Below are 144,179 nucleotides of genomic sequence, written 5' to 3' on the forward strand. Positions count from 1 at the left end.
TAGTAGGTTATTGCAGTAGTCAAATTGGGAAATTACAAGGGAGTGGATAAGTTGCTTAGTGTTGCAGTGTTCAGAAATGGATACATTTTGGAAACATTATGTAGGAGGTTGCACCAAGATGAAGGGGGTGAAGGACAGATTGTAGTGTAAATCAGAGGCTGCAGACTAGAGTTGATAGGCAGATAGTAATGCCATTGACAGTGATAGAAAAGTCAGAGATTGGAGTAGAGCTAGATTGGGGAGGGGGATTAGAAGGAGCTCAATCTTGGAGATGTTAATCATTAAGTGGTGAGAGGCCATCCAGAAAAAAAATACAAGATAAGGAGTCACTGGCATGAGAAAGGACAGATGGAGAGGAAAGATAGCACTGGTGGAGAGGTAGATGGTGTCTTTATCATAGAGATGATATCTGAAGCCATAGCTGTTGATAAGTTTACCCAGTGAACAAGTATACATGGAAAAGAGTAAAGCACCCAGGACAGAGTCTTGAGGTACTCCAACTGACAGAGGTATTGAAGAGGAGTCGTCACCAGAAAATGACACAGAAAAGGACCTGTTAGAAGGATAAGAGTGTATCCAAGAGAAAGCTGTGTCACTGAGACCAAGAGAACTGAGAGTCTATAGGAGAAGGAGGTGGTCAACTGTGTCAAAGGCAGCTGAGAGGTCAAGTAAGATAAGTATAAAGTCGTGGCCATTACTTTAAGCAGAAAGAAGATCATTAGTAACCTTGGTGAGGACAGTTTCATTTAAGTGTTGGGGATGGAAGTCAAATTGCAGGGGGTCAAGAAAGGAGTTAGAAGACAGGAAGTGGGTTAGGTGGTCGTAAAATAGTTTTTCCAGGAGTTTTGATGTTAGTGAAAGCAGTTATATGGAGTGGTAGTTTGCAGGAGAATTAGGGTCAAGGGATTTTTTAGTGATCTTTGCATGTTTGAAAAAAGATGGAAATCAACTGGTAGCAAGGGATAGGGTGAAGATGTGAGTAAGAGCTGGAGTGAGGATGGAAGACAGAGAAGGTATTAGACGTGAAGTGATAGAGTCAAGCAGGTAGGTAGTGAGGCGTGAGGAAGACAGTAAGGAACAAACTTCATTCTCGTGGCTGGGGGGAAGATGTAGAGGGGGTGAAGATGGAAAATTGCAGACTTGTGTCGGGATGTTGCTTCGGATAGAATATGTTTTGCTTAAGGAGTAATCTGCAGGTCTTGTGCACTAAAGACAGACGAGTAATCTGCAGTTATCCAGGTCTTGTGCATTAAAGACAGACGATGGGCATGATTAAGGTGGATAAAGGAGAGAGTTGAAATTAGAGAAGAGTCATTTAGGGTTGGAGGAAAGAGTATATAAAGAAGGTTTGCTTGGATAAGTGCAGATGTGTATGAAGTAAGAATGAACTTATAGTGGATAAAATCCAGTTCAGAGAGAGATTTCTTCCAGATATGCTCAGTTGTGCAGAAGCATTTTTGCAAGTAGCGTGTTTGCTGAGAGTGCCAGGGCTGTAACCGATGGCGTGGGCTTTTGTGCAGTTGGGGAGGAGCAAGAGTGTCTAGTGCAGAGGAGAGAGTATTGTTATAGTAGGCTGCAGCAAGATCAGGGCAGGTTATAGTAGAAGTGTGATGGAGGAGATGTTGAATAAGTATGGATAAATGTAGAGGATCCACAGCATGCTGATTTCTACAGTTTCGAAGGCGAGATTGAGAAGTGGGTTTAGACGGTCCATTATAGGTTATGATTATAGGTCAGCAGGTGGTGGTCTGAAATGGGAAAGGGGCGACATGTGAAGTCAGATATAGAGCAGAGGTAGGAAAATACCAGGTCAATAGAGTGTCTTTCATGGTGAGTAGGGAATAGGGTGGACCAAAGAAGGATGTGAGTGAAAGACGTTTAGAAACAGCAGGGGCAGATGGGTTATCAATGGGAATGTTGAACTCCCCAGTATTAGAGCTGGTATATTTGGAGAAAGAAAGTGAGGAAGCCAGGTGGAAAAGTTGTCAAGGACTTTGGTGGTTGGTTCATGAGGGCGTTAGATGAGAAGGGGAGAACAGGTGAACTGAATACAGTAAATTTCAAAGGAGGGGGAGGGGAAGGAGAGAGATGTAAGTGGAAGCAGGTTCTGATAGGTGCAGGAGGGGGAGAGCAAGAACCCAACACAATCACCATGTCTCTTCACCTGGCCTAGGGGTATGGCTAAAGTGTAGACCACCATGTGTGAGAATAGCAATGGAATCAGTGTCAGAATAAGGTAGCCAGGTTTCAGTAATTGCTGAAAGGTAGATAATGAATAATGAATAATCCTCTGGGCTGAAGCTCTGCACTGAGAGGGATGAGCACCTTTGTGAATACTTGAGATGCCATAGGAATGCTGAAAGGAAAAGCTGCAAACTGGAAGTAACTTCCTCTGACCACAAATCTTAGAAAAACTGTGTGATTGCAATTGGAATATAGAAATATGCATCCTTTAGGTCAACTCAGAGAAGAAAGGCCCCAGAGGGATAAGGTTTATAACTGAAATTAAGGATTCCATCTTAAATATTTGGATCACCAGAAATTAGTTCAGCTTTGGAAGATCCAGAACCAGCCTCCAAGAGCCATCCTTTTTCTTTACCAGAAAAAAGAGGAAAATGGAATCCCTGATTATGTTGACATTCTGGCACCTCCTGAATAACCTGGTTGCAAGGAGCTTGTTGACAAATTGAAGAATTGCTTGCATCTTTAAAAGAACCTCTCAGGGGAGTGGCGATTTCCCCAAGTGAGGTTCCTTTTTCAAGTGAAGACTATAGCAGATCTGAAGAAGGTTGAGTACCCAGGAATCCGAAATATTTGATGCCCAAACCTTTCTGAAAATGGAAAGTCTGCCTCCCAGAAGAAAAGCTGGACATTGCTTTTTAGTTTAGTCAGTTGGAAAGGACCTTCCACAGCCTCTACTTTTAACTTGATTCTTATTTTTCCGCTCCTGGGAAAGAAAGGAATCACTCCTAGAGGGGAATTTAAAATTCTGATATAGTGACTGCTGCCTTTGTGCATATGAATGACTCTTATGAACTCTAGTAGCCTTAGGAAGAAAAGGACTCTTACCTCCAGAACATTTAGAAATTAAATTTTCCAATTGCTTACCAAATAGCATATCCCCTTCAATGGGTAAACAAAGAAGATCAACCTTTGAGCCAGCATCAGCCTTTCATGACGCAGCCATAGAGCTCTTCTGGTAATATTTGCTGTAGAGATGGACTTGGTGTTATGCTCCAACATTTCTGAGGCAACAGAAAAAAAAAAGAAAAAAAAGGCATAAAAACTTTAGCTTTAGACACATTTAGAATAACATTACTGGGCCAAAGGTTAGTAGCCTTAAAGGGAGAAAGAAAGGAAGTCCCCAGCACTCACAAATTTTCTTTAGGCAATTTATTCACACAGAAAAATGCAACGTTTCGGGGTCACAGCCCCTTATTCATGCTTATAATTATTACAATCACAGAATGGCTTTTAAATATTTTCAGTTTGACGCCATTACGCCCAAGATGGAGACCTAGCTCCCTCTAGTGGCAACCACCAGGTATTGCACCTGTAATAATATACAGAAATCCTCCTAAATACTACTCTATATATTGATATATTTTAATATTAAAAATTATTTGATACTTAAAAATTCATCACATAATATACAAAAATACTGATATTCAATGCTGTAAAAAACAACCAAACTTAAATATGAAACTGATAGTACATTTAATATTTAATATTAAATATTAAAAGAAACAGGACAAGTCATTATTAAGGCCCTAGGTTTTAATGTCTCTAATGTATGGATCCACCACATCTCTCTTTGTTTTAAAAGGTTTTCCCTGTCTATACCAGTCCTGTTGGGTCCAACATGATATATGATCTGCCATCTAAGTTGGCTGATACTATGCCCTTTTTCCAGGAAATGGTTAGAGAGAGGAGCCTCTAGATTTTTACATCTGATATTAGATCGGTGTTGGCTCATGCGATTCCTGGCCTTACGGGTCGTCTCCCCGATATAGACCATAGAACAGGGACACTTAATAAGGTAGATAACATGAGTGGTCTCGCAAGTGTAAAAACCCTTTATACTATACTTCTTTCCACTATGTGGATGATGAAAATTGGCACCTTTAATGAAGGAATTACAACTCATACAGTTTAAGCAGGGAAAAGTCCCCATCTTTTTTTTTTTTTAAAGAAATGTTTTATTTTATATTAATAAGAGAATACAAACAACAGTACGATCTGAGCTACTACAGCAACAAGTTACATGTATATACATGGGTACAGTATCAAGTCACATCCAATATTGATAATGTAAAATAAATAACTAAGCAATGTGGATTCCAGTTCTCCTTATCACACAGAGGGGAGCCAACTGGATCCAAAAACCAAATTATGGGCAGAAGGGGAGAGGGGAGGGGGGGAGGTTGGAAAAAATAACTAAGTTGTTAGTTCACTAAAGTATATATGAGGATCACCTAAGTTATAGATGAGGGGGGGGGGGTATTATAAACCAAAGTCCCCATCTCAACTCTCAGATCAGAAACCTCTATTTAAGCCTCAAAGCTCGAGAGCCACTGGGTATTAAACCTATCCTTCCAATCTGACCAAATTAACTCAAACAAGTCTAGTTTACCCATAGTGTAATATATATTTTTCTCCATAGAGTAAATATAAGCCATCAAAGAGACCACGTCCGCCCAGGCGGGGGGATTGATCCTCTTTCAGGCCCTGGCTATAGATAGCTTGATAGCAGAAAATAAGTAAATGCATAGTGTGCCCTGGTGTCTGGGTAGTTTGTGTGTACCTACATGAAAGAGGGCCACCTCAGGAGTCCTGGGGACTTGTATTCCCATACTTGCCAACACAGTGAAGCTTTGGGTCCATAGCGATTGAAGTTTGGGGCAATGCCACCAAATATAGAGCATATCACCCCTGGGGGCACATTCCCTCCAACAAGCCGGGGAGGTTGCGGAGAACAGTGCGACCAACCTGGTCAGAACGTAATACCAATGCATGAGAAGCTTAATGTATGTTTCATAGATAGTGACGCAATGTAACACCTTTTTTGTGAGTAAGAATGTATGCAAGCCCATCTTCCACTGGGACTGATAAGTTCAATTTCTGATCCCATTTAAGGATATGCGACGCCCTATCTTCCGGAGACACACCTTCCATGAGGGTGTAATGCAATGATAATGGTTTGCCTAGTCGTCGACCTTGCTGCCATCTGGCCTCCCATATAGTCAGCTGACGGGAGGAGGAAGGTCTGAAACCCCATCTGGAGAGTAAGCTTATTACCCTAACATATTCGAAAGCCATATACGATGGGACAGATTTATGGTTGTCAGTGTGCGGTAATTCCACGTAAGCTCCTTGGGAGGTCGGGGACCATAGGTCCGCTACCTTACTAAATCCTAACTTAGCCCAGGTGACTGGGTGAGAGTCAGGTAGGCCCGAAAGGAGCCCCGAGAGGGCAGTTATAGGAGAGGGATGAGGAGCTATTTGTTTATAGTGACACATTTGGTCCCAGACTGCAAGACATTCTTTAATCACAGGGTTTGTTATGCCAAGAAGTCTCCTGCAATGAGGAGGTGTCCAGATCAAGTCTCTTAGTGACAAATCAAATGGTAGTGACGCCTGTTCTAAGCATCTCCATTTGCTTTCCGAGCCTATTACTCCCCACTGGGATATATACGTGAGCATTGCCGCCTCATAGTATCTGGATATAGACAGGGAGGCCACCCCCCCCATCCATTCTGGTGTACTGGAGACATCTATGGGCAACACAAGGAGGTTTACCCTGCCAAATATATTTGGTGCATGCACCCTGGAATTGTAAGATGAGGGAGCGAGGGATTCTGAGTGGGAGGCATCTGAATACATATGTGAGTTTCGGGAGGAAACTCATTTTAAGGGCAGCAATGCGACCCAACCACGAGATCGTTTTAAAATTCCATTTCCGACCTAGAGACCTGAGTTCCGAAAGGAGAGGCCTATAGTTGTCTTCAAGCATTTGGGGAAGAGAGTTAGAGATTTTCACACCTAGATGAGAGATGTATGAGTTATTGACTACAAATTTATGTCTATTTTGTATATTTTTGGAGACGTCTGCCGAAAATCCCTGTAAATATATTTCTGTTTTGGTTTGGTTTAATTTATAGTAAGAGAGACCACTAAAAGTCTCCAGCAAAGATAGGAGCTTGGGTATGGGTTGTATAGGTTTGGAGGTGAAGATTGTGGTATCATCTGCGAATAGAGCCACCTTGTGTGTCGTGCCATGTAGTGTAATTCCTACTAGATCCTTGTCTTCTCTAATAGCTACAGCAAGAGGCTCAATGGCCAGAGCAAAAAGAATGTGGGAAAGAGGGCAGCCTTGCCGTGTGCCATTAGATATGGGAAAGGATGATGAACAAAACCCAAGGCCCCTGACCGAGGCCGTGGGGGCTGAATACAGTGCTCTCACTGCAAGTATAACTTGAGCTGGGAACTCGAAGGCCTTCAAAACTTTCCACAGATATTCCCATCAGATCTGGTCGAAGGCCTTTTACACATCTAGGGAGAGCACGGCCAGGGGCTTGTTTAATCTCTGGGCTTCGCATAAGATGTTTAACAGTCTCCTAGTGTTGTCCGGACCCTCGCGGCCCGGGATGAAGCCTACTTGGTCCGGATTGACTAGAGAAGGTAGTAGTCTAGCCAGCCTGTTAGCCAGTCCCCATCTTTTATTACCCAATACAGACTGTTTTAATCCTTTACTCTGGCCTATATCTGTTCTTATAAGGTGATCCCTTAAACTCTTCACCCTTTTATGGGCCATAAGAGGAGGATCCTTAAACTGGACTACATCCTTATTACATCCCTTGAGAATATGATAATTTTGGCGAATGAGTTTGGCAATTTGACCACTTAAAGGGTTATATTGACTTACGAATACCATCCTGTTATCATTCATTTTAGATGTTTTAGTAACTACTTTATCCAAAGCACCTATGGTGTTATCTAATAATTTATGTGGGTAACCCCTATCTGTAATTTTTTTTGTCATTTCCTTTAATCTGGTTGTTTGTCTCTCCTTATTACTTACAATTCTGTTAACCCTAAGGAACTGGCTTCTAGGTAATGAATCTACCAATGTCCTAGGATCGAAACTGTTATATAATAGTAAATTATTTTTGTCAGTTTCTTATATGTGGAGGTCAAACTCTAAGATGTGGCCGAGCAGAAAATCAAGTCTAAGTTTCAGAGAGATGAGGAGGACTATCATTCAGGCAATGTCTACCGTTGGCGTACCGGTAACCATGGTAACCGGCGAGCACAAGGACCCAGGGGGAGACGTAGACACAACCAATGTAAGCAACGTCACGGAGGAGCGACAGGGGATTCCAGCGCTCCAGATACGTCATCGCAAGGATCCTCCCCTTTGGCGTCGTCCAGAATGCCGGAGACGCAGGGCAGGCCGCAAACATCAAGGGAGTGGAGAACGACGTGCGCAGATCGGAGCGCAAGAAGGTATCGAAAAGATAGTAGCACATTACATTGCCAACGGGACAAATGATGAAGGACATTACACAGTAATTAATACCTCAAAAATCAGTCTAACTGATAAAGAACTTGGTTTACTTAATAAGGGACTGTCATATTGCCCATACCATGACACTGATTTCTTTGAAATAGATAAAGACCTTCAAAAATTATACCGTAATATCAAATTAAAAGTATGGTTTAAAAATGACAACTGTTCTGATAATATGAGTACAAACACAATTGAGTGGTCTTTACAAAACCTTGGTTTACGCAAAAAGGGTACTTTTAACCCAAATGTTAATAATCATAGCGTTAACACATTCATTAATTTAATCCAAGAAGGGGTTTCTCATTTAAAGGATAAATATAAAAACAAGGACCATACCAAATACTGGCATAAAGGTAATAGAATCAAGTTAACCAATTTCTCCAGGGATGATTATAAAACATTGGAGGGCTTGAAGAAAAATCATGAAGTTATCCTTAAGGGGACTGATAAGGGAGGGTCTACTGTTATCCTAGATAAATCCTATTATGTGCAGGAGATACTATCCCAATTAGGTGACTGTAGTACTTACAGAACATTAAAAAGTAATCCTTTGGTTAATATACAGAAGGAAATTAAGATTATTCTACAGAGGGCCTTAAATATTGGTATCATAGACAAGAAACTTATGGATTATCTATATGTCACCTCCCCGCGTAACCCCATATTTTACACCGTCCCTAAGATTCATAAGGACAGACAGAAACCACCTGGTAGACCAATAGTTTCCAGTGTGGATTCAGTCTACACTAACATTTCAAAATTTATTGATAGGATACTTCAGTCAGAGGTCGTTAAAATGGCGAGTTATCTTAAAGATACTAATCACTTTTTGGAAAAAGCTAGAGCTCTAGAGTTCCCCAGTGACAAGTACCTCTTGTTCACCATGGATGTTAGAAGTCTTTATACCTCTATAAAACATGAAACCGGTATTGCGGTAATTAAGAAAAATCTATTGGTGAACAAGGGGTACAGTCAGGAACAGGTTACTTTTATTGTGGAACTTCTCAGCCTTATCTTATATTGGAATTACTTCTTTTTTCAGGACCAATGGTATGTTCAAACTAGGGGGACTGCTATGGGTTCCAACGTCGCCCCATCATACGCCAACCTCTTTATGAATGAGGTGGAGGAAAGTATCGTCTAGCAGAATAAATTATTTAGACAATTTGGGGCCTTATGGTGGCGGTACATAGACGATGTATTTGGCGTATGGTGGGGTGACGTGGAATCCCTTATGCAGTTTGTTAGAGATAAACTCTGAGGTGAAGGGCCTTGAATTTACAGTGAATTACAGTGAGGAATCCATACCTTTTTTGGATACACTGGTCCTCAAATCAAGCCACATCTTAGAGTTTGACATCCACATAAAAGAAACTGACAAAAATAATTTACTATTATATAACAGTTTCCATCCTAGGACATTGGTAGATTCATTACCTAGAAGCCAGTTCCTTAGGGTTAACAGAATTGTAAGTAATAAGGAGAGACAAACAACCAGATTAAAGGAAATGACAAACATTTTTACAGATAGGGGTTACCCACGTAAATTATTAGATAACACCATAGGTGCTTTGGATAAAGTAGTTACTAAAACATCTAAAATGAATGATAACAGGATGGTATTCGTAAGTCAATATAACCCTTTAAGTGGTCAAATTGCCAAACTCATTTGCCAAAATTGGCATATCCTCAAGGGATGTAATAAGGATGTAGTCCAGTTTAAGGATCCTCCTCTTATAGCCCATAAAAGGGTGAAGAGTTTAAGGGATCACCTTATAAGAACAGATATAGGTCCGAGTAAAGGATTAAAACAGTCTGTATTGGGTAATAAAAAGATGGGGACTTTTCCCTGCTTAAACTGTATGAGTTGCAATTCCGTCATTAAAGGTGCCAATTTTTATCATCCACATAGTGGAAAGAAGTATAGTATAAAGGGTTTTTACACTTGCGAGACCACTCATGTTATCTACCTTATTAAGTGTTGCTGTTCTATGGTCTATATCGGGGAGACGACCCGTAAGGCTAGGGATCGCATGAGCCAACACCGATCTAATATCAGAAGTAAAAATCTAGAGGCTCCTCTCTCTAACCATTTCCTGGAAAAAGGGCATAGTATCAGCCAACTTAGATGGCAGATCATAGATCATGTTGGACCCAACAGGACTGGTATAGACAGGGAAAACAAAGAGAGATGTGGTGGATCCATACATTAGAGACATTAAAACCTAGGGCCTTAATAAGTACTATGACTTGTCTTGTTTCTATTAATATTTAATATTAAATGTACTATCAGTTTCATATTTAAGTTTGGTTGTTTTTTACAGCATTGAATATCAGTATTTTTGTATATTATGTGATGAATTTTTAAGTATCAAATAATTTTTAATATTAAAATATATCAATATATAGAGTAGTATTTAGGAGGATTTCTGTATATCATTACAGGTGCAATACCTGGTGGTTGCCACTAGAGGGAGCTAGGTCTCCATCTTTGGCGTAATTGCGCCAAACTGAAAATATTTAAAAGCCATTCTGTGATTGTAATAATGATAAGCATGAATAAGGGCCTGTGACCCCGAAAAGTTGCATTTTTCTGTGTGAATAAATTGCCTAAAGAAGCAGACACCCCCCCCCCCTTCTTTTGCATATGAAACAACTCTTTACACAAAAAGAAGCAAGCTGGAGTAGGTATATGTTGGTATTCTCCTAAAACTGTGGAGCTTGGTTAGGAGTCTGAAAATCAGAGCAATGTTATTTAAAAATAAGCAAAACTGAGGTGGAGCATGGCCATGCGGGTAAATGGCTGCTGGTAACTGAAGCTCCGGTTACCGATATCACTCCTTTGGCTAGCAGTAAGAGGAAACAGAGCATAATACCCTAATAATGCACCACTAAGCTCTTGAGGAACCCTAGCTTCAGATAGAGGGTCAGAGGCATACCGGGACTCGAAGAATATTAAGAGCGAGGTGACAGCCTCCACAGGGAAAGTCTCGGCCTGCCAGCAAAAGACCCGGCACCACACAGCAAATAGATCTGCACACGGAGTACACCATATTTTACATAAACCTACCGAAAGCTATGGCGGAACAGCTGGGCAGAATTGAGGAAGGTGAACACAGCGAGACTAACGAGCTGCTTCTTATCTCCCAAACACTTCCTTTGACGCAACAGAGACTAACGGCGCCATTACAGCCTGCACAGCAGGACGAGAAGGGAACTTCTACACGCATGGCATAGAGAAGGAGGTAAGGCACCGGCTGCCTATAATGAATACTTGAATACTACTCATTAAGCTCCCACACAACTTTTACATAAATCAAAAAGAAAAAGGGACTATAAATTACAAATTGTGGGCATAGTGATGGCTCCGGTGGGCAGTTACTCATAATCGCACTGAGCATACACGCATGGAGGCTGGCAGTCAAATTCCATGAACACGATAGTTCCCTTATTTCCTGGGGATATTGAGAGGTCCTCTGTATGGATATAAACATCCATTAATGTAGGCTCGTGGTTTGTCTACCATCTTTTCACACACATGGCATAAGATCATAACTGCAGCAGCAATAAAAAAGGGGAAGAAAAAATAAAAAAGGGGAGAAAAAATAAATAAAAAATATACAAATAAGTAAAAATACAAAATTAAAATGGCCTCAAAGTCCAAAAATAAAGGAGACAGAGCTTCAAAAAACCAAGCTTCATTGCCAACATCGGTTAGCAATTTTTTCCAGAGTCCTGCTAATGGCCACACAGACACAGAAACTTCCTCTCAGCAAGCTTCTAACTCAGTAACCGCATCACCATCCATACCAACCATACCAATGGACTGTGCTTCACAGATCAAAGCAGATATTGCCAACTTGCCCACTAAGGCAGACTTTGATGCACTCAAAGACCTTATCACCACAGACTTGGCAAACATGAAGAAAGACATAAATGATATAGGGCAGAGGATTGAAGATGTGGAAGAGTTACAGACACATTAAACACCCTATTCGACAATATTACCACACAATCAAATGTGCAGTATACTCAAATAGAATCACTTCAAGAAAAAATCGAAGAGTTGGACAACAGGGGTAGACGCAATAATTTGAGGATCAGAGGCGTTCCTGAATCTGTCTCACATGCAGATATTCTCCCTCCAGGGCCTATTCAAGTTTATGATGAAAGACCAGCAGGCTTCAGATAAAGAACTGGATAGAGCGCATAGAGCGTTACAACCCCTCCTCCCTCAAATGCACCACCAAGGGACATTATTCTCCGATTCTTACGCTACACAGACAAAGATAAAATATGGCAAGCTGTACGCTCAACACCCACCATTCAATACCTAGACCATAACCTACAGGTCTATCTAGACCTAAGTCCAGCCACAGTTCAAAAACTGTTCATAACAAAAGTCCTACAGGACAATCACATCAGATACAGATGGGGCTTTCCTTTCAGTTTGAATGTGACTCACGAAGGTCGGACTGTCACTTATAAGAATGAACAGGACTTATCATCACTATCTGAAGCCCTGAACCTGTCATTCCAACAGCCACACCCCTCAGACGTCAGAACAGAGGAGCCAGCGGCCACTAAGCAACGCCAACAGCCTAAAGATTCCTCACAGAAGTGGACAAAAGTTTCTCCAAAAAGAAAAAAAACTAAAGACCCATCTACAATGGACTCAAATGATTCAGAGGCACCTACCTGACTCTCCCTTCCAGTCTGCTGCAGTGGGTGAGATACTATTAAAGACTGTGTGTGAGTTTTAACTGAGGTTTCCCAAGCCTTTTTCTTCCCTTAATAGAAAGGGTTCATGGGAACTTTTCCATATTTAGTTTATTCTGTTATTCAAGAGTTGACAAACCAGGAAAGATATTGTCTGATATAGAGTTCTCCTGCATATGATAAATGTTACATATAAGCAGTGCACTTAATGTTAATAAATATATGTGCGTTTATTTACTATAATTATGACAAGGGAAATGGTATTGAGCAAACTCCTCAATACTATGCACACCTCAATTGGTAGTATTAGCCAAGAGGTAATATGTTTTTGTTTTGTTTTTTTGTTTTTTTCATGTTATTGCATTTGTTTTTGTTTATGCATCTGTTCCATAATTATCCTTAGATTAAAGTCAGAATGTAAGTGTAATCTCAGGGCCACGCAGGCCCAACCACAGCTCTTCCTACAAATATTCCAAAACAGTATAGCGACATCCCCTTATATATGCCATATTTGCCCTTCACATAAAAATTGGTCAATACTTATATATTGGCCTACAATTTTCTTGACAGTAAATAAAAATGTCAACACAAAGGACAAGTAACTTAAACTTTATTACAGCCAATACTAAGGGTCTCAATAATCAATACAAGCGAAATTTAGCCATAGGAGATTTTAAACAGAAAAAAGGAGATAGGGGTAGGGAACCTAAAACCTTCGCCTATAAATTCGGACTCACATATTACGCTTCAAATAACAGTAAAACAAATGGAGTGGGCATCCTCATTAGTAAGAGGATCCCATTCACTCTAATTAAGAAATACAATGATAAAAGAGGGCGATATCTTGTCTTGGTGGGGAAGCTCTATAATTCTATAGTAACTTTAGTAAATGTATATGCACCTAATCTAAGACAGGATGTCTTCTTCAAACCTGGTGCTGGAGGTGTCCAAAGGAGTAATAATAATGGGAGGAGATTTTAATCTAACCATGAATCCAATTTTAGACAACTCCAACCAAACATCTTCGGTCCCACATAAAGTGATAAATTTAGTTAAAACATACATGAAGGACCTCACCTTACACGATGCATGGAGAGCAACATACCCTGACAAAAAAAGAATATACTTTTTATTCTAACCCACATAATAGACACTCCCGCATCGATTACTTCATGGTAGATGTCACTAATTTAGCTAAGGTCACACGTTTAAGGATCCTCCCCAATTCATGGGCTGACCATTCTATGGTCAGATGTGAATTCCACTGGCCACATATTCCTACATGACAGAACGGTTGGAGATTGGATGATAATATTATTGAGGACCTAGTGCATTTCCAGCGCATAGAAAAATCCCTTTTAGAATATTTTAGTATCAATGTAAACACACAACCTGTAGTAGATACTAGAATGATAAGGGAAGCCCATAAGACAGTCATCAGAGGCGAATTCATTAGCATACATGCATACCAAACCAAACAGACACACAAACTCCTTAATGATACACTCAACACACTAGCATCCCTCGACAGCCAACTAGTAGGACAACCAATACAATCAGATCTCCATCAAAAAATAGCAGATTGTAGAACACAAATTAACCTACTGATGGGGAAAGAATGCAAACAAAATGCATTTAAACTATGCCAAAAATACTTTGAAGGGGATAATAAAAGAGGTCCCATCCTGGCCAGGAAACTGAAAAGAAAGATTAACAAGAATTACATACTAACACTATATAATAAACATAATAAAGAGATAAATACCTCCGAGCAGATCGCAGAAACCTTTAGGCTATATTATGAACAACTATACAACATAAGCACTGAGGCAGATAATCATGAACACATTCAAGACTATTTAAACAGTATATCACTCCCTCAACTAACTACGGACCAAAATCAATCCCTCAAAGCTCCGATAACATATAAAGAAATTAAATCTGTAATAAGTCAGCTCCCGACAAATAAGGCTCCAGGTCCGGATGGATTTACCAACCACTACTATATAAAATATGAAGATATATTAATACCCTATATGTTAACCCTTTTTAATGAAATATCAGAAGACTCCCCTTTCACAGAATCGGGTTTGGAGGCCCATATAACGGTTCTCCCAAAGCCAGGCAAAGTCCCTAATAGAGCCGAAAATTTCCGTCCTATTTCCCTTCTGAATTCAGACTTAAAAATATATGCGAAGGTGTTAGAGAACAGACTCAACTCAGTTCTAACTTGCATAATATCCAATGATCAGGTAGGCTTTATTTACGCCCGAGAAGCTAAAGATAACACCGTCAGGGCCATGCACCTCATAAATTACATACAAACACACAAAATACCTGCAGTGGTGGTTTCAACTGACGCGGAGAAAGCGGTTGACCGCGTCAGTTGGCCATTCCTACGCAAGACGCTTCATAAATTTGGGATATGTGATACATTCATGTCTAAAATTATGTCTCTCTATACATCCCCAACGGCTAAGGTGAGAGTGAATGGTATCCTTTCAGGCACCTTTCACATAGCTAATGGGACCAGACACGGGTGTCCACCATCACCCCTGCTGTTTGCCTGTGTAGTAGAGGCGCTGGCGACAAAGATAAGATCAAACACAGACATCACAGGCATTCATATCAAAGACACAGAACATAAGACATTATTATACGCGAACAATATCCTTTTCTTCCTTACACTCCCTTTAACATCAGTCCCTCAGTTACTAAAAGAATTAGATCAGTTCTGTGTTGCTTCTAATTTCCTGGTCAATAAAAACAAATCTGAAATGTTAACCTTACAATGCGATGAACAACTTATAACACGCATACAAGACATCTGCTCTTTTCGATTACAAAAGTCCAGCTTGAAATATCTGGGAATCATGCTTGCTTCCTCCATCCCAGAAATGTTCTCACTTAATTATAAAACCTTGCAGAGATCCATAGTATCGGACATGTCCTCATGGCGGTCCCAACACATCACATGGCTAGGCAGAATAAATACAATAAAGATGAACATACTTCCCCGGATTCTTTATTTATTACAAACGTTACCCATTCCCCTCCCCCTGTCCTTTCTGACTAATCTTCAAAATAATATTTTTGACTACATTTGGGACAAGCGTAAAGCCAGAATTAATAAAAACCATATGTGCTTACATATCAAAAATGGGGGGCTTGGGGTTCCTAATCTTAAAAAATATAGACAAGCAATTTTTATGCAGAGAGTGGTAGACTGGTTTACAAACTATGAAAACAAGGCATGGGTGAAGTTAGAACATGACATATCTGATCGGAGACATTTAGGGGTATTATGTTGGCAGAGACGTACAGCGTTTCCACCGAACGTTGCCCAGAATGCAATTGTTTCAGAGACATATAAAACATGGGATAGAATTCTAATAGAATACCCACATGTGTCATCTAGGTTCTCCCCCCTGACTCCCTTTACTGACAATGTAGACTTCGTCCCAGGGGACAGATTTTCGAGTGATCCCCAATCCATAAATTCCCAACAAGCAGTGATGATGACGCATTTAGGAAATTAACAAAAATTATATTCTCCCAAAGAGTAATGGATGGGGTTTTTTCCATATTTAAAGACTGGTTTTTACTAAGACAATGCCACTCATACATCTATAAACACAATGATAGATGAAACCTTTTACGTCCCTTGACCCCATTTGAGGTATTGTGCAGATCCTCTACTCCTGTCAGGAGGACACTCACTCTTGCCTACTCTATTCTACAAATGACTCCAAATATACCACACTATTTAGATAGTTGGGAAAGAGAACTCAACTTGGAACTGACACATAATAATATGACTCGCATGTTCTCCTCTATAAATAAGATCTCGTCTTCCAGCAGACTAATAGAATTAAATCTTAAAATTATACAGAGTTGGTACCTTACCCCCTCTAAAATCCACAAAATATTCCCTTCTAGTAACAAGAGATGCTGCAGATGCGGAGCATCCCCAGGAAATATGACACACATCTGGTGGACATGTCCACCACTTGTACAGATGTGGGAGACAATAGCAAAAGAGACATTGAAAATGCTAGAAGTGATGCTTCCGCTAAATCCACTTATTTGGCTATTTAATATCACTCAGAGTAAATTACCAATATACCGAAGGAACTTAATATATATAGCAAGTAATAGTTTCAAATCCCTAATAGCAAATAGCTGGAAGAATAAGGAAATTCCCACACTAGCCTAATGGCACCATAAATTGTAGTCAATTACTGGACCTAGAGGAATACGCTTATATCAAAAACAAAAGAAGAGACACGTACACCCAGATGAAGGCAATATGGGAAGCTTATATAAGCCCATAAACATTACATGCACCTTACCCCGTAGACTATACTAGCACTCACATCTTGAATTGACATTAAAGCAGTTGGCGACAATCAGTGAAACCCAAATGTAAGGGGGAATGAAAGGAAGATGCAATCAAATTATTCTGACTAAATTGAACTATGTTAAATATAAAATTATTTGTTCAAGTTTAATTCATGTTTTGATGTTTATGTATGTAAAAAGAAAGATAGCAAACTCTTGTATAGACACTTGAAATGCTTTATGTAAAGATTTCTTTTTTTTATCGTTGAAAACAAGCTGTAATTTGATTTTTATTCAATAAAGCTGTTTAAAAAAAATCAAGATAAAATAAAAATGAATTTCATCTCTGAAAAAAAATAAAAATAAAAAAAAAAGTAAGCAAAACTATGCATTTAAAAACAAAACAAAAAAACACCTGTATGGGCTATATAAATGGATCATCTACAAAACATTTATGCAAAGGTAAATATAGTGTATAATGTCCCTTTAAGGACAGACAACAGGACAAAGAGAGGATGAAATAGTGCAACTTGTAAATACAGCTTCTTCAAACTTTGCTCCAATTTTTTTTATCAATCATATCTCTAAATGTAGCAGCAGCATCATTAAGAAAAATAATTTTCCTTGTATAATCTAGAAATGGCAGCATCCACTTTAGGGGGATTTGAAAATTGAGTATGCAAAGAATTTATAAATTGTATCCGTTATAACAAGCTACCTCTCAGTCCTTACGAAGGTTGACAAATAAATTGATTTTTATGCATCAGACACATGGAAAGTAATATCAGGCTGAGGATAAGGTTTAAACTAATCAGAGGAAACTTGAGGCTGTTCATCCTCTTCTCCTAAAGTATTCTTAATGACTTTATTTAAAATCATTTAAAGCAGCAAAGTCAAAAGAAACTTGGGCATCAGATGAATACATTTCCCCTTCTGAATCCGGAGGTGCTGGATTTGTGGCAAAACATCCACGATCAATCTGTCTAATACGTACTCTGCATAATTTCTTATCTTGCCAAAAAACTAAATTTGTTCTTACCTGATAAATTATTTTCTTTTGGAATGATGATCGGCCATAACATATGGGATATATTTCCCGCCACTAGGAGGAGGTCAAGAACCCATTCAAGAGCTTTAAAACCCTCCCACATCCCATTTCTCAATTAGTTTTATGTATAGCTGAGTAGAGAGTAGGAAGGAAAGGTAAAGCAGGGTCTATAGAGGTGTCATTAGAACTGTCGCCCAAATATTTAAATGAGTGGGGCCTGTGGACAATCATTGTTTCGAAAGATAAGAATTTTTCAGGTAAGAATACATTTTGTTTTCTTTCATAAAATAATGTTAGTTCACAGTCCTCCATAAAATATATGGGATTAATACCCAAGACGATGGTCTATGTTACGGAAAGGGTGGGACAATTTTTCTGGCAGTTCTTATTTAGCCGACACTGTAGCCTGAAGGGCTTTCCTGCCAAAAGTTGCTTTCTAAAAAACAAAACCTCAAAGCGATAAGACATGTTACAGCTTTGAAAATTTGTTCCAAAGATGTATAATCTTTCAAAGATCCACAATGTTGCAATTGCTCTTAAAGGAAGAGCTGTAATGCTCTTAGAAACGTGACCTTCCAAACGTCAAGAAAGTCTTGAATACCTTCTTATGAGCTAAGAGGCAAATGCTTCATTAGTAGCTTTCTGCCCCTTACTAGATTTAGTAGTGAAAAAACAAACTAAAAGTTTGACTGAAATCTATAGTTTATTTCATGTAATTGGCAAGAGTCCATGAGCTAGTGACGTATGGGATATACAATCCTACCAGGAGGGGCAAAGTTTCCCAAACCTCAAAATGCCTATAAATACACCCTCACCACACCCACAATTCAGTTTTTACAAACTTTGCCTCCTATGGAGGTGGTGAAGTAGGTTTGTGCTACGATTTCTACATTGATATGCGCTTCTCAGCATTTTGAAGCCTGATTCCTCTCAGAGTACAGTGAATGTCAGAGGGATGTGAAGGGAGTATCACCTATTGAATGCAATGGTTTTCCTCACGGGATCTATTTCATAGGTTCTCTGTTATCGGTTGTAGAGATTCATCTCCTACCTCCCTTTTCAGATCGACAATATACTCTCATATTCCATTACCTCTACTGATAACCGTTTCAGTACTGGTTTGGCTATCTGCTATATGTGGATGGGTGTCTTTTGGTAAGTATGTTTTCATTACATAAGACACTCTCAGCTATGGTTTGGCACTTTATGTATTTATATAAAGTTCTAAATATATGTATTGTAATTATATTTGCCATGATTCAGGTTTCAGTATTTTCCTTTTGCAGACTGTCAGTTTCATAGCTGGGAAATGCATTTTTTAGGAAAGTGTATTTCTTATCTGGGTTATAGTCTTTTTTCAATTGACTGTCATTTTAAATTTGCAGGCAGAATTAGGCTCGCAAGGGCGCAAAATGCCAAACTATATTGTGTTATTTTTGGTGTGAGATTTTTTTGGCGTAATGTTACGTTTGATGACGCAAATTCGTCATTTCACAAGGTTGCGTCTTCAATGACGCGAGTGTGTCATTTCCGGATGTTGTTAGCGCCAAAAAATGTTTTCTGTTTGTGCGTCATACTTGGCGCCAAATATTTTCATTATTTTAAACTCCATTCCTATATGCCTCTATCAGGGGGCTATGATGTTTGCATTTTTTTCCCCATTCCTGAAACTGCCATACAAGGAAACTAATCATTTTGCTTTTTATGTTGTTGTTTTTTTTTTATCTTACATTTGCAAGATGTCTCAATCTGATCCTGTCTCAGAAATCACTGTTGGAATCCTGCTGACTGATACCAGTTCTACCAAAGCTAAGTACATTTGTTGTAATCTTGTGGAGATTATATCTCCAGCTGTGGTTTGTAATAAGTTGTCATGATAAACTTTTACATGCAGAGAATGTGTCCATCAGTATTCTCAGCATTCTCATTGCATGTTGCTGTTCTTTTAACATCTAATGTACTAGATATACCTGTGAATTTATAAGAATTTATTGCTGATTCTATTCAGAAGGCTTTGTCTGCCATTCCGCCTTCTAATAAATGTAAAGGTCTTTTAAAACTTCTCATAAAGTTGATGAAATTTCGAATGACCGACAACATACTGAATTATCCTTCTCTGATGAGGATCTATCTGATTCAGAAGATCCTTCCTCAGATATTGACACTGACAAATCTACTTATTTATTTAAAATGGAGTACATTTGTTCTTTGTTAAAGGAGTGTTGATTATATTGGATATTGAGGAGACTAGTCCTCTTGATATTAAAACTAGTAAATGTTTAAATTTTGTTTATAAACCTCCTGTGGTTATTTCAGAGGTTTTTCCAGTTCCTGATGCTATTTCTGATATGATTTCTAAGGAATGGAATAGGCCTGGTACTTCTTTTATTCCTTCTTTAAGGTTTTAAAAATTGTATCCTTTGCCAGCAGTTAGAATGGAGTTTTGGGAAAAGATCCCCAAAATTGATGGGGCTATCTCTACTCTTGCTAAACGTGCTACTATTCCTATGGAAGATAGTATTTCTTTTAAAGATCCTTTAGATAGGAAACTTGTATCATATCTAAGGAAAGCTTATTTATTTTCAGGTCTTTTTCTTAGGCCTGCAATTTCTTTGGCTGATGTTGCAGCTGCTTCAACCTTTTGGTGGGAAACTTTAGCGCAACAAGTATCGGATCATGATTTGTCTAGAATTGTTAACTTGATTCAACATGCTAATCATTTCATTTGTGATGCCATTTTTTAATATTATTAATTCGGTCCAAAATCTTTGGATTCAGAATATTGTCTCTCAGGGGTACCGAATATGATTCAGAGTAAGACCGCCTGTGAGAAGATTTATTCTCTCACGCATTCCAGCAAACCCAGTAAAGGCTCATTCTTTCCTGAAGTGTGTTTCAGACCTGGAGTTATCTGGGGTAATCATGCCAGTTCCGTTTCAGGAACAAGGTCTGGGGTTTTATTCAAATTTATTCATTATCCCAAAGAAAGAAAATTCATTCAGACCAGTTTTGGATCTAAAAAGTTTGAATCAATATGTAAGAGTACCAACTTTCAAAATGGTGACTATAAGGTCTATTCTGCCTTTTGTTCAGCAAGGGCATTATATGCCCACAATAGACTTACAGGATGTATATCTTCATATTCCGATTCATCCAGATTGCTATCAGTTTCTGAGATTCTCTTTTTAGACAAGCATTACCAATTTGTTGCTCTTCCTTTTTGGCCTAGCGACAGCTCTAGGAATCTTTTCAAAGGTTCTCGGTGTCCTACTCTCTGTTATCAGTTGTTGTTGTGGTGTTTCCTTATTTGGACGATATCTTGGTACTTGCTCAGTCTTTACGTTCTGCAGAATCTCACACAAATCAACTACTGTTGACTTGGTTGGAGGATCAATTTACCAAAAAGTTCCTTGATTCCTCAGACAAGATCACCTTTTTAGGTTTCCAGATAGATTCAGTATCCATGACTCTGTCTCTAACAGACAAGAGACAATTAAAATTGGTTTCAGCTTGTCAGAACCTTCAGTCTCTATTATTTCCTTCAGTAGCTATGTGCATGGAAGTTTTAGGTCTCATGACTGCAACATCGGACGCGATTCCCTTTGCTCGTTTTCATATGAGACCTCTCCAGCTTTGTATGCTGAATCAATGGTGCAGGGATTATACAAGGATATCACAATTAATATCCTTAAATTCCAATGTTTGACTATCTCTGACTTGGTGGTTAGATCACCATCGTATAGTTCTAGGGGCCTCTTTGGTTCATCCAACCTGGACTGTGATTACAACAGATGCAAGTCTTTTCAGGTTGGGGAGCTGTTTGGGGATCTCTGACAACACAAGGGGTTTGGAAATCTCAAGAGGCGAGATTACCAATCAATATTTTGGAACCCCGTGCAATTTTCAGGGCTCTTCAGGCTTGGCCTCTGTTGAAGAGAGAACCGTTCATTTGCTTTCAGACAGACAATATCACAGCTGTGGCATATGTCAATCATCAGGGTGGGACTCACAGTCCCCTAGCTATGAAAGAAGTATCTTGAATACTTTCTTGGGCAGAATCCAGCTCTTGTCTAATTTCTGGGGTACATACAGTGGGGCAAAAAAGTATTTAGTCAGCCACCAATTGTGCAAGTTCTCCCACTTAAGAAGATGAGAGAGGCCTATAATTTCCATCATAGGTATACCTCAACTATGAGAGACAAAATGTGGAAACAAATCCAGACAATCACATTGTCTGATTTGGAAAGAATTTATTTGCATATTATGGTGGAAAATAAGTATTTGGTCGCCTACAAACAAGCAAGATTTCTGGCTCTCATAGACCTGTATCTTCTTCTTTAAGAGGCTCCTCTGTCCTCCACTCATTACCTGTATTAATGGCACCTGTTTGAACTTGTTATAAGTATAAAAGACAACTGTCCACAACCTCAAACAGTCACACTCCAAACTCCACTATGGTGAAGACCGAAGAGCTGTCGAAGGACACCAGAAACAAAATTGTAGACTTGCACCAGGCTGGGAAGACTGAATCTGCAATAGGCAAGCAGCTTGGTGTGAATAAATCAACGGTGGGAGCAATAATTAGAAAATGGAAGACATACAAGACCACTGATAATCTCCCTCGATCTGGGGCTCCACGCAAGATCTCACCCTGTAGGGTCAAAATGATCACAAGAACGGTGAGCAAACATCCCAGAACCACACGGGGGGACCTAGTAAATGACCTGCAGAGAGCTGGGACCAACGTAACAAAGGCTACCATCAGTAACACACTACGCCGCCAGGGACTCAGATCCTGCAGTGCCAGACGTGTCCCTCTGCTTAAGCCAGTACATGTCCGGGCCCGTCTGAAGTATGCTAGAGAGCATTTGGATGATCCAGAAGCGGATTAGGAGAATGTCATATAGTCAGATGAAACCAAAGTAGAACTGTATCTACAACTCGTCGTGTTTGGAGGAGAGAGAATGCTGAGTTGCAACCAAAGAACACCATACCTACTGTGAAGCATGGAGGTGGCAACATAATGCTTTGGGGCTGTTTCTCTGCAAAGGGAACAGGACGACTGATCCGTGTACATGAAAGAATGAATGGGGCCATGTATCGTGAGATTTTGAGTGCAAACCTCCTTCCATCAGCAAGGGCACTGAAGATGAAATGTGGCTGGGTCTTTCAGCATGACAATGATCCCAAACACACCGCCCGGGCAATGAAGGAGTGGCTTCATAAGAAGCATTTCAAGGTCCTGGAGTGGCCTAGCCAGTCTCCAGATCTCAACCCCATAGAAAACCTTTGAAGTGAGTTGAAAGTCTGTGTTGCCCAGCGACAGCCCCAAAACATCACTGCTCTAGAGGAGATCTGCATGCAGGAATGGGCCAACATACCAGCAACAGTGTGTGACAACCTTGTAAAGACTTACAGAAAACATTTGACCTCTGTCATTGCCAACAAAGGATATATAACAAAGTATTGAGATGAACTTTTTTTTTTTTTTTTTTTTTAATTTAATTTTTATTGAGGTTGTGCGAAAATAATACAACACAAGAGGAGGAACATATCCTAAGACAAACATATAAAATACAGTATAATGATTCTGCATATATAGAGATAGATTACATTCCCATAACAGATAACACCAAGCGGAAGACTGGAACCTCAGTTATTTTTACATACAATGTTTAGAGAACATAGTAGGATATGTAGGTAAGATGTAATATATAAAACGAAACATAGTGACTTAGAATAGACTGGCAATAAATATTTCAACCAATAGCTACCATGAAGGCGTCAATCCTTTGCTAAAATAATATACTATGATATGTGGGTATGATATAATGATTATGGTGCGGCATGGGCAAGATAAGCCGCGTAGTTAGTTCTCCCAGGTTGGGAGGCTTATTATGGGGGGTGGGGGGGGGGAGGTGAGAATTTAAATATAATAGAAAAGTGAGTTGTGCATATATTGATGTCTAGAAGTACAGTAGTTATAATAAGGATAATAAAGTAAAGCCAGCTTTGTTTGTGAGTGGTTATACGTCTCTAAGCTCCCAATGATAGTTAAGGGCTTGCACCTAGTTAAAATGGTGGAGAAGAGGGTTCTGCTGTCTCGGCCGCTGGCAGCCCAACCCCCGTGGGTTAATATCAATGGTACTAGCTCAAAAGTCTAACGTGGGAATGGAATGGGAAACTGAATCCAGTGATCTATACACTGCGAGGGTCAATTTTTAAAGAAGACAAATTGTGTATATAGAATCAATACTCTGCTGGCTAGGATCAATGGTCAATACTGAAACAGTAAACACATTTAGCACAAAGCTGGACCACAAAGATAAAATATAATAGGGGGGTCCTGAGTCTAAGAGTCAATTATGGGTATGTTATCTTGAGGAATAGGGAGCCCTAAAGCATGAAGTACTGGAAACATACAATAGTGAGTGCCAAGACCCATATAGAAGGTAGAAACCTTTACAAAATGTTACCTCTAAGACAGGTGGTTATACTGCAACTATGGGTTTAACAAGTGGATAAGGGCTTCTGACAAACAGGGTCTTCAGCCACATGGGGTAGGGGCATCCGCCTAGGTATAGCGGTAATTACACTACTGTATGGATGATGGAAATGTAACAAACATGCAGATATAAATATGAAAAGCATGAGAAGCCTAGCCTCACACCTTGAGCCACTTAAATACAATACAGAAGCATGGCCAAGCTATAGATATGGCACAGTCTAAGCAAATTAGTATAAATCCTGTGGTATGCTGTAACTAGTGGATCAAAAATCACTGATTTGGGCACAATAGCTTATATATTGGTATGGCAAAACATAACACATAGTATTATAATCATGTTATCAGTGTAATCATAAGCAGGCACATAGAGAGATAATGAAGAAAGTGGCACCATTACTAAGACTGGTAAGCCACATCGTGCATGAGAACCTATAGCCAGGGTAGGGGGAAAACAGTAAGGAACAATGAAGTCAATAACTATAGTATTATAACGTTAATTCAGTTCAGCAATTATGAGCAGACAGTCCGTAAGGAGTTTGGCTAAGTCTATCCCACTCCAACTTTAGATAAATGTAAAAAGCCTCTCCGGCTCTTCTGGTACCGGAACAGCCAGTTTCCATAACCGCCTATGTTAGATGCCGAGAGAGAGTTCCAAAGCTGCGTGGTGGGTTGGCGAATGACGGGCCTAGAATCCGGATCCAAGACTCCAGACCACATCATCGCCGCTGAGACTGCAGCACCGGATTCCGCACTTCCACTAAGAGCCGGCACTTCTGCTTTGCCTTGTGTAGCTTTGTGCACCTCTATTGGGCTATATGCGAGAGCCGGCCGAGTCGCTGTGGCATTGATCTCCCCAGTGTGCAGTGGATTCTTTCCCAGCTGGGCTTCGTCAATCGCGGCAACTTCCGCGTCCGCAGCATCCCGCTCTTGTAAGCAGAGCTCCTGGACTCCTCCAAATACAGAATCAGGCTGTGTGTCTGTTCTGAAGATGCATGTGTCCTCAGGCAAAGAGTTTCTGTATAGCGCATTTTCAAGTGCGGCGTGGTGATCTCTCAGTATGCTGCGCAGCGCTTCCAGAAACTGAGTGGTTGTGTGCATGTTTGGTTTCAGTGTCCAGCTTTATAACAGGCACAGGAGAGTTGAAATAATGTAGGTTATGGGTTGCTATAATTATTCCACAGGATCTATATAGCTTCACTGCCATGCGGGTAAAGAAAAGATGGTCGCCCGTTTTAAGCTGCCGATACAGGCCTCTAGTCTAAGTTAGGCAAAATCACGCTTGAAGTCAAAGTTGGTCCACAATAAAAGTATGGTATTAATCCCAGCTATTAGTAGAGAGTTCCATCAGGTTTAGCTGGATTAAAAACGTGTTCCAAAATCCTCAAAGGTACTATGAGTTCAGGAGCTCTATGAAAGTGCGTCCATGCTTGAGTGCTGTTGGCTCCGCCCCCCGAGATGAACTTTTGATATTGACCAAATACTTATTTTCCACCATAATTTGCAAATAAATTCTTTCCAAATCAGACAATGTGATTGTCTGGATTTGTTTCCACATTTTGTCTCTCATAGTTGAGGTATACCTATGATGAAAATTACAGGCCTCTCTCATCTTCTTAAGTGGGAGAACTTGCACAATTGGTGGCTGACTAAATACTTTTTTGCCCCACTGTATCCCAGGTGTAGACAATTGGGAAGCGGATTATCTCAGCCGTCAGACTTTACTTCCGGGGGAGTGGTTTCTCTATCCAGATGTGTTTTCTCAGTTTGTTCAGATGTGGGTTCTTCCAGAAATAGATCTGATGGCTTCTCATCTAAACAAGAAACTTCCCAGGTACCTGTCCAGGTCCAGGGATCTTCAGGCGGAAGCAGTGGATGCGTTGACACTTCCTTGGTGCTACCAACCTGCTTATATTTTCCCACCTCTAGTTCTTCTTCCAAGAGTGATATCCAAAATCATCATGGAATAGTCGATTGTATTGCTGGTAGCTCCAGCATTGCCTCACAGGTTTTGGTATGCAGATCTTGTTTAGATGTCCAGTTGCCAACCTTGGCCTCTTCCATTAAGGTTGGATCTTCTGTCTCAAGGTCCGTTTTTCCATCAGGATTTCAAATCATTAAATTTGAAGGTATGGAAATTGAACACCTAGTGCTTAGTCATAGAGGTTTCTCTGACTCAGTGATTAATACTATGTTACAGGCTCGTAAATCTGTTTCTAGAAAGATTTATTATCGAGTTTGGAAGACTTATTTTCATGGTGTTCTCATAAATTCGCTTGGCTTTCTTTCAGAATTCCTAGAATTTTACAGTTTCTTCAGGATGGTTTGGATGAGGGTGTGTCTGCAAGTTCCTTGCAAGGACAAATCTCTGCTCTTTCTGTCTTATTTCACAGAAGGATTGCTAAGCTTCCTGATATTCACTGTTTTTGTACAGGCTTTGGTTTGTATCAAGCCTGTCATTAAATCAATCTCTCCTCCTTGGAGTCTTAATTTGGTTTTGAAGGCTTTACAGGCTCCTCCATTTGAGCCTATGCATTATTTGGACATTAAACTACTTTCTTGGAAAGTGTTGTTCCTTTTGGCCATCTCTTCTGCTAGAAGAGTTGCTGAATTATCTGCTCTTTCTTGTGAATCTCCTTTTCTGATTTTTCATCAGGATAAGGCGGTTTTGCAGACTTCATTTAAATTCTTACCTTAGGTTGTGAATTCTAACAACATTAATATAGAAATTGTTGTCCCTTCCTTGTGTCCTAATCCTAAGAATTCTTTGGAGAAATCCTTACATTCTTTGGATGTGGTAAGAGCTTTGAAATATTATGTTGAAGCTACTAAAGATTTCAGGAAGACTTCTAGTCTATTTGTTATCTTTTCTGGTTCTAGGAAAGGTCAGAAGGCTTCTGCCATTTCCTTGGATTTGTGGTTAAAGCTTTTGATTCATTCAGCTTATTTGGGTTCGGGTCAAGCCCCGCCTCAGAGAATTACAGCTCATTCTACTAGATCAGTCTCTTTTAAGAATGAAGCTTCAGTTGATCAGATTTGCAAAGCAGCAACCTGGTCTTCTTTGCATATATTTACTAAATTCTACTGTTTTGATGTTTTCGCTTCTTCGGAAGCAGTTTTTGGTAGAAAAGTTCTTCAGGCAGCTGTTTCAGTTTGATTATTCTGCTTATGTTTTAAGTTTTTTCTTTTCATTTAATGAGAATTAATTTATATTTTGGGTTGTGGATTATTTTTTTCAGCGAAAAATGGCTGTTTTTCATCATCTTGAATTACTGTTGGGAATCAATACCCAAGCTAGAAGACATAGATGTTTAGGGAGAGACAAGGCAGGGAACTTAAACAGAATGCACCACCGCTTGAAGAACCTTTCTCCCAAAAGGAGCCTCAGCCGAGGCAAAAGTATAGAATTTGGAAAATTTGGAAAAAGTATGCAGAGAAGACCAAGTTGCAGTATTTTTGAAAGCTCAGGAAGAGGAAACAGCCCTCGTGGAATGAGCTGTAATTCTCTCAGGAGGCTGCTTACCAGCAGTCTCGTAAGACAAACAAATAATACTTCTCAGCCAGAGAGAAAGAGAAGTAGCTGTAGCTTTCTCACCTTTGTGTTTCCCAGAGAAACAAACAAACAATGCAGAAGACTGGCGAAAATCTTTAGTTGCCTGTAGGTAGAATTTCAAAGCACGCACAACATCCAGGTTGTGTAACAAACGTTCCTTATGAGAAGAAGGATTAGGACATAGAGAAGGAACAATTTCCTGATTAATATTCCTGTCCAAAACAACTTTAGGAAGGAAACCAAACTTAGTACGAAGAACCACCTTATCAGAATGAAGGATAAGATAATGGGAATCACACTGCAGAGCTGAGAGTTCCGAGACTCTCCGAGCAGAAGAGATAGCAACAAGAAAAAAAACTTCCAAGATAACAACTTAATGTCTAAGGAATGCATATGCTCAAACGGAGCCTGCTACAAAACTTTAAGAACAAGGTTAAGACTCCAAGGATGAGTAACAGGTTTAAACACAGGCCTGATTATGACCAGGCCCTGACAAAAAGATTGCACGTCTGGCACATCGGCCAGACGCTTATGTAGCAAAATAGACAAAGCAGAGATCAGACCCTTCAGAGTACTTGCTGACAAACCCTTCTCCAGACCTTCCTGAGAAACGACAAAATCCTAGGATTCCTGACTCTACTCCAAGAGTAGACTTTGGATTCACACCAATAAAGATATTTACACCATATCTTATGGTAAATCTTTCTAGTAACAGGCTTGCAAGCCTGAATCATTGTCTCAATTACCGACTAAGAAAACCCATGCTTGGATAAAACTATGGGTTCAATCTCCAAGCAGTCTGCTTCAGAGAAATGAGATTTGGATGAAGGAAGGGACCCTGAAGTAGAAGGTCCTTCCTCAGAGGCAGTCTCCAAGGTGGAAGAGATGACATCTCCACTAGGTCTGCATACCAGATCCTGCGAGGCCATGCAGGGGCTATAATAATCACTGACGCTCTCTCCTGCTTGATACAAGCAATGACTCGTGGACGGAGAGCGAATGGAGGAAACGGGTATGCCAGTCTGAAATTCCAGGGGACCGCCAGAGCATCTAGTAGAGCGATAAAGTTCCAATTCCCAATTTAGCGGAGACCCGAGTGCACCTGTCGCCTTTAACACACACAGTCTCGTACTACGTACTTATATTCCCCAAAACTGGGCCATTCACAGCGTCCCTTAGGATACATCTAGACCATGCTAGTAAGCGCCACTTAGCCCTGCTTCACAGCCTCACGCTTCTGTAAGAGGTATAGTTCAGCCCTTAGGGAGGCGCTTCTCCTAGGCTCTATTTGGCTTGTGTAATCTTATGCTTGGAGCTGCTATGCTCTTACAAGCCTCACACACTCACGATTCCGTCGTGGTGCGTCCGCCTCCGTGTCTCCACAAGCCTCTGTTCCAAGAGATGACGTCACTGGTCATGGCCGACTTACTACTTACTGGGGATAAAGTGGTTATTTAATACCTATTCGGCTCTGGTCTAAGCGATGTCAATTTGGGTACTCAATTCAAAATGTAATCAGCTTCCTGGGATCAGTGCTGCTCTCTCTCTCTCCATCCGGGCCAATGAATACGTACAAAGAACAAATCTGGAGATGCAGCAACTTTGTAAAAACAGTTCTTTTATTGTTGGCTTCTTAAAGCATGAACATGCAAATAGCAATAACAATGCCCTTTAGCTGGTAGTAAAGCTTATGTGTTTCGGCAAAGACGCCGTACTCATAGCTCTCTAGATTTACCTTCTGCTTATGGACTTAAAAAGAGGGTATAACAATTTCATTTGCTAATGGGATGGCGGTTAATAACTCCTAATTAGAGGCTCACCTTAAAAGGTGTATCACCTTGATTGAGCACCTTAATGATTATTATTGTGTTGCTAAACAATACACTGTTCATGCGATATACGCCTCGTTTGTAACTAATATGACTGTCACAATGTTAATGATATTATGTAAGGTGCTTATTTTTGGCATTATGTGTAATTATTCTAGTATGCTCATAATATTATTGCTGGTGCAGTTATAACCTTGCTAAACTAAACAGCTTTATATACACGTTTTATTATAAATGCCAGACTATAAATCACCAAACAATATAGACAGAAAATAGGAATGTTCCATAATATGACACTTGCAATTTGCATATTTTCCTATATGTATATACAATTTTGGTAATTGCCATTGTTCTGGGACACCTTGCACTCACTTATTTCACATTTACTTAATACATTCATGATCTATATTACATTTATATACAATTCCTCAACCATACTGTTAAGGACAAAGATGAATCTTGTCGTGTCACATTCTATAAACTTCTATTCCCCCGATGTGCATTTTCATAAATTCTATAATTTGGCAACACCGTCTGCACATTTAATTCCCTCTTTCCATGGGACATTAATATTCAGTGTCTAACCTATGTGTAATAGCTTGTCACTCAAAAAAGTGTGACTTATAGCAATGCTTCTGCAGGATTAATACCCTTCCAAAGATATCAAAAAGGAACCTACGGATTGCTATAATTAAACTTCTCTCATCCTTACATTTTATATATATATATATATATATATATATATATATATATATATATATATATATATATATATATATATATATATATATATCCTGTCTCTTATTAATTCCAAAAATTAATTAGGTCATATGCAGCATTGAGGCCATTAGGAAACCTTGTCTGTAGCTGAAAAATCCAATAGACCTCTCTTTTTGCCCAGGCTTCGTCCCTGTCCCCTCCTCCCCACATTTACTATTTCAATGATGGTCCATTTGAAACTTGTATCATCTTTGTTATGGACCCTATTAAAATGTTAGACTAGGGGGATGGTCAGGGTATCCACCTTGATATTAGAGAGACGTTCCCTAAATGCGTAAAAGCACCTCCCTAGTCGTCATACCCACATATTGCAAATGGCAACTGGTACAACCTGCTAAGTACACTGTGTACACATTCCTACAATTCATATACCTATTATGATTGTATGTTTTGTGGGTGACTTCACTTTTGAAGCCTTCCCCTACTGTTAAATGTTCACACGCCTTACAGGTGAAATTACTACATTTGTAAACACCCTTTAATCTCATCCAAGAGCTCGGATCTTCTCTCTGTGTAGATTTTAATTGTGCGGGTGCCAAGATGTTACCCAAACATACACCTCTTCTGAAGGCACACTTGCATCCCTTATGTATCGTGTCTGCCAAAGCATCGTCTGCTGCTAGTAGCCTAAAATGTTTCTGTATAATATTACAGATCTTATGGTACTGTGTACTGTAATCTGTAACGAAAAATGTCCCCTTACTCTCTTCTTTGTTTAGTTTTCTTTCAGTTGATTTGGTCAGTAAATCTTGTCTCTTAGTCTTGGCCACCTCCTTTCTTATCTCTTGAGGTCTATAGCCCCTATCTTTTAGACGTTCTGTTAATTGATTTGCATGTAACTCATATTGATATTATGTGCTGCAGTTTCTCCTCAATCAAACAAACTGTCCCTTTGCAACAGATCTGAAGACCTGCTTAAGATGGCTGCTCCTGGCGTGGAGAAGGATATTGCCAGTCATCAGTTTTCTATAAACCTCAGTTTCAACCCCAACTCCTAGTACACCCTTAAGGGTTAAATCCAGGAAGTTGTCATTTGTCCTATATCATTGTTTAGCCAATTCACAAATTCAATGGCTCTCTCTTTTGTCCCTCTCCACACCAGGAGCAGATCATCAATGTAACGTTTGTACATTCGTATATTTTGCCTGAAGGGGTTCCCATCCCCATAGATGTGGGACAGCTCCCATAAAGAAGTTGGCGAAAGAGGGCACAAATGTTGCGCCCATAGCTGCCCCGCATCTCTGGAGATAAAATACCCCCTCAAAGGAAAAATAATTATGAGTAAGGAGAAATTTAGAAATCCTTAAAACATAGTATACAAACTTTTTGATATCCAGTATTTCTAAAGAGGAAAAATTCCAGGGCCTCAAGTCCCTTCTTATGGGGTATGGATGTATAAAGTGCCTTTACATCAATGGTAAGCTACACATCACCTTCCTCCCAATGAAGTTCACACATCAAATTTAACACATGAGTTGTATCCTGTAGAAAACTGGTTAGACCACATACCAAGGGTTGCAAAATACCATCTAGCCATTGTGACAGTCTCTCCAAAAAGGGACCCAATTCCACTCATGATGGGTCTACCCGTGACCCCCTCCAGGGATTTATGTACCTTTGGTAAATGATTGAAAATGGGTACTACCGAATTATCCACCAAGATGAAGTCACAGGTAGGCCCATTAATATAACCCAAATATTTACCATCATCCAATATTTGGGTAAGCTCATGCCTGTATTTCAAAGTGGGATCCCCACCAAGTCTCAAATAGTATGTCTCATTATGCAATTGCCTTTCGATTTCCAAAATAAACTGGGATTTAGACATTACCACCACAGACCCACCCTTGTCCGCACTCCTTATTACTAACTCTTCATTATCCTGGAGTTTCTTGAGAACCACTCTCTCCTCTTTGCTCAAGTTGTTCAGACTATCAGGTGTAGACTGGTGTAGCAAGGTCAGATCCCTTTCAACCCGTGCCTGAAATGTTTCTAATGTACTTCCTCTGCATTGTATCGGATAGAATTTAGACCGCTCTTTAAACTTAGGAACAATGCAGCGGAAATACACTAGAAACATTTCAGGCAGGGGTTGAAAGGGATCTGACCTTGCTACACCAGTCCACCCCTGATAGTCTGCACAACTTGAGCAAAGAGGAGAGAGTGGTTCTCAAGAAACTCAAGGATAATGTGGATAATCGGCTGAAGAGGTGTTATGGGGACGCTGTAGTGCACATTAGCAATGTTAGGCGCTGGGTGAAGAAGTTTCAAGAAGGAGAAACTGAAATTGCAGATAAGCCGAGGAGTGGCCGTCCGTCAACATCAGTCACTGATGAAAACCGACAAAGTGCTGATGAGTTGATTCGAGGAGAGACACATCAGAGTTCAGGATGTTGCTGATGCATTGAACGTGTTGTGTGGTTCTGCACAAGCGATAATTTCTGACTTGGGATATCAGAAGGTTTATGCTAAGTTGGTTCCCAAGCAGTTGACAATCGCTTGAGGCAGGTGGAAGTGTGTCAAGAGCTCCTGGATGCATTTGAAGCTGAGGGACATGACTTCTTCAAAAATGTGGTCACCGGGGATGAGACATGGGCATACCTGTATGACCCAGAGAGCAAGGTCCTATTCAAGGAATGGCACCACAGTGGTTCTCCACATCCCAAAAAAAATTATGACTGCCAGATTGACACAGAAGGTGATGACAAGTGTTTTGGGACACACAGGGCGTTATTCTCTTTAACTTTTTGAGTGGACTTCACAAAATCAACAGCGAAACATATGTTACTACATTTAAGAAGCTAAAGGATGCCATCAGCAAAAAAGAGACCACATCAACATATTCATTCCATACAGCTCCATCACGATAATGCAAGACCATACAAGTCATTGTTCACAACCCAGACGATTGCAAAAATAGGGTAGTCCGTGGTACCTCATCCACTGTACAGCCCTGATTTGGCACCTTCGAACTTCTACCTATTTGGGCCTATGAAGAACAGACTACTTAGTTTCAGATTTGAAAACTTAGAAGAAGTTAAATCAGCTGTAAGGTGTATAGGTATCTATATTCCTATAGATATATAGGTATAGATATGTATTTTACATGAACATTTCAGATATATATATATATATATTTAATAATAAAAAGTACATTATTTTCTATGTGAAGAACATAGGAATGTAAAATATGATTAAAACGCTCCGGGGTTTGCAATATAGGACTAACGCGGTCAGGTTAGTTCACATGAAGAATTGCTATTTGTAATGCGTATTATTGAAATATTAAACATAAAATACATTTTAAAAAATTATTTAAAATGATTCTACATACTATAAAGTTATATATATTCTATGAATTATTAAGAATATTTTACAGTATGTAGATTCGTTAAATTTGATTGTGCTAAAGCAAACGTGTTTACTTTCAACTCATAATACAAGCACTATTTCCGTTGCGCACAAAGAGCCGCAAAATACCCCATATCACTTGCATGATACAGTTAGCGCACAATACTTCTGTATATCTGTAATCTGTATATATACAAGCTTGTCTAGTGAAGGCGTTAGGGACATACCAAATGGTGCATAGTAAAAGATCGACAAACATAATAAGCAAACAATAAGCATCCTTACTAAGAGAGATCCAATCAGACATAGAGAGATTTTATGTAACTAAAAATATGCAAAATTGGCCGGCACGTACCCATCTGATGGAAACGTGATGTGAAATGCGCGTCAGGGGCGCACAGTTTTGGAGCATAGTCTCCCTATTTTTTAAAACTTTGCGTACTCTTATATTTTGATAACTAATGTAAGCTGCTCTTATATGACAATTAAAGCTCCCGCTTTAGAAGGAGCTTAGTCTTAGATAGAGAATAGTAATAGTCAATTGTAAATCTATCTCCAGACATAATAGGAGCTTATATAGAAGCTTCAGACTATAATCTTTTTTTGCGCTCACAGCAGAGCATCTATTATCTAACTGGGGAGTTTAGGTGTTTTTAAAGCCCACTGTGTGTGTGGAGTGCCTGTTTGTTTATTATTCCTTAATAAAGTAGTATGGATGAGATGTAAGTATGAGATTTATTCTGATAAATCATTTCTGCAATTTGAAATAATTTAATCAAAAAGGTATAGCAATCTTTTTTGGAAAAATACTCATTTGCATTTTAGTAAAAATACGTTATATTATTGATGAAGATCCTTTGACTAAGCAGTCATATATAGAACGATGTATAATTAAAGACTGTCTCAAAAAATAATCTAAGTGCAGTATCCCTTATATTCAATTAAATTTTAAAAATTTAATATACTCCAGCCGGTAAAATGGATCATTGTGAACAATTTAAAGGATGATTTATTTTGTTTAAATTGTTCCTTTAATTTTGACTATACCATCCCTTTGAATTCCAAATGGTTTGAGAACAAAAATAAATTGTAGCTCTCAAGCAAGCAAATGACAGTGATTGATTACCTTCAAATGCTCTTGTTTGGCTTAAAGGCAGTGTTCTAATCTTTGCAGGGGTTAAAAACATATATAACTATGATCAGTAATTGAAAGTTACTTTAAAAGGGACAGTGAATACATTGAGATTTGTATATAAAATGATTAGTTATGTATAATTAAACAACTTTGCAATATGCTTTCAATATTTATTTTGCTCCCTTTTCATGTAATTTAGCTATGAAAATTGAGAAACTTCTAATTCCCAGAGCTTAAACTGCACCCAGCTGACTTCTCAAGGCTAACTCTACTTATAAATATATATATATATATATATATATATATATATATATATTCCTAATTGGCTTTAACTGATAAAAACTGCAAAACAATGCACTCTATACTAACATTATAGCCTCGGCTAGCCTTGTAGTCTTATGACTAAAGCCCAGATTGGCTCCTCCAAATCATAATAATGACAACAACAACATATATCATTTTTCTCCAGGATGGACTCAAAGCTTTACACAAGGTACATTTACATAAGAAGGTTAGGATACAGTTTTTATTCCTGAAAGGCTTGAGTAAACAGGTAGGAATTGAGTCTTTAATTAAATTTTTTTCCAGAGAAATGGCTTCTTTCACTTTGCTGGGGAGAATGTTCTATAGAGATGGGGCAGCATGGCTAAAAGCTTGCAAACCACATTTTTGGTGAATTCTAGGCAAATTAGCTTCCGGGCATGTGCTGATCGAAAAGTGGAAGTTGGGACATAAGGCACAAGCAGATATTTTAAGGTCTGTGTTTTGATCTTCCACATTTTAGACCAATTTGCTGATCTTGTTGCAGCTTAGTTATCGCACTCTCTCTACCCATCACAAGTACTTCTGTTTTGTCAGGGTTTAGTTTCAACCAACTGGCATTCATCCATCCCAAAAGATTAGCAAGACATGTATTGACCTATTTCTACAGGGACATATACATTTTGCTTGAAGTAGATGTATATTTGTATGTCATCTGCATAATAGTGGTAGTTGATGCCATACTGCCTTATGATATCTCCCATTGGAAGCATATACACTGCAAATATAACAGGAGATAAGATGGAATCCTGTAGGACTCCACGTGCCAAGAGAACAGGTGCAGAGGCGAATATTCAGATGAGTTCTTCCAGACAGAAATGATTTGAACCATCTAACAACTGTACTACTCCGCCCACAGACATCATGTAGGCAGTTTAGTAAAATGACATAGTCCACAGTGTTAAATTTAGCAGAGAGGCCAAGGAGCATTATTATACTCACCCCTGTCTTTTTCCCATAAAAAGGATTATTTACCAGTGTAGTTTCAGTACTGTGCCTTGTCCCAAAACATGACTGGAGTCATAAATATTGTTTGTTGATAGCCATGCTTCTAGTTGGGTTGCAACAATGCTCTCAATAACTTTCCCTATGAAAGTAAGGTTTGAGATAGGCCTCGAATTCTCAATGATGTCTGGATCCAGAGAGGGCTTTTTTTTAGGAGAGCGCGGAGAACTTGAAAGGTCCCTGTCTGCAGAGAGCACTGAGTAATTTCAATGAAGACTGGTGCAGAGGTAAATGCATCCTATTAAATATATTTGTATGATGCTGTTCTTATCAATGTAATCAAAGCTTGTCCAGTATGAAAAGGAAGTGTTTTGATGACTTCTAAGTCCTGTGAGAATGTTAGTTGATGATGGTAAGTTAGAACAGATGGTTGACACTTTTTTGGCAAAGAAGACAGCAAATTCCTCACACTTTGACTTATCGAAGGGTGAGATATTTAGGCAAGTTGGATTGCAGTTTTTCAACTATGTAAAAAAGCTGGGCTGGTCGATTTTTTGCTTCTGTGATTTCTTGAAAGAGAAAATCTAATTTTTTCTGTGTGATTGCTTCTTGGTAAGCATTTGTGTGTTCTACTAGTTTAAGTTTATTCTCCACTGTTCAGTAGCATGCCCTCTCTTTTTTTATTTCTCTGATGGTACGGTCAAACCACAGAGCCTTAGGGTGGGGCAATGAAGTCCAGGGTATCCTCAGATTCTGGTGTTTTACCAGATTAACATTGTCACAGCTGTTTAACATATATGTAAAACCAAACTTAGACATGAGAAACTCAGGGGTTACACCCTTTAGTGGTCAAAAGGGTATTCAAGTGACTAACAGATTAGCAGTTAGACCACATGACTGGGTTTATTATTAGGTTTGCAATTTTTACTTTTGTGGTGAATACAAGGTCTAGTGTGTTACCAAGGCAAAAGGGGGTGGAGTTTGGAAATTGATAAATTATTGCAGTAAAAAGGATAATTTATTGTTAAGACTTGGCTGATATGTTATTCAATAGCAACACAACAGAAATGTCTTGTAATTACAGTGTGTTTACCACCCCTTTAAAATTGGTAATTACAAAAACATTAAAAGGATATAAATATTAAAAAAGAAAATGCTCTAATGTTTATTATTGCACTATTGCTTGCATATAGTTGTGTTTAAATCATGCAAAGGGATTAAACACAGTTAAACTACAGAGCAGCAATGAACTACTGGGTGCTAGCTGAACACACCTGGTGAGCCAATGACAAGAGCTAAAATACTGTATCGGTAGCCACCAATCACCAGCTAGTTCCCAGTAGTGCATTGCTGAGCATGTCATGCGGGTAAACCTTGAAGGTACCCTGAAGAAATCTGGTACCTAAGAAAGGGGTTAAGTCAGTAAAGCACCTACGAAACAGTGACCATAAAGCAAGACCTTGGTTGTCAGGATCACAGAGTTTCTGTCATCCTCCTTCCACCTCCTACCTCAAAACTCCTCCTCTTTTTCCTTTAAGTTTCTGTATCTGGCCGCTGCATTCACTTACTTATATGTCAAACCCAAGAACGACTCCGCTTTCTACGGGAGATTCAAGCCATTGGAACCCCCATTCTCACAGGTTTGGCGTGTACATCCAAAATCACTCGTTCCCACTGTAACGTTCTTTCATTGCATTAACTATCAAGAGCAGGCAAAGACTTCTACAAGGAATACAAGTTCCATAACGTATTTATACTTACCGCTCATCACATACAAGTTTGAATTAAGTTGATTCTCTTTCGGTTACATTCCGTAATGGACATTGACCCCGCCTCCATCAAATGCTTTAGACCAACCTCAGCTCTCCTTCCAAGTGACGTAAGCTGTCACTCAATATCGGAGCTTAGTCACGGCAAGTCTGTTTTTTTTGTACTCAGCAGATTCAGTATCAAAAAGAGTGACTTATTCTAAAAAGGGTTTGTTTTCATTTCAAGCAGCATCTGCATCACAGCTTATCTTTAGCTATTTTAAGCCTTCCCATACGACTGTCCCTGAAAAGGACTAGGATCAATCAAATAAATTCATTTACACTAAATAATCCTACTAAAAGCCATAGTAGGTATTTTAGGTGTCAGAGAAACAAATTAACATTTCTATCCAGAGACACTATTAAGATAGATTGTTATCTAAACTCTGCAGTTAAGATTCCTAAGATATATCATTCATTACATGGGTATTGTATTATTCCACTGTTAAACACAGTTATTTCCCTGTAACTCCTGCAAAGGGGTTAAACCCATAAATAAAGTCAACTCCAGAGCAGAAATGCATTACTGGGACCTAGTTAAAAACATCTGGTGAGCCAATGACACAAGTCATATCTGTAGCCACGAAGCACCAGCTAATAGGGATGCACATTCAGACCTTTTGTGAGGATCCAAATGTGTAAGCAGCAGCAAGGGCCTTTCAGATATATTCGTAGCTGCATTGATTCTTGTAAAAGATCCCCACTTTAAAATCTGGATTTGCAGAGATCTTAGTTCGGGGATCTTTGACAGGAATCAACCTGGCTCTGAAAATATCCGCAGGGCACGAGCTGCTGCTTACTTCCGCATTCAGAATGTGCAGCCCTACCAGCTAGTTCCCAGTAATGCATTGCTGCTCCTGAGCCTATGCTTTCAACAAAGAACAAAAAGACATACTTTTAAAATTACAGACTTTATCTGACCCACAAGTTTAATTTTGAGCTGCATGTCTCTTTTAACTACCTTTTTAGTAATAAAACAACATGCTCTAATTCATTTAATCATGTAATTTTAGCACTAGGGACCCTCCGCAACGGGGGGGGGGGGGGGTTAGATACATAGTTAACACACCCCTCTGGAGCTGCAGAGCACTGTTGGCCCTGAGTGTAAACTGCCGCAGATCCAGCAGAGCTAGTCGCACAACCCTGTTGTGTGCCAAGCACCGTTAGCCTTGCGAACACTGCTGCCATAGAATGCTAAAGGGATATGCACACTCCTGAGGTCCTAGGAGTCAACCTATTTCTCCAACATTGGTGTGTCCGGTCCACGGCGTCATCCTTACTTGTGGGAATATCTCTTCCCCAACAGGAAATGGCAAAGAGTCCCAGCAAAGCTGGCCATATAGTCCCTCCTAGGCTCCACCCACCCCAGTCATTCTCTTTGCCGTTGCACAGGCAACATCTCCACGGAGATGGTTAAGAGTATGTGGTGTTTAGTTGTAGTTTTTTTTTTATTCTACTATCAAGAGTTTGTTATTTTAAAATAGTGCTGGTATGTACTATTTACTCTGAAACAGAAAAAGATGAAGATTTCTGTTTGTGAGAGGAAGATGATTTTAGCAGACAGTAACTAAAATCGATTGCTGTTTCCACATAGGACTGTTGAGATGAAGTAACTTCAGTTGGGGGAAACAGTTAGCAGACTTTTCTGCTTAAGGTATGACTAGCCATATTTCTAACAAGACTGTGCAATGCTGGAAGGCTGTCATTTCCCCTCATGGGGACCGGTAAGCCATTTTCTTAGTCTCAAACAGAATAAAGGGCTTAATATGGGCTATAAAACTGGTAGACACTTTTATGGGCTAAATCGATTGCTTTATTTGGACATTTTATACATGTTTATGCTGATAATTCACACTTATAAACTTGGGGAACGTTTTTTAACGTCAGGCACTATGTTAGACACCTTTTCCAGTCAGGAAGGGCATTCCCAGTTGTAGGCTGAGCCTCATTTTCGCGCCATTACTGCGCAGTTGTTTTTGAGAGCAAGACATGCAGATGCATGTGTGAGGACCTGAAAGTAGTTGGAAAAGTTAATAGAAGGCGTCATTTGGTATCGTATTCCCCTCTGGGCTTGGTAAAGTCACAGCAAAGGCTGTAGCTGGGACTGTATAGGGGTTAAATCTGTAACCGGCTCCGGTTTCGTTATTTTAAGGGTTAAAGCTCTGAAAATTGGTGTGCAATACTTTTAATGCTTTAAGACACTGTGGTGAAATTTTGGTAAATTTTGAACAATTCCTTCATATTTTTTCACATATTCAGTAATAAAGTGTGCTCTGTTTAAAATTTAAAAAGACGGTAACGGTTTTGTTTTAAAACGGTTTTTGTGCTTTATTGACAAGTTTAAGCCTGTTTAACATGTCTGTGCCTTCAGATAAGCTATGTTCTATATGTATGAAAGCCAATGTGTCTCCCCCTTCAAAATTGTGTGATAATTGTGCCATAGCGTCCAAACAAAGTAAGGACAGTACTGCCACAGATAATGAAATTGCCCAAGATGATTCCTCAGATGAAGGGAGTAGACATGGTTCTACATCATCTCCTTCTGTGTCTACGCCAGTTTTGCCCACGCAGGAGGCCCCTAGTACTTCTAGCGTGCCAATGCTTATTACCATGCAACAATTGACGGCTGTAATGGATAACTCCATAGCAAATATTTTATCCAAAATGCCTGCATATTAGAGAAAGCGCGATTGCTCTGTTTTAAACACTGAAGAGCAGGAGGGTGCTGATGATAATTGTTCTGTCATACCCTCACATCAATCTGAAGGGGCCATGAGGGAGGTTTTGTCAGATGGGGAAATTTCAGATTCAGAAAAAATTTCTCAACAGGCTGAACCTGATGTTGTGACATTTAAATTAGAACATCTCCGCGCACTGCTTAAGGAGGTGTTATCTACTCTGGATGATTGTGACAACTTGGTCATTCCAGAAAAATTATGCAAGATGGACAAGTTCCTAGAGGTTCCGGTGCACCCCGACGCTTTTCCTATACCCAAGCGGGTGGTGGACATAGTGAATAAGGAGTGGGAGAAGCCCGGCATACCTTTTGTTCCCCCTCCTATATTTAAGAAATTATTTCCTATGGTCGACCCCAGAAAGGACTTATGGCAGACAGTCCCTAAGGTCGAGGGGGCAGTTTCTACTCTAAACAAGCGCACTACTATTCCTATCGAGGATAGTTGTGCTTTCACAGATCCTATGGATAAAAAATTGGAAGGTTTGCTTAAAAAGATTTTTGTACAGCAAGGTTACCTTCTACAACCCATTTCGTGCATTGTTCCTGTCACTACAGCAGTAGAGAGACTCCATATGAGGAGGTTATGGACAGAGTTCACGCACTTAAGTTGGCTAACTCTTTTATTTTAGATGCCGTTTTGCAATTAGCTAGATTAGCGGCGAAAAATTCAGGGTTTGCAATTGTGGCGCGCAGAGCGCTTTGGCTAAAGTCTTGGTCAGCGGATGTATCATCCAAGACAAAATTGCTTAACATCCCCTTCAAGGGTAAAACTCTCTTTGGACCAGAATTGAAAGAGATTATCTCAGACATCACTGGGGGAAAGGGTCACGCCCTCCCACAAGATAGGCCTTTCAAGGCCAAGAATAAGTCTAATTTTCGTTCCTTTCGTAATTTCAGGAACGGACCGGCCTCTAATTCTGCATCCTCTAAGCAAGAGGGTAATGCCTCACAGTCCAAACCAGCCTGGAAACCGATGCAAGGCTGGAACAAGGGTAAGCTGACCAAGAAGCCTGCTACCGCTAACAAAACAGCATGAAGGAGTAGCCCCCGATCCGGGACCGGATCTAGTGGGGGGCAGACTCTCTCTCTTTGCTCAGGCTTGGGCAAGAGATGTTCAGGATCCCTGGACGCTAGAAATAGTTTCTCAGGGTTATCTTCTGGAATTCAAGGAACTACCCCCAAGGGGAAGGTTCCACATGTCTCACTTAAACCAAATAAAGAGAAAGGCGTTCTTACATTGTGTAGAAGACCTGTTAAAGATGGGAGTGATACACCCAGTTCCAATGACGGAACAAGGAATGGGATTTTACTCAAATCTGTTCGTAGTTCCCAAAAAAGAGGGAACCTTCAGACCAATTCTGGATTTAAAGATCCTAAACAAATTTCTCAGGGTACCATCGTTCAAAATGGAAACCATTCGAACGATTCTACCCACTATCCAGGAAGGTCAATTTATGACTACCGTGGATCTAAAGGATGCGTACCTACATATTCCTATCCACAAAGAACATCATCAGTTCCTAAGGTTCGCCTTTCTGGACAAACATTACCAGTTTGTGGCCCTCCCATTCGGATTAGCCACTGCTCCAAGGATTTTCACAAAGGTACTCGGGTCCCTTCTAGCGGTTCTAAGACCGAGGGGCATTGCAGTAGTACCATACTTGGACGACATTCTAATACAAGCGTCGTCCCTTTCAAAAGCAAAGGCTCATACAGACATCGTTCTGGCCTTTCTCAGATCTCACGCATGGAAGGTGAACATAGAAAAAAGTTCTCTGTCTCCGTCAACAAGAGTTCCCAAGAGTTCCCTTCTTGGGAACAATAATAGATTCCTTAGAAATGAGGATCTTTCTGACAGATGTCAGAAAGTCAAAACTTTTAAGCGCTTGTCAAGTTCTTCATTCTGTTCCACGTCCTTCCATAGCTCAGTGCATCGAAGTAGTAGGGTTGATGGTTGCAGCAATGGACATAGTTCCTTTTGCGCGAATTCATCTAAGACCATTACAACTGTGCATGCTGAAACAGTGGAATGGGGACTATACAGACTTGTCTCCAGTGATTCAAGTAGATCAGAAGACCAGAGATTCACTCCGTTGGTGGATATCCCTGGACCACCTATCCCAGGGAATGAGCTTCCGCAGACCAGAGTGGGTCATTGTCACGACAGACGCCAGTCTAGTGGGCTGGGGTGCGGTCTGGGAATCCCTGAAAGCTCAGGGACTATGGTCTCGGGAAGAGTCTCTTCTCCCGATAAACATTCTGGAACTAAGAGCGATATTCAATGCTCTCAGGGCTTGGCCTCAGCTTGCAAAGGCCAGATTCATAAGATTCCAATCAGACAACATGACGACTGTTGCGTATATCAATCATCAGGGGGGAACAAGGAGTTCCCTGGCGATGAAAGAAGTAACCAAAATAATACAATGGGCGGAGAATCACTCCTGCCATCTATCTGCGATCCACATCCCAGGTGTGGAAAACTGGGAAGCGGATTATCTGAGTCGTCAGACATTCTATCCGGGGGAGTGGGAACTCCACCCGGAGATTTTTGCCCAGTTGACTCAATTATGGGGCATTCCAGACATGGATCTGATGGCGTCTCGTCAGAACTTCAAGGTTCCTTGCTACGGGTCCAGATCCAGGGATCCCAAGGTGACTCTAGTGGATGCACTAGTAGCGCCTTGGACCTTCAACCTAGCTTATGTGTTTCCACCGTTTCCTCTCATTCCCAGGCTGGTAGCCAGGATCAAACAGGAGAGGGCCTCGGTGATCTTGATAGCTCCTGCGTGGCCACGCAGGACTTGGTATGCAGACCTGGTGAATATGTCATCGGTTCCACCATGGAAGCTACCTTTGAGACAGGACCTTCTTGTTCAGGGTCCATTCGAACATCCAAATCTGGTCTCCCTCCAGCTGACGGCTTGGAGATTGAACGCTTGATTCTATCATAGCGTGGGTTTTCAGATTCTGTGATTGATACTCTGGTTCAGGCCAGAAAACTGGTAACTAGAAAGATTTACCATAAAATATGGAAAACATATATCTGCTGGTGTGAATCCAAGGGATTCCCTTGGAATAAGATAAAAATTCCTAAGATTCTTTCCTTTCTGCAAGAAGGTTTGGATAAAGGATTATCTGTGAGTTCTCTAAAGGGACAGATTTCTGTTTTATCTGTCTTACTACACAAACGACTGGCAGCTATGCCAGATGTTCAAGCATTTGTTCAGGCTCTGGTTAGGATCAAGCCTGTTTACAGACCTTTGACTCCTCCCTGGAGTTTAAATCTAGTTCTTTCAGTTCTTCACGGGGTTCCGTTTGAACCTCTACATTCCATAGATATTAAGTTGTTATCTTGGAAAGTTTTGTTTTTGGTTGCTATTTCTTCTGCTAGAAGAGTTTCAGAGTTATCTGCTCTGCAGTGTTCTCCGCCCTATCTGGTGTTCCATGCAGATAAGGTGGTTTTGCGTACTAAGCCTGGTTTTCTTCCAAAGGTTGTTTCTAACAAAAATATTAACCAGGAGATAGTTGTACCTTATTTGTGTCCGAATCCAGTTTCAAAGAAGGAACGTTTGTTACACAATTTGGACGTAGTCCGTGCTCTAAAATTCTATTTAGAAGCTACAAAAGATTTCAGACAAACATCTTCTCTGTTTGTCGTCTATTCTGGTAAAAGGAGAGGTCAAAAAGCGACTTCTACCTCTCTTTCCTTTTGGCTTAAAAGCATCATCCGATTGGCTTACGAGACTGCCGGACGGCAGCCTCCTGAAAGAATCACAGCTCACTCCACTAGGGCTGTGGCTTCCACATGGGCCTTCAAGAACAAGGCTTCTGTTGATCAGATATGTAAGGCAGCGACTTGGTCTTCACTGCACACTTTTGCCAAATTTTACAAATTTGATACTTTTGCTTCTTCGGAGGCTATTTTTGGGAGAAAGGTTTTGCAAGCCGTGGTGCCTTCCGTTTAGGTAACCTGATTTGCTCCCTTCATCCATGTCCTAAAGCTTTGGTATTGGTTCCCACAAGTAAGGATGACGCCGTGGACCGGACACACCAATGTTGGAGAAAACAGAATTTATGCTTACCTGATAAATTACTTTCTCCAACGGTGTGTCCGGTCCACGGCCCGCCCTGGTTTTTTTTAATCAGGTCTGATGAATTATTTTCTCTAACTACAGTCACCACGGTACCATATGGTTTCTCCTATATTTTTCCTCCTGTCCGTCGGTCGAATGACTGGGGTGGGCGGAGCCTAGGAGGGACTATATGGCCAGCTTTGCTGGGACTCTTTGCCATTTCCTGTTGGGGAAGAGATATTCCCACAAGTAAGGATGACGCCGTGGACCGGACACACCGTTGGAGAAAGTAATTTATCAGGTAAGCATAAATTCTATTTTTTACTTTCAATAATGGATACCAAGGGAACAAATCAAATTTAATAATAGAAGAAAATTGGAACATTGTTTAAACCTGAATCAAGAAACTTTCACTTTGACTTTACTGTCCCTTAAGTTATGTGTAGTTAAAAAAACAGACGTTTATATATTTTCATTATTTATTTTCCCCATTTCTTGGTAATTGAAAATTGTGGGATTTCCAGTGCAGTATGAACAAACCTAACCTAGCAACATATCTGACCATAATTGGATTCAGCAGTGGATTATTAAACATACAGTAAAACTATGGAACATTTGCTAACAAAATCTACTCTGTGTCTACTCTGGTTATCAGATTGGTGGATCAAGTTTGGCTATTGAAAAACAAGTACAGCAAACAAGGGGCCTGATTTGCTAAAGTTCTCTCTACAGATGAGATTATATAAGCCTTGTCAGTACAGAAAGGTCTGTCAATGAATTTTAGAAAGGCACATTTTGCTATACAGGGTTATGGCTGAGGAGAGACAACAAAATTGTAGTATAATGCCCAAAAAGATTTTGCACAATTTCTCTCCATGCCAGTGAATGTTTGATCATTGGCCCCAAGGTGTATATGAATTTAAAAAGTTTACACTCACCTAGTATAGATTTATTGCTAGTAATTACAAGGTGTTTACTGTCCCTCAAATTGCCAAAAGCAGTCAAACACAGAAAGCCACGTGCAGAGAATGTTTACATTCTTGTGTCAGACATAAACATTATACAATTTTGGGAAGAGAGAGAAGATAAAATGTAGTAAACAGCTGCATGGTGCATGCCAGGACCTCATGAGACTTTACTGGTACATTTATGGTGTGAACCTTTTCCTGTTAGAGTCTTCCTTGTGTCCTGTAAGCTAGCCTAAAAAATATTACCAACACATTTATTATATAATATTGCACCTTGCCATCATGTACATCCTCCTAGTTCTGCCTTCTCCTGGAGGTTTATCAACCTCTTCAACACCAATGAACTTATCCCCAAGTCACTAGAAGATATTGTCTGTACCCAGATATAGGACATATTCACAAATTACCTTTTAGGAGATTTCACATTTTAAAAACATTTTATTACAATGTTTATATTGTCCTAATTTTTTTATTTTCTTTTTCTTTTTTAAACTTGTTACATTATTAGTGCCATGCAACTCTGTGTGATCAAAAGGTATCTCCTTGAGGATTAGATTGTATTTGAAGAAGCCAATATATTCGCTAAACTGCAGTAACAGGGTTGTGTTCCATAGTTTAGCTGCCACCTGTAACGGTTCAGTTTTACATTCTCCACCATGAGACTTCTGGGGTTGTAGACAATAAAATCACTCTTGCTCTGTCCGCTGAAATTCCATGTATTTCTTCATTTTTTCAATCATCCAGATGGGAGCAACAAATGGCTTCAGCTCATCCAGCCTCAGCTCCGTGGAATCCCTTGGAGAAAATAAATGATCCAGAAATAAAAGCAAATCACACCAAAGGCCCATTTTAATAAAACAAAATTATTGTTTTCAGATATTGTAGAAGCAGGATTGTATTATAATTTAAAATAGCATTGGCTTCCTTGCCAGCATTTGTAAACTAAAGCACATTTTAAAAATGATTTGGTTGGTAATTCAGGTGTTTTAATGCCACAAAAAGAAATGCTTCTACTACACAATAATACTAGAAAGGAGAAGGTATTGAACCAAGTATATGTAAAGGTGTTGACCCCAAACCCAAGAACAGTTTAAAGAGGGAAATAAACCCCTTTTTTTTTTAAAATGTACCTGTAATCATCATTTGATGCCAAGTCAAGAATGTCTTGCTCTATTAGAAGATATGCCTAAACCAAAGACAAGGGCCAGAATTAGACAGACATTAGATCAGATATGTACAGAGTGTGAAGTTACCTTTATATACAGATTCTTACCATTTTTCCGCCTGTGGCTCTCATGTGCTGTTGTTCCGTCAACCACTGCTTGTCCTGTGGATCAGCCGCATACTGAAAATGAAAAAGAATGATCTATTAAACATGGTGCATTAATGTTCAGGGTTCATGTATAAAAATGAACTTACTGCAATTTATTATTACATTTGTTCTCTCTTTCTAGAGCAGTTCCAAAACACTTAGATGAGTATTAAATAAATATCTAAACCATAGCAAAAGAAAGTGTTGAGTGTAACCATGGACTTTGTAGTGTATCATTCCTTTATGTGGGTCACTCCGCACCTCACTGAGACCTAACTAGTTAGTATTGTTTATCAGTAGGTATGTATGTATGTATTGGGTACTTGTAAAGCGCGGCTAATCACCCGTAAGGGTCTCAAGGCGCTGCTCATTTTATCAACCTCAGAAGGATGAAAGGCTGAGTGGACCTCGCCGGGGATCCAACCTGCAACCCTTGGGTTGCTAAAGCGCTCAGCCACAGTGCCTTAGCATGCTGATCTATCTGTCCGGCATTTGGATCCTTTGTGAGGATACAAATGCGTTAGTAAGCAGCTGCTCATTCCTTTCGGATATTTTCGTAGCCAGATTGATTCCTTTAAAAGATTCCCATTCTAAGATCTGGATTTGCACATTGGGGATATTTTACAGGAATCATTCCGGCTACGAAAATATTAAAAGGGAACGAGCGGCTGCTTATTTCCACATTTGGATCCTGAAAAAGGATTCAAATACACATACCTATTTATCAGTAGCCCGGGTCACTATGTTTAAGAGAAATAAGTAGACTATATTAAGAATGAAAAACAAGAACACACAAAAAACAAACAATGGCACTACTAGTATTTACCAATAAGGAACTGCCTTTTTAAAATATTTATCTATTATAAATTAAGCTTCCAATAGGCAAGAAGGTGCTATGTATTGTTTAAAAATGGCATTTTCTAGTTAGTAGAGACACTGACTAAATAGAGCACTGTAATGTTCCTTAGATTAAAGCATTGCAGGCATCTTTATATTCTGTTGGACGGTAACTACTAAAAAAGTATTATCAAGCAAGGTGACCAATCTAAATCAAGCAAATAGCGTTACTGAACAGTCCCCAGCGTTAACTCCATAGTAGCATAAACTTAGTGCTGCTAAACATGGTTTATCATATATACATAAATGCCAGTAAAGCAACTAACTGAAATACAGTAACTTACAACCAGGTACAATGCTAGCGCTACTTAAAAGAAAAAAACTGGAAAGAGTTCCCATTAAACTCCTAACCCTCCCTTAACAAGTCTCACTTTTTATACGGCTTTCTCAAAGGTGAAGCAGCGCCGCCTCAGCTGGTTTTTATTTCTAGGTAGCAGTATGTCATGCCACTTAGCGTTATGACCAGTACTATCCTCTTTACATCTTAGCCATCCTGCCATCTGGCAGTGTCCGATCATCAGTAACCATGTAACACGTTAATTATTTATCCTGGTTATACTACGATCATTTCAGAAGGATAAGAGAAGGGAAGCAAACTTAAAAGGATATGACACCAACATTTTTTTCCTTTCATGATTTGGGAGATGGGGTGTCATTTTAGACAACTTTCTAATTTACTTCTATTATCTAATATATTTTGTTCTATTGGCATTCTTTGTTGAAAAGTATACCTAGGTAGGTTCAGGAGCTGCCGATTGCTGGCTACACATATATGCCTCATGATATTGGATCACGCATGCCCATTGCCGTTTCTTCAAAAAAGGATACCAAGAGAATAAAGCAAATAAGATAACTGAAGTAATTTGGAAAGTTGCTTAAAATGGTTTATTTTGAATCATGAAAGAAACAATTTGGGTTTCCTGTCCCTTTAAGTAATGCAAGAGATGGCCTTTTAGACTATTTATGTTGTTTTCCTGTCCATCAGCCCTGTGAAGAGTGCGTAGCTGTATTTGTGTATGTTATTTTGAAGTTAGAAAGAGAAACAAGTATGTGTGTTTTTTAAAAAGGAATATCACTCACCTTAAAAATCTCAGGATGTTTGATGTAAATCCGTCCCCTTGTTCCTCCCATTCCAAGGGCCCTAGAGACAATAACATTTCATAGTACATAATTTAGATATAGCAATCCATAACAAATTGCAATCACAGAACATAAAGCAACACTTATTCATAACCTATTAATCAAGAAGCCAAAGACATAAAACTTCCGAAATGTAAAAACCCTACATGGATATTACTGATGCACAAGTTTGACAAACTGTTTGCTATGTGTAGTGCTTTCCACCTCTAAAAGCATACAAATAGTACTTATATACTGGTGTTCCCAGCCAGCCCAAAGAGGATAAACAAGTAACTGCCAGCGATCCCAAGTATACAAACAAGTAAATGCCAACTGAGGGTTTTTTATTATGGTGTGGAAAGCATTGGTGGTGTGGGAGTCTGTAATAACGCAAGCCCACAAAGGTCTACATCATTCTATAATTAGTTAATTTACTGTTTGAAAGCCACAGAGAATTGCTAGTCCCTAGCAGGCACCACCTTTGTTGGGGGTTAAACACTTGCAAGGTCATTAGTGCTTAAATTACATATTAAAATAAGAGCATGTAACTGTGCACTACAGTGTCTCTTTAACCCCTTAAGTACCAAGGGCGTACAGGGTACGTCCTACAAAAAATGTCACTTAAGGACCAAGGACGTACCTTGTACGTCCTCATGTTTTTCAAGCACTGGAAGCGATCGTGATCGCTTCCAGCTGCTTTCATGCTATTGCAGTGATACCTCGATATTGAAGCATCCAGCAATAAAAAAAATTTCACTCTGTGGCCCTCTCTGCATCAGCCAGCGATGGGGCCGATTGTGGTGGGTGGAAACCATAGCTGGTGCTAGATCCGGTTCCTGTGTATATACCTTTGTAAACTGGGTACTGGCAGACAGCTGCCAGTACCTAAGAAGGTGGCCATTAGGTTGAGGGGGGGAGGCGGGATCAGGGAGGTTGGGGGATCCTACACTTATAATATATACAGTATATTAAAAAAAAAAAGAAAAAAAAAAAGCACCTTTATTTTTATACTGGCAGACTCTCTGCCAGTACTTAAGATGGCGGTGACAATTGTGGTGTGGGGGAGGGAAGGGAGCTGTTTGAGGGGGGTCAGGGGGTGGGATGTGTCAGGTGGGAGGCTGATCTCTACACTAAAGCTAAAATGAACCCTACAAGCTACATAATTAACCCCTTAACTGCTAGGCATAATACACGTGTGGTGCACAGCAGCATTTTGCAGCCTTCTAATTACCAAAAAGCAATGCCAAAGTCATATATATCTGCTATTTCTGAACAAAGGGGATACTAGAGAAGAATTTACAACCACGTGTTCCATGATTGCACTAACTGTTTGTAAATAATTTCAGTGAGAAACCTAAAATTGAAAAAAAGTTAACTATTTGAAATATACCAAAATGGGCCTAGATCAATACTTTGGGTTGTTTACTACACTACAGCTAAAATTAACCCTACAAGCTCCCTAATTAACCCCTTCACTGCTGGGCATAATACACGTGTGTTGCGCAATGGTATTTAGCGGCCTTCTAATTACCAAAAAGCAACGCCAAAGCCATATATGTCTGCTAATTCTGAACAAAGGCGATCCCAGAGAAGCATTTACAACCATTTGTGCCATAATTGTACAAGCTGTTTGTAAATAATTTCAGTGAAAAACCTAAAGTTTGTGAAAAAGCCAACGATTTTTTTTTAATGTAAACGCATTTGGCAATGAAATGGTGGCATGAAATATACCAAAATGGGCCTAGATCAATACTTTGGGTTGTCTACTAAAAATAAATATATACATGTGAAGGGTTATTCATGGATTCCTGACAGATATCAGTGTTCCAATGTAACTATCGCTAATTTTGAAAAAAAAAGATTTGAAAAAAGCAAAGTGCTACTTCTACTTATTGCCCTATTACTTGCAAAAAAAGCAAAGAACATGTAAACATTGGGTATTTCTAAACTCAGGACAAAATTTAGAAACTATTTAGCATGGGTGTTTTTTGGTGGTTGTAGATGTGTAACAGATTTTGGGGGTCAAAGTTAGAAAAGGTGTGTTTTTTCCCCATTTTGTCCTCATATTTTATAATTTTTTTTATTGTAAGTTATAAGATATGATAAAAATAATGGTATCTTTAGAAAGTCCATTTAATTGCAAGCAAAATGGTATGTAATATGTGTGGGTACAGTAAATGAGTAAGAGGAAAATTACAGCTAAACACAAACAGAGAAATGTAAAAATAGACCTGTTCCCAAACGGTCAACAAATGGAAAAGTGGCCTAGTCACTAAAGGGTTAAAGTCTTTGTTGAGATCACTGGTTTTCAAATCTGTCCTCAGGCCTCCTTAAGAGGCCACATTTTGTGGATATCTGAATTAGAGCACAGGTGAAATAATCAGCTAATAAAAGAAGGTTATTTTACCTGCTCTCATCAAAGGTAATCTGGAAACCTGGCCAGTTGGGGAGGCCTGAGGACAGGTTTGAAAACCAGTGGTTTAGATACATACGCATAACAGTCAACGTTGGCCAAGAAAGAAGGAGTTGGTCAATTAATATGGAGAAATAGCTATATCAAGAGTAACAGTGTCTCTTATGTGAGCTGTACTGGACCTTCACTAAACAATATTTTGATGACGGAGACTGAAGGCCAGTATCATTCACCACACGAGTACAGTTACTACCAAAGGGGAAGACAATATATGAAAAAAACAAAAATACTGGCGACTAACTTAAAAAATTTTTTTTAAACAAGTTAGAATAGCAAAACACACCAGATGAAGAAAAAACAAACAATTACATTTAAATAGTCATACACCAGTAATTTACGTAACAATGCATTCATAATGCACTAGCAAAATAATGCACCAAAAAGGATGGAAGACACAGGAACACTAATTAACATGCACAAGAAGAAAGAACAAATGTACACAAAAAGCATGCGCTACCAACATTGCATACAAAAAGATTGTACAAAAAACAATAAAATATAATAATAATAATAATAATAATAATAATAATAAATAAAAAGAAAGTGGTTGAAATAAAAAAAAAAACCAGGATAAAAGGCAAAGAAATGGGTCAATCCTGGAATACTGGAGGCCAGAACAAAACAATGTATGTGTCATGAAGTGGAGGAGAACATATATCCACCTCTTTAAAGGAGCAGTTCACTCAGGAGATGTAATCGTTTAGCAGCATTAACTCTATATTAACAAGTAAAGTAGAATCTAAAACATTAATATTGTAAGTTTATATATATATATATATATATTTACTTTTTCCTTGCTTATTTTCCCTTCCCTTATGCCCTGAGGAAAGGGCTGCGCTTAGAAACTTTATTACCCTGCCCCATGGCCAATCAAGTTGCGTTATGCAATTACATGCTAAGTTTGCAAATTTCGCACTGTGCATGCGCACTTTTCATCTGATCCTTCCGTAATGGGGGCGTATACAGTTTGTTAGTTATACATACATCTGTAAATGATATTATATAATAGAGTACAAATGAGACTCTCCTTCAATGGTGCGCGCGCGCTGCACTTGGCTATACAGGTCTCAACCCCTGCTCTCTCAGCTCACACCTGCCATGACCCCGCTCAGGTCCTGCTGCTAAAGGTCACAGCACACAGAGCTCTCATCATCCTGTGAGCACTGAAGGCTGTTGTGTTTATGTGCTCTGACCGGATCGTTCTGTAAGGGGGCGTATCCAGTTTGTTAGTTATACATACATCTGTAAATGTTATTAATCAAAGCAACCACTGGCAGAATATGGGTTACTTTGAAAAATAACATTTACAGATGTATGTATATGTATAACTAACAAACTGGATACGCCCCCTTACAGAACGATCCGGTCAGAGCACATAAACACAACAGCCTTCAGTGGTCACAGGATGATGAGAGCTCTGTGCGCCGTGACCGTTAGTAGCAGGACCGGAGCGGGGTCAGGGCAGGTGTGAGACCTGTGCTCACAGGATGAGAGCTCTGTGCGCTGTGACCGTCATCATGGGGACTGGAGCATGCGTCCTGCGCAGAAGGGAGTACAGCAAAGTGGCCGCACGTCTAGAAATTAATTCAGTGGGCATAGGTAATACAGAACGCAAACGGAGATTTCAAAAAAATAATTTATAAACAAAGAAAATGATCTGCAATGATTGATCAGCACTAATGTATTTAACTTTGAAGTTATTTTGTTTAAAATGTATTGTCATTTTGGGTAAACTGTCCCTTTAATGTGTTACCTATTCATTTTACCTGCTGGAGTGTATTAAAAATTGTTTACAAAAAACTCCTTAAAGTGAATGTAAAGTCACGGTCACCTCTCATCCTCATGTTGTTAATCTCCCAAAATAAACGTTAGTTTAAGTCATGATTTTTTTATAATTGAATAAGAATTCAGAATATAAACATATTTATCGCTATTATTCTTACTTTATTCCTCCGCCATCTTGTCCATCATTTCTAAGTTGATGGACAGTTCCTTAAACGAATAATAGATCATACCCCATGGCGTCCAGCCCCTTTTTTTCTCTGTCACGCGATCTAACTGCGCATGCGTTCCCTTCAGAATCCTGATTGACAAGCAATGCTCGTCCACGTCTAGCGCATGCGCTAAGCTTTTACTAGCTAATTTACATTAGCGATCACACAGAGGAAAGTAAGTATCGATGCGACCGCTTTCCTGATACTTTTTGAATAAATAAGCATTGCAGAATACAATTGAACTTATACTGTTAATTGATTTCTCTTCGGGAGCGCGCTTCAGGACTACGTAATAGAGCAGGCGGGACTGCTCTATACGCAATGTAGTCAGAATACAGGAAGTCCAGGATGGGAGGAGTTGTCGTTCAAAACGGAGATAAGTTGGAATATAATTATTAATATCATAATATGAATATTGGAAAAAAAAACATTGCGGTTTCAATTGTAAGCTTATTGCAAATTGGTAGTGTACATTACAAACCGTATCATTTACATTCACTTTAACCTTTATATCAACATCTGAAATAGCTGATTTTGCCTGTGGTGTCCATTTCTAAATTGAAAGTTTCTATACTTTGGTTATAGAAAAGCTGTTTAAACATAGCCAGCAGAAGAAATTACATTCCCACTGGGGGTTAGGAGAGATAAAATGTTAATTTTCAATTGATCTCTTGGGCATTGGTATACAGACAGATAATATAAAGATGCGTGTGTACAGAAAGTGATAAAATAAGGAGATCTGTTATCCTTGCAAGGTCCACCCACTTTTATGAGTTGTGGTTTCACAGAACAAAACCAGCTATTTCATATCCAAAAAAAAATAATAATGAATTTATCATGCCTTTTATACTTTGAAGATGGTTTAACAAAACAAATTAAGGGAAAATTTTTTTTTTACAGTACACTTTCCTTTAAGGTTTTAGATTGCTCTCTGTACCCCTTTAAAAAGGGGTGGGTGCTACTAGGGTAAGCCAAGATAAAATGTATAAAAACTATGTATCAGGCATAACCTTACAGATGGAAATGTAATAGGAAAGTCAAAATTAAACTTGTATGATTTAGATAGAGCATGTAATTAGGACACTTTTAAAGGGGCATGACACACATTTTTTTTCTTACATGATTCAGACAGAGTGTACAACTTTAAACAACTTTCCAATTTATTTATATTAGAAAACTTTCTTCAATGCACTACTGGGAGCTAGCGGAACACGAGTGAGCCAATAACAAGAGGCATATATGTGAAGCTACCAATCAGCAGCTAGGTCCAAGTAGTGCATTGCTGCTTCTGAGCCTACGTAGGTATGTTTTACAACAAAGGATATTAAGAGAATGAAGCAAATTAGACAATAAGTAAATAGGAAAGTTGTTCAAAACTGCATGCTCTATCTGAATAAAGAACTTTTAATGTTAACTTTACTGACCCTTTAAATTCACTGCTATTATTACATTAACTTTGTTCTCTATGTATCCTTTGTTTAAAATAATATGTGCATATCCTACACCACTGGGAGCTACACACATTCTCTCTTGTCATTGCCTCACCAGATTTTTTAATTTAGCTCTAAATAGTGCACTGCTGCTCTGAAGCTTTAGCTGTGGGTTTTCATGGGTTAAACACAGTTTGCCCACGCAATAGCGCAATAATAAAATGCTCTTACATATTAGAGCATTTTATTTTTGCACTTTTATATCCCTTTAACTACATTTCTTGGCTTATATACTTTTGACTTATACACAACCAATTAACCGTATAGATTAAAGGGACATTATCTGCAATAAACACTACTGAACTCCAGCAGAATGCAGTATTCTGTCTGCACACGCTCCATCTGTGTCACTAGATCTTTACCATGGCCCAGCTGCACCAGGCATTATACCTTTTGTTTCCCCTGACTGCTTCTCTCATATAGCAAATACAACAGCTTTGTTTCTCTCCTACCCCAGACATGCTTCTATCTAAGTCCTTCTGTCCTACAATGTGTACTATATATGGTTATGTATTCAAACACAACATTATACAGGGATAGATGTGTTTGTAAGTACAAATATCCTAACACGTTTATTGTCAAGCACATACATACAGATTTCCCTCACTTGTTAGCACGAGATCCAAGGACAAAGGTGGTACTCTCATTTAACCTGTCTGGATCCCACTGCAAAGAAAAAGATTCATTATGTAAAACAAGAGAAAGTATCTCATACTTCACCAATCACTAACCTGATCAATTGTATTGCACATAAATTAACTATTTAAGCACAAAACTAAACCCATTTTGTTCTACAACAGGATGCTCTCCCGCAACACGTTTTCATTTTGCTATAGTTCAAATAGTAAGGTTAAAAGTAACATTTGAAGGCTGTGGACCCAATTCTAAAAACGTTGCTGGGTCAGACGTGAGAAAACATGCAGTGGCTGACCTCATATAATTCTATAATAAAGGGCCTGTCCTGCGAGTTGCAAGATGTGTCCATAGAAAGTAATGAAGCATGCTGGAAACGGAAACTTCTCTAGGGAAAGCAAAGTTAACAGACAGCAGGGGGCGCACTTTAAAAATGAAATCCTGCAGCCAATGCAAGTTAGATTACTCTGCTTGCAGCATAACATATCTTACAAATGCCTCTATTTTTGTTTGAAGCTGTTTTTCTGTTAGGGCAATAAGTGTTTTACGTATTTTGACCCAATCTCGCCACATTTTAGTTTGCAAGAAAAATCAGCCAGATCTGCAGCAGGAAAATGTTTACAGAATATGCCAAACCTGGCAGAGAAATATCAGCTATGCTCATGGGAAGTCCCTGTTCAGCCCACTAGCAGAGGCAGGGAAACTAATTTTACAATAAAGAAATTACTATAAAGATAGATTCAAGATTTTATTGATAACAAGTATTACTTCTCTTAAGACAAATAAAAAATTGCACTCACATTTGTTAAAAAGTTATCCTGCTCTTCACATACAGTTAGCATGTTATCAGTGCACAGTCCACTGTGAAATGGTGAGCGGTTTGTATACCGATTCCCCAAATCCTTGCCTCAGAGTACACAAGGGTTTCGGCGTCTGCATCGCATTGGTGCGATCCGGTCATGTGGATGCTACTACTGTGTGACGTAGCACACGGACGTATTACGTGACACATCAGTAGCATCCACATAACCAGACTGCACCAACGCAATGCAGACGATTTGGGGATCGGTATACGAACAGCTCCCGGTTTCACAGTGCACTGCACAGATTTTAAATGTGAAGAGCATGATGACTTTTTATTAAATGTGAGTGCAACTTGTTATTTGTCTTGAGAAGCGATACTTGTTATCAATAAAACCTTGAATCAGAGTTACGATGTCACTTCCTATCTTTTTAGATTCACTGCGAGTTTTACAGCTAACAAACACATCTGTCTAACAAATAACAGCACTCCGTTGCAAGTTTTCTCGAAATGACTCTACAGTTTCCAATAGGAACGGAAGCAGTATTCTTAAGAGAATTATTGTTGTGGCAATCAAGTACCGAGATTCAAAAAGTTTTTCCTTTGAACAATTTGCAAAATTACATTGATGGTTTAAATCACAGTAATTTATTTTATTTATAAAATATTTTACCAGGAAGGATACATTGAGATTTCTCTTGTTTTCAAGTATGTCCTGATAATAATTTAATAATAACTGAAAGGATAGCACAATCCAAATAAGATTATATTTTGTTTGTTTTATATAAGCCGCAATGGTTAATCTATCAGATTAGTTTGTTTACGGAATCTCAGTTAATCTATTTATATAAATAACTATCAGGCATATACACATTCCTTAGTTAGAGGATTGCAAAAACAAGTAAGAGAATTGTTTAATATATTAAGATAAGAGCTGATAGGTCCAACTTTGATTTTTTTCCACATTTTTTAAAGCGAATAATACGCTTTGAGCTAGCATGTAGCAGTTTAGTTTTATTATGATTTCTACTAAACACCTTAAATAATTTATTACCTGCACAATTTCATTATGAATTTAAATTTTTTCAGAACAATTTAATTACGATTTGAATGTGAACAATAAAAAGTTAAAGGGACAGTTCACCCAAAAACTTTCTCCCCTTTAAATTATTCCCAATGATCCTTTTAACCTGCTGGAGTGTATTAAATTGGTTGCAAGTAGCTCCTTTACTCATATTTCAGCATTTGAAATAGCTGATTTAGCTTGTGGTTTCCCAACCTATACTGAAAGTTTTGATACTGGCGTATACCCTATTGACAAGCCTAAGTAAACACAGCCCACAGAAAAGATTACATTCTCAGTGGGGGGCATGATAGTTAAGTAATGAAATGATAATTTTCCATTGTTCTCTCTAAGTATTGAGCTTTGGTGTTCCAGACAAATATAAGATAAGGAAGCAAGATTGTGTACATAAAAGTGATAACATAATGAGACATGGGATTACCTGAAGCTCAACCCATTGTAATAGGCTGTGGTTTCAAAGCACAAAACCAGCTACTTCAGATACACAAATAAACCCGAAAATGCAATTTCTCAAATATTTTATACCCTGCAGTTGGTATAACAAGTCATTTAAAATACATTTATGGAAAAACAATTTTACAGTGTACTGTCCCTTTAAGGTGTATTTTTATTTAAGTTTTAATTTGACAGGGTTTTTAAATTATGATTTTCTATGAGCCTACTGTAATTTATGTCTCTCATCCACATACTTAAAAGCAGGGAACACCCCTTTGCAAGACACACTTCCTTTATAGAATTAGTACTGGAGAGATTTCTTATAGAGTCTCACAAGCCCAGATAGCTTTATAGAATCGGCCCCTGTTAGTCAAATTAAACTTTTCACCAGTGTGAGGCAAATAACTATTACAGTTGTTTTGAATAAGAAACAAACTCCTACACTCTCGTCACATTTTCTTACCTTTGGTCCCTCCCTTCGAATCTGCTCAGAGGCTTTGAGTTTCATCCTGAAACAATAAAACCTTGTTATTGGAACCGTATTAAAAAAATATGAAGATATAAATACGTCTTCTGCATTACCATATTTCTTTTTCTATCTTTGGTAACCTCTTCAGGAACATTGATTTTTGTGACACAATGCTCTAACGCAAGTTGTAGGATGACAGTGGCTTGGCCATTTCTTAAGCTTCACGTTATAAAGCGCAAATAAAATGCAAACCATAATAAGGCAGACTAACACAATAACTAGATGACTGCAAATACACCAGCCCAGTATTTCAAGAACAAAGCTCATATTCTGTAAAGAACAATTTACCGAAAAGTGTGTGTTTGCCAGAGCATGGTTTCATAAATAGATCCCTTAATACTCACGTTGTGAGCCCTGAGGAAGTCCGGTCACTGTACACAGAGTTTGCAGGTGGTCTTCCTTTCCTCTGTAATACAGAACAGTGTAGTACTAAGCACATGCAGTTACAATAGTATTGGTTTTCTTCAGATTGCTTTCTTTACCTTACCTTCTTTGGCACAGGGCTCCTCCTCAAGGACACATCCTCTTCTATTTGTCGAGGTCTCTGTGCCACAGAACAAAGAGAAATTAACCTTTAACTGACTGGCATCATCCTATCTCGCACCTGCCTTATCACCCAAACCACAAACATGTTTTTTCTTTACAATCAAAACAACACTTTATGCCACTGAATACACCTCCTATAATATACACCTTCAATTTTGAGTTATTTCCTCTTCGATAAAATCCTTAAAATCTCACCCTATCCAAAACATAGTATCTGGTCTCTCTACATCTATAAAATGCATCCTCATTAACTCTATCCCACAACAAAACTGTTCCCCACCCAGCTCAGCATCAAGACATGATTATTTTTGTCTATTATTCTAGTTCTATACTTGATTTCCAGTTACAAAAATCACAGAAGAGGACTGCAGTCATCTGGCTCACCTTCATAAGTGACAGTTCTGTGGCTTGCTTAGGTATCGATTTATCCTTGTCAGAAAAAAGAACCTTGGCCTGGATTAGGGGAAAAAAAAATAATTAACGAAAAAGAAAGTAAAAACTGTTGCTATATGATCATCGCCATCTCCACTGCAATACCTGCTCAAGGCAGCTGCGACAGGTTTCACGGATGAGCTGTTCTGGATCCACCTGCTCCCCAATATTCTCCCTCACATTTACAGCAGCTGTCTGGAAAAACTGGAAACACCAAAGTAAAGTGAGAAGGGGAAGAGGACGAGCGTAACGTGAGAAGGGGAAGAGGACGAGCGTAACGTGAGAAGGGGAAGAGGACGAGCGTAACGTGAGAAGGGGAAGAGGACGAGCGTAACGTGAGAAGGGGAAGAGGACGAGCGTAACGTGAGAAGGGGAAGAGGACGAGCGTAACGTGAGAAGGGGAAGAGGACGAGCGTAACGTGAGAAGGGGAAGAGGACGAGCGTAACGTGAGAAGGGGAAGAGGACGAGCGTAACGTGAGAAGGGGAAGAGGACGAGCGTAACGTGAGAAGGGGAAGAGGACGAGCGTAACGTGAGAAGGGGAGAGGACGAGCGTAACGTGAGAAGGGGAGAGGACGAGCGTAACGTGAGAAGGGGAGAGGACGAGCGTAACGTGAGAAGGGGAAGAGGACGAGCGTAACGTGAGAAGGGGAGAGGACGAGCGTAACGTGAGAAGGGGAAGAGGACGAGCATAACGTGAGAAGGGGAGAGGACGAGCATAACGTGGAGGACATTAAGTGAAATTGTATGAATCATAAAATATTAGCACACGCAGAAATTCAACAACTGGTTTTCTGTATTGCAATAAACTTGTTCCTGGGTTAGGTTGTCATAATATAAAGAGACAGAAAAGTACAGAAGAACATTTTTATATGATGTGTGTATTTAATCACATTGTGGTTTTCATTGTCTAATCATATACAGTATATAAATATATGTAGTGGATAAAATGAAGTCTGTACAAAGGCTCCATAAAACGCTACTTTATTTGATACAAGGTTAAAACTTCAGGTGCAGAATCAAAGTGTGTACAGCTCAAGTCTTATGCGTTTCGGCTACATGCTATAATCATAGCCCTGATACACAGCTGAGCTGTTCATTCTTAAAGGCATAGATATAATCGTATTGGACAAACAATTACACACATGGGTTAACCCCTTCAAAGACACAGACTAATCCTTACTTTCCTACTCATCAATGACACAGAAATGTAGCACTACAAACTAATTTCCTAATATACTGCTATATTACTATGTTTATGTAGCTACAATTCAGAAACATATATACAAGTACATTCCATAACTCAAAGTATGTCTACAATAATTTTGATTTTTTATTATTATTATTTTTTTTAACAGAAGTTGCAAAGTGTACAAGAGAATTATAAAAAACATGGAGTGGAGTAAATATATTAGGTGTGAGAGAACCTAAACACTTTGACATAATTCATTATTGCGATTTATAGTCTAACTCTGAATTAAAGCCTTGTGGTAACAATGTACCAAGTTTAAAAATCCAATATACTTCCTGGCGAGATAAGTGCACTGCACTCCATGTTTTTTGTAATTCTCTTGTACACTTTGCAACTTCTGTTAAAATAAACCCCCATCAAATTAATTGAAGAAATACTGTGTTCTATGCAGTGTACTTGTATATATTTTTTCTGTAGTGTATTGACCGGAGAAGAGTTGTTTTGTTTGGTGATTTGTCTGCACATCCCCTGTGGTCTTCTGGGCAGTAAATGGGAGCACACGGCTACCTTATCTGTAAGGGATATAAGGTTCTTTCAGATACAAACAAACAGGCAGTGGTTACCTTCATGTACTTATTGAAGACACTTTGTATCTCCTCATTTATTGTTGGCTGTAAGACAGCACGCAATAGATCCATGGAAACAGCTGGGTCTGTAAAACTGATTAAACAAAACTATTATGAGAAAAGAATTTAAAAAAATAAGCAATGTTCTTAGGCTGGGGAACCAAGCAACAGGTTCAGCTCACACACCAATGGATTCTCACAGATATTGCCGATTATGTGAACGTTGTCAGAGCAGGTGGCATGTACTAGATATGATAAAATTACTTCTAAAAACAGTATCCAATCCATTACTCTCCACAGATTCCTTACAATAATAGTCCCACAAAACATATGTAGTCCTTAAAGGGACAGTCAAGTTAAAAAAAAAAAAACTTCCATGATTCAAATAGGGAATGTAATTTTAAACAACTTTGCAATTTACTTTTATCACCAATTTTGATTTGTTCTCTTGGTATTCATAGTTGAAAGCTAAACCTAGGAGGTTCATATGCTAATTTATTAGACCTAGAAGGCTGCCTCTAATCTAAATGCATTTTGACAGTTTTTCACCACTAGAGGGCGTTAGTTCATGTATTTCATATAGATAACATTGAGCTCATGCATGTGAATTTACCAAGGAGTCTGCACTGATTGTCTAAAATGCAAGTTTGTCAAAAGAACTGAAATAAGGGGGCAGTCAGCAGAGGCTTAGATACAAGGTATATACAGAGGTAAAACGTGTATTATTATAACTGTGTTGGCTATGCAAAACTGGAAAATGGGTAATTAAAGGGAATATCTATCTTTTAAAACAATAACAATTCTGGTGTTGACTGCCCCTTTAATACTATTAGTTTTCTTAATCCAAATCACTGATTTTCTTTATTGTAGCTTTGTTTACTGCAATGTACTCATATCATTGCAATTTCCTTTTGCCAAATACCTACTTTCCAACATTTGTTTTAAATAAATTAGCAATTTTAAAATTGCCCTACAGCTTTAAGTCCCAGCACAACCCTCCCCCGCACCCGCCATATGCTTTAGCAGTCTTTATGGTCAATGTGGTACATCGTATGCTAGTTAAAGGGACACTGAACCCAAATTTTTTCTTTCATGATTCAGATAGAACATGCAATTTTAAGCAACTTTCTAATTTAATACCATTATCAATTTTTCTTCATTCTCTTTGTATCTTTATTTGAAAAAACAAAATTTATGCTTACCTGATAAATTTCTTTCTTTTGCGATGTACAAAGTCCACGGATTCATCCTAACTTGTGGGATATTGTCCTTCCTGACAGGAAGTAGCAAAGAGAGCACCACAGCAGAGCTGTCTATATAGCTCCCCCCTTAACTCCACCCCCCAGTCATTCGACCGAAGGCCAAGGAAGAAAAGGAGAAATTATAAGGTGCAGAGGTGACTGAAGTTTACATAAAAAAATACTATCTGTCTTGAATAGACAGGGCGGGCCGTGGACTCGGTACATCGCAAAAGAAAGAAATTTATCAGGTAAGCATAAATTTTGTTTTCTTTTGCATGATGTACCGAGTCCACGGATTCATCCTAACTTGTGGGATACCAATACCAAAGTTTTAGGACACGGATGAAGGGAGGGACAAGACAGGAACCTAAACGGAAGGCACCACTGCTTGCAAAACCTGTCTCCCAAAAATAGCCTCCGAAGAAGCAAAATTATCAAATTTATAAAATTTTGAAAAGGCATGAAGCGACGACCAAGTCGCAGCCATATAAATCTGTTCAACAGAAGCATCATTTTTAAAAGCCCATGTGGAAGCTACCGCTCTAGTAGAATGAGCTGTAATCCTTTCAGGAGGCTGCTGTCCAGCAGTCTCATAAGCCAAACGGATTATGCTTTTCAGCCAAAAGGAAAGAGAAGTCGCCGTAGCTTTTTGACCCCTACGCTTTCCAGAATAGACAACGAACAAAGAAGATGTTTGACGAAAATCTTTGGTTGCCTGCAAATAAAATTTCAAAGCACGAACCACGTCCAAGTTGTGCAACAGACGTTCCTTCTTACAAGAAGGATTAGGACACAGAGAAGGAACAACAATTTCTTGATTGATATTCCTGTTAGTAACAACCTTAGGTAGGAACCCAGGCTTAGTACGCAAAACCACCTTATCAGAATGGAACACAAGATAAGGAGAGTCACATTGTAATGCAGATAGTTCAGAAACTCTTCGAGCTGAAGAGATAGCAACTAGGAACAAAACTTTCCAAGATAAAAGCTTAATATCTATGGAATGCATGGGTTCAAACGGAACCCCCTGAAGAACTCTAAGAACTAAATTTAGACTCCATGGCGGAGCAATAGGTTTAAACACAGGCTTAATTCTAACTAAAGCCTGACAAAAAGCCAGAACATCTGGAACATCTGCCAGACGCTTGTGCAACAAAATAGACAGAGCAGATATCTGTCCCTTTAGGGAACTAGCTGATAATCCTTTCTCCAATCCCTCTTGGAGAAAAGACAAAATCCTAGGAATCCTGATTTTACTCCAGGAGAAGCCTTTGGATTCACACCAAAAAAGATATTTACGCCATATCTTATGATAAATTTTCCTGGTAACAGGCTTTCGAGCCTGAATCAAGGTATTTATGACTGACTCCCCGCTTTGATAGAATCAAGCGTTCAATCTCCAAAAAGTCAGTTGCAGAGAAATTAGATTTGGATGTTTGAATGGACCTTGAATCAGAAGGTCCTGTCTCAATGGCAGAGACCATGGTGGAAGGGATGACATGTCCACCAGGTCTGCATATCAAGTCCTGCGTGGCCACGCAGGCGCTATCAAAATTACTGATGCTCTCTCCTGTTTCATTCTGGCAATCAGACGTGGAAGGAGAGGGAAAGGTGGAAACACATAAGCCAGGTTGAACGACCAGGGTACTGCTAGAGCATCTATCAGTACAGCCTGAGGATCCCTTGACCTGGAGCCGTAACGAGGAAGTTTGGTGTTCTGACGAGACGCCATCAGATCCAACTCTGGTGTGCCCCATAGCCGAACCAGCTGAGCAAACACCTCCGGATGGAGTTCCCACTCCCCCGGATGAAAAGTCTGACGACTTAGAAAATCTGCCTCCCAGTTCTCTACACCTGGGATAAAGATCGCTGACAGATGGCAAGAGTGAGCCTCTGCCCATTGGATTATCCTTGAGACCTCTATCATCGCTAAGGAACTCTTTGTTCCGCCCTGATGATTGATATAAGCCACAGTCGTGATGTTGTCTGACTGAAACCTGATGAATTTGGCCGAAGCCAGCTGAGGCCATGCCTGGAGAGCATTGAATATCGCTCTTAATTCCAGAATATTTATCGGTAGGAGAGCCTCCTCCCGAGTCCACAATCCCTGTGCTTTCAGGGAATTCAAAACTGCACCCCGGCCCAGAAGACTGTCGTTTGTCCTCACTATAACCCATTCTGGCCTGCGGAAACACATTCCCTGGGACAGATGATCCTGTGACAACCACCAAAGAAGAGAGTCTCTGGTCTCTTGATCCAGATTTATCTGAGGAGATAAATCCACATAATCCCCATTCCACTGATTGAGCATGCATAGTTGCAGTGGTCTGAGATGCAAGCGAGCAAACGGAACTATGTCCATTGCTGCTACCATTAGTCCGATTACCTCCATACACTGAGCCACTGACGGCCGAGGAATGGAATGAAAAGCTCGGCCGGTGGACAAAATCTTTGATTTCCTGACCTCCGTCAGAAATATTTTCATGTCCACCGAGTCTATCAGAGTCCCTAGAAATGAAACTCTTGTGAGGGGGGAAAGAGAACTCTTTTTTACATTCACTTTCCACCCGTGAGACCTTAGAAAGGCCAACACTAAGTCCGTGTGAGACTTGGCTAGTTGGAAGGACGACGCTTGAATTAGAATGTCGTCTAGATAAGGCGCCACTGCTATGCCCCGTGGCCTTAGAACCGTCAGAAGGGACCCTAGCACCTTCATGAAGATTCGCGGCGCCGTGTCCAACCCGAAAGGAAGAGCCGCAAACTGATAATGCTTGTCCAGAAAGGCGAACCTGAGGAACTGGTGATGATCTTTGTGGATAGGAATGTGCAGATATGCATCCTTTAAGTCCACGGTGGTCATATATTGCCCCTCCTGGATCAATGGTAAGATAGTCCGAATGGTCTCCATCTCGTAAAGATGGAACTCTTAGGAATTGGTTTAGGATCTTGAGATCCAGAATTGGTCTGAAGGTTCCCTCCTTTTTGGGAACTATAAACAGATTGGAGTAGAACCCCTGCCCCTGTTCTGCTTTTGGAACTGGGCAGATCACTCCCATGGTAAAAAGGTCTTCTACACAGCGCAAGAACACCTCTCTTTTTGTCGGGTTTACAGACAATTGAGAAAGATGAAACCTCCCCCTTGGAGGGGAATCCTTGAAATCTAGAAGGTATCCCTGGGTTACAATTTCTACTGCCCAGGAATCCTGAACGTCTCTTGCCCAGGCCTGAGCAAAGAGAGAGAGTCTGCCCCCTACTAGATCCGGTCCCAGATCGGGGGCTACCCCTTCATGCTGACTTAGTGGCAGTAGCAGGCTTTTTGGCCTGTTTACCCTTGTTCCAAGCCTGATTAGGTCTCCAGGTTGGCTTGGATTGAGCAAAGTTCCCCTCTTGCTTTGCAGCAGGGGAAGAGGTAGAGGGACCACTCTTGAAGTTTCGAAAGGAACGAAAATGATTTTGTTTGGTCCTTGTCTTATTTGACTTATCCTGAGGGAGGGTATGACCCTTCCCTCCAGTAATGTCTGAAATGATCTCTTTCAATGCAGGCCCGAATAGGGTCTTACCTTTGAAAGGGATGGACAAAAGCTTAGATTTAGATGACACATCAGCTGACCAGGACTTAAGCCATAACGCTCTACGCGCTAAAATGGAGAAACCTGAATTCTTAGCCACTAATTTAGCAAGATGAAAAGCGGCGTCTGTAATAAAAGAATTAGCCAACTTAACAGCCTTAATTCTGTCCAAAATATCATCTAGTGGGGTCTCCATCTGAAGAGCCTCTTCTAAAGCCTCAAACCAAAAGGCAGCTGCAGTGGTTACAGGAACAATGCATGCTATAAGTTGAAGAAGAAAACCTTGATGAACAAAAATTTTCTTTAGGAGACTCTCTAATTTTTTTATCCATAGGATCAATGAAAGCACAACTGTCTTCAATAGGTATAGTTGTACGCTTAGCCAGGGTAGAAATAGCTCCCTCCACCTTAGGGACCGTCTGCCATGAGTCCTTTATGGTGTCAGAAATGGGAGACATTTTCTTAAAAACAGGAGGGGGAGAGAACGGAATACCTGGTTTATCCCACTCCTTAGTAACAATGTCCGAAATCCTCTTAGGGACAGGAAACACATCAGTGTAAACAGGAACCTCTAAATATTTGTCAATTTTACACAATTTCTCTGGAACTACAATAGGGTCACAATCATCCAGAGTAGCTAAAACCTCCCTGAGCAATAAGCGGAGGTGCTCTACCTTAAAATCAAATGCCGTCATATCTGAATCTGTCTGAGAGAACATCTTTCCTGAATCAGAAATCTCTCCCTCAGACAGCAAATCCCTCATCCCTACCTCAGAACATTGTGAGGGAATATCGGATACGGCAACTAAAGGCTCAGCATTTGTTCTTAACCCAGAGCTACTGCGCTTCCCTTGCAACCCAGGCAGCTTAGATAAAACCTCTGTGAGGGTAGTATTCATAACTGAAGCCATATCTTGCAAGGTGAAAGAATTAGACGCACTAGAAGTACTCGGCGTCGCTTGTGCGTGCGTTACTGGTTGTGACACTTGGGGAGAACTAGATGGCAAAACCCGATTTCCTTCTGTCTGAGAATCATCTAATGCCAAACTTTTATAAGTCAAAATATGCTGTTTGCAATTAATAGACATATCAGTACAAGTGGGACACATTCAGTGGGACACATTCTAAGAGGGGGTTCCACAATGGCTTCTAAACAAATTGAACAATGAGTTTCCTCAGTGTCGGACATGTTTAACAGACTAGTAATAAAGCAAGCAAGCTTGGAAAACACTTTATTTAATGAAAAAAAACACAATTTGCAAAAATGGTACTGTGCCTTTAAGAGAAAAAAAAGGCATACACAAACTGCAAAACAGGTTAAAATTTCTTCAGTTTTTCTGAAATTTTAACAGTGTACCCACTAAGCTTTAGAAGGATTGCACCACAAGTTAATAAGCAATAAACCCCCAAATGAAAAAAACGGATTGAAATATGTCTAAAACCGGTTAAAACCCCTGTTAGCACCTTGCCACAGCTCTGCTGTGGCCCTACCTGCCCTTAGGAAGCGATAATATGGGGTTTAAAGCTTCAATTAGTCCCTCAGAAGACTCTCAGGACCTCAGGAGAAGTTGCTTGCTGCTTGTAAATGTAGGCCCTGCCCACCTCACTCGATGTTGCTGGGGCCTACACAAACTAACAAACCCTGCCTGAAAGCCATGTGGGTTATAAACAACCCCAAAGAACCCTCAAGTAATTGTCCCATAAAACGTTACTCCCAGACACAAAAATGTTTGTCCCAAATTCACATAACAAACTGAGTGACCACAAAACATTAACCCTTTATGCAAGCTAGTAAAAACCTCTGATAACACTAGGATTACTGCTTACCCTTCCCCTAATGGGGACACTGTCAGCCTTTCTGAGTTAACACAGTCTCTGCAGAAAATATGACTGAACATACCTCATTGCTGTATAGCAAGAAACTGTTCCTCACACTGAAGTTTTCCTGTACTCCTCAGCTCATGTGGGAACAGCAGTGGACCTTAGTTACAAATTCTAAAATCATTATCCTCCAGGCAGAAATCTTCATCTATGTCCTGCCTGAGAGTAAATAGTACAACACCGGTACCATTTAAAATAACAAACACTTGATTGAAGATAAAATAAAACTAACAGTTTAACACCTCTTCTCTTTACTCTTCCTGCTTAGAGCCAGCAAAGGAGAATGACTGGGGGTGGAGTTAAGGGGAGAGCTATATAGAGAGCTCTGCTGTGGTGCTCTCTTTGCTACTTCCTGTCAGGAAGGACAATATCCCACAAGTTAGGATGAATCCGTGGACTCGGTACATCATGCAAAAGAAAGAAGGCATCTAAGCTTTTTTTTTTTTGGTTCAGTACTCTGGATAGCACTTTTTTATTGGTGGATGAATTTATCCATCAAAAAGCAAAAACAACCCAGGTTGTTCAACAAAAATGGGCTGGCATCTAAACTTACATTCTTGCATTTTAAATAAAGATACCAGAGAATGAAGAAAATTTGATAATAGGAGTAAATTAGAAAGTTGCTTAAAAACATAATTTATGCTTACCTGATAAATTTATTTCACTTGTAGTGTAGTCAGTCCACGGGTCATCTATTACTTATGGGATTATATCTCTTCCCCAACAGGAAGTTGCAAGAGGATCACCCAAGCAGAACTGCTATATAGCTCCTCCCCTCACATGTCATATCCAGTCATTCGACCGAAACAAGACGAGAAAGGAGAAACCATAGGGTGCAGTGGTGACTGGAGTTTAATTAAAAATTTAGATCTGCCTTAAAAGACAGGGCGGGCCGTGGACTGACTACACTACAAGAGAAATAAATTTATCAGGTAAGCATAAATTATGTTTTCTCTTGTTAAGTGTAGTCAGTCCACGGGTCATCCATTACTTATGGGATACTAATACCAAAGCTAAAGTACACGGATGAAGGGAGGGACAAGGCAGGAACTTTAAACGGAGGGAACCACTGCCTGAAGTACCTTTCTCCCAAAAATTGCCTCCGAAGAAGCAAAAGTGTCAAATTTGTAAAACTTTGAAAAAGTGTGAAGTGAAGACCAAGTCGCAGCCTTGCAAATCTGTTCAACAGAAGCCTCATTTTTAAAGGCCCAGGTGGAAGCCACAGCTCTAGTAGAATGAGCTGTAATTCTTTCAGGAGGCTGCTGTCCAGCAGTCTCATAGGCTAAACGTATTATGCTACGAAGCCAAAAAGAGAGAGAGGTAGCCGAAGCCTTTTGACCTCTCCTCTGTCCAGAGTAAACGACAAACAGGGAAGATGTTTGACGAAAATCTTTAGTTGCCTGCAAATAGAACTTCAGGGCACGGACTACGTCCAGATTATGCAAAAGTCGTTCCTTCTTTGAAGAAGGGTTAGGACACAATGATGGAACAACAATCTCTTGATTGATATTCCTGTTAGAAACTACCTTAGGTAAGAACCCAGGTTTAGTACGCAGAACTACCTTGTCTGAATGAAAAATCAGATAAGGAGAATCACAATGTAAGGCAGATAACTCAGAGACTCTTAGAGCCGAGGAAATAGCCATCAAAAACAGAATTTTCCAAGATAACAGCTTAATATCAATGGAATGAAGGGGTTCAAATGGAACGCCTTGCAGGACGTTAAGAACTAAGTTTAAGCTCCACGGCGGAGCAACAGTCACACAGGCTTAATCCTAGCCAAAGCCTGACAAAAAGCCTGAACGTCTGGAATTTCTGCCAGACGCTTGTGTAGAAGAATAGACAGAGCAGAAATCTGTCCTTTTAACGAACTAGCGGATAAGCCCTTTTCTAAACCCTCTTGTAGAAAAGACAATATCCTAGGAATCCTAACCTTACTCCATGAGTAACTCTTGGATTCGCACCAATACAAATATTTACGCCATATCTTATGGTAAATTCTTCTGGTAACAGGTTTCCTAGCCTGTATTAAGGTATCAATAACCGACTCCGAGAAGCCACGCTTTGATAGAATCAAGCGTTCAATCTCCATGCAGTCAGCCTCAGAGAAATTAGATTTGGATGGTTGAAAGGACCCTGAATTAGAAGGTCCTGCCTCAGAGGCAGAGACCATGGTGAACAGGACGACATGTCCACTAGGTCTGCATACCAGGTCCTGCGTGGCCACGCATGCTCTATCAGAATCACCGATGCTCTCTCCTGTTTGATCTTGGCAATCAGTCGAGGAAGCATCGGAAATGGTGGAAACACATAAGCCATGTTGAAGACCCAAGGGGCTGTCAGAGCATCTATCAGCACCGCTCCCGGGTCTCTGGACCTGGATCCGTAGCAAGGAAGCTTGGCGTTCTGGCGAGACGCCATGAGATCCAGATCTGGTTTGCCCCAACGATGAATCAGTTGAGCGAAGACCTCCGGATGAAGTTCCCACTCCCCCGGATGAAAAGTCTGGCGACTTAGAAAATCCGCCTCCCAGTTCTCCACGCCTGGGATGTAGATTGCTGACAGGTGGCAAGAGTGAGACTCTGCCCAGCGAATTATCTTTGAGACTTCCAACATCGCTAGGGAACTCCTGGTTCCCCCTTGATGATTGATGTAAGCCACAGTCGTGATGTTGTCCGACTGAAATCTGATGAACCTCAGAGTTGCTAACTGAGGCCAAGCTAGAAGAGCATTGAATATTGCTCTTAACTCCAGAATATTTATTGGGAGGAGTTTCTCCTCCTGAGTCCATGATCCCTGAGCCTTCAGGGAATTCCAGACTGCGCCCCAACCTAGAAGGCTGGCGTCTGTTGTTACAATCGTCCAATCTGGCCTGCGAAAGGTCATCCCCTTGGACAGGTGGGGCCGAGAAAGCCACCATAGAAGAGAATCTCTGGTCTCTTGGTCCAGATTTAGTAGAGGGGACAAATCTGAATAATCCCCATTCCACTGACTTAGCATGCACAATTGCAGCGGTCTGAGATGCAGTCGCGCAAATGGTACTATGTCCATTGCCGCTACCATTAAGCCGATTACTTCCATGCACTGAGCTACTGACGGGTGTGGAATGGAATGAAGGGCACGGCAAGCATTTAGAAGTTTTGATAACCTGGCCTCCGTCAGGTAAATTTTCATCTCTACAGAATCTATAAGAGTCCCTAGGAAGGGAACCCTTGTGAGTGGTAATAGAGAACTCTTTTCCACGTTCACCTTCCACCCATGCGACCTCAGAAATGCCAGAACTATCTCTGTATGAGACTTGGCAGTTTGAAAACTTGACGCTTGTATCAGAATGTCGTCTAGGTACGGAGCCACCGCTATGCCTCGCGGTCTTAGTACCACCAGAAGTGAGCCCAGAACTTTTGTAAAGATTCTTGGAGCCGTAGCTAACCCGAAGGGAAGAGCTACAAACTGGTAATGCCTGTCTAGGAAGGCAAATCTTAGGTACCGATAATGATCCTTGTGAATCGGTATGTGAAGGTAGGCATCCTTTAAGTCCACAGTGGTCATGTACTGACCCTCTTGGATCATGGGTAGGATGGTTCGAATAGTTTCCATTTTGAATGATGGAACTCTTAGGAATTTGTTTAGGAATTTTAAGTCCAAGATTGGTCTGAAGGTTCCCTCTTTCTTGGGAACCACAAACAGATTTGAATAGAATCCCAGCCCGTGTTCCGTCCGCGGAACTGGGTGGATCACCCCCATTAGTAAGAGGTCTTGTACACAGCGTAGAAATGCCTCTTTCTTTATTTGGTTTGCTGATAACCTTGAAAGATGAAATCTCCCTTGTGGAGGAGAAGCTTTGAAGTCCAGAAGATATCCCTGAGATATGATCTCCAACGCCCAGGGATCCTGGACATCTCTTGCCCAAGCCTGGGCGAAGAGAGAAAGTCTGCCCCCCACTAGATCCGTTTCCGGATAGGGGGCCCTCTCTTCATGCTGTCTTAGGGGCAGCAGCAGGTTTTCTGGCCTGCTTGCCCTTGTTCCAGAACTGGTTAGTTTTCCAGCCCTGTCTGTAACGAGCAACAGCTCCTTCCTGTTTTGGAGCGGAGGAAGTTGATGCTGCTCCTGCCTTGAGGTTACGAAAGGCACGAAAATTAGACTGTTTGGCCTTTGATTTGGCCCTGTCCTGAGGTAGAGCATGGCCCTTAGCTCCCGTAATGTCAGCGATAATTTCTTTCAAGCCGGGCCCGAATAAGGTCTGCCCTTTGAAAGGAATATTAAGCAATTTAGATTTAGAAGTCACGTCAGCTGACCAGGATTTAAGCCATAGCGCTCTGCGCGCTTGGATGGCGAATCCGGAGTTCTTAGCCGTAAGTTTGGTTAAATGTACAACGGCATCAGAAACAAATGCGTTAGCTAGCTTAAGTGCTTTAAGCTTGTTCATAATTTCATCCAATGGAGCTGTGCGAATGGCCTCTTCCAGTGTCAGGATATGTCAGGATGTGAAACACTGCAATGATATATATTTAGAATGGGTGAACTAGTATCCTTATTCTTGCAGGACCACTCAGCCTCACATCATACCTCGAATTCCGTAAGACTTAACTTATTAGAATTCTGTTGTGCTCATCGTACTGAGGGTCTCTACTGTAGGGATACAGAGAGATACGGAGCCTTCACGCAACTTAGAAGTTATGTAAGCAGTGTACAGAGATTAGGCAAAGGTAGTTTGGAGTTGAGTTAAATTGAAATCCTTTGGCATAAGGAATTTCATACACACATCTCATACAAAATAAAATATATACAATATTCATACACACCCGCAATCACACATGATAAAGATATATATGTTGCAGGATGAATGTCACAATGCTCTGGTTTGTGAAGTATATGAATAGTTGGTAAGCTTAGGTAACATATGAATATAGTGCCTAATTTGATACAGATCAGACAATGAGGAAATGTCTATATCTCAATTAGGTGATACACAATTAGACAGTTAGGCAGTAGATGAATTAAGCTGAGGAGTGACACAGGAATCGATACTGAGTATATTTGCCCTTAAGCACTATAAGCATGTCTCTTGGGAGGAAGTCTGTATACCACCTGTAGGCAGTCTTTAGTAGGTGTATATGGCAGTCCGTAGTACAAGTACACAGGCAAGTATAATACTGACAGTAAATAAGTAACAGATACAGACCAGGATCCGGAGAAATACCAGGTAAGTCTAGCAGAGTTAGCTATGGTGCTGCGACAGGAAAACACAGCTTGCGATGAGAGAGGAGCAGACGCTGAATCTGCAGGACCGGATGCCGGGTCTGACGTCACACGCTGAACGGATCAGCAGGGGAACCGGCAAAAAAGAAAGAGCTTCAACTTTCAAGGAGGGTAGAGAAGGTATGTCCCCAATACCTTGATGAATGAACAGGGTCTTTAGGCAGGAGTACTCACAACCTAGTGAGTAAGGAAAACAAAGATCCGAGCAGAGCTGCAGGGATAGGCTAGGTGTCTTCACAGGCTCTTGAGGAGATCAAGTGCAACAAATTACAAAGCATAGGTTAGAGTGAGGAGGGGCCTTAAATAGGGGTAAAGTAATCAAGACTTAAAGGAACAGTACTTAGTCCTAACAAAACCCTGACAGGACACCCCCCTCAAGGAGCCGCTCAGCGGATCAAGGACCAGGACGGTCGGGGTTCCTACGGTGGAACAATGACAGAAGACGAGGAGCAGACACGTTGGCACAAGGCTCCCAGGAATCCTCTTCAGGACCAAACCCCTTCCAACTAACCAGGTACTGAAGTTGGTTGCGAAGGAAACGGGAGTCCAGGATGGATTCAATTTCATACTCCATATCATCCCCCCCCTGTGGAGGTGGTGACGAAAACTGCTGTTCACCCCTGACCCTGCCATAGGGTTTCAAAAGGGAGACATGGAATGTTGGGTGTATCCTTAAAGAAGTGGGCAAGAGCAAAGTCACTGCATTAGCATTGATTACTTTCGTAATCTCATAGGGCCCCAAATAAAGTGCACCCAATTTCTTTGTTGGAATTCTTAACCTGAGGTTCTTTGTGCTTAACCAAACCTTATCACCAACTTTGTAGTCAGGGGGTCTTGAACGACGTAGATCGTAATGGTTTTGAGCTTCCTGTAAAACCAATTTCAAAGAGGCGAATCCTTTAGCAATGGTATTCACCAATTCAGTGACAACAGGCATTGGGGAGTCACTCAAGGAAACAGGGTTATATGTTGGATGGAATCCATAATTCACATAGAATGGTGTTGTTTTGGTAGACGAATTAAGTGAATTATTATGGGCGAACTCGGCTGTTGCCAACAAAGCATGCCAATTGTCCTGTTCTAATGTGCAGTAACAGCGGAGATATTGTTCTAATGATTGATTAGTCCTCTCTGTCTGCCCATTTGTCTGTGGATGGTATGCAGTCTTTTAGTGATGTTAAGAGAACGACAAAGCTGATTCCAGAATCTAGAGGTAAACTGTGTACCTCTATCCGTGGTGATTGAATCAGGTAGACCATGTAGTTTTACTATATTGTTCAGGAATAATGCAGCAGTTTCTGAAGCTGTTGGAAGACCTCTATGAGGAAGAAAGTGAGCCATTTTAGAGAATAGATCTACCACCACTAAAATGGTATTGTAATTTAGAGATGGTGGTAAATCTACAATAAAATCCATTGCAATGTCAACCCACGGTCTCTCAGGTATAGGTAAAGATAGAAGGTATCCATATGGATGGATATGGTGATGTTTCCTAGTGGTACAGACTAGGCAGGTTTGAACAAACTGAGTAACAGTGTCAATCATCTTAGGCCACCAATAAGTCCTCATAAGCAGATGCAAAGTTCTGTGGACTCCAGGATGACCCGCCAGGGGTGAGTCGTGAGCAGTGGCAATCACCTCATCCCTGAGAGCTGGTGGAAAATATAATCGGTTGGCATGATAAAACAGATCATCAGAATGTTTACTTACATCAAGTCGATTTAGAGTAGGATCCAGACTTTGTTGTTCTTTCAAAGCAGATTTGAAATTCTTTGTTAGACATATGAATCTGTCTTGAGGTATAATAGACCGTGGAACTTCCAAGTTAGGTGGTCTAGGGTCTTTTCTAGATAGGGAATCGGCCTTAAGATTTTTTGACCCTGGTCGGTAGGTAATCACGTAATCAAAATGTGAAAGAAACAGACTCCATCGGACCTGTCGTGAAGTCAAAGTTTTATTGGACTTCAGATACTCTAAGTTACGATGGTCTGTAAATATGGTGATAGGATGGGTTGTACCTTCGAGAAGGTGCCTCCAGAATTCCAGAGCTGATTTAATGGCAAGAAGCTCTTTATCTCCGATGCCATAATTGATTTCAGCGGAACTCATGACTCGGGAGTAGTATGACACCGGGTGCATGGGTTCGCTTTGAGAGGGTCTCTGAGAGAGAACAGCCCCTATAGCATACTCTGAAGCGTCAACCTCAAGCGTATAATGACATCTGGGGTCTGGGAATTGTAGAATAGGGGCTGAAATGAACTTGCTTTTGAGAGTGATAAAGGAATCCTCAGCTTTCTGATTCCATAGAAATTTAACATATTTCCGTGTTAAAGTAGTTAAAGGTTTGACAATATGGGAGAAGTTCTTAATAAATCTCCTATAGAAATTCGCAAACCCAAGGAATCTTTGGATTTCTTTTTTGCTAGTTGGAGTAGGCCAGTTGGTGATGGCTTCAACTTTACTAGACTCCATAGAGATGCCAGTAGGTGAAATGCAATAACCCAAGAAGGAAATAGTGTTAGTGTTAAAAATACATTTTTCTAACTTTGCATATAAACGATGAGCCCTTAGACGATCTAAAACTTGTTTTACATGTGACAAATGGTTCTCAAAAGTGTCAGAATAAACAAGAATGTCATCTAAATATATGACAATGCAAACATCTAATAGGTCGTGAAAAACATCGTTTATAAAATACTGAAATGTCGCTGGGGCATTGCATAACCCAAACGGCATAACCGTGTATTCGTAAAGTCCGTACCGTGTACGGAAAGCTGTTAACCATTCATCCCCTGCCCTCATCCTGATCAAATTGTAAGCACCTCTGAGATCAAGTTTGGTATAGATGGTGGCACCCTGTAAACGTTCAATTAGTTCAGGAATGAGAGGCAGGGGGTATCTGTTCTTCTTAGTACATTTATTTAACTGTCTATAGTCAATAATGGGCCGAAGACTACCATCTTTGTTTTTTACAAAAAACATGGCTGCCCCTGCTGAAGAAGTAGAGGGTCTAATAAACCCTTTTTTCAAGTTCTCATCCAAGTACTCTTTTAAATGAGCCAACTCGGGTTGTGACAAAGGGTATATGTGCCCAAATGGAATGGTACTACCAGGTATAAGATCTATAGGGCAGTCATACGGTCTATGGGGCGGCAATGACTGTGCCTCAACCTTGTCGAATACATCCGCATACTCAACATAACACTTTGGTAGAGTATGTTCAGTTATGTGACAGAGGGTATGTGAAGCAAAACAAAACTGCTTGCAAAACTGTGATGTAAAGGTAACAGAAGCATCCTTCCAAGATATAGAAGGGTTATGTTTAATTAACCATTTTAAACCAAGTATCATGGGGTATACAGAAGTAGGGAGCACATCAAAAGGTATCAGGTTCAGGTCATACAGAGTTGATCTAACAGTAATAGGGATAGTGTGGTGTGTAATAGGACCGGAACTAAAGAAAGAGCCATCAACCAAACGGATAGCCAGTGCAACACTCTTTTTTATTAGTGGGATATTATTATTTATGACAAAAGCAGTATCCACAAAATTCCCAGAAGCTCCAGAGTCAACTACGGCCTGCACGTTTATCTTCAAGTGATGCCACTGTAAGGAGAGAGGCAGTGATAAGTGTGATGTTACTTTATTAACCATATTGAGAGCATGTTCACTCAGTGGTGTCTTACCCTTTTTCTGTCGAAGGAGTGCAGGACAGTCCCTGACAGTGTGGTCTTTTTCTGCGCAGTAGAGACACAAATTGAGTAATTTACGTCTGGCTTTCTCTTCTGGTTTTAATGGACCTCGAATAACAGCTACATCCATGGGTTCATCTGTGGACCTAGATGGCAAAGTGGAAGGGTAGAAATGGTATGTAGAGTGCTTCTTAGTACTAGAGTCGACAGTAGATTTCTCAGACTTTCTTTCTCTAAGTCTTCTATCAATTCCTATGCAGAGAGTCATTAGGGTCTCCAAATCTTCAGGAATGATACCTCTTGCTAACTCATCTTTTAATGCATCACAGAGGCCATGACGGAACTGGTTCCTCAGTGCCGGGTTATTCCACAAGGTATCGGGTGCCCATCTTTTAAAGTCCGTTATATATTCTTCAACAATTCTTTTCCCTTGGCGTAGGGATCTTAACTTTGTTTCTGCTGTACTCTGTTTATTGTGGTCTTCATACAAAAGGGACATAGAACTAAAAAAAGCATCCAGAGAATTTAAGATAGGATCATCATTCTCATAAAAGGCGTTAGCCCAAGATCTAGCCTCACCTCTTAAAAAAGAGATGACAGTTAGGACTCTAATCCTGTCTGTGGGGTAGGATTTAGGCCTTAAAGTAAACAATAAGGTGCATGAATTTCTGAAGTCTCTGTACATAGACCTATCCCCATAGAATTTGTCAGGAGGACTGACCACAGGCTCTGATGTACTTTCAGCAACAGGTGGTTTGCTAGCAAGATGTTCATTTATAAACTTTCTGATATTTTGATTCTCCAGTTGTATCTCTCTCAACCCCTGGATCATGTTATCCATGCTCTGGGCTAGGGATCCAACCCTGTTTGCTAACTCACTTATATCCATATTGCTGGATACCAGTACACTATCTTTTTACTGGCTTGGTAATATGTCAGGATATGTCAGGATGTGAAACACTGCAATGATATATATTTAGAATGGGTGAACTAGTATCCTTATTCTTGCAGGACCACTCAGCCTCACACCATACCTCGAATTCCGTAAGACTTAACTTATTAGAATTCTGTTGTGCTCATCGTACTGAGGGTCTCTACTGTAGGGATACAGAGAGATACGGAGCCTTCACGCAACTTAGAAGTTATGTAAGCAGTGTACAGAGATTAGGCAAAGGTAGTTTGGAGTTGAGTTAAATTGAAATCCTTTGGCATAAGGAATTTCATACACACATCTCATACAAAATAAAATATATACAATATTCATACACACCCGCAATCACACATGATAAAGATATATATGTTGCAGGATGAATGTCACAATGCTCTGGTTTGTGAAGTATATGAATAGTTGGTAAGCTTAGGTAACATATGAATATAGTGCCTAATTTGATACAGATCAGACAATGAGGAAATGTCTATATCTCAATTAGGTGATACACAATTAGACAGTTAGGCAGTAGATGAATTAAGCTGAGGAGTGACACAGGAATCGATACTGAGTATATTTGCCCTTAAGCACTATAAGCATGTCTCTTGGGAGGAAGTCTGTATACCACCTGTAGGCAGTCTTTAGTAGGTGTATATGGCAGTGCGTAGTACAAGTACACAGGCAAGAATAATACTGACAGTAAATAAGTAACAGATACAGACCAGGATCCGGAGAAATACCAGGTAAGTCTAGCAGAGTTAGCTATGGTGCTGCGACAGGAAAACACAGCTTGCGATGAGAGAGGAGCAGACGCTGAATCTGCAGGACCGGATGCCGGGTCTGACGTCACACGCTGAACGGATCAGCAGGGGAACCGGCAAAAAAGAAAGAGCTTCAACTTTCAAGGAGGGTAGAGAAGGTATGTCCCCAATACCTTGATGAATGAACAGGGTCTTTAGGCAGGAGTACTCACAACCTAGTGAGTAAGGAAAACAAAGATCCGAGCAGAGCTGCAGGGATAGGCTAGGTGTCTTCACAGGCTCTTGAGGAGATCAAGTGCAACAAATTACCAAGCATAGGTTAGAGTGAGGAGGGGCCTTAAATAGGGGTAAAGTAATCAAGACTTAAAGGAACAGTACTTAGTCCTAACAAAACCCTGACATCCAGAGACTCAAACCAGAATGCCGCCGCCGCAGCAGTGACAGGCGCAATGCATGCAAGGGGCTGTAAGATAAAACCTTGTTGAACAAACATTTTCTTAAGGTAACCTTCTAATTTTTTATCCATTGGATCTGAAAAGGCACAACTATCCTCCACCGGGATAGTGGTACGCTTAGCTAAAGTAGAAACCGCTCCCTCCACCTTAGGGACCGTCTGCCATAAGTCTCGTGTGGTGGGGTCTATAGGAAACATTTTCCTAAATATGGGAGGAGGGGAAAAAGGCACACCGGGTCTATCCCACTCCTTGCTAATAATCTCTGTAAGCCTTTTAGGTATAGGAAACACGTCAGTACACACCGGTACCGCATAGTATCTATCCAACCTACATAATTTTTCTGGAATTGCAACCGTGTTACAATCATTCAGAGCCGCTAATACCTCCCCTAGCAATATGCAGAGGTTCTCAAGCTTAAATTTAAAATTAGAAATCTCTGAATCCAGTCTCCCTGGATCAGATCCGTCACCCACAGAATGAAGCTCTCCGTCTTCATGTTCTGCAAAATGTGACGCAGTATCGGACATGGCTCTCACATCATCAGCGCGCTCTGTCCTTAACCCAGAGCTATCACGCTTGCCTCTTAATTCTGGCAATTTAGATAATACTTCTGTCATAACAGTAGCCATGTCTTGCAAAGTGATTTGTAAGGGCCTCCCTGATGTACTTGGCGCCACAAAATCACGCACCTCCTGAGCGGGAGGCGAAGGTACTGACACGTGAGGAGAGTTAGTCGGCATAACTTCCCCCTCGTTGTCTGGTGATAATTTCTTTGCATGTAAAGACTGACTTTTATTTAAAGTTACATCAATGCATTTAGTACACAACCTTCTATGGGGCTCCACATTGGCCTTCATACATAGTGAACAAACAGATTCATCTGTGTCAGACATGTTTAAACAGACTAGCAATGAGACTAGCAAGCTTGGAAAATACTTTTCAAATAAATTTACAAGCAATATAAAAAAACGCTACTGTGCCTTTAAGAAGCACAAAAAGCTGTCACAGTTGAAATAACAATGAACCAAATTAGTTATAGCAACCAAATTTTCACAGTAAATGTATTAAGTTAGCAAAGGATTGCACCCACCTGCAAATGGATGATTAACCCCTTATACCCAAAAACGGATAACAATTTAATAATTAACGTTTTTATCACAGTCAAAAACACTGTCACAGGTCTGCTGTGACTGATTACCTCCCTCAAAATGAATTTTGAAGACCCCTGAGCTCTCTAGAGACGTCCTGGATCATGGAGGATGAAGTAGGAAGATTGTGACTGAATTTTTACTACGCAAAAAAGCGCTCAAATAGGCCCCTCCCACTCATATTACAACAGTGGGGAAGCTCAGTTAACCGTTTCTATGCAGAAACAAAAGTTAGCCATGTGGTAAAAATCATGCCCCAATAAGTTTTATCACCAAGTACCTCACAAAAAACGATTAACATGCCAGTAAACGTTTTGAACATACATTTTAAAAGTTATGAAGTGTTATTAATAAGCCTGCTACCAGTCGCTTTTACTGCAGTTAAGGCTCACACATTACTTCAGTATTAACAGTATTTTCTGAGTCAAAGTCCATTCCCTAGAAAAATACTTCAGTGTACACACACTCCTCAGCCTAATACCAGTCGCTACCACTGCATTTAAGGCTGAACTTACATTACATTGGTATCAGCAGTAATTTCTTAGTCAATTCCATTGCTTAGAAAAATAATTTACTGCACATACCTCGTTTGCAGGGGGGCCCTGCATGCTATTCCCCTTTTCTGAAGTTACCTCACTCCTCAGAATGTGCGAGAACAGCCAGTGGATCTTAGTTACGTCTGCTAAGATCATAGAAAACGCAGGCAGATTCTTCTTCTAATGCTGCCTGAGAAACAAACAGCACACTCCGGTGCCATTTAAAATAACAAACTTTTGATTGAAGAAATAAACTAAGTTTTAAAACACCACAGACCTCTCACAACGACCTATCTTTAGTTAGGTTGCAAGAGAATGACTGGATATGACATGTGAGGGGAGGAGCTATATAGCAGCTCTGCTTGGGTGATCCTCTTGCAACTTCCTGTTGGGGAAGAGATATAATCCCATAAGTAATGGATGACCCGTGGACTGACTACACTTAACAAGAGAAATGTCATGCTCTATCTGAATCACAAAAGAAAAAATTTGGGTTCAGTGTCCCTTTAAGTTACGTGGCAAGCAGGATCATAGGATTACTCCAGTACTGCTGGGACCACAGACTTTTTTCCCACCATGTAAATATTTTAACACAAGTTAGGTGACCACATTTTTAATTTTTGCAGTATGTTCCCAAAACAGCCACAAAATATGCTACTTTACAAGATTTTTTAGCAAACTTCTGAAACTGTAATTTAAGATAATTATACACAAGCAATAATGTGGTGGCATGCAAGTGACTCAGGTACTCCAGAACCAGGAACTGATCTAAGGTCTGATGTGGTATGTGGCTCATACAAGTGATGCAGGGCCAGGAACTTTGATGTGGGTATGGGACTTAATAAGAGGCTACTGGATCGAAAGTCTGAGCTACTGTACATATGGAGCTGACAGAGGCTGCAGGACCAAGGGCTCTTATGTGGTATGTGGCTGTCAAAGAGGATGCAGGGTCATTTGGATCTGATGTTGAGATCTTATGCAGGAAGAGGTAAATAACTACTGACACAAATTATTACTTTTGATCATTTATTTGTAAACTGTCAACACATTCTGCAGTCTAGTAAATACAGGTGCATGATGCCACATTAAAAGTGACATCGAGATAATCAGGGAATCAAAGATGTAGAGGACCATGCCCAGAAATTGCCATCTGATTTATATAACACCTTGTAAACAGGTGGTGTACAGGACACTAAATGACATGTGGCCTTATTGCAAAACACCCACAACAACCAATATAATAATATAATTTTTAATATCCACTGGCACCAATACAAAGGGGATTTTTTTGTGAACTATAAAATACAGATAGAACTATATTAATAAAGATAATTTATTTTTATTATTGCTCATTTGGGCACACTGCAGCATATCTATTGGCTTTGAGGGAGTGGCCCCAATGTTCCAGTCCACTGACTACAGGGACCAGATTCTCAGTGTCACTGTGTTTTGTGGCTTGTTTTTCATACCTCCAACAAATATTCTTCCATTGCTCCCTTAGTCAAACTCTGATTACTAAGGAACAATCTAACACCACCTGTGCTGCCATCATCTGAGTACTCCTATAATGAAATCTCCTCCCTAATGTGAGAAAGAAAAGAAAATATCCCTCTGCTCTGTCTGAATCCCATGCAGTCTGCCTGACATAGCAACACACCTTATTCTAACAACGTATCTAGCTCTCCATTCCCTGCTGCCACTTTATAACCCACACCCTACAAGTCTCAACATGAGCTTGCCTTGATAAGTTCTGCAACATCATCAAATCTTTCGAATCCTCACAGACACAATCTTGTGTTTTGTAAGCTCCTAGGTAAAGGGTCTCCATTTCTCTACCCTTGTCATTGCTGACCCTTCCACCTTTGTCCCACCACTGATTTGTAATTAAAATAAATAAAATAGCCAGAAAACAAAATTACGCACTGTCGCTTTCTTAATATGGGTACTTTGAGACTCCAGCTCCTACTAAGCATGTGCAAAAGTGAACAGTATATACATTTTGTGATTGGCTGATGGCTGTCATATGATAAACTGGAAGGGAACATTTGACCAACTTTGAAATTTGCCAGAAAATATTCTACTGCTCATTTTAAATTCAAGTAGGTGCTGTCGTATTGTCTTTTTATTCAAATATTAAATTCTACTGTATTTAGTGATCCTCTCAGTGTATCCTTTTAATTAGTAGAAGTAGTGGTAGTGTGGGGTTAGAGGTAGGGGGCTAATATGAGGCCCATTGTAGCGATTGCTTAGAGTGGTCACTGTGACAGAGTTACTGCTGTGGGACCCAGTGTGGTTAGGGTCAACAAAGTGGGTTTTCAATGTAGAATAGTATGAAAGTAAGGCTTACTTAAAGGGACAGTCAACACTAAAATTGTTATTGTTTAAAAAGTTAGATAATGCCTTTACTACCCATTCCCCAGCTTTGCATAACCAACATTGTTATATTGATATACTTTATAACATTTAAACCTCTATATTTCTGCCTGTTTCTAAGCCACTATAGACAGTCTCTTATCGCATACTTTTTTTTTTTTGTCATGCTGTTTTATTTATTTATTTTTTCTTTTAAACAAGCTTTATTCAGAAAATATACTGTACAAACAGCGTAATGGACTCAATACATAAACAAGACAGCAATTATGTAGAACGAGGATAGACCCTTTTTATATGAGTCGAGCAATGAGGACAGTCTTGGAATACAGTCCACGCCTGATTTTTATGAAAGTACAAGTCAACATCAGCTTATCTGTTAAATGTGGGCCACAAGGGCTCGGTATAAGTCAGTTACACTTGTCTTCAGTTTTATTCTGATGCGAAACTTCACCAGAAGTATGTTATATCCAATAAGAGTCCTTTGGGTGAGAATATAGCTTGTGTTAACTTATGTAACTATTGTTCTTTTTGTTTCTGTTATTCACAAACATTTAAATAAGTAAGAACCACAATAAAAAGATAGACTTTTACACCTCAAGAATTTAGTGTGCAATACTGGTTCCAAAAGGAAAAGGAGAGTAAGTCGAGAAAGAGAAAAAAAAGAGGGGGAGAGTAGGGGGGTGTTGGAGGGGGAAGGGATATGTTACTTAACAAAGTCTAGTACAAGAATCTCCATGTATATAGTTTATTTAGTGTATTAATTGTTGTGGGATAGATAGCTGCTCCATGTCTCCATTACATCTTGAAATGTGTACAATTGCCCTGTTTTTAAAAAATGGTATCTCTCCATCAGCAATAGCTCCGAGACCTGGGTGAGCCAGTCTTTCAGTGTGGGGATTGTGTTAGATTTCCACAACCTGGGGATACGTTTTTTTAGCGCTAATGAGCATAATCAGAAGTAGTGTGAATGTCGGTTTATGCTGATATTTGGGAAATGCCAAAAACTGAATAAGCTGTGGATTGGGGCAAATGTTTATCCCCGTAATTTGAGAGATATCTTTAAAGATGTCGCTCCAGAATGAGGTCAGAAGAGGACATGACCACCAAATGTGTAACATCGAGCCAGCTTGAAAACATTCTCTCCAGCACCTCTTACTAATCATTGGGTTTTTTTGTGTAGACGTACTGCGTGAGGTACCATCTACTAAGAAATTTAAAATGAACCTCCTGCATAACCGTTGATGCGGAATCAGCCCCAGCCAGCCAAAATGATTGCAACCATTGTTTGTAGTGCACATCCTCCCCCAATTCTCTATTCCATGCCCACGTGTAGGAGGGCAGCACCGACTCACCGGGCGGCAGCAGCAGAAATTTGTAGAATTTTGAAATTAGATGAGCTAGAGTCTCAACGCTAACACATAGGAGCTCGAACATTGTGAGATCCCTATTCATTTTAGATTTGTGTGTTTTAATATAATGGGTAAGTTGGTGACGTGTAAGTCATGATGAGAATGTCTTCTTGTCCCATTCTTGGAGTTTAGATTATAGGGACTATCTGGCCCTGATTCAGTGCAAAATGTAAAACTTCATCTCTGATTTTATATTTAGTTCACGGGGTTTGACCCTCGGTCAAGTAGGGCAGGCCGGGGTTCTCTCCGATAGGCATCATTGGTGAATATGGTGTGGATATATGAGTACTTGTAGCCACAACTCTATCCCATTCACGCAGTGCCTCTGCTGCCATTGGGAGCTCGGTTATGGTATGTGGGTGGTCTTTACGAGGGATCCAAGCCAGTGTTCATATGTTTCCCTTTTCAAATATGTGGTTATCCAATTGGACCCATGCTCCCAGTCCGACTCTATCTCTAGGAAGACACATAGTATGCTTCTTTTCCCTTGCCATATGAATTTTTCTATTATATTTTGTAATTGTGGGATATGTTCAGGAGGGAGCGGGATGGGGAGTGTCTGAAAAAGATATAATAGGTGTGGGAGAATAATCATTTTTATTATGTTAACTCTCCCCAACCACGAGACCGGTTTCTTTTTCCATGATTCGAGGCTTTTGAGATTTCCTCTTTCAGGGATAGATAATTGTATTTGTAAGTCTCTTGTAGTTTAGGAGTCAAGAAGACTCACAAATATTTAAGTTTATTGCCTGTTATTTTAAGTTGGTATGTTTCGGATTTTGATAAATTAAGGTGAAAGTTAGAAACTCTACCGTATGAGTCCTCACAGGAGTTCCGAGATTATCTCTGAAATGTTAGCGAGGATAAATAAAATGTCATCAGCATACATTGCCTGTTTGTGCTCTACACCTTCTATACAGATTGCAGTTATTTTGTTATTAAGTCTTATTTTTTGGGCCAGGGACCTCAATTGAGAGGACAAATAATAGTGGGGAGAGTGGACAGCCCTGGCGGGTGCCGTTAGACATTGTGAAGGAATCTGATAAAACCTAATTTGCCCGAACCCTAGCGTTAGGATGGGAGTAAAGAGTGAATACCATATCCAGGAAGGGAGAGCCAAAGTTCATACACTCCATTGCTTCTCTTAAAAATAGCCAGTTCACTCTCTCAAAAACCTTTTCGGCATCAGTTGAGAAAAGTGAGAGTGGAACAGCTTTAGATTTTCCATAAGAGATAAGTATTATTATACGTAAAGTGTTGTCCCTGGCCTCCCTTCCCGGTACAAAGCCCTCCTGATCAGTGGAGACGAGTCCAGGGAGAAATTTATTAAGACGGTTGGCCAGGGCTTTGGCTTAAATTTTTACGTTGGTATTCAAAAGGCATATTGGTCTGAAATTTTGGGGACAGTCTGGGGGCTTCCCCGGTTTGGGTAAGACCGTTATATGGGCTTCTAGCATGGCCGGAGGTAGTGATTTAGTCTCAGTGAATTCATTAAATAATGCGAGAAGATGGGGGACTAGTCTAGCTTTGTAGAGCTTATAGTATTTTATGGTAAAGCCATCAGGGCCAGGACTTTTGCCGGTGGGGATGTCATTTATTGCTTGAGCCACCTCTTCCTCTGTAAGTGGCGAGTCTAGGTACTCAGAAACTTCCCTACTTAATTTGCGCAACAGGAGATTTTTAAGATAATCCTGAACTGGCGTGTTAGCTGTATTATGGCCATCAGGATTAAAAGAAGGTAGCGAGGTGTTGTGTAAGTTATATAAGGATTTATAATATTTTTTAAAGGAATTTGCTATTCCTTTACTGTGTTTAATTTCAGTATTGTCAGGTTGTTTGAGGTAGTTAATGTACGATTTGAATTGTTTACATTTGATTGTGCGTGCTAAAAGTCTCCCCGGCTTGTTACCCTGGTCATAATAGTATTGTCTTAAGTGTATAGCTTTAAGCTGTTGGTCCTCTGTAAGCATTTTCTTAAAGTCATTGCAGGTCTTTGTCAAAGAATCAGATATCTGTGGGTCTGAAGGGCTCTCCTTATGTTTCTTATCTAATTGAAGGATACTAGAGTGGAGCCATTCATATTGAAGTATTCTGTCTTAATTTTTTGGCTCTATGTTTTATTAATTCCCTCGGATAACACATTTATGTGCCTCCCAGTTGTTGGTATGTGAAGTTATGGTATGGGTGTTGATGGTGAAATAATCGTTTATACTCTGAGATGAGTGGGTCAGACAGTATGCTGTCATCAAGTCTCCAAACATATCGACCACTGGAGTCTCTGGCCAGAGAACACTGCATGAGACTGGTGCATGATCTGTGCAAGTTATAGGGCCTATCTCACATTTGGGGACCAAAGTGAGACCGTGTGAGTCTGTGAACCAATAATCTATCCGCAAGTATTTTTTATTTGCGCTTGAATAATATGTGTAGTCCTGTTTCGCGGGGTGTAGAGTGTGCCATATGTCATGTAGATTTATGGTTTGTCAAAGAGGACTTGATCACTTTTATTTTTGTGTTTGGAGATACTGGAAGTGTTAGATGTGTCTAGCGATGGGTTTAGCGGGACATTGAAGTCCCCGCCCAGGAACAGAATACCTTTTAAATGATCTAAAAGCACACTCGTCATTTTTCTGAAAAATACGTGTTGGCCTGTGTTAGGAAAGTAGAGGTTGAGTAGAGTAATAGGGCGTCCAAATAACAGTCCCATTAGCAAGATATACCTTCCAGCTGGGTCTTTAACCACTTGGGAAACCTGTAGAGAGACAGAGCCGTGAAACACAATACCCATCTCATTTTGTTTCGTAGGCCCAGATGCAAAGTATGCCGTGGGATAGCTGCTATGTGTCCATCTGGCCTCTTTGCCCCTCTGAAAGTGTATTTCCTGGATAAAAATGATTTTGCTATTCAAATTAGATAGTTCTCGCATAGCGATAGACCGTTTGCCTGGGCTGTTCAGCCCCTTGGCATTGATAGTTGTGAAGGTGATTGAATGTCCTATGGGTCTCGATTTAGATGCAGGCATTTTGAGGGGAAGGAACAGAATGGGAGGGAGAAAAGAAAATTAGAAGGGAAAGAGGGTAAAGGGGTAGGAAAAATGTGAGGGTAAGAAATGAGAGGTTAATACACCTTAAGAGAGCAGTAGGATTAGAGTAATAAGATTTAGGTTGGTAAAATAATCCTACACTACAGGAGTAAGTGGTGGAGTGTAAATGTGATGTCTTCTGTAAGGCTAGTTAAGAAGAGTATTTGAAAGAAATGAGGGAAAGGAACCTCGTTGCTGTGCTACTAGAAAAAGAACAGTGGGGAGAGTGTCCCTGTGGTTTAATTATTTACAAGATAAACATTTTGCATCAACAGAGCGGATTTCTTTACTCCTCTAGCTCATCTAACATGAAATGTCTTGCCCCAGGGCCTATGGGGTATGTGAAAATTATATTTATTTTTTTTTTTATTTTTTTTTCCCCTTGGCAATTTGGAAGGGGATTAATAATTTTGGATAAAAACTCAGAGTAGGTTTGTTATTATCCAGGAAATAAGTGTACATGAGTAATAAGAATGGTTGGTTAATAATTAACTCTTGAGATAATGCAGTTGACTAAGTGTATGGTGGGGTTGAAGCAGATCTGTTGTAAGGAATATTCAACTTTTTAATGTACTAATTAAATGTATGTATTTAAAGCATAACATTTCAAACTATTACTATAACGATTTGCATTTAATAACACTCTTATGAAGTAATAAAACATTGGTATTCAAGTGGTCTTTCTGCCATACCAACTTAAAGGGCCACTGTAAGTAAATATTTTCTATGCCTGTTACTAACTAACTACACCAAATACGCTTTTTATCAATAGCATTTCATGAACATATCTCTACCGTATATCAAAAATCTTGTCTGCAAATTTTATTGTTTTTCAAACCCACTCCGTGGGTATCCTTTGCTCTGTACCAATCCGTTTACAATACCTAGGTTTCAAAATGGCGGTTTAAACACAAAGTTATTGGTTTGAGTATTTTGAACATGCAGTGCTGAAAATAGTGGGCAGGATAACATGACATCATCGGCGAATAAAAGATATAACTTTTAGAACGTTATGAAACTTCGTTTTGGAGAAAATATAGGTCAGTAGGTTTTAATTAATGTTTATTAACTTTAATATGTTAGTTGTTTAGCTTAAAAATGATAACAGAAAGTAATCCTTTAAGATCTTGATAAATTAAACATTACATCTGGTAAATAAATGTAACAAATATTGATCTCATAACAACCTTCAGATAGACTTATCAATCTCTTGTAACACTAATTCCTAATTTAAACATAGCAACATCACATAACAGTAAATAACAAACAGTTAAGTGGATCATATGTGGCGTTCTCGGCTTCTATTACCTGATCTGATTTTAACAGTCACCTGAAAATAATAAGTTTAAGCGTCCTCCGGAAGTAGAGGCAATGTGCCGTCCGATAGGATAGTAGCTTTTAGATGCTGCTGTGGAGCCTCTTCTAGGCCAGGTTGTTGAACTTCAATGTCAAGCTGAGCGCAAAAGTGCTCCAGGTCTGACTCAATGCGGTATATTACTGATTTGTTGCCCTTTGAAGCTATGATGCAGACCGGGAAGCCCCAGCGGTATGGGATTCTTTTAGCCTGTAGAGCTGAGGTGATGTAGAACAGGGACCTTCTCTTCTGTAAAGTAGTTGGACTGAGATCGCTGAAGATTTGTATAGGTATTCCTGCGTGGTGGATTGGGTGTTTAGCTCGGGCACATCATAGTATTTCATCTTTAAAGCTTAGGAGCTTCGGGACAACATATCTTGGTGGGGCCTTGATTGGCAGCTTGGGACGTAGGGCCCAATGGGCTCTCTCGATTTGGATGTCAGGGGAGCTCGGCGTTCCCTTCAGTGTCCTGAAAAGGTCTTGTAAATAGCCAGTCAAGGCTGTAGGAGAGACTGACTCAGGGACACGTCTCACCTTGAGATTGTTTAGGCGACTCCTGTTATCCATGTCTTCAAGCTTTTTGTTTAATTGATGGATCATGTCATCTTGTGTGGATTTTTTTTTTTTTTTTTTTTTTTTTTTAACTTTAAATATTTTTATTAAGATTCAATTTGGGCATACAAAGCATAAGTGTCAATACAGAGTATGCAAAAAAATAATATCAGTACAACAAACCAAAAGAGACTTAAACAAAAGAAACAGAAAAGTTATAAGACATGGAAAAAATTAAATTTCACAACTATTGCCCTATACACTAAAGCCTTCTAAATAGCCTACGAGGCCACTCTTGGGCCTCTTGTGGTTATGAGACAAATATAAAACTAAAGAAGGTCACTAGAAACAGTAAGAGACCACTTATGGATCTCAAATGGTGAATCTTAGTTTTCACAAATTATACAATAAACATACAGCTATAGAAGAAACCAGTTACTTATATACATATATTTTGTGATAGAGTTGACAGAGATAGGGTGTCAGATGGAAAAGAATCCAAAATAAACTCTCGAAGCCTGGGTTATAGGGAAAATACCAAACCGTTAGGTAGGTGACCTCTGGAGAGGGCTATTAAGGAACATCATGCTTATATTTTCGGGACCATCTTAGATAGGGCTCTCAAGCATGTCGATACAGAATGTGGCAGCCGCTGTTCCAATCTCCCAGAATATAATGCTTCTGCCTTTTAAATACTATATATCAAAGGGAAAGTACATAACTACGCTTAAAATCAATATCTACAAGTGGCAAATGCAGTCAATGAGTAGAGCCCATTTATGCACAGGGGAGCTAATGTTACTAGGCAAGGTATATAAAAATGAATATAATATACATAATGATGATATGCGTTAGCCATTCCTGATATGAATACCAGTAAATTTGTGTCTAAAAACTAAATAAAAATCTGGGGTGTGGATTAGGCTGCATTGTGTTAGCTGGTCTTCCCCTGCTGTAGATCCCTCACGATGTGTATAAGATAAAATAAATCAGTGCTGCCAACCTATATACATATTAGTAATAACTTAAAACAGTAAATGTTATAGATAAACTTACAATATAAATGGGGCACCATAAGAAACCAGGGAGGGATAGATAGTCTCATTTTCCATTTATACCTTAAACACATTTGTAGGAAAGGTGTTAACCAACATTAAACTTATGTCCCACAGACTTTGCTGGCCGTAAAAATTCCAGGCTAGGACAGAAAATTTTCATAAAATATCTGTTTAGATATGAAACCCCTATGCTATGTACATTTCAACAAGCACACCAATAAATTGGGAGACCTCTCTACCTACTGAGCTTCCCTGCAGAGATGTACTGGGTATGGGAGAAATGGATGCATTATTACACACAATTATAAAAACAGTGGTTATCACGGAGCATCGGGAGGAAATAAGTGCAGATATATCATTACACATTATGTTGAAGTACAGAGACAGACAGGGTGAGCAACATATGTTAAGTGAGGGAAAATTCACTGCATAACAGAACTTGGGGGAAGAGTCTTTAAAGGATCAAGTAGTGAGACAGTCATTATTGTAAAGTTTGCTCCAAACAGAACCCCTCAGCAATAAGACTGATAGCAAACCTCTTAGGGGGCATTAGTAGTGTACATAATGATAGGGGTAAATAAACCGGAGCATGAACTAATACATGTAGATCTACCGGCTCCAGTTATGCCCACACCGAAGACACTGAATATCAATAGACAGACAAATTCCCCAGTTCAGTTGAGACCTCCGTGTGGCATGTGGGTCAGTCCCAAGGCAAATATCATTATTAACCCACGCCAAGTCTACAAACCTGTCGGATACCTTATGAGGGGTAATAGTCCCAATAAAATGGCTGCCTGTTCCCTCCGTAGGTTTCAATATAGCCATCTGTTGCCAAGAACCCCCATAGACAATCGGACTACAGTTTATATGCAGCCGTAGCACCTGCACCATCGGAAGCTGGGAGCGTACCACCTACTCCGTCAGCACCGGTCATATTAACAGCTGACATCTTGTCTAGTGCAGCGCTCGCCCTGCTCTTGTGATGGCGAACAGGCTCCTCTGCCACGTGGATGTCAAGAGAGGGATCCCCATGTTCCGCTAGGTCAAAAAGAGCCTCAACGTTCTCCTCCGGTTCCGGAGCTCTCACTGGGGCAGTAATCAGATCACAGGTTGGTGAGGAGTTTATTGCAGCGCCGTATTCTTGGGCCATCTGATCACAGCAGGGTAGAGTATGTATGTCGGTTAGTCCCGTTACATCCGGAGTGGTGCTGCAGACAGCAATCTCTAATAGCTGGTCACAGGTAACAGGATGTGCTCCTGAGATAAGTCGCAGTGCGTGGAGGATATTGTACAGATCTTTCAGTATGCTTTGGTGGTATTCGTGCATGAGTTGTTTCAGTTTTTGTTCCCATCTGTCCACGCTCTCCATGTTTGCAGCGTTGGGTAAGCCGATCAACTTCGGTAATCAATCAGTGTCAATCGTATCAGGGTAGTTGAAGGTACCTTAGGGTAGATAAGGTGTAGAATTGGCCAGTTATAACAAAACTGGTTTGATAAAATCCAGGGTCCTGGGGGGGGGTGAAAGTATGAAGCAAGCCCCAACAACACAGAAGTTCAGACTCACTAGAGAGGCATCTCAACCTCGTGGCTGGCCCCTATGAAGTTAGCTGAGAAACATAGGCAGGTCCGTTCTCTGCTAGAAACCCAGATTTTTGTATTTCATAAAAAAATAAGAGAAAGAGTAGGCTAATTTAGAAAATTATTCCAAAAAAGCTAATTGAGACCAGGAGCTCTTCACAGACACGTCCTGCCTCAACAGCTGTAGGCTCCGCCCCCTCTTGTGTGGATATTTTTACAGTAAGGTACTCAATAGACTCCCTAGTCTTATCTTGTTCTTCCTCAACTTGAGTAACCCTGGTGTTTAGGTTGGATATGTCTTTATGAAGATCACTGTACCACGGTTTAACCTCTTGTACAATTGATTTAATGTCCTCTTTAGAACATAGATATTGCAGATCCTCCTTGGTAACATGGTTAGATGGGGGGTTGCTACATATTGCTTGCGGCAGCTTTTGCGGAGGTGTCACTTTTCCATAGGCCTCAGGTATTGGCTCAACCTTCCTGATGAGGCACTTTTATCAGGTCTATTGTATTTCTTATTGGGAATTACCAGTTCTTGCGTAGCTTGTATGAGGACAAGAAAGTTATGGTAAGCACCCTATTTTAGGGGTATGTATATTTTCTAGGTGCAGAGATCTAGTAGAAAGTATGACTTTCCTATATATAAGACAAAAGTCTCCACGAAATGAGAGCAAGCAGATTTACAGCAATGACCAGAGAGTACGTTACACTAGGGGGTAAGTATAAGCTGGTAAGATGCAGGGGTTAGATTCTTCCTCTGCTCATATCAATATTCTGAGGTATGAGTTAATGCCTTGCTAGACTTTAAAATTGGGGCCATGTCCCTGCATGGCCTAGCTCCGCCCCTCGTATCACATACTTTTTTTATTTCCTTTTCATAACAGGAGACTGCTAGTTCCTGTGGGCCATATAGATAACATTGTGCTCACGCCTGTGGGGTCTGCACAACACAGAAAAAATACACGTCAATATATAATAAATAAAAAGTATTGTGATCAGGGGGCTGTCAGAAGATGCTTAGATACAAGGTTATCACAGGTAAACGTGTTGATTTTGCAAAACTGGGGAATGGGTAATAAAGGGATTAGCTATCTTTTTAAACAATAAACATTTTTGAGTTGACTGTCCCTTTAATGCCTGTAAATTAGGTTATTTTAAATCATATTAGTTTGTTGTTTCTTTTAATGGATTCTCTTGTCTTGGATAAATCTGCTATGAGAGCTGTCATGCAGTGACAATAAGGATCATGGTTAAAATCACTGGTAAATGTTTCTTTTAATAAGGAAAAATATTTTAAACGCATTACCTGACTGACATATGAGACCGCCGTCCTCTACGCTGAACCTGGCGGTGTTTAATCATTATGTTCCATGGATTCTGCGAAACGAGAAATATAGTTAATTAAACACATTTTTTTATAGCAATTCCCATAACTTAAAGTGAATGTCAACTTTCATGAATCAGCGCCCAGTTTTTAAAGAAACTATTAAAAACAGGGGCACTTTCATTCATGAAAGTTTACATTGCACTAGATTTTACAAATACTTACCTTCTTCTCCTGAAACACCGGATTGCTGATCGCCCCGCCTGCTTCTTCCTGATCGGAGAGAGCCGATTTCGTCATTGCTGACGAAGTAGAAAGGAGCTGCAGGCGTGGGATCAGCGATCCGTTGTTTCAGGAGAAGAAGGTATTTGTAAAATACGGTGCAATGTAAACTTTCATGAATGAACGTTCCCCTGTTTCTAATAGTTTTTTTTTTTTTTTTAAATATAGGTACTGATTCATGAAAGTTGACATTCACTTTAAAGGGACAGTATACTGTAAAAACAAAATTTATGCTTACCTGATAAATTCATTTCTCCTGTAGTGTGGTCAGTCCACGGGTCATCATTACTTCTGGGATATTATCTCCTCCCCTACAGGAAGTGCAAGAGGATTCACCCAGCAGAGCTGCTATATAGCTCCTCCCCTCTACGTCACCTCCAGTCATTCGACCAAAGGACCAACGAGAAAGGAGAAGCCCAAGGGTGTAGTGGTGACTGGAGTATAATCCAAAAAATTTTTAAGCCTGCCATAAAAAACAGGGCGGGCCGTGGACTGACCACACTACAGGAGAAATGAATTTATCAGGTAAGCATAAATTTTGTTTTCTCCTGTTAAGTGTGGTCAGTCCACGGGTCATCATTACTTCTGGGATACCAATACCAAAGCAAAAGTACACGGATGACGGGAGGGACAGGCAGGCTCTTTATACGGAGGGAACCACTGCCTGAAGAACCTTTCTCCCAAAAACAGCCTCCGAAGAAGCAAAAGTGTCAAATTTGTAAAATTTGGAAAAAGTATGAAGAGAAGACCAAGTTGCAGCCTTGCAAATCTGTTCAACAGAAGCCTCATTCTTAAAGGCCCAAGTGGAAGCCACAGCTCTAGTAGAATGAGCTGTAATTCTTTCAGGAGGCTGCTGTCAAGCAGTCTCATAGGCTAATCGTATTATGCTACGAAGCCAAAAGGAGAGAGAGGTAGCCGAAGTTTTTTGACCTCTCTTCTGACCAGAATAAACGACAAAAAGGGAAGACGTTTGACGAAAATCCTTAGTTGCCTGTAGATAAAATTTCAGGGCACGGACTACATCTAGATTGTGTAGCAGACGTTCCTTCTTCGAGGGAGGATTAGGACACAAAGATGGAACAACAATCTCCTGATTGATATTCCTGTTAGTGACCACCTTAGGTAGGAACCCAGGTTTAGTACGCAGAACTACCTTGTCTGAATGAAAAATCAGATAAGGAGAATCACAATGTAAGGCAGATAACTCAGAAACTCTTCGAGCCGAGGAAATAGCCATTAAAAACAGAACTTTCCAAGATAACAACTTGATATCAATGGAATGAAGGGGTTCAAACGGAACACCCTGTAAAACATTAAGAACTAAGTTCAAACTCCATGGCGGAGCAACAGTTTTAAACACAGGCTTGATCCTAGCTAAAGCCTGACAAAAAGCTTGAACGTCCGGAACTTCTGACAGACGTTTGTGTAAAAGAATGGACAGAGCTGAAATCTGTCCCTTTAAAGAACTAGCAGATAACCCCTTTTCTAAACCTTCTTGTAGAAAAGACAATATCCTTGGAATTCTAACCTTACTCCATGAGTAACTCTTGGATTCGCACCAATATAAGTATTTGCGCCATATCTTATGGTAAATCTTTCTGGTAACAGGCTTCCTAGCCTGTATTAAGGTATCAATAACTGACTCAGAAAAACCACGTTTTGATAAAATCAAGCGTTCAATTTCCAAGCAGTCAGCTTCAGAGAAGTTAGATTTTGATGTTTGAATGGACCCTGGATCAGAAGGTCCTGTTTCAGAGGTAGAGACCAAGGCGGACAGGATGACATGTCCACTAGATCTGCATACCAAGTCCTGCGTGGCCATGCAGGTGCTATTAGAATCACTGATGCTCTCTCCTGTTTGATTCTGGCAATCAATCGAGGAAGCATCGGGAAGGGTGGAAACACATAAGCCATCCCGAAGGTCCAAGGTGCTGTCAAAGCATCTATCAGAACCGCTCCCGGATCCCTTGATCTGGACCCGTAGCGAGGAAGCTTGGCGTTCTGACGAGACGCCATGAGATCTATCTCTGGTTTGCCCCAACGTCGAAGTATCTGGGCAAAGACCTCCGGATGAAGTTCCCACTCCCCCGGATGAAAAGTCTGACGACTTAAGAAATCCGCCTCCCAGTTCTCCACTCCCGGGATGTGGATTGCAGACAGGTGGCAAGAGTGAGACTCTGCCCAGCGAATTATCTTTGATACTTCCATCATTGCTAGGGAGCTTCTTGTCCCTCCCTGATGGTTGATGTAAGCTACAGTCGTGATGTTGTCCAACTGAAACCTGATGAACCCCCGAGTTGTTAACTGGGGCCAAGCCAGAAGAGCATTGAGAACTGCTCTCAATTCCAGAATGTTTATTGGAAGGAGACTCTCCTCCTGATTCCATAGTCCCTGAGCCTTCAGAGAATTCCAGACAGCACCCCAACCTAGAAGGCTGGCGTCTGTTGTTACAATTGTCCAGTCTGGCCTGCTGAATGGCATTCCCCTGGACAGGTGTGGCCGATAAAGCCACCATAGAAGAGAATTTCTGGTCTCTTGATTCAGATTCAGAGTGGGGGACAAATCTGAGTAATCCCCATTCCACTGACTTAGCATGCACAATTGCAGCGGTCTGAGATGTAGGCGTGCAAAAGGTACTATGTCCATTGCCGCAACCATTAAGCCGATCACCTCCATGCATTGAGCTACTGACGGGTGTTGAATGGAATGAAGGACCCGGCATGCATTTTGAAGCTTTGTTAACCTGTCTTCTGTCAGGTAAATCTTCATTTCTACAGAATCTATCAGAGTCCCCAAGAAGGGAACTCTTGTGAGTGGAAAGAGAGAACTCTTCTTTTCGTTCACCTTCCATCCATGCGACCTTAGAAATGCCAGTACTAACTCTGTATGAGATTTGGCAGTTTGAAAGCTTGAAGCTTGTATCAGAATGTCGTCTAGGTACGGAGCTACCGAAATTCCTCGCGGTCTTAGTACCGCCAGAAGAGTACCCAGAACCTTTGTGAAGATTCTTGGAGCTGTAGCCAATCCGAATGGAAGAGCTACAAACTGGTAATGCCTGTCTAGAAAGGCAAACCTTAGATACCGGTAATGATTTCTGTGAATCGGTATGTGAAGGTAAGCATCCTTTAAATCCACTGTGGTCATGTACTGACCCTCTTGGATCATGGGCAAAATTGTTCGAATCGTTTCCATCTTGAACGATGGAACTCTTAGGAATTTGTTTAGGATTTTTAAATCCAAGATTGGCCTGAAAGTTCCCTCTTTTTTGGGAACTACAAACAGATTTGAGTAAAACCCTTGTCCTTGTTCCGACCGCGGAACTGGATGGATCACTCCCATTAATAAAAGATCTTGTACGCAGCGTAGGAACGCTTCTTTCTTTATTTGGTTTGTTGACAACCTTGACAGATGAAATCTCCCTCTTGGGGGAGAGGATTTGAAGTCCAGAAGGTATCCCTGAGATATGATCTCTAACGCCCAGGGATCCTGAACATCTCTTGCCCAAGCCTGGGCGAAGAGAGAAAGTCTGCCCCCTACTAGATCCGGTCCCGGATCGGGGGCCCTCGATTCATGCTGTCTTAGGGGCAGCAGCAGGTTTCCTGGCCTGCTTGCCCTTGTTCCAGGACTGGTTAGGTTTCCAGCCTTGTCTGTAGCGAGCAACAGTTCCTTCCTGTTTTGGTGCAGAGGAAGTTGATGCTGTTCCTGTTTTAAAATTACGAAAGGAACGAAAATTAGACTGTCTAGCCCTAGGTTTGGCTTTGTCCTGAGGCAGGGCATGGCCTGTACCTCCTGTAATGTCAGCGATAATCTCCTTCAACCCGGGCCCGAATAAGGTCTGCCCTTTGAAAGGTATATTAAGCAATTTAGATTTAGAAGCAACATCAGCTGACCAGGATTTTAGCCACAGCGCTCTGCGTGCCTGAATGGCAAATCCGGAATTCTTAGCCGTAAGTTTAGTTAAATGTACTACGGCATCTGAAATAAATGAGTTAGCTAACTTAAGGGTTCTAAGTTTGAGTGTAATCTCATCTAGTGTAGATGATTCAAGTGTCTCTTCCAGAGACTCAAACCAAAATGCTGCTGCAGCCGTGACAGGCGCAATACATGCAAGAGGTTGCAATATAAAACCTTGTTGAACAAACATTTTCTTAAGGTAACCCTCTAATTTTTTATCCATTGGATCTGAAAAGGCACAGCTATCCTCCACCGGGATAGTGGTACGCTTAGCCAAAGTAGAAACTGCTCCCTCCACCTTAGGGACCGTTTGCCATAAGTCCCGTGTGGTGGCGTCTATTGGAAACATTTTTCTAAATATCGGAGGAGGTGAGAACGGCACACCGGGCCTATCCCACTCCTTAGTAACAATTTCAGTAAGTCTCTTAGGTATAGGAAAAACATCAGTACTCGCCGGTACCGCAAAATATTTATCCAACCTACACATTTTCTCTGGTATTGCAACTGTGTTACAATCATTCAGAGCCGCTAACACCTCCCCTAGTAATACACGGAGGTTTTCCAGCTTAAATTTAAAATTTGAAATATCTGAATCCAATTTGTTTGGATCAGAACCGTCACCCACAGAATGAAGTTCTCCGTCCTCATGTTCTGCCGCCTGTGACGCAGTGTCTGACATGGCCCTAATATTATCAGCGCACTCTGTTCTTACCCCAGAGTGATCACGCTTGCCTCTAAGTTCTGGTAATTTAGCCAAAACTTCAGTCATGACAGTAGCCATATCCTGTAATGTGATTTGAAATGGCCGCCCAGATGTACTCGGCGCTACAATATCACGCACCTCCCGAGCGGGAGATGCAGGTACTGACCCTCGTTATCTGGTGAAATATGTTCAATTTGTACAGATTGACTTTTATTTAAAGTAGCATCAATACAGTTAGTACATAAATTTCTATTGGGCTCCACTTTGGCATTAGTACATATAACACATGTATCTTCCTCTGAATCAGACATGTTTAACACACTAGCAATTAACTAGCAACTTGGAAATGCTTTTTCAAGTAATTTACAATTATATGAAAACGAACTGTGCCTATAAGAAGCACAGAAAAAATTATGACAGTTGAAAATAATTAAGTTATAGCATCAAATCTTTGTAAGAAATATACAATTTTAGCAAAGGATTGTTCCCATTAGCAAAGGATAACTAACCCTGTCAGCAGAAAAAATACACAAATAAACGTTTTTTATCACAGTCAGCTACACTCTTCACAGCTCTGCTGTGATGATTACCTCCCTCAAAAAAGGATTTGAAGATCCCTGAGTTCTGAAGAGATGAACCGGATCATGCAGGAAGAAAATGAACCTCTGACTGAATTTTTTGATGCGTAGTAAAAGCGCCAAAAATGGCCCCTCCCCCTCACACATAACAGTGAGAGAGATCAGTGAACTGCTTTAAATTAAACAAAACTATTGCCAAGTGGAAAAAATAGTGCCCACAACATTTTTTCACCCAGTACCTCAGAGGAATAAACGTTTTTTACATGCCAGCAAAAAAACGTTTAACCTCAATAAATCAATTGTTATTTAAAACCTATTGCAAGTCCCTGCAAATTAGGTAAAATCTATGCATACAGTATAAAACCAGTGAAGTACCATTCCCCAGAATACTGAAGTGTAAAATATACATACATGACAGCCTGATACCAGCTACATCTACTGCATTTAAGGCTGAGTTTACATTATAACGGTATGGCAGGATTTTCTCATCAATTCCATGTCAGAAAATAACAAACTGCTACATACCTCTTTGCAGATTAATCTGCCCGCTGTCCCCTGATCTGAAGTTTACCTCTCCTCAGATGGCCGAGAAACAGCAATATGATCTTAACTACTCCGGCTAAAATCATAGAAAAAACTCAGGTAGATTCTTCTTCAAATTCTACCAGAGAATGAATAACACACTCCGGTGCTATTATAAAATAACAAACTTTTGATTGAAGGTAATAAATTAATTAAATCACCACAGTCCTCTCACACATCCTATCTATTCGTTGGGTGCAAGAGAATGACTGGGGGTGACGTAGAGGGGAGGAGCTATATAGCAGCTCTGCTGGGTGAATCCTCTTGCACTTCCTGTAGGGGAGGAGATAATATCCCAGAAGTAATGACGACCCGTGGACTGACCACACTTAACAGGAGAAATTATTGTTTTTCCCATAATGTGTTGCCAATTCTATGTTTTAACTTCTGTAGAGTATAAAATGTATGAAATTAGCTTTTTAAGGTTTATGTACGTACATGAAATAGCTGATTTTGTGTTTCAAAGCCACAACCTAATAAAATGGTTTGAGCTTGTAGGTATATTCAGATCTCATTACTTTATCACATTGTGTACATAAACATGCCGGAAACCAATCACCAATACTTGGAGAGAACGATGGAAAATTAACATTTTATTACCTTATCTCTTCTTAACCCAACTGGGAGTGTAATTTAATCTGCTGTCTATGTTTACACAGATTATTTATAGCTTGGCCCGAAGGCCAGAAACTTTCAAAATAGGTTGGGATACCACAGGCTAAATCAACTATTTCAAATGCCAATATAAGGGTAAAGGAAATACTTGTAAACAATTTAATACACTCCAGCAGGTAAAATGGATCATTGGGAACAAATTTAAGGGGATAATTTTTTTGGAGTAAACTATCCCTTTAAACTGCACCCTGCTGACTTCTGAAGGCTAACTCTAATATATATATATATATAGCTGTAATTTTCATCATAGGTATACCTCAACTATGAGAGACAAAATGTGGAAACAAATCCAGACAATCACATTGTCTGATTTGGAAAGAATTTATTTGCATATTATGGTGGAAAATAAGTATTTGGTCACCTACAAACAAGCAAGATTTCTGGCTCTCACAGACCTGTATCTTCTTCTGTAAGAGGCTCCTCTGTCCTCCACTCATTACCTGTATTAATGGCACCTGTTTGAACTTGTTATCAGTATAAAAGACACCTGTCCACAACCTCAAACAGTCACACTCCAACTCCACTATGGTGAAGACCAAAGAGCTGTCGAAGGACACCAGAAACAAAATTGTAGACCTGCACCAGGCTGGGAAGACTGAATCTGCAATAGGCAAGCAGTTTGGTGTGAAGAAATCAAATGTGGGAGCAATAATTAGAAAATGGAATACATACAAGACCACTGATTATCTCCCTCGATCTGGGGCTCCACGCAAGATCTCACCCGTGGGGTCAAAATGATCACAAGAACGGTGAGCAAACATCCCAGAACCACACGGGGGGACCTAGTGAATGACCTGCAGAGAGCTGGAACCAACGTAACAAAGGCTACCATCAGTAACATACTAAGCCGCCAGGGACTCAGTGCCAGACGTGTCCCCCTGTTTAAGCCAGTACATGTCCGGGCCCGTTTGAAGTACGCTAGAGAGCATTTGGATGATCCAGAAGCGGATTGGGAGAATGTCTTATGGTCAGATGAAATCAAAGTAGAACTGTTTGGTAGAAACACAACTCGTCGTGTTTGGAGGAGAGAGAATGCTGAGTTGCAACCAAAGAACACCATACCTACTGTGAAGCATCGGGGTGGCAACATCATGCTTTGGGGCTGTTTCTCTGCAAAGGGAACAGGACGACTGATCCGTGTACATGAAGGAATGAATGGGGCCATGTATCGTGAGATTTTGAGTGCAAACCTCCTTTCATCAGCAAGGGCATTGAAGATGAAACGTGGCTGGGTCTTTCAGCATTACAATGATCCCAAACACACCGGCCGTGCAAGAAGAAGTGGCTTTGTAAGAAGCATTTTAAGGTCCTGGAATGGCCTAGCCAGTCTCCAGATCTCAACCCCATAGAAAACCTTTTGAGGGAGTTGAAAGTCCGTGTTGCCCAGCGACAGCCCCAAAACATCACTGCTCTAGAGGAGATCTGCATGCAGGAATGGGCCAACATACCAGCAACAGTGTGTGACAACCTTGTGAAGACTTACAGAAAACGTTTGACCTCTGTCATTGCCAACAAAGGATATATAACAAAGTATTGAGATGAACTTTTGATATTGACCAAATACTTATCTTCCACCATAATTTACAAATAAATTCTTTCCAAATCAGACAATGTGATTGTCTGGATTTGTTTCCACATTTTGTCTCTCATAGTTGAGGTATACCTATGATGAAAATTTTAGGCCTCTCTCATCTTCTTAAGGGGGAGAACTTGCACAATTGGTGACTGACTAAATACTTTTTTGCGTGCGTGTGTGTGTGTATGTGTGTGTTATATATATATATATATATATAAATAATATCTTTCACAAATTGGCACTATAAGATAACAACTGCTAAACAATGTACTTTATACTAACATAATAACTGAGGTTAGCCTTGTTTTTTGACGACTAAAGCCCAGATTCGCTCCTCCAAATAAGGCAAATGGTGGGTGGAATTTGGCTATCAATAAACAACTGCAGTAAAAAGGATCTTAATTTATTTTAAAAACATTAAAGGGACAGTCTACAATAGAATTTGTATTGTTTTAAAAGATAGATAATCCCTTTATTACCCATTCCCCAGTTTTGCATAACCAACAGTTATATTAGTATACTTTACCTCTGTGATTACCTTGTATCTAAGAACCTTCTTCCAGCCCCCTGATAACATGATTGTTTATTATCTATTGTCTTGCATTTATCATTGTGTTGTGCTAAATCTTAAAGGACCAGTAAACACAGTAGATTTGCATAATCAACAAATGCAAGATAAGACAATACAAAAGCATTTACTCTGAATTTCAAATGAGTAGCAGATTTTTTTCTAACAAATTTCAAAGTTATGTCTATTTCCACTCCCCCTGTACCATGTGATAGCCATCAGCCAATCACAAATGCATATAGTATAGTCTGAGTTCTTGCACATGCTCAGTAGGAGCTGGTGACACAAAAAGTGTAAATATAAAAGACTGTGCACATTTTTTTTAATGGACGTAAATTGGAAAGTTATGAAAAATTGGAAAGTCATGAAAATTTTATTTGACCTGAGTGTCCCTTTAAATAACTTTCTGTGCCTGAACACAGTGTTATCTATATGGCCCATGTGTACTTTCAGTCTCATTGTGTTAAAAAGAAATGTAAAAAGCATGTGATAAGAGGCAGCCTTCATGGGATTAGAAATTAGCATATAAGCCTACCTAGGTTTAGTTTAAACTAAGAATACCAAGAGAAAAAAGCAAATTTGATGATCAAAGTAAATTGCAAAGTTGATTAACATTACATGCCCTATCTGAATAATTAAAGTTTAATTTTGACTAGCCTGTCCCTTTAAGACTTGGGTGATAAGTGTCTTGCAGTTACATACTGTCCCTTTAAGTTATTACTACTGTTTTTTTTTTTTTTAAACGCTCCTAAGTCTGGTTTGCAATAACAAATGTAGCTACTAGTCAACAATCACAGAAGATAATATCAGTAAAGCGAACCATACATGTTGACATGACATAATTGTACCAGAAACTGTAAATATACAATGGTTTATTTATAGTTTGGATAATAACCTACAGTATTAACAACCAATGTATCCATACTGTAGTTTTCTATAAAGCTCTCACCTTGCAACATGCTACACAAGAATTACCAAGATCGATGACTGGTGGGGGGGGGGGGAGAAACTAATTCGAAAATATACAGAAAACTCAGTACGCTTGTCATAAGACTTTTCAAGTGGTGTATCCTTTGTAGTAAAATTCAGTCATTTTTACAAAAAAAGGAGAGAGTTTTAAATGTTTGTGGGGGGTTAGTCTTTGGGGGGGGGAAGCTACACTACAGAAAAGGGCAAACATTTTTTAAAAAAGCATATTTTTTTTCTAAACTGGGTACTGGCAGACAGCTGCCAGTACCCAAGATGGCGCCCATAAAGGTAGAGGGGGAGGGTTAGAGAGCTGTTTGGTGGTGGATCAGTGAGGTTGGGGGCTAATGGGGGATCCTACACAGCAGCATATGTAAATATGCTTTAAAAAAAAAAACACACACACACAAAAAAGCCCAAATATACCTTTTATTTTAGTACTGGCAGACTTTCTGCCAGTACTTAAGATGACGGGGACAATTGTGAAGTGGGGGAGGAAAGAGAGCTGTTTGGGAGGGATCAGGGGGTCTGATGTTTCAGGTGGGAGGCTGATCTCTACACTAAAGCTAAAATTAATGTGCAAAAAAAAGAGAGGAAATGACGGCACTACTGGTGCTGGGTCCCTAATTTTATTCAACTCTCCTTATTAATGAAGGAGAGAATTGTTAAATACTGGTATATGTTGGGACTGGGGTGCTGTACATAGAAAGAGGCAAACACGAGAGTATCAATTGCAACTGCAATTGGAAGAATGTACTTATTTAGCACTCACCATTGAGTGCTAAATAAGTACATTCTTCCAATTGCGGTTGCAATTGATACTCTCGTAAAGCTAAAATTAACCCTGCAAGCTCCCTACAAGCTACCTAATTAACCCCTTCACTGCTAGCCATAATACACGTGTGATGCGCAGCGGCATTTAGCGGCCTTCTAATTACCAAAAAGCAACGCCAAAGCCATATATGTCTGTATTTCTGAACAAAGGGGATCCCAGAGAAGCATTTACAACAATTTGTGCCATAATTGCACATGCTGTTTGTAAATAATTTCAGTGAGAAACCTAGTTTGTGAAACAGTTTGTGGAAAAGGGAACTATTTTTTTTTTTTTATTTGATCCCATTTGGCGGTGAAATGGTGTCATGAAATATACCAAAATGGGCCTAGATCAATACTTTGGGTTGTCTACTACACTACACTAAAGCTAAAATTAACCCTACAAGCTCCCTAATTAACCCCTGCACTGCTGGGCATAATACACGTGTGGTGCGCAGTGGCATTTAGCGGCCTTCTAATTACCAAAGCCATATATGTCTGCTATTTCTGAACAAAGGGGATCCCAGAGAAGCATTTACAACCATTTATGCCATAATTGCACAAGCTGTTTGTAAATAATTTCAATGAGAAACTGAAAGTTTGTGAAAAAGTGAACAAATTTTTGTATTTGATCACATTTCGCGGTGAAATGGTGGCATGAAATATACCAAAATGGGCCTAGATCAATACTTTGGGATGTCTTCTAAAAAAAAAATATATACATGTCAATGGATATTCAGGGATTCCTGAAAGATATTAGTGTTCCAATGTAACTATCGCTAATTTTGAAAAAAAGTGGTTTAAAAATATCAAAGTGCTACTTGTATTTATGGCCATATAACTTGCAAAAAAGCAAAGAACATGTAAACATTGGGTATTTCTAAACTCAGGACAAATTTCCACATATTTTATATTTTTTTTATAGTAAATTATAAGATATGATGAATTTCTTTTGAAAGTCCATTTAATGGCGAGAAAAACAATATATTATATGTGTCTGTACAGTAAATGAGTAAGAGGAAAATTACAGCTAAATACAAACACCGTAAAAATGTAAAAATAGCCTTGGTCCCAAACAGACAGAAAATGGAAAAGTGTTGTGGTCATTAAGGGGTTAAACTTTCCAATTTACTTCCATTAACAAAATGTGCAGTCTTTTTATATTTAAACTTTGAGTCACCAGCTCCTACTGAGCCTGTGCAAGAATTCACAGCATATGCGTATTTGCTTTTGTGATTGGCTGATGGATGTCACATGGTACGTGTATGCATTTGTGATTGGCTGATGACTGTGACATGGTACAGGGGTAGTGGAAATAGACAAAACTTTTAAAATTGTCAGAAAAAAAAATCTATTACTCATTTGAAGATTAGACTAAGTGCTATTGCATTGTCTTGTTATTTTACATTTGTCGATTATGGAAATCTGTGTTGTCTGGTCCTTTAAGAATCATAATGCAACTGCAAACAGTGTTACAGCCCAAACAGCTATATGGATTGTTATAAAATTTGACATGGAAATATAAATTTGGTTAGAAAAAACATTTTCAAAAACATAATTTATGTAAGAATTTACCTGATAAATTCATTTCTTTCATGGTGGCGAGAGTCCATGATTTGTTACATATTGGATATGCATTCCCACCAGGAGGAGGCAAAGTTTCCCAAACCTCAAAGCCTATAAATACCCCACCCACCTCACTCTTATCTCAGTTTAAACGTTGCCTCCTTTGGAGGTGGTTAAAGTATGATGTGCTTAAGATATGTGCTTTAGTGTATACTGAAGTCTGGTTTCCCCTCAGAGTTACAGTGTTTGTCAGAGGGATGTTTGGGGAGTTTAGCCTTTAGACACCATGTTGTGAAACCTCTTGTAGTCTTTCTAAGGCCTTCGGTAAATTTGTTTGCAGTAAGCCTTTTTTTGCCTCCCTTTACAGTTTTACATACTCCTATCTTCTACCTCTGTAGATCGTTTTGGTTGGCTGTCTGCTTAAAGAGTGGAAATGTGTCTACAAACAAAGTTTAACGTATAGCCAAGAAGTGAGGTGTAAAGAAGGAGTAAGAAAAAGCCATAAATAAAAGGAACAGGAAAAATTACGTGCTCTGTAAAAACAACCCATAATAGGGAGAGGACCTTGTGGACTCTCGCCACCATGAAATAATTGAATTTATCAGGTAAGTTCTTACATAAATTATGTTTTCTTTCATATAGGTGGCGAGAGTCCATGATTTGTTACATATGGGATATAATACCCAAGATGAAAATAATATCCAAATTAAAGTCTTTTTAATAACTAAAAAAACCTGAAGACATTTTTTTATAGGCAACAGAATCAATGAATGACCACTGCCTGAAGAACCTTTCTACTAGGGCTGGGCGATATGGGCAAAAATGAAAATCTCCATTTTGTACCCAAAAAATAATGATTGCGATTTAATCGTGATTTTCTTATAAATGACTATAACACTTTAATTTTATATACATACACACATACACTATATATATGCTGCAATACAAATGTATATTATGATCCAAGCCTTTGCTCTTTTTAATGCACAAATCCGTTTAAAAATTAATTGGTGCCTGCAGTGATTACTTGAAACTAGGTGCATCTCTAACATTTGATCCCATAAGCTTCTGTGTGACGGGCATATGCTCAGACCAATGTAACAGCTAATTTCCATGCCCTGCTTCCACTCATGACATGTCACTGAGACCTCCCCTCACGCTGCCGCTGCCTATAAATTGTGTGAGCCCCATCAAATGTGGTGCAGCTCCTGTACCCGGCCTCAGCTCAAAGTACATCAGGAGAGGAGTCCAGTGTTGCAAAAATGCTGCCCACCAACACAATGTTATGATAGCTCGGTAGGTTACTACCACACTCGAAGGGGCAAGTTACACTGATGAGGTGGCTCACACTTACAGGCAGTGGCTGCGTGTTGAGAGGTCTCAGTGAGATGTGTGTAAGCAGGATTGAAATAAGTTGTTACATGGAACGGAAATATGCCTGTGAAATGTATTTTCCATTAAGAGGCTGGCCGTCCCACTATCTGCAACCGCTTGCACATTTAAATGTGTGGCGGTAGCAGTTTATCAATGCAATTGCGAGGTGTTCATCAATGTGAGTTATATATATATATAATCTTATAGGATACTGGAAGGGGAGTTGTGCTGTGCTGTGTGTGATGTTCACCCCAGTAGGTAGGCGTTTCAAAGAGTTGTGCTATATTTAGTTCCTTCTTCATCAGAGGCTTCAGCACACCCCTTTGAAACGCCTACCTACTGGGGTGAACATCACACTCACCTCATATGATTGTGGGTGCTTTTTGTAAGTAGTACATACAAACCCCTTTGGGATAGATATTGCTTACTATTCTATAAACTTGGTCAAATAAGACTGTATCACCTAGCGGCCATACACCATTGGCAAATTTGAAAACCAAGACTGTGTCTATATCTCCTATCTAGAGAACAGAGGGGTTATATTGTGACCTCCATCAATAGTCTCTATGATTTAACCTTTTATCAATATATTCATTCACTGTTTTTATTATTCTTTATCTTTGTTGAGGGGGCACACCTACTGGCGCGGTATCCCTTCCAGTATCCTTCTATAATATTTTTGTTTATTAAGGAATTTCCTGGAAAGGGTTATTCCGCCCACTGGAAGGTTCTTTTACAAGCAGCCAATAGACTGTCCTTGGAATCAACAAACTGGTATCTTTAGCATAAGCACCTTTTTCAACTGATTTTATTTGCTAATATTGCTTTAAGAACTCCCTCAGAAGGGAATCATGGTCCATAATTAGGTGCTCCGCTAACACTAATTTATGTATGTATTTACTTCTAACATCAATGTTTTTCTTTCATATTGTGTAAAACACCATTGCATTTTGTACTATTTAGTGCATATATACACACCATTCCTTCCAAACTACATTGTGTACTCAAAACCCAAATCCACACATAGGTTTAGACCATATCAGACTATATCATATTACATATTATACTGAGATTTTTGTGCACTCTCAACCAGGGAGCTTGCAATTGTACTGGTTACTTTTGCATTATATATATATATATATATATATATCAGAAACGGGGGGGGGGGGGGAAAGATTGCCCCCCCCCCTCACCCCCACCTCCTTTTCAGTAAAAATGACAAACTAGAAGTCTTTCTGAAATCTTTAATGGCAGCAACATAGTATTTCAAAGCTCTGACAACATCCAAAGAATGTAAAGATTTTTCTGCATCATTTGTAGGATTAGGACACAAAGAAGGAACAACAATTTCCCTATTAATGTTGTTATAATTAACAACCTGTTTGCAAAAATTTCAAAGTAGTCCGCAAAACTGCTTTGTCTTGATGAAAAATCAAGTGAGGTGTTTCACAAGAAACGATGGGTAATTCTGAAACTCTTCTAGCTGAAGAGATAGCTAAAAGAAACAAAAGACTTTCCAAGAAAGTAGTTTAATGTCTAAAGAATACAAAGGCTCAAAAGGAGGAACCTGCAAAGATTGTAACACTAGATTGAGACTCCATGTAGGAGAAATAGATTTAATTACAGGTGTTAATCGAGACAAAGCGTGAACAAAAAAATGAATGTCTGGAAGATGAGCATTCTTTCTGTGAAACATAACAGAAAGAGCTGAAATATGTCCTTTCAAAGTACTGGCAGATAAGTCCTTATCTAAACCATCTTGAAGAAACTGAAGAATTCTAAAGGTATGCCAAGAAAAATTATGAGAGGAACACCAGGAAATATAAGTTTTCCAAACCTTCTAAATAAATCTTCCTAGAAACAGGTTTTCTTGCTTGAATCATAATATTAAATTACAGAGTCTGAAAAACTTCTGTGACTGAGAACTAGGCGTTCAATCTCCACGCCATTAAAGAGACAGTCAAGTCCAAAAAAAAACTCATGTTTCAAATAGGGCATGTAAATTTACTTTTATCACCAATTTTGCTTTGTTCTCTTTGTATTCTTAGTTGAAAGCTAAACCTAGGAGGTTCATATGCTAATTTCTTAGACCTAGAAGGCCGCCTCTAATCTAAAGGCATTTTGATAGTTTTTCACCATTAGAGGGCATTAGTTCATGTGTTTCATATAGATAACATTGAGCTCATGCACGGGAATTCACCATGGAGACAGCTCTGATCGGCTAAAATGCAAGTCTGTCAAAAGAACTGGAATAAGGGGGCAGTCTGCTGAGGATTAGATACAAGCTAATTACAGAGGTAAAACGTGTATAATTATAACTGTGTTGGTTATGCAAAACTCGGGAATTGGTAATTAAGGGATTATCTATCTTTTAAAACAACAAAAATTCTGGTGTTGACTGTCCCTTTAAGTTCAGAGATTTTATGTCTGGATGAAAGAAAGGACCTTGAGACAGAAGGTCTGATCTTAGAGGAAGATGCCATGGCAGGTAGCTGGACATCCAAACTAGATCTGCATACCAGATCCTGAGAGACCACGCAGGAGCTATCAGAAGTACAGATGATTGTTCCATCTTGATTTTTTTAATCACTCTGGGTAGTAGAACTAGTGGAGGAAATATATAAGCATATTGGAATGACCAAGGGAAGGCTAGAGCATCCCGTGACCTTGCAAGGTATCTGGGAAGTTTCTTGTTCAAACAAGAGGCCATGAGATCTATTTGTGGAAGACCCAAGATCTGAACAATTTGTGAGAATACATCCTGATGGAGAGACCATTCCCCCGGGTGTAGTGACTGACAGCTGAGATAATCTGCCTCCCAGTTGTCCACACCTGGGATGTGATTTGCAGTGATTAGACAGGAATTGGTTTCTGCCCAAGAAAGTATCTGAAATACTTCTTTCATGGCTAGGTAACTTCGAGTTCCCCCTTGATGACTGACATATGCCACTGTTGTGATATTGAGGCCTATTTATCAAGCCGTCAACCGCAAATACGCTGGAATTCTGCAGCGTAATTGTGGCGAGCCCGATTCCCCTTAGTTATCAAAGCCTACAGACCGGCAAAAATAGAAATCTGTGACGTAACATACGATCCGCCGGTCTCAGTCCAACACAGATCGATGCTTATGTCATTACAGATGTTCCGAATGCAAATTCGGCACTATCCGACTACTTTTGCTAGTTAACAAATATCTACCAGGTACGCTCGCCACTATTCCGGCCCAGCGTACCTGGTTTTCAATCCACCGCCCTGGAGGAGGCAAATGCCATAGGAATCAATGGGAGTCTGAAAGCAGCGAAAGTTCATGTTCGCTGCTGCCCGAAATCCCATTGATTCCTATGGGAGAATAAAGTTTACACCTAACACCCTAACATGTACCCCAAGTCTAAACACCCCTAATCTGCCACCCCGACACCGCTGCCACCTTCATTATACTTATTAACCCCTAATCTGCCGCCCCGCCACCGCCGCCACCTACATAAAGTTATTAACCCCTATTCCGCCGCTCCCGGACCCCGCCACCACCTACATAATGTTATTAACCCCTATCCCGCCGCTCCGGGAGCCCACCGCAACTAAATAAATGTATTAAACCCTAAACCCCTGGCCTCCCACATCACTACCACTTACTAAACCTATTAACCCCTAAACCGCCAGCCCCCCACTTTGCCATAAACTAAATTAAACTATTAACCCCTAAACCTAACAACCCGCTAACTTTATATTAAATATTAACTCATCCCTATCTTATAATAAATTTTAACTTAACTTTAGAATTAAATTAAACTATATTAAATTAATAATTAACCTACCCTAAGTGATATACTAAAATTACATTAAACTATATTAAATTAATAATTAACCTACCCTAAGTGTTATACTAAAATTACATTAAACTACAAATTAAATTAACTATATATTTAAAAACCTAACCCTATTTAAATAATTGAAATCTACACTAAAAAATTACTAAGTTACAAAAAAAATATAAACACTAAGTTACACAAAATAAAAAAATAAATCAAAGATTTAACCCTTTGAGTGCTAAGGTGATTGAAGTTTTTTTATTTTGTTTTTTTAATTTTTGGAAAAAAAAAAAATTTAACTTTTTTTTTTTTTCTTTCAGATCCCCTTACATCATTGGAAAGGTTAGGCGATTACCTTTCCAATGGTGTGTCTTGGGGGTCTGTAGCTGCTTAGATGCCTGAGATACAGGCGTCTAAGCAGCATGCCCCCTTTCCCTATACTTTGTATTGTCAGGTTGTTGTGACATCACCGCGCAAAACGGGAAGCCCCGGCGATGCCTGTTATTATGCAGGTCTGATCGCCGGGGTAGGAACCCCCAGATCTCCCTCAATGTGGGAGAGTGCTAGCGACGGCTCTGAGCCGTCGTTAGCACTCAAGGGGTTAAACTAATTACACCTAATCTAAGGGCCCTATGAAAATAAAAAGCCCACCAAAATAAAAAAAAACCCTAGCCTACAATAAACTACAAATAGCCCTTAAAAGGGCCTTTTGCTGGGCATTACCCCAAAGAAATCAGCTCTTTTACCTGTAAATAAAAAAATACAACCAACCCCCCCAACAGTAAAACCCAATACCCACACAACCAACCCCCCAAATAAAAACCTAACTAAAAAAACCTAAGCTCCCCATTGCCCTGAAAAGGGCATTTGTATGGGCATTGCCCTTAAAAGGGCATTTAGCTCTATTGCAGCGCAAAACCCTAATCAAAAAATAAAACCCACCCAATACATCCTTAAAAAATCCTAACACTAACCCCTGAAGATTCACTTACAGTTTTGAAGATCTGACATCCATCCTCCAAGAAGCCGGCAGAAGTCTTCATCCAAGCGGCCGAAGTCTTCACCCAAGCCTGCAGAAGTCTTCACCCAGACGGCGTCTTCTATCTTTATCCATCCGGCGCGGAGCGGCTCCATCTTCAAGACATCCGACGTGGAGCATCCTCTTCTTACGACGACTTCTTCGGAATGAAGGTTTCTTTTAAATGACGTCATCCAAGATGACGTCCCATAGATTCCGATTGGCTGATAGAATTATTTCAGCCAATAGGAATTAAGGTTGAAAAAATCCTATTGGCTGTTGCAATCAGCCAATAGGATTGAGCTTTCATCCTATTGGCTGATCCATAGGCGAGCGTATTGGTGCCGGCGAATGCAGCACAGTTGACGGCTTGATAAATAGGCCTCATTGTCTGTTTGAAAACTAAGGAAAGGTTTGTTCTTCAAAAGAGGCCAAGCTTGAAGAGCACAGAGTTCTAAGATATTGATTGGAATCTTTGTTTCCTGAAGATTCCAAACTCCCTGTGCAGTCAGGGACCCCCATACTGCTCCCCAACCCGTAAGACTTGCATATGTTGTAATCACAGACCAGGTAGGGCAAACAAAGGAGACCCCCTGAAGATATTGGTGATCTAGCCACCATGTCAGAGAAAAACGAGTGTTGGGATCTAAGAATATTAGTTGTGATATTCGAGCATAATCCTTGCACCATTGGCGCAGCATGCAAAGTTGAAGAGGCCTCATATGAAAACGAGCAAAGGGGATAGTGTCTGATGCTGCAATCATTAGGCCTAATACCTCCATGCACATAGCCACTGAAGGGTATGATAGAAACTGAAAGTTCAGACAAGCTGAAACTAACTTTATTCGTCTCTTTTCTGTCAGAGAAAGAGTCATGGACAGAGTCTATTTGGAATCCCAAATAAGTGACCTTTGTCTGAGGAATCAAGAAACTCTAGAAAATTGATCCTCCAAACATGATTTTGAAGAAACAACAATAGTTGAGTTGTGTGAGATTCTGCTAAATGAAAAGATTGAGCTAGAACCAAGATATTGTCCAAATAAGGAAACACAGCAATACCCTGCTCTCTGATTACAGACAGAAGGGCACCGATAACTTTTGAAAATGATCTTGGTGCTGTTGCATGGCCAAACGGAAGAGCAACAAACTGAAAATGCTTTGCTAGAAAAGAGAATCTCAGAATTTGAAAATGGTCTGGATAAATAGGGATGTAAATATAAGCATCATGTCTATTGTGGACATATAATGACCTTGCTGAATAAAAAGGTAGAATAGTCCTTATTGTTTCCATCTTGAAAGTTGGAATTCTTACAAATTTGTTTAGTGTTTTCAGATCCAAGATTGGTCTGAAGAAATTCTGCTTCTTTGTTACAATGAACAGATTTGAGTAAAAACCCTTTCCTTGTTCCTGTAGAGGAACTGGGACAATCACTCCCATCAATTCTAGATGTGAGACGCATGTTAGAAAAGCCTGAGCTTTTACTGGATGTTATGGAACATGAGTTAAATAAAACCGTTCCCTTGGGGTCTGATTTTGAAACCAATTCGATATCCCTGAGAGATAATATTCTGAATCCAGCGATTTTGGACAGATTCTGACCAAATTGTTTGAATAATTTTTAATCTGCCCCCTACCAGAAAAACTGGGTTGGGGGTCGCACCTTCATGCTGTTTTCTGAAAAGGATTAGGTTTTTTGAATTGTTTTGATTTATTCCAATTGGAAGTAGGTCTCCAATTAGAGCAGGGGCTTTTGGAGAGGGGGAAGGTTTTTGATCTTTGTTTCAAAAACGATTAGGAGCCTTAAATTTTCCCTTAGATCTATAATCTTGAGGCAAAAAAAAACTGACTTACCTCCAGTAATTGAAGAAATAATTGAATCTAATTAAGAACCAAAAAAATTCTAACCCTGAAAAGAAAGAGCTAATAATCTGATTTTAGAGACCATATCAGCATTGCAAGATTTAACCCATAAAGCTCTTCTAGAAAGAATAGCTAAGGACATGGTTTTAGTATTAATCTTAATAATGTCAAATACTGCATCACAAAAAAAAAAAAAAAAAGATTTGCTTCTTGAAGTAAATGAATAACATTACAACATTCAGGATCTGAAGAAAATTGCTGAGCAAGATTGGAGAGCCAAAAAGTAGAGGCAGCGGCTATGTCAGCAATAGCTATAGCTAGCCTAAGGACATAACCAGCTCTAAATTAGAAACAGGTAAAGGATACAATTTTTTAAACATAGATGTAGGGTTAAAAGAAGTACCAGGCTTAGACCATTCTTTAGAAATAATACTAAAAACTGCATTAGGAACAGGAAATATTTCTGGAAGGTCAATGGTAGATTTAAAAACTTGTTACAAGGAATATCCTCAGAAGGTTTAGCTTATTCAATTCCCAAAGTGACTAAAACTTATTTTAAAAGGGAACAAATATGTTCAATTTTTTTAAAAAAAGAAGATTTATCTGTTTCTGTATCAGATGGGGGGGGCCTCAGAATCAGAGGAACCATCATCATGAGAGGATACATCAGTATTAGTTTGATCATTACATGCTTTTCTAGATGACGGTAAAACATGGGCTGATCTTTTACACTTATTTGAAGGTGGAATATCAGTCAGGGCCTTTTGAATTGAAGCAGCAATAAAAGTATTAATTGCTGGGGATACGCCATCTACATCCATCTGTGGAACTGAAACAGGAGTATTTGAAACCAGAGACATCATTAGGACGTGATAAAAACACTATACATGAGTCACATAAATTTGATGAAGATGGCACTTCAGAAGTTTTACAAAAAAATACACTTAGCTTTAGTAGAAAGGTGTACAACAGACTAAGGTTTTATGGTGGTTTCAGGGACAGAAGCAGTATGTTCCATTATAGCAAATAAGTTAATAAAGCAAAAAAACTGTATTAAAATATTTTTTGTAATGCTAAATAAACTTTGAGGATTTGGAAAAGTTTGTGCTCAAAAAAATTGCTTAATAAATAAATGATACTAAAAATATTAAATATAGAGCGCTCATTGAAGCCTTAACTTAAAGCCCGTATATTACAATGAGGGGATTACACAAACAGGAGAGAATCTATTTAAAATTTAAAAAAAAAGAGCGTGAAATAGTTGCGGCAAAAAAGTGCGCCGACGCATCAATGATGTCACCGGGAGCTAAAAAAAAAAAAAAAAAAAGACAAAGAGGCTGCCCTTGTAAGAAAATCCGCCCCCCCCGAGACTGTAAGTAAAGATTCCCCTGCACTATAAACGCTCTTAAGAATAGTGAGGCACAAAAATCTAAAACGCTCCCATAAGCAATACCAAAAGCCAAAATGTACCTTTTTTCATTAAAGCCTTATGTAAATGAAAAAAACATGCATGTCCCTGGGCCGCAATTATAACAGTATAAGCATAACTTTAACAAGTGCGCCAAAAAAGCCATGTGTAGAAAGAATATATACTTACCTGTATTTGTTTGTAGACACATTTGAAATCTTTAAGCAGACAGCCAACCAGTACTGAAAAAAACGAACAACTGAGGTAGAAGATAGGAGTATGTAAAACTGTAAAGGGAGGCAGAAAAAGGCTTACTGCAAACAAATTTACAGAAGGCCTTAGAGAGACAAGAGGTTTCACAACATGGTGTCTAAAGGCTAAACTCCCCAAACATCCCTCTGACAAACACTGTAACTCTGAGGGGAAACCGGACTTCAGTATACACTAAAGCACATCATACTTTAACCACCTCCAAAGGAGGCAAAGTTTAAACTGAGATATGATTGAGGTGGGTGGGGTATTTATAGGCTTTGAGGTTTGGGAAACTTTGCCTCCTCCTGGTGGGAATGTATATCCCACATGTAACAAATCGTGGACTCTTGCCACCTATAAGAAAGAAAAGTAGATTTTCATTAAAGGGAAATAAAACAAGTTGGGATAGAGACAAAATATAATAAGTACTTTTACCTGCGAATTTATACTGCAGTGCCTCGCCATTAACCCTTTCTTTTAAGTTTCCGAATTGTACAGCTCTAACTCCCCCCATCACATTTCCTTCTATAGCTGCATCTATATCCACATTTGATTTGGTAGAATGCAAGACTTTAACAGTCATTATATGCTGGAGCATGCAGAGAAGCAAATAAGCCTCTGTGAACTCAGTTAAAATACAATGCCTGTGTTTCTGAAGCTAAACACTGATAAGGGGGGTGGATCAGACTACTCCAGACAGCATTATTTTAAAATACTTGCTAGCAATTTGTAAACATTTTTTTATGCAAACTATTTTTACTTATTTAGCCCTTTTAGGATATGCACAGATCAACATGTTTTATGGCACTTTAAGGCCAGATCATAATATTCCCAAAACATGCAATATAAGATTGCTATATTTATTTTGTTAGTCTGTGGCTTTCAGAGTTGTGAGGGAACAAAAATGAATGAGATTAAAAATAGAGACAAACTCATACATACTCTTTTAACATTATGTTTTAAAATGTATGCAATTACTGTATTTCCCCCCCAAAACGATTGTTTATTACAGTGGACCTCTAAAGGGTGTGAAGTGTGAGTCTAATTACTCAACTATTTTAAATACCTCCTTGTTTTACACCTCACTGGTATAAATATGTTTGAGTGAATGGCTCTCTCACAATTGTCAAATAGTAAGGCTTATTACACCTTACTACAAAAGAAAGTTTAGAGATTACATTGTCTTCTCCAAGGTAATCGCTAAAATTACTTAAAGGGACATGAAACCCTTATTTTTCCTTTCAACAATCAGATAGACCACACATTTCTAAAAACTTTCCAATCTATTTCTATGATCAATTTTGATTAATTCTCTTGTTATCCTATCTTGAAAGTGCAGCAGTGCATTACTTCTAGTTACATGAACACATTAGTAAGTAAATCACAAGAGGCATATATGTGCAGCCACTAATCAGCAGCTAGCTCCCAGCTCCTGAGCCAACCTAGATATGCTTTTCTACAAAGGATACCAAAAGAATTAAGCAAATTAGATCAAATAAGTTAATTGTAAAGGTATTTAAAATTGTATGCTCTATCTGAATCAAAAGAAAAGTTTTGGGTTTCATGTCTCTTAAAAATAAAATTGCCAATATTCTAGGACTACATTTATAAGAAGTAAAATGCATATGTAAATGTTATTTATGTATATTATATAGTAATATATGTTAAAGGAACATAAAATACCCTACACAAAAAGTGATATTACAAACGTGTCATAAAAAGCTACACCTCTTACCTGTCAAAATGTGGAAGCCTCCCCTGCTTGTAGGTAGTGAATAGTATCAGAGGTAATGGTAACTTCTGTGTTTTAGAACACTGTAGTGCATTTGCGTGGTCTCATAGAAGGGTTTGCTTTTTTTTGTCATACCACTTAATTTTGGAAAGGACTTTTATGTCACTTTAAGTTAACCGTTTACACCACTACTCCACTACTTGTAGGACAATAACCCATAAACGAAAGTAAACTAAAATATATAAATACATAGGTGTCAATGTGTTCTTTATAACTAGATATGCAGATTAGTCAAATGCACTTGAAATATTTTCAAAATTCAGGCTGCACTGGTAATCTGGTTCATTGAACGTTGTAAAAGATCATCTGATCTGCTTTCATCTACCACTGTCTAGCCATCTGTTATTTGGGGAACCAGAATGAAGGTAGGAACCACTGCCTGACTTGGTAACCATAAGCGCTGAAGCCCTCACTAGCAGCTAAATATTTATTGCAGTTTTCACCCGGTTCATCATCCCACCATGTTGCCCATTCTCACCACCGAGATTCTCTCCTCGCCATCTTCTTCCTCGCCACTCTGAGTTCCGAGCTCTTGGTCTCTACCAGTTCCCATCTTGAACCCGGACACCATAATACAGGCGCTCTGATGTCATAGCCGAGCGCAGTCGACTTGCTGTAACCATGGAAACTGCTGGGCTAGTCTGCAAATTTTACGGGCCCAGAGAAAAAAATATTAGTGTTTACGTGTTATCAGCAGAATTATTATTTTTACCTAGTTAGTTATGTGTAGCAATGTCATATAATGCATAACCAAAATATTAGTATACAAAATTAATGGAAACAGACAAAATAATGATTATGCTTTGGTCGAATAGTTATTGCATATTTACATTACATCTTAAAAGGGCATGAAACCCAATGTGTAAGGTTCTTATAGATAATGCAATTTTAAACAACTTTCTAATTAACTTCTATTATCAAATTGCTTCATGCTCTAATATCCTTAGTTGAAACAACTGCTATGCATATCCAAAATTGGTAGCTAGCTGATGAGCGCATCAGATGATCCAATGACAGAGGCAAATATATGTAGCCACAGGGTCCCAGCTATATATGTAGCCACCAGTCCCAGCTAGCTCCCACCCTCCAAGCGTGTATTGTTACTCCAGAGCCAAACTAGTAATGCTTTTCAACAAAGGATACCATTATAATTAAGTAAATTAGATATTAGATTATATAAGAAAATATGAAAGTTGTTTAAAATTGCTCTTTATAAATCATGGAACCTTTTTGAAATAGACTGACATATGATGGCTTCTTTGCCTTACCCCAAGTCTCCATTTCAGAGCCTCATCTCAAGGGATGTCAACAGAGTTACCAGCTGTCCAGTTTTTAACCAAACTGTTAAGGATTTTAACTGGCTGTCCATTAAAAATGTATGTAAAATAATGGACACTTAAAGGGGCAGTCTAATCCAGAATTGTTATTGTTTAAAAAGATAGATCATTTTTTTATTACAAATTCCACAGTTTTTTTATACCATTTCACAGTTTTGCATAACTAACACAGTTATATTAATACACTTTTTACCTCAGTGATTACTTTGTATCTAAGCCTCTGCAGACTGCCCCCAGACATGCATTTTAGCCAATCAGTGCTGACACAAATAAACTAGCACCGCCTAGCTGTGAAAAACTGTCAACATGCAGTGAGATAAGAGGCAGCCTTCAAGGGCTTAGAAATTAGCATATGAGCCTACCTGGGTTTAGCTTTCAACAAAGAATACCAAGAGAGCAAATTTGATGATAAAGGTAAATTGGAAACTTGTTTAAAATTGCATGTCCTATCTGAATTATGAAAGTTTAATTTTGAATAGACTGTCCATTTAACTGATGAGGTCCACTCCAATAACGATATTGGCAAATGGTTGACAGCAACAGAGCTTAAGGTCTCGTCTAAAGGAGATAGTATTGGATATAACTGATATGGGCTGTAGGCAATGGGGTCAAATTTGAGGGCAGATAGTGACCCCACATACCTCACTGCAGATCACCCAGTGATTTAAATATCTGGTTTTGATAGTTAAAACCATAACCTGCTGTTGTCAAATATACGTGGAAAGAGCATTTTTCATGTTTTCTCATTTTGTACACAAAGCTTGATCGTTAGAATTTTTTTTTTTTTTGGGGGGGGGGGGGGGGTCAGTGAGCAAAACCAGCTATTTGAGATACAAGCATCCTTCCCCTTCATTGGGAGATTAATTTATGCTGTTATCTCTTGTTTAAATACATTTTTTACAGATAATTCAACACTATTCAAATTCCCAGTATAGTTGGTGGTTTGAACAGGCAAAATCAGCTATTTCAAGTAAAATAAAAATAAAGTAGCTGTTTGTAAGCAATTTAATACACCCCAGAAGGTAAAATAGATCACTAGGGCCACATTAAAGGGGAGACATTTGTACAGTACAATTTCCCTTTAAATACTGCACTGTTCAGTTGAATACTGAACACCTGACAACTCTACGTAGCTCTCAAGTCCCTGAGACAGCATGGCAGATTAGTTGGTTTTAAGTCACAAGATTTGGTCTAAAAGCAGCAATTAACAATACATACATAGGGGTACTGTCCATTAATTATCTAAAATAAATATTTGATGGGCCAATAGTATTTTAAAGAGGTAGCAATGAATGAAGAGCCATGTAGTGGGAGGATCATGGGTTGGGCTAGGCAATGCTGTGAGTGGACAGAGGAGACTCAGGGTGTGTCCTGGCTGAAGCTGTGTCAATTTCTAAAAATTGGGACATGAAGCTGGCTGCGAGCAGGATGGCAGGCAGACCTCCCAAACCTCTACAATCTAACATGGATGGGAGATTTGCTATCTATTTTTGCTTCTAAAATTTTTTTTATTTTATTTTTAAAATCATTTTTATTGATTATTCGGTGCACAAAAATAAATCACACAAAGAAAAAAAAACATTTCGTATATCTTGTCTGGAGACACAGCTCCACGTAGCTATATATCAGTAAATCTATAAGCATCTAAACATATAATACATTAACATGAAGGGTGTTAACAGATACTGATTCCAATCTTCATACAAACTGAACAGTTCTAGTCAGCTACCTGACTGAAAGTAATATGATTAATACTTCTTATCTTAGATAACTAAAAAATAGACAGCTATCAACTTTCTTATATACATTTTCCCTACATTACTTTCCATATTCTTTCCCTTCAAGGAACAAAAAAAAAAAAAAAGGACAAAAGATTGAATAAAAAAATAAATATTTCTCTCTCACTCCCCACCCCCGACGCCCCCCCACAACGCCACAGACTAGGGATCCCCTACCGTTTAGCAATCCATGTGTGTGGAAAAACATTAAGTAAAGTTAATTCAGCAAAACTCACTGAAGAAAGGAAAGAATTAAGGATCCGCTTTTGCAAAGGAAATGAATAAGATAGAATAGCTGGCGTCCATTTCCAGAGGAACTTCTTGATTCGTTTCTCCGAGGCCTCATAAAGATGATATGATTCAAAAACAATTTGATCTTGTAATGTTCAGAGGACCATAGCTAATCCCGGTACACACCTAGCTTTCCAGTTTTTAAGTAAACAGTATCTAACAGTCAGAATAATAGTATTTAAACTATTAATAGTGATATCATTAACAATCTCTTGTGGGGGGAGTAGGAAGATGGCATCTTCCGCAGATAATCCAATTGTTGTTTTATAAAGTGTATTGAACCAGAAAATAATCTTTAATACCATAGGACAAGTCCAAAACATGTGCATCAAATCTGCCCTAACATGTGAACACCGAGGACATAAACTACCCCGAAGACGGATAATATCTAGAAACTTTCCACGGTGAAAGATAAAACTTATTGATCAATTTCATCTGGGATTCATTCCACGATATCGGGACTTTACACTTACGTAGAGAGTCAAAGCTCTGAGTAATTTTATCATGGTTTACAGAGGGGATAAGAGGTAGCCAGGACTTACAAATGTTATCTCTAAATAGTAGACTCTGCTTGGACAGCATAATATCATACATCAAGGATATCGAGGAGTTTCCTGCAACAAATTTTTGTACAACAAGCTTAATATCCGACCAGGCGGAAAAAGCCGAGAGAGACAAACTTTGTGAAGAAATAAAATGGCGGATTTGAAAATACGCAAATAAATTAAATCTAGGTAAATCAAATTTGTTAAAAATAACATCCGCCGCTAGTAATTGATCATTCTCATCAAATAACTGTTTTACATAGTGTAGTCCTTTATCAGCCCAGTCTTTGAAAACTTTTTGATATAGACCTGGCAGAAAATTAGGATTATTTGCAATCGGAAGCCATTCAGAGAATGAGAAATCTATATCAAGAATTGCAAAAAACTTTTGCCAGGCTGAAACTATATTTCTAAAGGTGATAAGGCAGCTAACATTCTGAGGGAGTTTCTGAACTGGAGAATGTAATATAGCTTTTAACCCGAATGGGGCAATCAAATAATTTTCTAGCTCTTCTGATGAAACCAAATTGGTGCCAGCAAGCCAATCTATTGCTGTTTTAACCATCGCCGCCAGATTATACAATTTAAGGTTAGACAGAGCCAATCCCGCTGATCCACGATTTTGCATTAGTCTTGCAAGCGCAATTCGAGGCCTTTTATTATTCCAAATGAATTTAGAGATTTGAGCATGAAAAAGCTTTAGATCTTTATTCAGTAAGAATAAAGGAAGATTCTGAAGAGGATATAGCAAACGTGGAAAAATGATTGATTTTATCAGATTAACCCTGGCTGTGATAGACAATGGAAAAGTGGCCCAAAGATGCAGATCCATTCCTATTTTTTGAAATAGGGGCTCAAAGTTAGCTTTATACCAGAGTTTAGGATTTTTGTGTAAAACTAAACCTAGATATTTAATAACCTCAACCTGTTTGAATGGGATATTAAGTCCTACTAACTGGGAATTATTTATGCACATTAATTCACTCTTGTCTATGTTTATCTTATACCCTGAAAAAGAACTGAAAGCTTCCAGCACATTAAGGATCATAGGAATAGACTGCTGAATGTTGGCTAAAAAAACCAACACATCATCTGCATACAGCAGTGTTTTAAGACGCTGTAAACCAAATGGGACTCCTATCAGAACATCTCTGAATCGTATCGTGAGAGGTTCCAGCGCGATATTAAAGAGTAGTGGAGACAGAGGGCAGCCTTGCCTGGTGCCTCTCTGCAATGTTATTTTAGGTGATAGAGATCCATTGATAAGTAAAAAGGAGATTGGATTATAATATAAACGAAAAATGAATTGTAGAAATTCCCCTTTAAAACCAAACTTCTCCATCGCCCTAAATAAATATTCCCACACAATCGAGTCAAAAGCTTTGACCGCATCCAACGAAAGAATAACATAAAATTGATTTTAAACACATAACTCCTTGATGCCAGTGTAATGCTGATCAATACAGCTTCATCAGCATCTACATTTCGTTGGTTATATAAATTAGCTACAAATTAATTAGTTTATATTAACTCTAGAAAAACAGAAGTGGTAATGGAAAGCTAGTTGCTCTTCTTCAGAACCAAATGTCAAAAATAAACATATGGGGGAGTGTCCAGTTAGCAGCCATGTTAGGTCGTAATACTAGTTGCTCCTAATAAGGTTTCGATAATCCGCTAAATATCTGTGGACCAAGGTGCTATCTACCACCTTAGAGACAAAAGATCATCATCAGATAATTTGCTGTTTCAAACGATAGCTATATTATGGTGATCCCCTTTACTAGAGTACTAGTCTGGATAGTTGAAAGTTTCTGGCGGCGGCCTCTCAATGAATTTCAACATCCCGCTGGCGACCTGAGTAGAGCAGTCTGAGCTCAATTTGTCAATCTGATTTATAACTCCTGATCTGAAATGTATCTGCTAATGTTGGCACTATAATTCGAACGCTACAATAAGCTGCACATGCACTGTCTATCTGATATGCATATACACATGATGGTGACAAATACCGCCTGAAAGAGATAGATGATCTACTTAGGGCTTACCATGATGCTTTCCTTGAGAAAATGAGAGCTACATTTAATCCGTCTGTGGATGTCGCATCTGTTGATGTTCCCCGAGCGGGCTCTGTGAAATAGTGTTTTTATTTTTGAGCATACTTGTGAATTCGCATGAAGATTTATCCTTCTCTGGTTAATTTTCTAAAAGTGCCCCAAATGACCACAATATAAATATATGTAAATGATTATATACCTATATATTTATGTGTTAGTATGTGCATATACACATATTATTAACACATAAATATATATTTATATCAGCATATACATACAGTATATATTTACTAACTGCTGCGCTACTTACCCCCTGCGCTGCTTAAGGTTCTGATGTGATATTTAGCGCTTGTATTCTGGCCCTAAATTAGAGCTTATGCATAGTTGCCAACATTTAAAAAAAAATTCCAGGGACACTTTGCAGCAGAGCAAGCAAGCGGGTTACTGGAGTATTGACGACCTACTGTTCAACTGCTCCAACCACTCAGTTCTGCAATCGAAACACACCCATTTGATAGTAATAGTATAATTTAGACTTATCCATAGTTTATTATACAGATTACAGCACCAAGCTCTTACACCTACTCAGTCTCTGGAACACATTCTGGGCATATGGTTATTTTTACAACACAGCATCAAAATTAGAAAGACAAATAATATGTGAACCCATTCAATAATAATAACAATATTCCATTAGGAATTAATTATATTTAAATAATACACTATATCTATCTATCATCTATCTATCTGTATATATGTATATGTGTATATATATATATATATATATATATATATATATATATATATGCAAACAACAAATGTTGTGCAAAAGAGATTTTCAGGGCATTTCCAGGGACAAAAAAAATCCAGGGACATACAACAAAATCCAGGGACATACAACAAAATCCAGGGACTGTCCCTGGAAATCAGGGACTGTTGGCAACTATGGCTTATGTTGTGATTCAGTATTTACTTGCATACAAGTCAGGAATATTTTGTAAGCAATACTTTACATTTATCAATAGAAGTAAGTGGTTTACAGTAATATTTGCATAAATGTTAAACTGCAAAATAATAAATAAGATGGTATGGTTCACAATTATTATTACAGAATTATATTTTATATGGGACAATCAATCTATAAAAAAATCCAGACTAGGACATTTCTTATTTAAGTTTTTGAATTCAAGTTTGTTTTTTTACCAAATAGAGTGCATTAGTATTCCCTTTGGCCTGCTCTGCATGGTTTTGGTTTTGTGTTCGCTCTGTTAAATATTGAACAGTAGTAATTTTACTGAAAATCTGTTAAAAATGTACTAAATCTTCCTTATATTTCAAATTATATTTCAGATGAATTTAGTAATATTACAGAAGCATGTTTATAATGAAAACGTTCTATTTTATAAAAGTGCCTGATATACTTATATGTATGTTTATACATTTATACTTCTTTACTCTGTATATGGTATTTTGACCAAGTATCAGGCGGTCACTCTCTCAACTTCAAGTAATTAACTTTTAGACAATCTACAGCTAAAGGTTCTTTTGCTTTAAAGTGAAGGTAAAGTTACATGCTTCACTATCCTTAGTTAAATAGTTCATGTAAAATCAATAGTAGTTTCATTCATGATTTTTTAGATAGTTCGTTCTAAATACATTTTTATCAGCAATGAAATATAATTTTTGACAAGTTACAATTCAACCCGTTTTTTTTTAGTCCTGATCATGTTGTGTGATCTTCCAATTGACTTTCTGGCCGCTAGGCGGCCGGCAGCTACGTCATTCGCCTATTGATCGATTTGCGCATGCGTGACTTATTTTATGCCTTAAGTTGCGCGTTCCCGATTCGCGCATGCGCCTACCCGGTTTCCCCCACAGAGCCGTGAACGTCATCTGTTTAGACGGCGTCTCGGCAACATTGAAGGCAGATTGCATTAGCGATAACTTCAAATTAGCATCTAATTACTTTATCAAGAAATGCTAAATTATATTTTTAAAGTAATCGCAATGCCTTACACTTAGAATGCTATTCATTACAGTTTCATCATATTGAAAATTCTCAATCATACAAAGTTATTTTTGTTCATGGATAAAACGATTGATAACACAATAATGTTATCAATTGTTTTATCCATGAACAAAAATAACTTTGTATGATTGAGAATTTTCAATATGATGAAACTGTAATGAATAGCTGAATTGCCATTGGAGGGGCAATGCGCTCGGTGCTTGTGAACGCGCATTGCAGCTACGTATAGAGTGGTTGGGGCCCCTCTATACGTAAACTCACTGAGAGATAGGAAGTGGAAGGTGGGCGGAGCGTGCTAGATAACGGTAGGAAAAAACAAGGATTGAGTCCTTATGGAGGTGCGCACATGTGACAAACAGAACACAATGGAAGGAAAACAGTCTCGGGGAAAGCAAGGTATTCCCCACCGCAGGTGACCCAATCTGACGGCAGCACTCCCAGAGAAAGGATGATGGTAGATATCTGTAAGGACAGAAGAAAAAAAGAGGCGCCTTATGGGACAGTATCGTGGTGTCGCTAGGGTGCAAGAAACGACGGGCAGCACACACAGATGGCAAGATACTCACAAGTGAGATGGCATATGCGTATGCCAAACTAGACAGGACGGAACCTTAGTCGTCCGCCAGACGATCCAATAGGAAGAAGGCTCTAACACTCCAACGGTCCAATCCGCAACGGCGGAAGTATACCAACGTCAGAGACCCACAGTGTTTATGGGAAGATTAGCGGCTCAGAGTCTTAGGTTTAAAAGGCAGGATACCGCACCCAACATAATTTCAGAATGATGGTCAGCGAGAGCGGGGGTATCATAGGAGAGAGTTTTATTTAAAAAAGGTTATTATTAAAACAGTTTAAAATACAGCAACGCGTTTCTCGACCTTCCGGTCGTTTCATCAGGCTGATATTCAGATTGAAAACCCCGCTCTATTAAACATAATAATCAACCAATCACAGACCGGTCTGTTATCCACACCCATCGTAGAGCCAATCATAAATTTTGATTGGTATCTATAGTAACAATTGCACCTGTTCTATAATCAAAGATGGAGAATGTGAAAACAACAATACCGACTGTGATCAGTGTATACAATAGACTTAGATTACATACAATAACCACAAGATGGGTAGTAAACACAGTGTCAGAAACCAATTTAAATCATTATTATCAAATAGTTGACAATTATTGCTAGCATCGAAAAAGTGTTTAACTAAAAAATAAAACAAAATTGTGTCTGTATTTCTCATGTGTACGAATTTACAATAAAAGATTAAAATAGACGGCCAGACATATAGAGGCAATATTATTCCACCATCTGTAAGTTTATGATGATCGTAATAAATTCTCGATCATACAGCGTAAAATAAATTAATATTCATAGACATATTGGTAATGTAGTAGTATTTCGATAAAGAGACCATGTATTCTGATAAATGGGTATAATAAATTAATATCCATATATGTTGATGGTGTAATGTATTTTAATAAATTGGTATCCATAAGTATATTATTAGTGTGATAGCCTCTACATATTTAAAGGGCATGTGTCTTTTGACGGATAAATATCAGTGTGTGATCAAGTATATATCGTCTTATGTCTAAATTTGAATATAATTAACTTAATAGGAATTCTTAATGGTGCAACTAGTTCTATCTAATTGGTCCGAGACCATAGACGTCTACTCCAATAGGGACAAATAATTGGTACTGTAAAACCTCCATCAGACTCAGGCAGAGGGACTAAAGGATCAAACCTTTATGTGAAGGCCGCCAGATCGACACATAAATTGAGACCATCAGGATGCATGCTTTTCAGTAGATGGATCCAATAAGTCTCCCTCTGTCTGAGCCTAAAAAACCGATTATAAAGATGGGATTTAGGAATGAATTCTATGGGATTGACAGAGTAACAGTTCAAATTTCCCCTATGTACATCGTTACAATGTCTTGATACACTATGGAGTCTATAATTATTCTTCATATTCCGATGGTGTTCAGACCATCTGGTACTAAGGCATCTACAAGTACGCCCTACGTATTGTACCCCACAGACACATGTTAGTAGATAGACTACATAAGAGGAAGCACAAGATGCACGGCCAATGATGGTATAAGATTTGTGGGTGATACTAGACCTAAAAGTTTTCTGTCGATCACCAATGAAAATACACATCTTACAGCGGGCTCGTCTGCATTTAAAAGACCCATGTTGTAAGGTATTTCTATTATTACCCGGAAAGGACTGTCTATGTTTGACAATCTTGCTCGGAGCCAGCATTGTTTTAAGGGTCGGTGCCCTTCTATAAACTATTCTAGGTTTGTCGTCCAAAGTTCTTTTCAAAATAGGGTCTTTAAGTAGTATTTGCCAATGACGTGTAACAATCTCTCTAATTAGATTATGGTTAGAATTAAATTGGGTAATGAACAACGGATCTTTATGAAAGGTGCTGTTATTTGCAGGTTCTAAACGAGCATTAGGCCCGGTAAAGTACAACTCCCTATTATCATTTTTGGCTCTCAAGAAGCCATTTTCGATGATAGAGTTAGGGTAATGTTTCTCCCTAAAGCGTTCCTTTAAGGTGAGACTTTGGGTTTCGTAATCAGCCATGGAACTGCAATTTCGGCGCACTCTTTTGAACTGGCCATATGGGACGTTCAATTTCCACGGGTGATAATGACAGCTCTTGAAGTCAAGATAGCTGTTACAATCTACTGCCTTAAAGTGGGTAGTGCTAGTCACTTGACCCTCAGTGAAGCAGAGATTAAGATCTAGGTACACTATTGATTGCCTCTCAATAGTGCTAGTAAACACCAAACCTCTATTATTGTTGTTTAGATGTTCAACAAAAGATTCAGCAGTGGAGGGTTCACCCCTCCAAATAAAGATAAGGTCATCTATATATCTGCCATAATATACCAGGTTCGCCCCGTATGCTGAATCGTAGATGTAACATTGTTCAAAAGAACCCATAAACAGGTTCGCATAACTCGGGGCGAACCTGGTACCCATGGCCGTTCCTTTTGTTTGAATGTAGAATTCATCTTGAAAGACAAAATAGTTATGTCTCAAGATGAAAGCAATAAGATCTAAAAGAAACTCTCTTTGGGTCTGTGGTAAATATATATCTTGTTCCAGATATTCAGAAATTGCCTGTAGGCCCATGTCGTGGGGAATGTTGGAATATAGGGCCTGAACATCACAGGTGACCCAAATCATATCAGATGTAATACTATATGATTCCAGTTTTTTAAGGAGATCTGCTGAATCACGAATGTAGGATTCTAGACCTAAGACATACTTCTGTAAGAAGTAGTCAACATATGATGAGACATTGTCAGTAAGGTTGCCAATCCCTGCTATTATGGGTCTTCCTGGGGGGCATAAACGGTTCTTGTGGACCTTAGGGAGGTGGTAATAAAACGCCAGGTTAGGTTCAGTCGGAATCAAATAGTTTTTCTCTTTTTTCAGGAGTATGCCTTTGTCAAAGGCTGAGTTTATAATTTGTTTTAATAAGGCTTTAAACTCCACGGTGGGGTCTGACTGTAATTACAGTCAGACCCCACCGTGGAGTTTAAAGCCTTATTAAAACAAATTATAAACTCAGCCTTTGACAAAGGCATACTCCTGAAAAAAGAGAAAAACTATTTGATTCCGACTGAACCTAACCTGGCGTTTTATTACCACCTCCCTAAGGTCCACAAGAACCGTTTATGCCCCCCAGGAAGACCCATAATAGCAGGGATTGGCAACCTTACTGACAATGTCTCATCATATGTTGACTACTTCTTACAGAAGTATGTCTTAGGTCTAGAATCCTACATTCGTGATTCAGCAGATCTCCTTAAAAAACTGGAATCATATAGTATTACATCTGATATGATTTGGGTCACCTGTGATGTTCAGGCCCTATATTCCAACATTCCCCACGACATGGGCCTACAGGCAATTTCTGAATATCTGGAACAAGATATATATTTACCACAGACCCAAAGAGAGTTTCTTTTAGATCTTATTGCTTTCATCTTGAGACATAACTATTTTGTCTTTCAAGATGAATTCTACATTCAAACAAAAGGAACGGCCATGGGTACCAGGTTCGCCCCGAGTTATGCGAACCTGTTTATGGGTTCTTTTGAACAATGTTACATCTACGATTCAGCATACGGGGCGAACCTGGTATATTATGGCAGATATATAGATGACCTTATCTTTATTTGGAGGGGTGAACCCTCCACTGCTGAATCTTTTGTTGAACATCTAAACAACAATAATAGAGGTTTGGTGTTTACTAGCACTATTGAGAGGCAATCAATAGTGTACCTAGATCTTAATCTCTGCTTCACTGAGGGTCAAGTGACTAGCACTACCCACTTTAAGGCAGTAGATTGTAACAGCTATCTTGACTTCAAGAGCTGTCATTATCACCCGTGGAAATTGAACGTCCCATATGGCCAGTTCAAAAGAGTGCGCCGAAATTGCAGTTCCATGGCTGATTACGAAACCCAAAGTCTCACCTTAAAGGAACGCTTTAGGGAGAAACATTACCCTAACTCTATCATCGAAAATGGCTTCTTGAGAGCCAAAAATGATAATAGGGAGTTGTACTTTACCGGGCCTAATGCTCGTTTAGAACCTGCAAATAACAGCACCTTTCATAAAGATCCGTTGTTCATTACCCAATTTAATTCTAACCATAATCTAATTAGAGAGATTGTTACACGTCATTGGCAAATACTACTTAAAGACCCTATTTTGAAAAGAACTTTGGACGACAAACCTAGAATAGTTTATAGAAGGGCACCGACCCTTAAAACAATGCTGGCTCCGAGCAAGATTGTCAAACATAGACAGTCCTTTCCGGGTAATAATAGAAATACCTTACAACATGGGTCTTTTAAATGCAGACGAGCCCGCTGTAAGATGTGTATTTTCATTGGTGATCGACAGAAAACTTTTAGGTCTAGTATCACCCACAAATCTTATACCATCATTGGCCGTGCATCTTGTGCTTCCTCTTATGTAGTCTATCTACTAACATGTGTCTGTGGGGTACAATACGTAGGGCGTACTTGTAGATGCCTTAGTACCAGATGGTCTGAACACCATCGGAATATGAAGAATAATTATAGACTCCATAGTGTATCAAGACATTGTAACGATGTACATAGGGGAAATTTGAACTGTTACTCTGTCAATCCCATAGAATTCATTCCTAAATCCCATCTTTATAATCGGTTTTTTAGGCTCAGACAGAGGGAGACTTATTGGATCCATCTACTGAAAAGCATGCATCCTGATGGTCTCAATTTATGTGTCGATCTGGCGGCCTTCACATAAAGGTTTGATCCTTTAGTCCCTCTGCCTGAGTCTGATGGAGGTTTTACAGTACCAATTATTTGTCCCTATTGGAGTAGACGTCTATGGTCTCGGACCAATTAGATAGAACTAGTTGCACCATTAAGAATTCCTATTAAGTTAATTATATTCAAATTTAGACATAAGACGATATATACTTGATCACACACTGATATTTATCCGTCAAAAGACACATGCCCTTTAAATATGTAGAGGCTATCACACTAATAATATACTTATGGATACCAATTTATTAAAATACATTACACCATCAACATATATGGATATTAATTTATTATACCCATTTATCAGAATACATGGTCTCTTTATCGAAATACTACTACATTACCAATATGTCTATGAATATTAATTTATTTTACGCTGTATGATCGAGAATTTATTACGATCATCATAAACTTACAGATGGTGGAATAATATTGCCTCTATATGTCTGGCCGTCTATTTTAATCTTTTATTGTAAATTCGTACACATGAGAAATACAGACACAATTTTGTTTTATTTTTTAGTTAAACACTTTTTCGATGCTAGCAATAATTGTCAACTATTTGATAATAATGATTTAAATTGGTTTCTGACACTGTGTTTACTACCCATCTTGTGGTTATTGTATGTAATCTAAGTCTATTGTATACACTGATCACAGTCGGTATTGTTGTTTTCACATTCTCCATCTTTGATTATAGAACAGGTGCAATTGTTACTATAGATACCAATCACAATTTATGATTGGCTCTACGATGGGTGTGGATAACAGACCGGTCTGTGATTGGTTGATTATTATGTTTAATAGAGCGGGGTTTTCAATCTGAATATCAGCCTGATGAAACGACCGGAAGGTCGAGAAACGCGTTGCTGTATTTTAAACTGTTTTAATAATAACCTTTTTTAAATAAAACTCTCTCCTATGATACCCCCGCTCTCGCTGACCATCATTCTGAAATTATGTTGGGTGCGGTATCCTGCCTTTTAAACCTAAGACTCTGAGCCGCTAATCTTCCCATAAACACTGTGGGTCTCTGACGTTGGTATACTTCCGCCGTTGCGGATTGGACCGTTGGAGTGTTAGAGCCTTCTTCCTATTGGATCGTCTGGCGGACGACTAAGGTTCCGTCCTGTCTAGTTTGGCATACGCATATGCCATCTCACTTGTGAGTATCTTGCCATCTGTGTGTGCTGCCCGTCGTTTCTTGCACCCTAGCGACACCACGATACTGTCCCATAAGGCGCCTCTTTTTTTCTTCTGTCCTTATAGATAACGGTAGGAATTATAAGACTAAGAATAAAACTGTTAATATTTAAAAAAATAATAATAATATAGAAATCTGGATATGTTAATGACATACAATGCCTGGATGTGTGGTAAACCATGAAAATTTACTTTCACTTTAAAGGGACAGTCAACACCAGAATTGTTGTTGTTTAAAAAGATAGATAATCCCTTTATTACCCATTTCCCAGTTTTGCATAATCAACACAGTTATATTAATATACTTTTTACTTCTGTGACTAACTGGTGTCTAAGCATCTTCTGACCGCCCCTAATCACATGACTTTTAGTTATTATCTATTGACTTGCATTTTAGCCAATTAGTACAGTGTCTGCCACTAGCCACGGGCGTGATTAAAATGTTATCTATATGGCCTACATGAGCTAGCTCTCCCCTGCTGTGAAAAGCTAATAAAAAAGAGGCGGCCTTCAAGGGCTTAAAAATTATTATATGAGCCTTCCTAGGTTTGCTTTCAACTAGAATACCAAGAGAACAAAGCAAAATTGTTGATAAAAGTAAATTGCAAAGTTGTTTAAAATGACATGCCCTATTTGAAAAATTAAAGTTTTTTTTGGACTTGACCCTTTAACCAATGAGCAGCATTTAATGGTTTTAAATAGAGTGTATTGTATGGAGTTTAGTATGCTATGATTATGGCTTGTTGAAGCTGAAACACGTAAGCATCTATCCTCAGCTGTTGTGTGCTACCAAGTGTAGCTTTTGGACTTTCTGTTCATTTTTTTAAATCTATGGATGCAATAAATGATAAGTTTTAAAGGACAATTTTGGAAGCTTCTTCTTTTCTCTGTGAACAATCAATCTATAATAACTAAATATAATACCATTTAATTATAAGCTCCCCCCCCCAAAATAAATAAATTTTTCAATAAATCACATTTTTATTTGATGGAAGTATTCTTAATTTTAGATATTAAATTAATGTATCTTAAAAATGTCAGGCATAATGTGCTGCGCATGCGCAATTCTGTCATGGCAATGGGTGGAAACACTCTACTCATAGCGACGTGTAGAGTGGGTGAGACTTCTCTACACATCACTACATTACTTAGGAAAGCCCTTTGGGAAGGCGGAGGGACAACAATGATTGACAGAAAATAAAAGATTAAAAATATAATAAAGAAAGTACTTTTTAAAAAAAAAAAATAATGCCATTTGCTTATGCTACATAAAAGAAAGTGTTTGTCACCTTTTAATGTTAATAGAGTTTACCATCACTTTGTCAGGATGCCAGGAATTAGACTGAGATGAGAAGTGCAAAAATAATCACACCTTTATTAATAACAAAAATAATAAAAAGTCCACAAGTCAAATAACACGCCAGGAGTCAAAACCAGGGCTGGTAGTTAGATGAGCCAAGTCAGGAACCAAAGCGAGTAGTAAGACGGGCCGGAATCAGGAACTAGGAGAACAGCAAAGTCAGGAACAAGCCAAGGATCAGGAACCAGAAGAGACGTCAGACAAGCCAGGTAATACACAGGAACTGGAACACAACTCACAAACAGGTCTGAGACAACGCAAGGGAAAGCATACTTAACAGGGGCCCTTTAAATAATAAGTGATGACATCACAATTCTGAGACTGCAACCTGTCTCACATGGATGATGTACAACAGTCTGGCCATAAGAGGGCGTGCAGGAAATGAGGAGCATCACACACTCTGCACCAGATTCAGCAAGAAAAGGTAAGCAAAATGGCTGCCAGCAGCACATGGCAAACAAAACAGGGAAAAAACCTTGACAGTACCCTCCCCTCAATGACCCCTCCCCCACGGGAAGACAAAAGGCTTATTGGGGAAACGGGCATGGAAGGCATGGAGAAGGGCGGGAGCATGAATATCAGAGGAGGGAACCCATAAACGCTCCTCAGGACCGTAGCCCCTCCAGTGAACCAAATACTGGACGCAGCCCCTGGGCATACGAGAGTCAATAATGCTGCTGACCTCATATTCTTCATGGTGGTCACCAGAGATAGGACGGGGACGAGGCAACACAGTGGTAAACCGATTACAAACCAATGGTTTCAAGAGGGAGACATGAATAACATTGGAGATGCGCATTGCAGGAGGAAGGTCAAGAGCGTAGGCCACAGGATTGACCCGTTGTAGTATCCGAAAAGGACCAACATACGGGGAGACAGTTTATTGGAAGGCAAACAAAGGTTCAAGTTGCGGGAGGACAGCTAAACCCTCTCACCAACCTGGTAGGAAGGTGCGGGCAGACGCCTACAATCAGCCTGGAACTTTTGGCGCTACATAGAACGATGAAGGCAATCCTGAATCTGCACCCACATGGAACGGAGTTCCCGGAGATGCTCCTCCAAAGCCGGAATACCCTGAGACATGAATGAATCGAGCAACAAGGATGGTTGAAACCCATAATTCGCCATGAACGGGGATAACTGGGAGGAAGCATTAATAGCACTATTACGAGCGAACTCTGCCGAAGGTAACAGTTCAGACCAATTATTATGGTGATCTGAAACATAGCAATGGAGGAACTGTTCCAGAGCTTGATTAGACCGTTCCGCAGCCCCATTGGATTGAGGGTGATATGCAGAGGAGAAGGAAAACTGGATCCTTATTTGAGCACAAAAGGAACGCCAAAATCTGGAGACAAACTGGCTACCCCGGTCTGAGACTATCTCCTTGGGTAACCCATGTAAATGGAAGACCTCCCGGGCAAAAATTGAAGCAAGCTCCTGAGCAGTAGGCAACTTCTTCAAGGGAATGCAATGTGACATTTTAGAAAAATGGTCAACCACCATTCGGATAACAGTATTGCCATTGGAAAAAGGGAGCTCGACAATGCATTCCATGGAAAGATGTGTCCAAGGACGCTCACTATTAGCAATAGGTTGAAGAAGACCCACAGGTAGATGTCAAAAAATCTTATTCTGTGCACAGACTGAGCAGGAGGCAACATACGCAGCAACATCAGAACGAAGACCTGGCCACCAGAATTGTTGAGTGACAGACCAAATAATTTGATTCTTGCCCGGGTGACCTGCGGCTTTAGGAAAGTGGTAAGTGTGCAATAGTTTAGTTTGAAGATTCTCAGGTACAAAGCACATACCACTAGGTTTCTCAGGAGGTGCATTGGTTTGTGCAGCCAGGATCTCCTCCCCTAAGGGAGAAGTCAAATTAGTACGTATGGTGGCCAAAATATGGTCAGGAGGTATAACTGGAGAAGGTACAGACTCCTCCTTGGACAGAATCGAAAATTGACAAGAGAGGCCATCAGCCCTAACATTCTTACTACCAGGCAGGTAGGAAACCACATAATTAACCCAAGACAAAAATAGCGCCCATCTGGCCTGTCGGGGTGACAAACGTTTTGCTTCGGATAGATAAGTCAAATTCTTGTGGTCAGTAAGAATGAGCACTGGTACGCTAGTACCCTCGAGAAGGTGCCTCCATTCCTTGAGTGCCAAAATTATGGCCAGTAATTCCCTGTCGCCAATTTCATAATTGCACTCCGCTGGAGACAATTTATTAGAGAAGAAACCGCACGGATGCAAGGAACCGTCAGGCGTAGGACGTTGAGACAAGAGGGTACCTACTCCATTCTCAGATGCATCGACCTCAAGAATGAAAGACAGGACAGGGTTAGAATGAGCCAGAACTGGAGCGGCAGCAAAGGCAGTCTTAAGACTCTCAAAAGCCTTATTGGCAGTAGGTGACCAATGGAGTGGATCATTTTCCTTAAGGGTCATGTCAGTGATAGGTTTGACTAAGGAAGAAAAGTTTTTAATAAACTTCCTATAGTAATTGGCAAAGCCCAAAAAACATTGAATAGAGCGAAGACCAACTGGGCGAGGCCACTGCAGGACTGCAGACAACTTGTCAGGATCCACGGAGAACCCTGCAACGGAGATTACATAACCTAGGAAGGTTACTTGAGTCTGATGGAACTCACATTTCTCGAGTTTACAAAACAGGCCGTTCTCACATAGTCTCTGAAGTACCTGTGTAACATCAGAACGATGAGCCTCAAGAGTGGGTGAGTGTATGAGGATATCATCTAAGTACACCACAACACACTGTTGCAACATATCTCGTAGGACATCATTAATAAATTCCTGGAAAACAGCTGGAGCATTACATAGGCCAAAGGGCATTGCAAGATACTCATGCCTGCTCCTGGTGTTAAATGCTGTTTTCCATTCGTGGCCCTCCTTAATCCTAACAAGATTGTATGCTCCTCTCAAATCAAGTTTAGAAAAGACCGTAGCTCCCTTGAGGCGGTCAAAGAGTTCTGTAATGAGCGGAATAGGGTAAGCATTCTTAATGGTAAGACGATTAAGACCTCTATAATAGATGCATGGTCTTAACTCGCCACCCTTTTTCTTCACGAAGAAGAAGCCAATCCCTGCAGGAGAGCAGGATTTGCGGATGATCCCCCGTGACAGAGCATCGGCAACATACTCCTCCATAGCACAATTCTCTGCAACCGAGAGAGGGTAAACCCGTCCCCGAGGAGGAATAGCTCCGGGTTGCAGGTCTATGGCACAATCGTAAGACCGGTGAGGAGGCAACGTACCGGCATGCACCTTGTCAAAAACGTCTTGGAACTCTCGGTACTCATCAGGCAATTGAGATACGGAAGAAGTGCACAGGACTTTGACATGTTTCCGAAGACAAGTGGAAATACATTGCGGAGACCATGACAATATTTCGGACCTACGACAGTCGAGACTGGTATTGGAGCCAAGCATAACCCAGAACAACCGGGAAAATGCGGAGAGTTAATCACCTGGAACTGGAGGATTTCAAAATAGAGAGCCCCAACAGCCATGGATAACAGAGTGGTTTCGTGAGTAACGAGTGCAGGCTGAAGGTGCCTGCCATCAATGGCCTCAATAGCAAGCGGAACAGACCGAGGCAATACAGGAATGGATTGCTGTGATACAAAAGCACTGTCAATGAAATAGCCTGCAGCACCAGAGTCAACAAGAGCCTGGGTGACTATGGAGGAGTCCACCCAGGAAAGGACAACCGTGACCAAAGGTTTCTCCTTTAGTAGTTCCGGGAATGAGGATAAACCACCCAAGGTCTGCCCCCGACAGGACCCTAGGTGGGAGTGTTTAACCGGCCGTGTAAGACAAGTCTTTAAAAGGTGGCCCTGTAACCCGCAATAGAGGCAGAGCCCCTCCCTCCTCCTAAAGGCCCTCTCCGCCATGGAGAGACGTGTGAATCCCAACTGCATCGGCAAGGCAGTACCTGGTGACTCGGGACCAGGAGACATGGGAGGAGAGGGAGGCATGGGTGGGAACGATAACGTAGGAGACAATGGAACAGGAGGCTTCCGCAAGCACTCCTTGAAAGAGGGCCTCTCTCTGAGTCTGATGTCAATTAGGATTAAAAAAGACACCGAAGCCTTGAGATCATCTGGTAAATCTCTGGCAGCAACTTCGTCTTTAATCGCATCAGAGAGCCCATGAAAGAAGGCAGCAACAAGGGCTTCAATGTTCCAATCAACCTCTGCGGCAAGGGTACGGAACTCAATGGCATACTGAGCAACAGATCTCGTACCTTGCTGAATGGACACGAGTCGTTTGGCAGTAGAGGAGGAGTGAGCCGAAACATAAAATACCCTTTGAAAGGAGGCCACAAATTCAGGGTAATTAGAAATCACAGGTTTGTTAGTCTCCCACAAGGGATTAGCCCAGGCAAGGGTCGTGTCAGAGAGTAAAGAGATGAAAAATCCCACCTTAGCTCTGTCAGAGGGAAACGCCTGAGGTAACATCTCAAAGTAAATGCCCACCTGGTTCAAAAACCCTCTGCACTGATTAGGATCACCTCCATAACGCTGAGGTAGAGGTGCAGAAGCGGACATGCTCCTGGTAAGACTAGGTGCAGCAGCGGAAACAGGAGCAGCCATAACTTATGGGACACTCTGGTCCAAATGTACAGTGATAGTCAGCAGAGTTTGCAGGGCTAGTGCAAATTGATCCAAGCGGTGATCCTGTTCATCTATCCTGGAAATGATGGTAGGTAAAGGTAGATTATTAGCACCATCAGGATTCATGGCCCTTGTGTAATGTCAGGGTGCCAGGAATCAGACTGAGATGAGAAGTGGAAACTGGCTTTGGGAAAGGTCACTTTTGGACCTAGTTACATAATAGAAAGTTAGCAACTGAATTAAAAAATGTTGTAGTAGATGATGTGGGACAGCAGAGAGAGAATTGGGGGATTCAACAGGCAAGAGATATGCATTATTTGGAGGAGAGGGAGTAAGTGAAAGATAATTAATAGGATGGCCACAGTAAAGTAGAATAATTAGGGTGGATAATGCTTTAACACAAGTCTAGACCTGTACTCTGGGTATTGATTAACACTGTAAGTGCTAAGTAGGGAGAATATATGGACTGGGGGCTAGTTAGGTAATGTGATGGGTTATGCTGGGGAGGCGGTAAGTAGGGTGGGTTCTAATAAATTGTGGTTTATGTGTATCAAGTAGTACTGATAATCTACAACTGTGTGAGTAACTTAACGCGAGAGAACTCTTAATGGTAATGAGATACAGTAACCTTATGTTAGGGGTACATCAGTCAACAGTTCAACATGGATAGGCTAGGGTAAACATTATTATGGTATGTATAATAAATAGAGCCAGATGGGGGGTAAGTTTGGTTAGGAACTAGGATGGGGTATCCAACATATCCCCGAGAGTTAGGGATTATACTATCCATTTAGGCTCCAAAAGAGCAATGCAGGACTCAGTAGTGAGTGGGGCATGTAAGGGTATTAAGCTACTGCGTTACTAGCTCCTTAAGGAGCCGTAGAGTGCTTACTCTAAATTCAGATATGTACCCTTGACTTATCAAATGTTGGTTCTAGGGAATCTGGGGGTTATTAAGTGACTGCAGTCTCGGGTCCTTTGATCTATCTATACCCATTAAGGGTAAGCTGATGACACAAGTCTAAAAATGTAAAGACTGACTCATCCCTGATTAGTAATAGTGAGCGTCTAAGAAGCGTGCACTGTGACGATGACCCTTCCATCAGCCCATTGTGGCAAAATCTATAAGGTATAGGCTCCCATAATGAAGTGAAATAACCGATGCCCCTATGGAAAATTGTTAGCGGATAATTACAGTGGTAGAAGGCGTGTATCAGGATATAAACATATTATACATAAACTCTCTTATAGTATATATTAAGAACTACTATTAATACTGAATATAGAAGGCAGATAAACTAGAATAAACACTGTACCCTAGTTTTCAAAGACTATACATTAGGGAGACTTAAAGTATTAAACAATATTCATATAGTCACTTGCGTGGAGGCTTATAATTACATCACTTCATGTATCCATAGCTATCCTACTCCTGATCTGGTTAAGTCTGTGAAGCCCCGTACCTCATCTATATTAAAACAGATAGCTAGGAGAGAGTCACAAAGGGACTTTAGTATGGTACAGCCCCGATTATTACACAGCCAGATCTCCTTCAATCTACAGGTTTGCCTATAGGCCATGTGGATCCTCGATTGCCCCGGAACCCCCACCCAGGGGTCGGCCGCATCCCCCAACCGGGCGGTCCAGGACAACCGGGTAAGTACTAACTCCTCGGGTGGTAGCAAAGTGAGGTCGAGTGGCTGGTTGAGAGTCCGGTAGTCCACCACTGGGGGCTGGACCAAATCAGGTGTTAACGCAGCGGACATCTTCCTGAGGATTAATGTGCATGTAGCTGGAACCGTCTGAGAGTCCCAGGGGCGCTTCTCAAAGTTAGTTTCCATGTTTCTTCTCCCGGTAAGGTCTGGGATCTGTCCGCACTCAGAAGACCTGCAAGGCGGGGTTATGTTAGCATTTGGGGAGTCCTCCACTGGGGCCTTCTTGTCGCCCTCCAGTGCAGGAGTTTGTCTACCTTCAACTTCCATGTAGGTCCCTTTGGCAGCCGCCATCAGGTCAGCGAACCCTCTGTCCATTTTGCGGTCTAGCTCCTTTAGCAAGTCCATGATGCTACTGTGGAACTCCTCCATCTTATTGTTTAAAAGTGGCAATTAGACCCCCAAAATAAAAAATGCCCTACCCTATTCTAAATTACTACAGTTCAAAGCTCTTTTACCTTACCAGCCCTGAACAGGGCCCTTTGCGGGGCATGCTCCAAAGAATTCAGCTCTTTTGCCTGTAAAAAAATAAACATACAATACCCCCCCCCCCAACATTACAACCCACCACCCACATACCCCTAATCTAACCCAAACCCCCCTTAAATAAACCTAACACTAAGCCCCTGAAGATCTTCCTACCTTATCTTCACCATACCAGGTTCAGCGATCCGTCCTGAAGAGCTCCTCTGATGTCCTGATCCAAGCCCAAGCGGGGGGCTGAAGAGGTCCATGATCCGGCTGAAGTCTTCATCCAAGCGGGAGCTGAAGAGGTCCATGATCCGGATGAAGTCTTCATCCAAGCGGGAGCTGAAGAGGTCCATGATCCGGATGAAGTCTTCTATCAACGGCATCTTCAATCTTCTTTCTTCCGGATCCATCTTGCAGACCTCTGACGCGGAACATCCTCTTCTTCCGACGCCTACTAGCCGAATGACGGTTCCTTTAAGGATGGCGTCCCTCGAATTCCGATTGGCTGATAGGATTCTATCAGCCAATCGGAATTAAGGTAGGAATATTCTGATTGGCTGATGGAATCAGCCAATCAGAATCAAGTTCAATCCGATTGGCTGATCCAATCAGCCAATCAGATTGAGCTCGCATTCTATTGGCTAATCGGAACAGCCAATAGAATGCGAGCTCAATCTGATTGGCTGATTGGATCAGCCAATCAGATTGAACTTGATTCTGATTGGCTGATTCCATCAGCCAATCAGAATATTCCTACCTTAATTCCGATCAGCTCCCGCTTGGATGAAGACTTCATCCGGATCATGGACCTCTTCAGCTCCCGCTTGGATGAAGACTTCAGCCGGATCATGGACCTCTTCAGCCCCCCGCTTGGGCTTGGATCAGGACATCGGAGGAGCTCTTCAGGACGGATCGGTGAACCTGGTATGGTGAAGATAAGGTAGGAAGATCTTCAGGGGCTTAGTGTTAGGTTTATTTAAGGGGGGTTTGGGTTAGATTAGGGGTATGTGGGTGGTGGGTTGTAATGTTGGGGGGGGGTATTGTATGTTTATTTTTTTACAGGCAAAAGAGCTGAATTCTTTGGGGCATGCCCCGCAAAGGGCCCTGTTCAGGGCTGGTAAGGTAAAAGAGCTTTGAACTGTAGTAATTTAGAATAGGGTAGGGCATTTTTTATTTTGGGGGTCTTTGTTATTTTATTAGGGGGCTTAGAGTAGGTGTAATTAGTTTAAAATTGTTGTAATATTTTTCTTATGTTTGTAAATATTTTTTTATTTTTTGTAACTTAGTTCTTTTTTATTTTTTGTACTTTAGTTAGTTTATTTCATTGTAGTTATTTGTAGGAATTGTATTTAATTAATTTATTGATAGTGTAGTGTTAGGTTAATTGTAGGTAATTGTAGGTAGTTTATTTAATTAATTTATTGATAGTGTAGTGTTAGGTTTAATTGTAACTTAGGTTAGGATTTATTTTACAGGTAATTTTGTAATTTTGTAATTTTGTAATACATTTATTAGAATAGCGGTGAGCTCCAGTCGGCAGATTAGGGGTTAATAATTGAAGTTAGGTGTCGGCGATGTTAGGGAGGGCAGATTAGGGGTTAATACTATTTATTATAGGGTTAGTGAGGCGGATTAGGGGTTAATAACTTTATTATAGTAGCGCTCAGGTCCGGTCGGCAGATTAGGGGTTAATAAGTGTAGGCAGGTGGAGGCGACGTTGTGGGGGGCAGATTAGGGGTTAATAAATATAATATAGGGGTCGGCGATGTTAGGGCAGCAGATTAGGGGTACATAGGGATAATGTAAGTAGCGGCGGTTTACGGAGCGGCAGATTAGGGGTTAATAATAATATGCAGGGGTCAGCGATAGCGGGGGCGGCAGATTAGGGGTTAATAAGTGTAAGGTTAGGGGTGTTTAGACTCGGGGTACATGTTAGGGTGTTAGGTGCAGACGTAGGAAGTGTTTCCGCATAGCAAACAATGGGGCTGCGTTAGGAGCTGAACGCGGCTTTTTTGCAGGTGTTAGGTTTTTTTCAGCTCAAACAGCCCCATTGTTTCCTATGGGAGAATCGTGCACGAGCACGTTTTTGAGGCTGGCCGCTTGCGTAAGCAACTCTGGTATCGAGAGTTGAAGCTGCGTTAAAAATGCTCTACGCTCCTTTTTTGGAGCCTAACGCAGCCTTTATGTGGACTCTCAATACCAGAGTTATTTTTATGGTGCGGCCAGAAAAAAGCCGGCGTTAGTTTTTCGGGTCGTTACCGACAAAACTCCAAATCTAGCCGATAGGAAGGGAGAACCAGATGGATATACGAAGAGAATAAGCAAACAACAGTGAACATGAAATGGCTGTTCAGCAACAACAAAAAATCCAACTTTCAAATAAAAGTTTATGAGATAGTAAAAATGATACACAATGCATTATTATGAAGAAAATATTTTTTATAGCTTCTTTGGAAGTTTAATAAAATGTATATTATTGTATTAATTTATTGTTTATTATTTTTGGTATGCTGCAAATTCAGTCAGTTAAAGGGACACTGAACACAATTTTTTTCTTTCCGGATTCAAATAGAGCATGACATTTTAAGCAACTTTCTAATTTACTCCTATTATCAAATTTTATCATACTCTTGGTATCTTTATTTGAAATACAAGAATGCCGGCCCATTTTTGGTGAACAACCTGGGTTGTCCTTGCTGATTGGTGGATAAATTCATCTACCAATGAAAAAGTGCTGTCCAGAGTTCTGAATAAAAAAAAGCTTAGATGCCTTCTTTTTCAAATAAAGATATCAAGAGAACGAAGATAAAATGATAATAGAAGTAAATTAGGACGTTGCTTAAAATTGCATGCTCTATCTGAATCACGAAAGAAAAAATTTGGGTTGTGTCCCTTTAAATTGTTTTAAAAATCAAGTTGAAGAAGATAAAGATGAAAATATAAAATATTGGGAAAAAATATTGTTTTCCGTTTTGATTGAAGAAAAGTAAATTTTTGTTTTTGTAAATCACCACTTAAAACATTACCTCTTCAAGGGAAGAAGTCAGGTAGCTACCTGCATTCATTGTACCCATGAAATTAAATATGGAATAAATCCATACACTGTTAGCAATTTTCAGAAACAACCCCACACCACCACCACCACCACTGGTTATGCCTTTGAAGATTGTGGCTATATACTCAGTGTAAATCAAGTAAATTTGAGCAGTTTTTCCAAACATATTTGTTACGAAATATTATGGGGGGGGGGGGTTTCAGAGCTTTCAGTCCCTTATTTTGTATGGCTTAGTTTACACGTTCTTTCCTTGTTGTCACTTTCCCATCTCATTATATGCAAGCAGGGAACAGGTAAATCTTGTCTAGGCATACTAAACTGTTCCCTTGCACATGCCTGGTCACACCCTTAGGTTGCTCATACACACACATCTGTAATCTTTACTGGCTTTGTGCTGCATGACATCAAATTGTACCATACCCAGTCTAGATTAGAGGCTGACCTATCTGAAAGGAAATGTTAGAGTAATGGAAATAAATGGACCATCAGTCACCTAAGATGGATGATTCAGCTAGAATCCCAAAGAAGGAACACATATTATTGATAAGTATGAGCTTAAAGGGATAGTCTTGTCAAAATAAAACTTTCATGATCAGATAGAGCATGCGATTTTAAGCAACTTTCTAATTTACTACTATTATCGAATTTTCTTTGTTCTCTTGGTACCTTTATTTGAAAAAGCTGGAATATAATCTTAGGAGCTGGCCCATTTTTGGTTCAGCACCTGGGTAGCACTTGTTGATTGCTGGCTACATTTAGACACCAATTAGCATTCGCTACCCAGGTGCTGAACAAAAAATAGGCCGGCTCCTAAGCAGAAAAATTGATAATAGGAGTAAATTAGAAAGTTGCTTAAAATTACATGCTCTCTCTGAATCACTAAAGTTTAATTTTGACTAGACTATCCCTTTAACCCAACTAAAACAGTACTGCTGATATACACTATGATATTACATTCATATATTTGTTTTATTTTGGTTAGATAATCACAAATTTGTTTGTTAGATAATTCCTGTAACTTGGCTTTATTTATTAAAGGGACACTAGATTTTTCTTTGCATTAATGTTTTCTAGATGATCCATTTTTATAACCCATCTGGCAGTTTTTTTTTT

The 144,179-nt window shown here is 39.8% G+C and overlaps 1 protein-coding gene across 1 annotated transcript; it reads right to left on the minus strand.

Moving 5' to 3' along the window:
* Nucleotides 1–46,101: 46,101 nt before the first annotated feature.
* Nucleotides 46,102–117,863, minus strand: DNTTIP1 (deoxynucleotidyltransferase terminal interacting protein 1). The gene is made up of 13 exons (XM_053689758.1): nucleotides 117,708–117,863; nucleotides 93,435–93,505; nucleotides 61,244–61,340; nucleotides 59,535–59,633; nucleotides 59,382–59,450; nucleotides 58,939–58,995; nucleotides 58,796–58,857; nucleotides 58,386–58,431; nucleotides 55,576–55,634; nucleotides 48,973–49,033; nucleotides 46,957–47,028; nucleotides 46,814–46,869; nucleotides 46,102–46,478 (listed from the first exon to the last, which is right to left on the minus strand). Exons 1-13 carry the CDS (start codon nucleotides 117,798–117,800, stop codon nucleotides 46,370–46,372), a joined length of 951 nt encoding a protein of 316 aa, XP_053545733.1. The 5' UTR covers nucleotides 117,801–117,863; the 3' UTR covers nucleotides 46,102–46,369.
* Between the last annotated feature and the right edge of the window lie 26,316 nt (nucleotides 117,864–144,179).

Source organism: Bombina bombina, chromosome 1, assembly GCF_027579735.1.
Source record: "Bombina bombina isolate aBomBom1 chromosome 1, aBomBom1.pri, whole genome shotgun sequence".
Classification (NCBI taxonomy): domain Eukaryota; kingdom Metazoa; phylum Chordata; class Amphibia; order Anura; family Bombinatoridae; genus Bombina; species Bombina bombina.

What these genes read in the sequence shown, in the direction of transcription:
- DNTTIP1 (XM_053689758.1), bottom strand. Translation starts at nt 117,800, where the DNA reads ATGGTGTCCGGGTTCAAGATGGGAACTGGTAGAGACCAAGAGCTCGGA. An exon ending in TTCGAAGGGAGGGACCAAAG is followed by an intron (nt 55,635 to 58,385) that starts GTAAGAAAATGT and finishes TTTTCTTTGCAG; the next exon opens with TGGGATCCAGACAGGTTAAA. An exon ending in GAGCCACAGGCGGAAAAATG is followed by an intron (nt 46,870 to 46,956) that starts GTAAGAATCTGT and finishes TCTTTGGTTTAG; the next exon opens with GCATATCTTCTAATAGAGCA.